Raw genomic sequence first — 127350 nt, forward strand, 5'->3', positions numbered from 1 at the left:
TTCCGTTGAAGAGCCGCGTCAGCGTCTTGATTCGTCGCGATTGCTCGCGGAGGTAGGTGACGCAGGGCTTCGTTGGTGACTCGATCAGGGCCGGGTGCTTTGCGCAATCTAGTTCGCCGAATCATCCTTTGGACTTGTCCGGGGGAGAACACGACGGGGTCTTCTGTCGGTACTATCGGCGACTCGAAGTAGTTCTTCACATGTCGCTCGATGGTCTCTACGTGCTGCACATCTGCGGTCGGGTTGGGTGTAAACTGCGTCTCCAGGTAGTCCGCAAATATCTCCGCTCGATCCTCAGCTCGGTAACGTGGGGTGTCGTCACTGGCCATGAGGGGTCTAATCGGGGAGGGCTTCCCGTAGAGTTGGCGCCAGAGGCGGTGCATGCCAAACCAGTCGTCACCGGCTCGCTCAATGGCGGAGTGCCAGGATTCGTCTGCAACTGTCTCCAGTGCGTCTGAGATCTTGGCAGCCAGAGCGTTCAGCCGCGTCTTTATGGTCGGGCACTGCAAGTTTTGCCATTGCCTTCGCAGCTTCCTCTTCTCCTCGATCATCGCTTGTATGTAGGCAGGGAGCTGGGGTTGTCTACGAGTAGATGCAGCGTCGAGTCTGGACTCTCGAAGCGCATTGGACACTGTTGCGCTGAGGTCCGTGGCGAGTCGATTAACGTCTGCAGGGATCTCTACTCTAAAGGACGGCGAATGTTCGACCATGTGTTCGGCGAAGATTCGCCAGTCGTGGCGATGCTTTGGAGAAGGCAGCGATGTCGTCATCGGGGTTGTCTTCAGCGTCAAGAGGACTGCTTGGTGGTCGGAGATGAGGTGGTCATCCAGAACGTCTAACGACAGTGCGGCAGCTAGGCCGCACGTGACGGCTATGTCAAGGACGTCTGGAATGTGGGCTGCACAGTACGGGTAGTGCGTCGGGACCTCTGGTCCTAGCACCTGGTAACCGTGGCGATCTGCGTCGTCCAGGGGGCGTCTGCCATCTGGGCTCACGATATTGGAGTTTCACGCCGTGTGTTTCGCGTTGAAGTCGCCCGCGACAATCGTGGGCAGCAGCGAGTCCAACAAGGTGTGGACATCAGCCACTGCGAGTCGGTTCTGCGGCGGCTTGTAGAAAGCGAACACACGGGTGGGCTGATGCTCGATGCAGATCTCCACGCCTAGGCGTACGACGTCTGCAGTTGAGGTACTGGCAGCAGTAGGTGAATGACGTTCCGACGGACCAAGACTGCTAATCCCCTGTAAGCAGTCCCGATCGGCGAGGCGTGGTCCTCCCGGTAGACGTAGTATCCGGAAACCTTCAACTTGTCTACCGGTCTGAGGTGAGTCTCGCTGATCAGGCCGATGTCCACTCGACGCTGAGAAAGCAAAATCTTGAAGAGACGGGCTTTTTGTGATGAAAGCCCGTCGCCGTTCCAAAACACGATGCGGAGCTCAGCCATAAAAGGTGCAGAGCTCCGTGATGCAACCCAGGATCAGCGGAATAGGGTCACGCTGCTCCTGGATGGCCATCAGCACATGATTCAATGTGCTGATAACTTTGGTGAGTCGCGGGTCCAGCGGCGTCACTCGCTTCGCCTTCGTCCCCCGTGCGGGGGCGGCGACCACGGTGGGCTTGGACGATTTCGTACTGCGCTCGGTAGGCTGCAGTGCGGCGGGCGCAGCAGCGCGTGTCGCAGTAGGTGGTGCGGCAGGTAGGGCGCCTTGGCGCGCTTGAGCGCGTTTCCCGCGCTTGCGTCGGCGTTTAACCGGTTGCCGTGGCTGGTTGGCGGCAGCCATGAGCGAGCTGGGCGCGTCGGCCTCTAATGCGTGGGCAGTGGGAGCATACGCGCGCGCTGTTGGCGTTGCGTGCGATGGTGCCCGCCCGGCGGTTGCGCGTCTCTTTGCGGAACACCGGGCAGTTTGCGTTGTTCGCCGTGTGCGCGCCACCGCAGTTGGCGCACGTCGGCGGGTCCTCCCTTGGGCGCTGGCACTCTCGTGCAGGATGGTTGTCCCCACACCGCACACAGGCAATGGGCCGGTGGCAGTTGTGCGAGGAGTGCCGAAACTGCCGGCAGCGATGGCACTGCGCTGGTCCCTTTCTGCCGCGCCACGCCTCGATGGTGATCCCGGGCATACAGAGGAGCTCGTGCACCTCATATATACCCGGGATGAGATGAGGCGTACGCTGGAGTTGCACGAACATCAGACATCCGTTAAATTGTACAAAAGGATGCAAACTGGAATTACACGTTTTTTGCGATGCATCTACTTCTGCTTACGCGGCCGTAGTATATCTTCGAGTCATAACCCAAAATTACCAAGTATACTCATCCATTGTGTCGGCCAAAACAAAAGTTGCTCCAATTGAAAAGGAACTTACGGTGCCTAGACTGGAATTATGTGGCGCAGTTTTAGCATCCAAATTACTATCTGAGACGGCTCAAGTAATGAATATTCCTAAAGAACAACTTTATGCGTGGACAGATTCAACAATTGTACTGGCGTGGCTGAAAGGAGGTGCTTCTCGATGGTCTACATTTGTGAGTAATAGAGTATCGGAGATATTAACCATTTTAGACTTCGAGCAATGGGATCATCTAACGTCAGATATGAATACTGCAGATTGTACCTCACGTGGATTACTACCTTCAGAACTACTAGAGCATACTTTATGGTGGCATGGACCAAACTGGATTTACAATCTAAACCTTAAAAATAAACAGACTGAGATACCTGAAACAGAAGAAGAGCAAAAAATTAAAGCAATGACAATAATACAAGACAAAATTGAAGAATTTGAGTGGACTAAGTTTTCCAATTTAAACCGAATGTTGAGAGTGATGTCATATTGCAAAATAATTTTATACTGGCTTAAAACTAAAAAAGAACGGATTAAGTTATCTAAATACATTACTACTCAAGAAATGAATGAGGTACTGCAGGTGTGTATAAAACAAGCACAAGAGTTTCATTTTGGTGATGATATGAAGTTTTTGAAAAATAAGGGGTGTATCCCCAAAAAGAGTAAGCTTCACACTCTTTATCCGATTTTGGATAAAAACGGCATACTAAGAGTGGGTGGTCGAATTGAACAAGGTAATTTGAGTTATGATGAACGTCATCCAATCATTATACCGTGTAAGAGTCATCTTACGCAGTTATTAATAAAGGATGCGCATAACAAAACCTTTCATGGTGGACCTCAGATCATTCTAAACTTTATTCGTTCAAAATATTGGATTATGCGTGGTAGACAAGAAGTCAAAAAGTATTACAGGGCATGCATCACGTGTAAAAGATATTCAAACACCAACAGTACGCAGTTAATGGGTCAACTTCCAAAAGTAAGGCTAACTCCTAGCAAGCCTTTTACCTCATCAGGCGTTGACTATGCGGGACCTATCAATATTAGATTCTCACCTGGGAGAGGCTCGAAATTGTATAAAGGATACATATGCCTATTTATATGTATGGTGACGAGGGCTATGCATATTGAAGCTGTAACAGACTTAACATCAAAAGGCTTTCTTGCGGCGTTTAAACGCTTTACATCGAGAAGAGGTCATTGCCAAGATATATACAGTGACAATGGCACTAATTTTGTTGGTGCTGACAAATTATTACGAGACATGTTTAACAGTACCAAGTCAAAATACACTCAAGACATTGCCGAAGCACTTACACTCAAAAATACAAACTGGCACTTCATTCCCCCACAAGCACCGAACTTTGGTGGATTATGGGAAGCTGGAGTACGTTCTGTTAAAACACATCTGAGAAAAGTTATTGGTGATAGTACACTAACCTATGAAGAGTTATTTACAGTATTAGCCGAAGTTGAAGCATGTGTTAACTCGCGTCCATTGACTATTGTAAGCAACGATCCTAACGACCCACTGCCCTTGACACCAGGCCATTTTTTAGTAGGCGAAGCCTTGTTAAATGTCGTAAACAAAGATTATGGTATTGTTAATCTTTCGGACAGATGGCAAATATGTAACAGAATGGTTAGACATTTTTGGTCTCGATGGAGTACTGAATATTTAGCGACTCTTAACAATAGATATAAATGGTCAACTCGTAAAGTTGAACCTAAGGAAGGTGACATTGTAATTATAAAGGAGGATAATTTACCTCCAGCCAAATGGCTTCTAGGCAAAATTGTAAAAATACATCCAGGTATAGATAATATAGTAAGGGTTGTAACAATTGATACACAAAGGGGAATGTTCAAACGGCCTTGCAATAAACTATGTTTTCTACCAACAGATGGGTCTATTTAGTAGTAGATTAAACATTATTGTATTTTTTTATTTGTTATAAATATCACTTTGTTTTAGTTTGTAATCATACTTATGTTATTAGCACGATGGGCGGTGCAATATTATATTCCGAGATGAATACTTATTTTATGTTATTATGTTGAGTGAACATTAACTTTATAAGTGAAGTAAAGCAGTGTATAACTTTAATTTAGAGATTTTTTTTACTTATTGTATTGAAGAACAAAGTTCTTGGTGGGCGGAATGTTCTATAAGTATTGTTTTCGCACTAGAATCATAGATGGCGCTAGGCTCTACTTGGGTCGCGTTTACACAAGTTAATACTTAATATACGATAAGAGGAAGTTTATTTATTTTTATTGAGCTTATACAATACTTGGAGGCTAGAGATATATATAAACAGTGTACTTGAGTGTTAATTAAGTGGTTAGTAATTCAGTAATGGTGATTGTTCTTATTTGTGCTTGATCCCGAACAAACGAATTTGTACAGACAGCTTCGCGAAAGAACTTAATACAATATACCAAATCGCGGTTTCCAACGGCTATACAAAACAGTTAGTGAACAAATTAATTAAAAATAAACAAAAACATTTAATTAATTCAGAACTTTATCCCGTCCCACCACAATCAAATACCAAATATGTGGGTAGTTTGACATATATTGGTCCAATATCAGATAAAATACCTAAAATATTTAGGAAAAACAATATTAATGTGTCCTTCCGTCACAATGTCAGTCGAATATGTAATGGCAAAGATCGATTAAATAATTCCGAAACATCCGGCGTTTATAAACTAAGTTGTGACACTTGTAACGGGTATATATAGGTCAAACAGGTCGAAATTTCGAAATTAGATTAAAGGAGCATATTGCCGCATTTAGGAATAATGATCCCGAAAAGTCACACTTCGCGAAAAATTTAATTGATACGGGTCACTCACTCGGAAACAATAATAATTTTAATATTTTACATACATGTGAAAAAGGATTTCGCTTAAATGTGTTAGAGCAATTAGAAATAATAAAACACAAAAATAACATGATTACATTGTTGAATGAACATACAAATTTAGTCCCATCACCTTTGTTACGTGTCTCTTCCGGGGGTAATAAGTCACAACAGCCGGCCAATCACAGCGCGTCATTTCATGGGATGAGGGTATAAAAGAGCGGCTTCCGGCTCATTTCATTCAGTCTCGTGCCAGATTTTGGCGAGACAACACGTCCTGAGGATGCCTCGTGTAGAGGCGAAACACGTGTCGAATTGTTTTAAAAACAAATATTGGCGGAATTAACACTAAAGAAAACTTAAATCATTTGTATAATTATGGATTTCCGCAAAGTAACGCCTAATTCAATAAATTTTCTTAAATCGGCAGGTATAGCTGAACAGGCGAAATTATACATCAAGTTGACCAAGCTTCAGCGTCTGGCAGCCCAAAACGTTGGGTTCAATCAACAGTGTAAACATCTAAAAGTCATCCCTAATTACATCAACATCCGATCTAAAACACATTCACGCGCAAGTACTATAGCCGTAAATAAATGTAAACAAATATGGTTAAACGAAGAGTGCCGATATTGGTTTTCAGTTAGAGACAATCTCAAGCTTCACTTGAGAGTGCTATATTCCGAATTTCCAACATTCAAATTACATAATATCGAGTTTGACATTTTAGACAATAAAGCGCGGGAATTAGCCAATAGACTAGTACAAGAAAAATATCAAATACAGTCTAGAAAATTGACACAGCTATTACGGGATAGTCAAAACAATAACTCCTATCACGATGATGCACAAAACACGGTCCACCAATTCTATACGCGCGTCAAAAATCTATCAACAACACAACTTTCTCCCCCTGAAATTTCATTACTACAAAGAGGCCTTAAATACAATATCAGACCGGGTCTTAACCAAAAAACCCTTGATACATTGGCAGTAGATTCAGAAGTGGCGTTTGTTAGAAGTCAACAAGATATGGCCGTTAGATATCAAATTGCGACCCTTTTGAAAAAACCATCGTGTACCACATATAACCGAAACACTTCAGATAAACATGTTTTTACTTCTTTACAAAATAAATTAAATCAAGAAAATTTAGCCATTTCAAAAGCCGATAAAGGTAATTGCATTGTTATTCTAAATAAAAACGATTATGAACAGAAAGTAAATGATTTAATACAAACCGACGATTTCGAACGTCTGAACTCAGACCCCACTAAAAACTTTACTTCAGAATTAAAAGAGTCCATCAAAAATTCGTCATTTATTTCTCCAAGTAAATTAAAATACGTAGTTCCCATGAACCCGCGACCTCCCATCTTATACGGTTTACCTAAAATTCACAAAGAAAATAATCCTGTCCGTCCAGTAGTTTCTTATATCGGTGCCCCGACGTACGACCTTGCCAAAAAACTTAATGTAATAATAAAAAACAAATCATTGTTCAACCCTCAGTATGTTTTGAAAAATAGTCTAGATTTGATAAATAAAGTAAAAAATACCAACCTTCCACCAAATGCCAAATTATTGTCTCTCGATGTAGATAGTTTATTTACCAATGTTTCATATGAACAAAGTTTAATTATCCTTGATGATCTCTTTGAAAAACAGAGGATACATCCCGGTGAAAAGGATGACATCATCAATCTTACTAGGTTATGTATGAAACAAAATTATTTTAAATTCAAAAATCAATTCTATCGCCAAAAGGAAGGATTAGCAATGGGATCACCATTAAGTCCAATCATGGCTGAAATATTTATGGATAATTTTGAGTGTAATTACGTGGTGAGAGACCCACATATCCTGTTTTATTACCGATACGTTGACGACATAATAATTTGCTGGACAGGCACCGAACGTCAAATCGATCTTTTCATTAATAAAAGTAATAAGATCCACCCAAAAATAAAGTTTAAATTGGAATTCGAATCAAACCAATCTCTAAATTTTTTGGATTTAACATTAACAAGAGTAAATAATAAATTAGAATTCCAAATCTATAGAAAGCCGTCATATACAGATATTGCCTACAGTTAGAAGGTGGACGTGTATAACCACGCACTAAGTTTTATTTATTGTTCGTATCAGTAATATTTCAAGTTATCTGTTACAAATTGTAATTAAATATAACTAAAACTCAATCTCAGTGACAATAACAGTGGAGTTTATATAGTTCCAGTGAGTTTGATGTAAATTTTGGATATATTTTGTGAAAACTTAGTTAACAAAACTGTGAATTCGTCGAACAGCGAATTGTAGGTACTTCCAAACTGAGCGATCGAGATCTATGGCTCCAGCTAATAACTCCAAGGAAAGTGATAATAATGTTACTCAACGCAAGAGACAGGTTGAAACCCCTCAGAGTAGTAAATACGTTACTGTGGATAATCTGGAAAAGATGCAGGTCAAAATTACAGAAACCCTAGAAACTATGATTAAAAAAACAATAGAAGAATTATTTAATGAGGTGTTAAAAGACTTTCACCAGCAAATCGCAAGCCTTCAAGAGTCAATGACGTGGTTCAATGAAAAATTTGAGGAGATAAAATTGTCTGTTAACGCTCATAATACTAAAATTGAATCACTTCAAACCGACAATAATAGTTTGAAGTCAGAGTGTTTGGAACTCAAAAAAGAGTTGTGTTCATTAATTAAAGAAAACGATCGTAAAGATCAATGGGTGCGACGTTCAAATATTGAAATAGTAGGGATTCCCGAAAAAAAGGATGAAAACCTACTTGACTTAGTGAACAAGTTAGCTAAGTGTTGCGGATATAACATCAACCCGTCATTGGACCTAGACTTCGTCACCCGTGTAGCTGTTAAAACCACCAACGAACACAGGAAACCCAAACCGATCGTAATCAAACTTCAAGCTAGATACAAAAAGGACGAGTTTCTATACGCTCTAAGAAAGAATAAGGACTTGACTGCTTCCGATCTAGGCTTTACTTGTGACAACAAGGTATATGCGAACGACCATCTTACCAGCAAAAATAAATACCTACTCCGTCGTGCGAAACAACTGGCCAAAGAGAATAATTACACTATGAGCTAGGTTCGTAATTGTACAATAATAGTTAGACGAAAGGCTGACTCACCAATTATCTATATAAATACCGAAGATGATTGAAAGAAAATCAAGTAAGTGATAATAGACAGTTTGTAAATATTTATATTTACTTTGTGTTAAATAATATTTATTTATTTTCTTGTTTAATTCCAACTTTGAAACCTTTTATTTACTTTTTAATTAGCATTATTTGTTATTACTTCATTATATTAATATCTTTACAGTCTTGTAGTATGTCTGTAAAAATGCTATATTATAATAGCTTTTACATAGTTAAAGCGATAGGCAAAATTTATAAATCATTGAATCAAATTAAGTTACAAGAATTAGCTTCTATAATTTGCTTCCTTCTAATAGATAAATTACTCTCTATTACATCATTGCAGTGCTTAACAAACAATTTTTTGAAAATGTGCTCTGGTTACGATCTTAAAAAATACTTAATTCATTTGAAATTATTATTAGTCACCTATAGTCCAAAAATTTTAGTGTTCTGTATTCGTAATAATAAATCTGAAACAGTTCTCTTAATAAGAAATAACGTATCTACTATTTATTTTAATTATGGGTATTAAGGTTTATTATCAAAATGTTCGTGGTTTACGAACCAAAACACATGCCTTTTTAAATAATTTACTTTCAAATGATTATGACGTTATTTGTTTGACAGAAACATGGCTTCTGCCAGGAATTTTTGATTACGAAATTTTCTATTCAAGATACTTAGTATATCGCGCGGACCGCGAGGGAGCGGGTCGTGGTGGCGGCGTGCTGGTGGCCGTGCGCCGCACGTTGCACGTCGACGAGCGCGACATCTCCGCTACGCCTCCGTCTTTGCCGCACGCAGAGGTTGTTTTCGTCAATATTGTCCTGTCTAAAGCACCCGTGTTGAAATGCTTGAAGATATATTGTGCATACTTTCCACATAGCCCTGAACAGCTCGACGGACAACAAGGTCTTTTCGAATTTCTGTCCAATATAATCATGAATAATTCAAATGATAGATATTTAATTTTGGGCGACTTCAACATAAGTAATGTTAGGTGGGATAAGACTCCAAATCATGTATTCAGTGATGCATTGTCAATAGTAAATCCGTCTAGTGGAAATCTAGAATATAACTTAAACTCTTTTCTTTGTTTCGCTGGATTATATTAATTTAACGGCATCCTAAATAATAATAGTAGACTTCTAGACTTAGTAATAACAAATTTTCTTTGCTCTAATTCACGTTGTTCTGAACCACTGATAAGCGAGGATGCACAGCATAACCCGGCATTAGTAATACGTAGCGCATTCATTCAAGAAACGTCTTGTCTCTCTCCCGCACCGCGGCTAGTGCGCCGTTTTCACCATGCAGACTATGACGCGATTAATAATGCTCTTTGCGATTAAAATTTACTGGTGCACTGAATTAAACTCTGACAATGTCGCAGTATCAATTGATAATTTTTATAACATTATTAACACTATAATAGATCAATACGTTTCCCTGACACAAGTTAAGCAATCACATAGATACCCATCCTGGTACTCTAAACGACTTATTAAAATAATAAAAAATAAATTAAAGGCTCATAGAAAATGGAAAATTTATGGTCGAGAATCTGATTACAAACTTTTCTCAGAGCTTCGGAAAATTCAGAAAGAAACACAAATTTCATGTTACAATCAATTTTTGGATAGAGCAGAGAATAACATAGGCACAAATTCAAAATTCTTCTGGTCTTTTATAAAAAACAAAATCAATAGCACCCAGTTTTCTGAGACAGTTTATCTGGACAATCAAACAGCTACAGAAGGCGCTCATATTGCTGAGCTCTTCAATAATTACTTTTTATCTGTCTTTGAATCACATAATAACACTCTGTACCTAGACTCAGATACTGAAAGTTCTCATTTAGTTTACATTTGCTCTGTAAAGTGTACCACCCCTTTAGTAAAAAAATATTTAAAAATATAAACTTATCTAAAGGAACCGGTCCAGATGGTATTCATCCTATATTTTTGCGTAACTGCTATATGAATTTGGCGCCACCCTTATCCATACTTTTCAATTTATCTTTAAAACAAGGCCTTATGCCAGGTTACTGGAAAATGTGTTACGTTACTCCAATTCTTAAAAGCGGTGATAGACACGTTATAAAAAACTATAGACCTATATCAAAACTTTCTACTATTCCTAAATTATTTGAGAAAATAGTCTATGATACTATTTACCCAGCTGTAAGAAATATTTTATCAATAAACCAACACGGTTTTCTTAACAAAAGATCCACTGAGACCAATCTTTGTGAATTAGTGGATATAGTAATTAGGGCTATGGACGAAGGACATCAGGTTGATGCCATTTATACTGATTACTCAAAAGCTTTTGATAAAATATCTCATTTTATATTAATTAAGAAATTAGCTGGCATCGGTATCCATGGCAACCTTCTAGGATGGCTAGAAAGTTACCTTACACATAGAACCCAATCAGTAACGATTAAAGGCTATACTTCCAACTTTGTCCCCATTACTTCTGGCGTTCCCCAAGGATCTCATCTTGGCCCTTTATTATTTAATATTTTCATCAACGATATAGACAATTTATTTCGGAATACAAGCTCTGTTCTATACGCTGATGATAATAAAATATTTACAAAAATTAAGAATTCAGATGATAGCATCCTCCTCCAGACTGACTTGAATAAGCTTGGTAATTACTGCTTAAAAAAATGGTCTCACTATAAATATTGAAAAATGTTGTGCTATAAGTTTTTCAAGAAAATCTAATCCAATACTGTATAATTATCAGATATATGACACGAATTTAAAAAGAGTTCAAGAGGTTAGAGATTTGGGGGTAATCCTGGATAGTGAACTCACATTTGGAACCACTATGATCGTATAATTAATAAATCATATAAAATGCTTGGTTTCATTTTAAGGAGGGAAGTGAGTTTAAAAAATTGCATACATATTTTATTTTATACAACGCTTTTGTCAGGTCACATCTTGAGTATGCGTCAGTTGTTTGGAACCCCTGCTATAATATTCATATAAACTGCTTGGAACGTATTCAAAATAAATTCATTAAGCATTTAGAATTCCGACAACATTTAGATCCCACGTTTAATTTTCACTCCAACGATTTAAGTTCTTTGAAAGACCGTCGAAACCATAGAGACATAATATTTTTATATAAATTATTACATAATATACACTGGCCTGCAAAAGTAAGAATCTCACTTTTCAAATTGAATTTTTTTCTTAACTATAGAAGGTAGAGATTTAAGATTAAAAACGTTTTGTTGCAAATTTTATAGGCTTTAATTCTTAGAAACTAAAATTATACATTAGTAACATTTTTAACTTAAAAAAGATAAAACAATGAAAATAGACATTTTTAGTTTAGTGTAAAAAAATTCAACTAAAATGTATTACATGTTATTTAATTTTTAATAACTGGTATTGCCTCCTCGAGCTCTGATTACAGCTTCGAGCCGATTTGGCATACTGAATACTAGGTTTCGGAGCCGATCTTTGGGAATATTCTCCCATTCTTCTACCAGGGCCTGCTTTAGTGCCCTGAGGGTAGTAGGTGGTGGTCTGCGATTTTTGACTAGCCTCCCAAGCTCATCCCAGGCGTGTTCAATCGGGTTGAGATCAGGACTTCTTGATGGCCAAGCCATCACACTGATACCGACCTCCTGAATATACTCTTGTACGATATGAGCCGTGTGTGGCCGGGCATTATCATGCATCAGCATCGATCCATCACCCATATTACAGATCCATGACCCAGCTAAATACGGCCCTGCATACTCATTGAGAATCTCTTGAGCATATCTTTGCCCAGTGAGGGTGCCATTTTCTATGGCTACTAGCTCTGTGCGACCTTCTGAAGATATGCCAGCCCATATATGTACACTGCCTCCACCGTATTGGACTCTTTCTGAGATGCAGGCTTGAAGGTATCGCTCACCAGGTTGCCTGTAAACACTTCGCCTTCGATCAGAAGTGTAAAGGGAGAATCGAGACTCATCTGCAAACAAAATTCTTGACCATTCTTCTTCATCCCACTGCATGTGTTCACGGGCGTATCGCAATCTCGCTACTCGATGCTGTCTCTCGAGTTTTGGGCCACTCGCTGGTCTTCGGGGTTTCAAATTTGCTTCAGCAAGTCTTCTTCTCACTGTACTGTCACTAATGTAGTCCCTCCGGGTCTGAAGTAGCTGTTACTGGACTTCAACTGCATTTTGGTGGCGATTTCTTAACACATTGGAAATAATATAACGATCTTCTCGGGCACTGGTACACCTGGGTCTGCCATTACAAGGTCTCCTCAGATGGTGTCCAGTCTCTTCGTACCTTTGCTTTACCTTCTGGACCGTTCATAACGTCACACCCACCATTCTTGCAGTGCGACGCATACTGATGCCTAGTTCCAGAAAAGCCATGATCCTAGCACATTCTTCAACTGAAAGAGGCATGATAAATAAATGTTATGTGCTTTTTAGCATAAATTTTTAAAACAAGACCCAACGATCTTGAAAAAAATTTAAAACAGAAAGAAAAATGTGTATGGTAAAATTGTAATTCGGAAACGTCCACTTTGAAAATGGAATGGTTTTGTTTTTGAAGTTTTTTTTCAGCCAATTCTTAAAAGAAGGTAAGAAGGAAGAAGAACTGACTATAAAGTTTTTATGTACAAAATTGAATTCTCTTTTTATTTCGAAAGTATATCTTGTGAACTTAAAACGTTATCCCAATTTTAAAAGTGTGATACTTACTTTTGAAGGCCAGTGTAGCTGATTCTCCATATCTATTAAGTAAAATAGGATTACACTGCAGAAGGCCTACATCCCGATGTAAAGATGTATTAGATGTTGCCTATGCGAGATTAGTACATGGAAAGAACAGGTTTATAATTCGGGCATGTAGCTGTTATAATAGAGCATACAGTCATATTGACATATTTCATGAAAAGTTAAATGTTTTCAGATCATTGGTTTGTGATAATTTAAATAATTACTGATTTTTTTTAACCCCATTCTTACATTTTTTTTTCTGAATACTTATCTCATTTGTAACTAATTCATTATAGTATTGTATAATAGGCGTGTATAGTATTGTGTAACTTATATAGCTTGTAATTAGTTGTTAATTTGTATTACTTTGGTTTTGTGGTTTTTATCTTACCGTTGCTTGCCTTTTAACTAAAAGTGTCGTATAAATTGTTGGAAACTTCACTGGTGAAAGTGTAAGTTTTAAGATTTTTTAATATTTAAGTATCATAATACTGTTTGTTTCCTATACATGAATAAATAAATAAATAAATAAATTGCTATTCCCGCGTCATCTTGCCATCCCGTACAACATAAACTAGCGGCCTTCCGCTGCTATGTTCACAGATTAATGTCAGTTCCACTGTCCCGTGACAGCTTCGCGAAAGAACTTAATACAATATACCAAATCGCGGTTTCCAACGGCTATACAAAACAGTTAGTGAACAAATTAATTAAAAATAAACAAAAACATTTAATTAATTCAGAACTTTATCCCGTCCCACCACAATCAAATACCAAATATGTGGGTAGTTTGACATATATTGGTCCAATATCAGATAAAATAGCTAAAATATTAAGGAAAAACAATATTAATGTGTCCTTCCAAACGAGTCACAATGTCAGTCGAATATGTAATGGCAAAGATCGATTAAATAATTCCGAAAAATCCGGCGTTTATAAACTAAGTTGTGACACTTGTAACGGGGTATATATAGGTCAAACAGGTCGAAATTTCGAAATTAGATTAAAGGAGCATATTGCCGCATTTAGGAATAATCATCCCGAAAAGTCACACTTCGCGAAACATTTAATTGATACAGGTCACTCACTCGGAAACAATAGTATTTTAATATTTTACATACATGTGAAAAAGGATTTCGCTTAAATGTGTTAGAGCAATTAGAAATAATAAAACACAAAAATAACATGTTTACATTGTTGAATGAACATACAAATTTAGTCCCATCACCTTTGTTACGTGTCTCTTCCGGGGGTAATAAGTCACAACAGCCGACCAATCACAGCGCGTCATTTCATGGGATGAGGGTATAAAAGAGCGGCTTCCGGCTCATTTGATTCAGTCTCGTGCCAGATTTTGGCGAGACAACACGTCCTGAGGATGCCTCGTGTAGAGGCGAAACACGTGTCGAATTGTTTTAAAAAAAAATATTGGCGGAATTAACACTAAAGAAAACTTAAATCATTTGTATAATTATGGATTTCCGCAAAGTAACGCCTAATTCAATAAATTTTCTTAAATCGGCAGGTATAGCTGAACAGGCGAAATTATACATCAAGTTGACCAAGCTTCAGCGTCTGGCAGCCCAAAACGTTGGGTTCAATCAACAGTGTAAAAGTCATCCCTAATTACATCAACATCCGATCTAAAACACATTCACGCGCAAGTACTATAGCCGTAAATAAATGTAAACAAATATGGTTAAACGAAGAGTGCCGATATTGGTTTTCAGTTAGAGACAATCTCAAGCTTCACTTGAGAGTGCTATATTCCGAATTTCCAACATTCAAATTACATAATATCGAGTTTGACATTTTAGACAATAAAGCGCGGGAATTAGCCAATAGACTAGTACAAGAAAAATATCAAATACAGTCTAGAAAATTGACACAGCTATTACGGGATAGTCAAAACAATAACTCCTATCACGATGATGCACAAAACACGGTCCACCAATTCTATACGCGCGTCAAAAATCTATCAACAACACAACTTTCTCCCCCTGAAATTTCATTACTACAAAGAGGCCTTAAATACAATATCAGACCGGGTCTTAACCAAAAAACCCTTGATACATTGGCAGTAGATTCAGAAGTGGCGTTTGTTAGAAGTCAACAAGATATGGCCGTTAGATATCAAATTGCGACCCTTTTGAAAAAACCATCGTGTACCACATATAACCGAAACACTTCAGATAAACATGTTTTTACTTCTTTACAAAATAAATTAAATCAAGAAAATTTAGCCATTTCAAAAGCCGATAAAGGTAATTGCATTGTTATTCTAAATAAAAACGATTATGAACAGAAAGTAAATGATTTAATACAAACCGACGATTTCGAACGTCTGAACTCAGACCCCACTAAAAACTTTACTTCAGAATTAAAAGAGTCCATCAAAAATTCGTCATTTATTTCTCCAAGTAAATTAAAATACGTAGTTCCCATGAACCCGCGACCTCCCATCTTATACGGTTTACCTAAAATTCACAAAGAAAATAATCCTGTCCGTCCAGTAGTTTCTTATATCGGTGCCCCGACGTACGACCTTGCCAAAAAACTTAATGTAATAATAAAAAACAAATCATTGTTCAACCCTCAGTATGTTTTGAAAAATAGTCTAGATTTGATAAATAAAGTAAAAAATACCAACCTTCCACCAAATGCCAAATTATTGTCTCTCGATGTAGATAGTTTATTTACCAATGTTTCATATGAACAAAGTTTAATTATCCTTGATGATCTCTTTGAAAAACAGAGGATACATCCCGGTGAAAAGGATGACATCATCAATCTTACTAGGTTATGTATGAAACAAAATTATTTTAAATTCAAAAATCAATTCTATCGCCAAAAGGAAGGATTAGCAATGGGATCACCATTAAGTCCAATCATGGCTGAAATATTTATGGATAATTTTGAGTGTAATTACGTGGTGAGAGACCCACATATCCTGTTTTATTACCGATACGTTGACGACATAATAATTTGCTGGACAGGCACCGAACGTCAAATCGATCTTTTCATTAATAAAAGTAATAAGATCCACCCAAAAATAAAGTTTAAATTGGAATTCGAATCAAACCAATCTCTAAATTTTTTGGATTTAACATTAACAAGAGTAAATAATAAATTAGAATTCCAAATCTATAGAAAGCCGTCATATACAGATATTGCTATTCCCGCGTCATCTTGCCATCCCGTACAACATAAACTAGCGGCCTTCCGCTGCTATGTTCACAGATTAATGTCAGTTCCACTGTCCCGTGACAGCTTCGCGAAAGAACTTAATACAATATACCAAATCGCGGTTTCCAACGGCTATACAAAACAGTTAGTGAACAAATTAATTAAAAATAAACAAAAACATTTAATTAATTCAGAACTTTATCCCGTCCCACCACAATCAAATACCAAATATGTGGGTAGTTTGACATATATTGGTCCAATATCAGATAAAATAGCTAAAATATTTAGGAAAAACAATATTAATGTGTCCTTCCGTCACAATGTCAGTCGAATATGTAATGGCAAAGATCGATTAAATAATTCCGAAACATCCGGCGTTTATAAACTAAGTTGTGACACTTGTAACTTGTAGGTCAAACAGGTCGAAATTTTGAAATTAGATTAAAGGAGCATATTGCCGCATTTAGGAATAATCATCCCGAAAAGTCACACTTCGCGAAACATTTAATTGATACTCACTCGGAAACAATAATAATTTTAATATTTTACATACATGTGAAAAAGGATTTCGCTTAAATGTGTTAGAGCAATTAGAAATAATAAAACACAAAAATAACATGTTTACATTGTTGAATGAACAAACAAATTTAGTCCCATCACCTTTGTTACGTGTCTCTTCCGGGGGTAATACGTCACAACAGCCGACCAATCACAGCGCGTTATTTCATGGGACGAGGGTATAAAACAGCGGCTTCCGGCTCATTTGATTTATCCCAGCGGAAACTCCATAGGGAGTGCCGCTTGCGCCTCTCTCTCCCCATGAGAAGGTCGCCTTCGATGTAGGCTTAGAGGGCACCTGCCCAAAGCCAACTGCAGGTGGTGTTTAGTGGGTAGGCACCTAGGTTTTCACGTGAGTCCCACATAACCAACGCAGACTTAGGCTGCGTTGGTATGCATGAGCATTCACCACCTCCCTCCCGTCGTTATCCCGGAGGGTAGCCCATTCCCTTGCTTGGGCGCAAAAAAAAAAAAAAAAAAACTCTTCTTGATTTTACTTGACAGATATCATCTTTACCAAGATACAAAAAAAATACAACTGCCGACCAATCACAGCGCGTCATTTCATGGGACGAGGGTATAAAACAGCGGCTTCCGGCTCATTTGATTCAGTCTCGTGCCAGATTTTGGCGAGACTACACGTCCTGAGGATGCCTCGTGTAGAGGCGAAACGTGTCGAATTGTTTTAAAAACAAATATTGGCGGAATTAACACTAAAGAAAACTTAAATCATTTGTATAATTATGGATTTCCGCAAAGTAACACCTAATTCAATAAATTTTCTTGATTTTACTTGACAGATATCATCTTTACCAAGATACAAAAAAAATTTAAAGGTCCAAATTAAGATTTCCATCACTCAAATCATTTATTTTATTTAGCAAAAAAGTTATTCATAAACAAAATTGGATGATAAATTTTTAACACCTTGAACATTGAACTAAAAATAAATCATAGATCATCAGTCACCCCCCACTTAAATGGCCTCTATGCAGATGTAAGTTTTGAGAATGACTTAAAAACTATTTTAGAAAATAAATATTATAGCAAAACCCAAATAAATTAAAAAGACATACTTTATTACACTTAATAATTGTAATCTCTGAATAAATACAATAAATAATTATCATAGATAACTTAAATAGCACCATGTAACAACTTCCAAAGGAAACCATCACCAATCACTATTTCCAAGATCTGTAAAGAGTTTATCTTTAATCTTTGGTCTGGGGTCTTCTTTAATTTTGCTTTCCACGGCTCCAATTTGACCCAGCATATATTCAAATTCTGTGGAAAAATCACAAAATTTATATCAGATATATATTTAACAATATATTAAGTTCATGTTTAGCATGAAATTGAATAAATATATATTTTTAACAGTATATTGCCATCAGGGGTGTGCATTGCTTTTCTAGCAAGGTAGGCAAGAAGATCAAATATCATATTCAAAGATTCTCTTGTAAATTCTGTGGCATGTGTGTAATTAATACTGTTGAGATATATGATAACAGAAACAGAAGTAACAAGCATGTGACCTAGCAATGTTTCTACAAAATTTTATTTATTGCAATGTTAGATGCATGTAGCATTAAGCTCACTCTATTTGACCGCGAGCAAAGCAGAGCTGCTCAAATCGTCAGGGTCGATTCTCTGTGAACAGCTTGATCCTTGGCCTTTGTATCTTCTGCTTGTTGCTTCATTGTGTGTCTTCTATCACATTAATTGAGGGAGTGTTCCGAAGAGCTGTTTTACTTGATTCCTGCCACCAAATTCTACTTTAGCATAACACACCACAAATGAAATGGGTACAATAAAAAAATGTGTGTACACCTTTCCTTTAAGGCCGGAAACGCTCCTGTCATTCATCTGGTGACTACGGAGAATATGGGTGGCAGTGATCACTTAAAACCAGGTAAACCAGACTTTAATGTCCTCCATTTCATCAAAAATATCAAAAAATTCTTAAAATATGATGTCCTGAGATTTTAATCTTGCAAATACATAATACAATTTTTAATTATTTCTCAAAACTTAAGTGTTTAAATTTTTAAATAAAAATAACTTTTAAATTATCAGTACAACATTAACTACTTTTATATCTTTCTCAAGACATTAAAATAAAGGTAGCAAAAGAATCATTTAAAGAAATTCACACACTACATAGGTAAGATACCCCTTTTACAAAATGAACTGACAGCTCAGATCCAAATACCCATATTACTTTAAAAATCCTATCACATAATTTTCCCTATTTTCTTAACTTGCTGAGTTTTTCATCCTATATGAACAAATACACAACAATATAAGCATCAAATCCAAATCCTCACCATCACAAGTAAGAGATGTTCCTCTAAGTTCATGTGGCCCAACAAACTGTTTCTTCATCTCACCCTCAAAATAAACAAAAACACTTGGCAGATTTCTCTCAGGGAAGTTGGGTATGCAAGTTTGTGCAATAGCCTTCAAAAACTTTGTACATGGAAATTTAATAGACAGCTCCTTCAGATGTTGATTAAGTAGAGCACATTGCTGAATACTGAAATATGCACATAACAATTATTTCAATATTTTTGGGTATTAAATTAAAATTTGGTCTTAAATAACATTATTTGTGCTCTTTTGATGTTTGACAGAGAATAACTTGATTAAAAGAAACAATAATTATAATTATGTGTTATTAATTAACACACACATGACAGATTAAATCATTATCAAGTCATAAGCAGAACTAAATACAAGCAAACACTTAAAAATATATCATACCCTTGCTTATATAAGTGTATGACAACCCATATATCATCACCAGCCTTATTAACCTCCTGTACATAATCCTGGCCTGATATCTCCCTTACTTCTCCAAATTTTGGTTTCTCAGCAAATCGTTTCATCTCTGCTATCCTCTTTTGCCTGTACTCCTCTATCACTGCTTCATCCTCAGAGTCCTCCAACTCATCCAGGCCATCAAGATCTAGTTCAGAAAGCTGCTTGTTTTCTATAAGTTTAAAATTAGGAAAGAGGTTTAAATGACAGATCATTAACATGTACTAAGATCTATATTTTGAACTAAGGTCTAAACTACTTAAATATTAACAGAAGTTGTTAATGTTTTATTTAGTATGTTATAGAACATAGCACATACAAATAATTACAAGATAATATATTTTTTTAATAAAGTAATAGTAGTTATGAATTTTACTTCTGATTTTCAAACAGGTGTTTATAACCTTACACTAATGTTTATAAAAAATATTGTTGTCTGAAACTTACTCTCGTCTTGTTTTTGTTGTATTGCTTGTTCGATCATGTTGACAATCTCGTCTTCTGAAACTTCTTTTTCTTTTTGAGGTAAAATCCCCTTGGAACGAAGAACGTCGTTCCATTCTGTGTCTTCGTTTGGATTCTACAATATTAATTATTATTTTTATTTATTTTACTTTCATATCAAAAATATTGGTAAAACAAGTGATGACTTACTTGCATTGTATTTTGTGTAGCTAGGTTTCTTCAAAATAACAGATAAAGCCTTCTGAAACTATTTTTGTCTTAGAATCAAAGCACAAACGTCAAACATAATAAGATGCAAAATGAAAATGAAATATGACACCAAACTAAAGTGATAAAGTCCCAAAAGCACAGAACACTATTACCAAAACCCTATTTATACTATATCTACGCTAAACCCAAATCAATATGCTATGTTAAGCTTGGATGTTACTATGACAGGTGACACTGACAGAGAAGCAATAATAATATATTTCGAAGTGTCTAGTCGTCCGCCGACCGGACGAATAAAATTAAATAATCCGCTTAGCGGATGAATAACAATAGTTTCATGACCCAGGAGGTATTTTATGAAGTGAAAACTTCTTTAGCATCGTTGTTATTTGAAAGTCGAGAGTCGAGTGTACCTTACGCTTAATATGTTCTGACGTTATGCGCACGACTTATTACAACATAGACACCTTGATCTCACTTGGCTCTCATTGTGCTCTGCTTCGTGACCCTCCACTCGTGTTTACCAAGGCATAGGGGGACTTTGCTTAGGCCTCAGCGTTGTACGTATGTTAATACGTGTTTGTGCGCACATGCGTAGTACAAGCTTGAGAAAAGGCGTCATAACAACCGTGGTGATTTGTATATTACGTACTTATCAAACGTTGGTAAAGTTTTTTCATCATTTTTCAAAAGTTTAGATGTGTAAAAAAATCAATTATGTTCGTTACATATAGATAATTCACGTCATACAAGAACATATTACGCCGGATCCACACGCTGGCTGTTTGTCACAAACACCGCAAACAGCAAACAAAGTCCCAAACACCAACCACAATCACCCAACACAAACAGCCATCCACATGCTTGGCTAACGTTCATAACATTGCGAATCGGCAAACATGGCGGACGACGAGGTTGTGGCAGCTATTACTTTCGGGTTGACATATTTTTATTTTAAATTAAAGCAAGAGAGAGAAAAAAGCAAAGACGATGGTGGATGATTAAAATACATAGAAATCGTACAAGGTACTGATTTAGACCTATTATTTGGGCTTTAATTTGCCGTGTTATTTAATTTTACTTAAAAATTTTTATTCGTTTCAGACAATTTATAGAAAAAAAAATTAATGAGCTTCTTTACGAACCATCAGGGGAGTTTCATAACTTCTGCCGCATGAGTTTCATAGATTTTGAGTGTTTGCTAGACAAAATTTCTCCTCTGATTTCGAAACAAGATACGGACTTCAGGGAAGCTATACCAGCGAAATATCGTCTAGCAATAACACTAAGGTTTATCGCAAGTGGTGACAGTTATAAAAGTTTACACTATTTATTCAAAGTGTCTCCTCAAGCAATATCAAAAATTATACCTGAAGTCTGCAAAGCAATTAATGGTGTTCTAAGAAATCAAATAAAGGTGAGTTGTTTTTTATAAATTTTTATTTTTTAATAATTTGAAATGAAAAATTAATTCATGAAAAATTAAGCCGATTAAACTATCTCAATTTTCACGATCAAAGTCTTCATAAGCTTTAATTAAAGCTTCATTTACACGGTTTGTTTCTGTTCTTTGGGAAATCAACTCATTGGATATTATTTGAATGGTAGGAGTAGAATTTGATGAGCCCGATTGGTTGAAATAAACGTGATTTTGAGAAGTGAATGATTGGGGTGAATTGATTACCAATGGTAAATACTGTGACGTTTGGGCGGTTGATAGCTGGTTTGAACCTAAAACTAAAGTAAGTTGGCAAAGGTTCAGAATACGAGGTTTCGGAAGATGACGGTCGATATGGAGCCGATGGTGAATTATTTGGCAAAGGTTCGGAATATGATGTTTGGGAAGTTGATGGTCGTATTGGAATTGGTGAAGTTTTTGGTAATGGCACAGAATATGCCTGATAAGGGGCTGATTGGGGAGATGGGGTTTGTCGCTTAAAGAGCCTGTCTTTAATTCTATTTATAAACAATGTGTCTATATTATACATAAATAGTTTCCTCTTATACGGTGAAAGTTCACGCAGTTTTTTCGCTAGTAATTTTCCTGTCCTGTCTTCTTTTGGTGGTGGTGGTGGATATTCCCTCTGTCTTTTGCTTAAAATATTGGTCAACTGTCCAAATGCAGACGACATTTGCCGTTCCGCTGTGTCGGTAGCTGGCCGACGGCGCACTGGTTTTGGTGTAGGGAGAGGCTGTTCTAAATCTCTATTTTCAACAACTTCTACGTCCTCTATAGCTGCAGTTTCATTTTCTTCTGGCAATGCTCTCTGAAATAAATAATTAATTTTTATTTACTTCATTTTGATTGTTTTCAGATGCCATCAACGGCTGATTCTTGGATGAATATAGAAAGAGGGTTTAGAAGAAAATTTCCACACTGTCTTGGTTCCATAGACGGCAAGCATATTAATATAGAAAGTCCACCTCATAGCGGAACTGAATATTTAAATTATAAGAAAACGTTCAGCATCGTTCTATTGGCATTAGTTGATGCCCACTACAAATTTATATTTGTTGACAAAGGATGCCAAGGGAGGATTAGCGATGGTGGCGTCTTTAATAATTCATTACTGTGGAAAAAAATCTGTAAAAATGAAATTGATTTTCCTATACCATGCCCACTTCCTGGATCGGACGTTAACGTTCCATACGTTTTCATAGGAGATGGTGCTTTTGCATTGAGCATGCATGTTATGAAACCCTACCCAGGACAGCATAACATCGGTTCACCAAAAAGAATATTCAATCAATGTTTATCTAGAGCTCGGGTAGTAGTCGAAAACACATTTGGAGTTTTAGCTTCAGTGTTTCGTATTTACCGTCGTCCAATTTAATTAGGCGACATTACTGTATCAGAAATAACAATGACCTGTGCACTACTAAATAACTTCCTTCGAAAAAACTCCCCAGAGAGATATACCCCCCCCCCCAGGAACGTTTGATACGATTGACAGAAATGGTGAAATAATAACACGTGGATCTTGGCGAAAATACGAACAGAAATATAATGCAATTCAGAACATGCCAAATGTACCCTGTAGGTCACCTATGCATGCCAAACAGATAAGGGAAGAATTTACGTTATATTTTTGTAATAGATTTACTTAGCATTCTACATTATTTAAAAATTATCCCTAAACATAGAAAGGATAGGTAATTAGTAAGTAGTAGGATAAGTAAGTAGTAGTAGCATTAAGTAAGTAGTAAGTAATATGAAAAGGATAAGTAAGGTCACAGGATGTAACAAAAAGGTGCCAAAAGGTCATTCAAATTCAAATTCAAATTCAAATATTTTTATTCAAAATAGGATTTAAAATCACTTATTGAACGTCAAAATCTACCACCCATTCAAAAGAGACTGCCTCAGACCTGAGAAGAATGGGCGCAAGAAACTCGGCGGGCTTTTTTTTTTAATATAAAATATGGATTACAATGTAATATCGTACAATAAACATTTATAATTAAAGAGCCTGAGGGTGTTCGCTTTATTCCCAGTCCGTGGTATCATTAAGAAAATCGTTTATGCTATAATAACCTTTCCCACACAAACGTTTTTTAACAATTCTTTTAAATTTCGTAACACATTTGTTTTGTACATTTTCTGGGATCATATTGTAGAAGCATATACATCGCCCAATAAAAGACTTACCTACTAACTCGACCCAACCGAGTAGTAGGCACAACAAGTTTATGTTTGTTCCTCGTGTTAACATTATGAATGTCACAGTTTCTAGAAAATTCCTCAATGTGCTTATGAACATTTATAATTAAAGAGCCTGAGGGTGTTCGCTTTATTCCCAGTCCGTGGTGTCATTAAGAAAATCGTTTATGCTATAATAACCTTTCCCACACAAACGTTTTATGACAATTCTTTTAAATTTCGTAACACATTTGTTTTGTACATTTTCTGGGATCATATTGTAGAAGCATATACATCGCCCAACAAAAGACTTACCTACTAACTCGACCCAACCGAGTAGTAGGCACAACAAGTTTATGTTTGTTCCTCGTGTTAACATTATGAATGTCACAGTTTCTAGAAAATTCCTCAATGTGCTTATGAACATACATGATGTATGAACATACAAAACATTATCAAAAATGTATTGAGAAGCAACAGTCAAAATGTTTATTTCTTTAAATTTTTCTCTTAATGATTCTTTAGGACCTAGGTTATAAATCGCGCGAATAGCCCTCTTCTGCAGCACAAAGATAGTATTAATATCGGCTGCACTGCCCCATAACAATATACCATAGGACATAATACTATGAAAATAACTAAAGTATACTAATCTCGCCGTATCTATGTCAGTTAACCGTCTAATTTTCTTAACCGCATATGCTGCAGAACTAAGCCTATTCGCCAATCCTTCAATATGGGGGCCCTACTGGAATTTGGAATCAAGAGTAATGCCAAGAAATATAGCAGATTCCACTGGTTTTACCACTTCTCCATTTAATAAAATATTCGCATCTACATTTTTGACATTTGGCGCGGTGAATTTAATATATTTGGTTTTATGATTATTTAACAATAAGTTATTGGCGCTAAACCAGTACACGATGTCAGATAGAGCATTGTTTACTTCGTCATACAAAACTTGGCTTCGTTTCACTTTGAATATAAGTGAAGTGTCATCTGCAAACAATACCACCTTGTGTTTTTTTTCTACAAGGTTAGGTAGATCATTTATATAAATTAGGAAGAGGAAGGGTCCAAGAATAAACCCTTGTGGTACCCCCATACCGAGAGGAGTCAAGTTCAAATTTTAAATTAACCTTTTTAAGTTTTACTGCACCTTTTGATACAGACTGTATAGCTATATTCTTGCGGCTCAAACAGAAGACTTATTACGCTTTTTATCTGATTTGAGGTTAGAAACATTTTTTGGAAATTTCTGATAAAATATTCATTACCTTGTAATAAGAGTGGTAACATTATAATCGGGGCCCCACCCTCTACCAGATTTAACCACTTATAGCCCCTTCCGCCTGTCAAACGACACTTAAGCCAATCGTATTTTTTTTTCGTAACTTTAGGATTTTTTTTTTCTCGAAAATTATGAGGCTTCGCAATGTAATATTTTAGTACATCGTTCTACATGTCGAGTTCTATACAGAAAACAATATCAGCTTCTAAATCGACGTCACGTCTTCTAGAGTGCTACCATTCTTGCAAATAGATAATCAAAACTTTATCTGATTAAATCTTTATATAAATGATAGTTTAAATTTAATATGTATGAATAAACCATAATGAAAAAAAGTTGTTTTACTTACTTCCTCTGAATTTACGTTATTTGAGCAGGTATATACTGGTCCTAAAAATGACTCCATCAGGTCATAAGCAAACCAGACCGGTGTATAAACATCATCGGATCCTGAAAAAATAAAATTTATTCGCAAGGAACATAGCAGGGGTGTTTAGACAAATATTTATTGATTATTTAAACTTACCTGCACTGGAACGAATAGAATCTTTTTTTTTCTTCAAATGTCTGCGGAACGTAGCCATCAGTATTTCTTTTTTGGTCTTCAATTCCTTGACACTTTTATTCATTATAATGCTGAGGCGAGTCCATGCATCATTAACCTTTTGCCGATCTTTGTGATCGGCATCTTTGGGATTCCAGAGACATGGCTCATTTTGAAAGCCTCCAAAAATGTCAGAATCGTAGTTGCTGACCAATCAGTCACTTTTTACGCTCTGCGCGCCAACGAAAAAGTGTAGCAAGAAAATACGTCCGCCTCCCGCAAGCTCGCGCGCATTACTGAACGCTGCCAAACGTGTGGATACGTCGCAAACTGTTTGCCAAACATCCTTTGATCTGGCAATCACAAACACAAACAGGCAAACAACGACAAACACCCATGCACACGTCCGTGTTTGCTGTTTGCCATTGTTTGTCAAGCGTGTGGATGGGGCTTCACATAAAACACCGAAATCTGGCACATGCCACAAATTACGCCATAATAAGCTTCGTATTATCATAGAGGTCTTACTCATAGAAGAAATTAGTGACTTTTGGTTACTATGACTACAAAGCAGTTATTACGTTGTCATGCTTATAAAAAGTTGTAATTAATTTATAAAATTGTTTTCTTATATTAAATAATGGTGAATGCACTGATTTGCTCATAGTCTACTGCTGATACTCTGCTCTATCTCATATAACACGTATGGCATATCTACTTATACATTTCTGCGTTTACTCCAGTTGTTAAAAATGTTATTGCTCACTGGACAGCAATGTAAAAACTTTTTCAGTGTAAGCTGCGTATGATTCTATAATATGTATCTATTTTCTGATCAAGATCTGTTCAGTCGGAGTTTTTTTACGTTTTTAATCTAAAACCACACTCATATTTTAAAGGCGAAAGATTTAAAATATAGTGTGGTTGTATGTTTATTTATTGGTTTGTGCGTATATTTGTTACTCCTTAACGCTCTAAATGTATTTGAATATAATAAGTTAAGGTGGCCTATAATGAGAGGGACAAACACTTAAAATATTTTTATCAACATAAAATAATTCGAGAAACTGGTTATTAAAATATTAAGTTCCCTGAAATAAATTTAATTTGCTACATTTAGTTAAGTTTTCTTTAAGACATAGACATTTTTAATAATATCAAGAACAAGATATGTTGGTATCCGCTTACACGTTAGCGTCACCAACATATCTTGGTTTAACAACTTTTGTCAAATATGGCTAATTGGACTTATGTATTTGACTTTCGAAAGAGATTTCAATACTTTTGATGTTAGAAAAGTTTTATCATACTTTATGAGCATGAATTATTAAACGCTTTAATCTTTTAGTGGAGCAAATTCCACTCGACTTATTTGTTTTGTGAAATTCTTCACATTTCTCTCTTGCTACCAACTGGCGCCAATTCTCTTTCACTATCTCGTGTAACCAAAAAGCTGAAAAAGATAAGCTTTTATAAATTTGCGGTGTAAATAAGTTTCAATTATCGTTAGATTACGATACATCTGTGATACCGTTTAAATAGGACTAGTTTGTAATTGTTCATGTTCTTGTAAGCCATTCATATTCACTGTCAATGACTTTCTATGCACAAAATACAATGTTGTTCAAAAGGCCTTTAAAAAAGCGACTCTTCGGCAATAGCTTTCGCTGGACCTTTAAAAGAGTGCGACTCTATAGTTTTCATTTCTGACTGAGTGCTTGTCGCATCCTTTCATCTGTCTCATTCTGACAAGCGAGAGAGAAAAGGGTGTGAATACTTGTCAAAAATTGTACCAAATTTAATGAAAAAATATTCGTTTTACTAAATTATTTACGCTTTTTGCTAACTCATGTTATATGAATAAAATAAACATACCGGTGATAAGACAAAACATTCTTTTTATGCGGCGGTAACGTTATTTGAGCTCTATTTAATAGCAGACTTAGTCTTGTTGATTGACACACAGTTGACTCACGATTAAGGGGAAAAGTGTGCTTACATTGTTTATGCATACTTTTGCCGTTCTGCTATCAGACTCCGAATGATATGTATAGAAAGTCATTATTGTACCATATGTATAGAAGGTCATGTAAGTAGGCAATGACCGTAATTTATATTTGTATTCATCGTAAAATTTTATTTTTGTCAAAGTCAAAATGACAATTAAATGTCAAATGTCATGACAATTGGCATGCGCCGTGTTGGAAATTGGAATTTGGAAATATTGTAATTTGTGTGTCGCTATGTTCAGACTTCAGTGAAGTTAGTTCATAAAATAAATAAATTGGTCATGGCTGATACCGAGGAAGTAAAACACCAGGAAACTAATTTTCATGAGGATGAAGGTAAAAATTATTCAGTATTATTTCGCAACGAGTGTGCGTAGTCCTTACGTGTGTTGTAAGAACGTAAGCTGCCTTACGTCTTACGATACCCTCGTGTATCTTGTGACATTGAAAATGGGTTCTTTTTATAATTGCTGCCTGGATTTTGGTGCTCAACCTCAAGATACGGAGATCACCAACTGCTTTACGCGTTGAGTGACAAATTTCCGTGATAGCAAGTGCAAAAATGACGGAAGGCGCGGACAGGAATCTTGCATCAGGTAAACATTATCATTTCATTCAGTAAATCTCGTAATTGCACTGCCGCGTATCACTGTATGTTTTTCAACTTAACTTTAACCTTTGCCAATAAGAACTAAGTGAAGGTTATTATGAAACGATTATTGGAAAATGTAAATTTTTGTTTATGTAAACAATGTGTGTAGTACAGGGCCTTCATTATACGAAACTGCAACATTGCAAGTCAATGAAAAATATTATATACCTTGTTGTTATTATGACAAAGGTATTGTGTTATATCAAGATAGTTGATACTTATAACAATATTGTCCTTTATTAATGTGGTAACCAGTGTCACCACCAAATAGAATATGACATGATATTATTTTATACATCTTTAAAAACTTATGAACAGTTATGAATTTTAATGATTTATTAATTAATGAAAGCTCATAACTGATAATATAAGAAAATTATGTGTATTAAAATCAAATATATTAAGTTGTATCCAGGTAATATGTATAGTCAGTTTTACACTGAAATTAAAGACTCCACTCTATGTAATAATAATAATAATAATTTATTTCTCTTAAAATCATAGTTTACAGCAGCTAGTGGCCTTTTAAGCAAATAATGCCTGTACCAGGTGTCTCCGCTCTTCCAATTCAGCAATGTGTTATATTTAACAAAATGTGAAATAATAATAAAGTTATGAAATGAATATAAATTTAAAAAGGTTATGAAATGAATATAAATTAACAATTTAAATATTTGGAAAGTTACTTTTCATCTTTCTATGTGCACTGAAGGTTAGCTATTTGCCAAAACCATAAAGCACCAAAACCATAGTTAATGCGAATAATTTTAGTTTTAATATTACATCCATATTTATTGAGTTTCTCCCTCAATCATCATCCTCAATCAAACCATATTCAGGTTTGCTGTCAGCTGAAAAAGTTCTTTGAAACTACTGACTTTATTTTCTAACATTATTTTGTTTATACTAATATTTCTGATTATTTCATACAAATATAGATCACAAATAGTGGCAATATTTAGTTACAATAATAATTCTTGGTTTTAAATGCTATTTCCTGACAAATATTCAATTAAGATAAATTACTTGTTCATCATATGTGTGATAATATCTTTTATATTTTATTATATCCAAGGTTTATCATAAATATATTTAAATACAAGTATTCACATATGTTTTGTTTATAAAAAGGCTATGTGCAGTGTTTCTTGAATGATCATCTATAACATAAATGTGTATGGAGCTAGCAATATTACAACATCCATTATGGTTACAGGTTGTAACTCATGCTGATTGTACAATCATGTAATTATGCATAGGTTATGCCCCACATCAATTGTACTTTCATGCTATTACAAGGTTGAAGGTCTTCTTTGTCTGTGATCTGTGTCTTTTTTTAAATTAAATTTGATTATATTATATTATGTACTTAAATTTGTGCCAAAAAAATTTTTTCTCCATTTTTTAAGTATTATAATATTATTATGCATGAGGGTGAGGGAGAGGTATTAAACTAAGCTTTAAATTAATAGACAAAAGGCATTGCCCACTTGGAAAGTAGTTATTTAGGTGATAACTCTTATATTATATCAGTAAGTTGACCTGATCTTTCGGTAAATGGAAATTCTTCCAACTATTGTTGGGAAATTTTACAATTATCAAATTTTTGTGTGATATTTTCAGTATTCAAAATCCTCCACATATTCAAAAAATAACCATTCATGATTATTGTTTCTTTTTTATCTAAATAGACTTGAATCACTTACGAGCACCTATTAGGTTTAGATAAAGTTCTTGAAATCCTCAAAGGCTTAAATTTTTCTTTCAGTCTTACCCCTGAACAAACACTTGGGTATGTCGGATCTACTTTTACTCACTTTAAATAGCAAAGAAGACTTCTTGTTTGTCTTGGTATTGTCAATACCAACACACAGTATACCACCAAAGAATATGTAAATCTAAGAAATTGAGTAACATTAAAATATAGCTTCAACACTATTCTCCAAAGATTTTTGAAGCCTCATACATTTACCACTGGGAGGCTCTTTTGCATGTGATGCCGGCTAGATTATGGATACCACAACAACATCTATTTCTGCCGTGAAGCAGTAATGTGGAAGCATTACTGTGTTTCAGTCTGAAGGGCGCCATAGCTAGTGAAAGTAATTACTGGGCAAATGAGACTTCACAACTTATGTCTCAAGGTGACGAGTGTTGTTGTACTGCCGCCCAGAATTTTTGGGTTTTTCAATAATCCTGTGTGGCACTGCATTGTAATGGGTAGGGTGTATCAACCAACAGCTGAATGTCCTGCTCGGCTCATCCCCTAATGCCATAACAAAAAATACCATTAAATCATCGTCGTACTGTCAAACAATATGTTCATACGAAAGTGTTGTTTCTATTGAGCAATATTTAAATTGTGTAATGACGTTAATCGACCTCAGCTGAGGTGAAGGAGCAATGTGCGCGAAACTTGTTTGAATCGTGGAAAAAATACGTGAAGCCTGTTAAAAAACTGGTCCTCCTTCTTATGTCTACATAATTCGATTGGGATTATTAACATCACTGGAGATTGGTTGTAGATTACAATAACTTTTATATACAATGCGAGTCTAAAATTAAAATCAACGTTCTCAAGATTTACTTTCTACATTATTACGAAAATTTCATATACAAATAAAATTTGAAAACGAAATTTATGAACGATGCGGGACTCCAACCCGCGACCTCTCGCTTTCCATGCGAGCGCTCTTTCCAACTGAGCCAACCGTTCGTGTGACGTAAAGTTCATAAATCTTGTATGCTTCAACTCTCAGGTTGTGGCTTCATCTACAGGATCTACTTAACATAACCTTCTCAACCCCAATATTAGGAAATTGACATGAGACGTGTTTTGCGAGCTCAGTGAAATATTCAAATTTTATTTGTATAATTAGAAGAAGTGAGGGTTATCACTTTAAAAAACATAACAAATTGTTTAGATTCACATACCTACATATTATTTGTATTTATCAAAAGAAGCGTGGAATATTAGACCATGATAATATGTAAACCGAACGATGATAAAAACCAATGAATTAAGAATGCGTACGGCGAAAAGGCACGGTCAGTTTGATCATGGCACTGCGATCCATTGCCGAGCTTAATTTGAAGCAAATAATTACTATGATACTCAAAGAAGCGCTTGCAAGAGATTGTGACACAGGAACCTTGCATTAGGTTAACATTATTATTTACAGTCAGTACACGTTTACACGGTGAATTAGTGCGCTTGATTTTTTTTAACTATCAATCAGGGACGAGCAGGCGCGTTCAGCTGATGGTAATTGATGTGCCCTGCCCATTGCAATGTAATGCCGCTCAGGATTCTTGAAAAACCCAAAGATTCTGAGCGCCACTACAATTGCGCTCGTTACCTTGAGACATAAGATGTTTAGTCTCATCAGACCTTCAGACCGAAACACATTACTGTTCATGGCAGAAATAGGCGCCGTTTTGGCACCCATCATCTAGCTGGCATCCTGTGCAAAGGAGCCTCCCAGTCAATATAAAAATATTTTGTCTATCTATTATCTATTGTCTACCGCTCAGATCTCATGTCCTGTTACCTGTCCGCTTTAGTAGAAGCTTCTACGACTTGATCGACCCGGTATGCCTTGTGATTTCACATCTGAAAATTTGCTGATGGCGTCTGTAGACTTCTTGTACTATTTATCATCAAAATGTATGACACAAATAAATTCCGCGCGAGCGCCTCGCAGACGAAGCCACAACCTGAGAGTTGAACAAAGCATGCAAGACTTTATCAACGATACGTCACTCGAACGGTTGGCTCAGTTGGTCGCACGGAACTCGAGAGGTCGCGGTTTCGAGTCCCGCATTGTTCATAAAATATTGTGTTCAATTTTTATTTGTGTAATAAATTTAAGTCCAGAAGTGAGGGTAATCACTTTAAAACATAAGAAATTGTTTAAATCATCAAAATCAAAGCGAGTACTTCATTTAGCCCGCTAAAAGTCCAGCGATCCTCACGTAATTAATCTGATGGTATAGTCCATTGAGTTTAATAATCCTCGTACTAAAAAATTTAAAAGTTATCGTATGTATTTACACTCCGTACGACTTGTAGTAATAAGTGTTTCGCATTACGCAGCTGATAACCACAATTGGACACACTAAATATAAATCAATGTTCAGTGTTATTTTAATTTTGATAAAGAAGTATATCGCTACTGCGTTTTGGTGCTCTTGTCTGATCTAATTGGATTAAATATTCGAGTTTTGATCGTTTTCGTTGGGTTATTATGATATTGTTTAGTTACACTTTTATTCGCGCAGGAGTTGAAATTTTGTGTTTTAGACCAGTGCTGGCTTTTGAAAATGATAAAAAGTGAAAAAAATTATAGGATGAAACCTCTTGGAAAAGGAAGAGAAAATAACAAAAACGAAAGGAAAAATAAATTACGGGCGATCTGAGGTGGGGAAATTCTCCATAGGACTTGTAGTTTTGCCGGAAATCGAGATAAGCCTTAAAGGCCGGCAACGCTCCTGTGATTCCTCTGGTGTTGCAAGAGATTGTGGGCGGTGGTGATCACTTAACACCAGGTGACCCGCACGCTCGTTTGGTCTTCTATTCCATAAAAAAAGCCGTTTTTACCCTTCAACACCCCCCTTTTCCACTTCCCGAACTCAGATCGTCCGTAATTTATTTTTCCTTTCATTTTTGTTATATTCTCTTCCATTTCCAATGGGTTTCATCCTACTATTTTTTTGGTTTCATAGCGACATGTACCTCACAAGCTAGAACCGATTGACTGTTGCGTCCGTACCTAACACTGCATAAATTGTACTGCGCCACTACGGCTGCGTTCGTATCTGTGGGAGTTTGACGGTAGAAATGTATTTGTTCACCATGTTTTTGGCCTTAACTTCTATGCACGGAACCCTACTTCATTTCTTACAACTTACTGCTTATAAAATGACCTATCTTTGCAATGGTACAAATCAACTATTATTGATTGCAACTCTCGAGTGAGCTTGTACGCGAAGCTAGCTAGATAGATTTAGAAAAAAAAGCAGTTATTTTGACGAATGCTCCAATTCTGGTTGCAAACTGCAAAAATATTTATTAGAATATTAATTCGAAGGATTGGTGTGTTTTTATATACATTTCTAGTGTAATCGATTTTTATATTATCTCCTTTTATTCGGCTTGATTGAATTTAAAAGCGCTGTTCCTAAGCTGAAGAAATTCTTGTGTTGACCTTTTTTTTTTTTACTTTACGTACGTATTATAATGACGCACTCCTCCCAGAGCTGCAATTAATCATTTTGGATGTACGTCGGTACTAATATACTTGCCCGGCTTTTTCTGATGCCTACTGATACAGCAACCTGTTCATCCTATCTCTTATTCTTGGGACTCTTATCACGTCCTTTTTAAGTACATCTCCAATCTGATGAATGAAGGAATGTACGCCGAGTTCGACTTATCTCACTACTCATCCCCACATTCAATCCATAATTTTATAATATCTAATTTTTAAATTCAAACTGGTCTAATAACATATTAATGAAAAAAAAATCTATCCATCTAAAATATTTTACAGTCAAAGTTAAATAAAAGACGTAATAGAATAGGAGTACTAAAACCCTGACAGATAAAAATAATTTTATCAGTTATCTGTACAGTTTATCTGTTTGTTTCGCATCTGTTTTATCACACTCTGAACTGGAGTTGGAGATTCAACTGTATCAGGTCGCGTGCGTCGACTATCTCATAACTTCTGACCACAACATATTGCAACAGGTTGCTTAGGCCTAAGAGTATAATATTATTACCTAGCGGAGTAGGCATTGTAGGACAGAATAGGTACTCTCTCTGGTGGACTTACTTTTATTTATCTATAATAATAATAATAATATATAATAATAATATTGACACACTTTTACGCATATTATCTTGCCCCAAACTAGGCATAGCCTGTACTGAGTTTCTTGCGCCCATTCTTCTCAGGTCTGGGGCAGTCTCTTTTGAATGGGTGGTAGATTATGACGTTCAATAAGTGATTATAACTCCTATTTTGAATAAAAAAAAATGAATTTGAACTATGGCTACAAAGACTGATATATTTAATACGATATACTTACTTAAGAAGGAAACTAACTTAAAAAACTTTACTAGGAAACTACAGGCCGATCAGTTTAATGTCCAATATTTATAAAGTATTTTCAAAAATCATATTAAATAGAATTACCAACACACTAGAGGAAAACCAATCTAAGGAACAAGCTGGTTTCCGAAGCAAATTTTCAACTATTGACCATATCAAGACAAATTATACAGAAGTATAAAGAATATAATAAAATGTATTATATTGGGTTCGTTGACTTCAACAAAGCGTTTGATACATTGGAACATGAGTATATAAGTGACGCTCTAAAAAAACAACGGGTCGAAACAAAATACATACGAATAATTAAAAACGTATACACAGTGAGTACAGCACAAATTAAACTGGAATCTACGGGTAACGAATTTCCTATTAAAAGAGGTGTACGCCAAAGAGATCCTATATCACCTAAATTATTTTCAGCAGTACTGGAGATGATCTTCAGGAATTTAAACTGGACCAAAAATGGGCTCAATATAAATGGAGAAAACCTCAACCATCTACGTTTTGCCGATGATTTGATTTTGTTCTCAGAGGACGCAGGAACCCTGGGACTAATGTTGCAGCAGCTATCCGATGAAAGCGTTAAGGCCGGTCTGACAATGCATAAAACCAAAATTATGAGTAATTCCCAACAAGCAGTAAACAATGAACAAATAACAGTAAATAACGAACAACTAGAATATGTAAACGAATATATATATTTGGGCCAACTTATATCTACAGATAATTGCATGAATAAAGAAATAGAAAGAAGAATAACTAATTCTTGGAAAAAGATTTGGTGTCTTAGAGAAGTAATGAAGAATAAAGAAATGCCAATGAAAGGAAAAAAGAAAGTATATGAAATGTGCATTATGCCATGCTTACTATATGGATGCCAGACATGGGCGGTAACAGAATTACAAGAAACTAAATTAAAAGTTTGCCAAAATGGAATGGAGAGGAGTATTGTAGGTATAAATAGAATTGATAAAGTAAAATTACAAGACAAATTAAACAATTAAAAGCGAAAACAAAATTCAAAAATGCACACACTACATACAGACAGCTTAAATGGCGTTGGACGGGACATATGTTACGAGAGAGTAAAGAAAAATGGACTAAGTTAATAACAGAATGGTACCCAAGAGATGGCAAAAGAAATAGAGGCAGACAAAGAAGAAGATGGGAAGATGACTTCAAGAAAGTGGCTGGTCCGATATGGACCCGTTTAGCGAGAGACAGGAATACGTGGACATCTTTAGAGGAGGCCTTTGTCGATAGACAAGCTGTCCTACACAAACATCCAGTTGCCGATAGTTCAAATAATAGAATAGATTAAATCAATTAAGTGCTTAGTAAGTAGGCATGTATATACTAATAATTGTAAGGAAAAGCAGCAATAAAGGCTATTTTATTTTATTTATTACTTTTTTTTTATATGAGAGGGGGCAAACGGGCAAGAGGCTCACGGGACGGGGAGAGGTGAGGCAACCGCCCATGGACATCCGCAACAACAGGTGTGTCAAGAAATGCGTTGCCGGCCTTTAAGGTGGGTATGCTTTTTTCTTGAAGGTCCTTAAGTCTTATCTGTTCGGGAAGACCGCTGCCGGTAGTTGATTCCACAAAGTGGCTGTGCAAGGCAAGAAATACTTATTTAAACATACATAAATACAAATAAACATCCATGACTCGTAAACAAACATCCATAATATTCAACATAAATGATGCAGCTAACGGGATTCGGACCCGGCACCTCTAGCTTAGTAGTCAGAGTCACTAACCATTCGGCTATATGGGTCGTCAAAAGTCCTTCTATAGGTACTAATATTTTAAAGAAAGATTTAAATGTTTGTTTGTTTGCATTAAATACACTCCGAAACTACTGAACCGATTCGAAAAATTCTTTCAATGTTGGGAAGCTACACTATGCCCGGCTATATTATATTTTCATAAGAAATAAGGATCTATATAGATACTAAAATCTCAATAATGTAACCTAAGATGTAAAAATTTATAAAATATTCTTTACATCGCGTGCGCAGCGAAAACTCAATAGTTTTTAATTCATCAATATGATAGAATAAAATAATGTACTACTACTTTGCAGAGCACATCATTATTTACAAAAAATGTCGTGACAGCATAATATCTTATATATAAAATTCGTGTCACAATGTTAGTTACCTTATTCCTCCGAAACGGCTTTACTGATTTTTACCAAATTTTATATGCATATTCAGTAGGTCTGAGAATCGGCTACTATCTAACCAAACTAGGCATAGCCTGTACTATGGGTGCAAGACAACGATATATCCAATACAATATACTTACTTAAACACACATAAATACAGATAAACATCCATGACTCGGAAACAAACTCTCCTATTCATCATATAAATATTTGCACCTACCGGGATTAGAACCCTAGACGCTAGACGTCTAGGGTTCTACTACTCTCAGTACGCAGGGCCACTAACCACTGGGCTATATGGGTCGTCATTATAAAAAAAAATGAAGTTTTTAACTGTTTGTAAAAATATTTATGGCCAGGCTAGTTATATTATGTTTTCTAAATAGATAATGAATCAAACGCCACTAGTATGTATGTTTTCTAAATCATGTTTCTCAATACGTGCGTCGGGCCGCGATCGGCGCGCGAGCCAAAAATATTTTACATATAACCAGCATCTGTTGCCAAATATCAAATGTATTTACTGTATCAATTATATCGTTACCTATTGATTGCAAGTAGCACAACGTACAACGCTTGAGTTTAAAATATTATATGAGTCTCAAAGAACACATCGTAGCCCTCGTATTTTTCATACATAAACTTTTCACGACACGCCACAAATTATGATATTATACCCACCATCTAGATGTGTGGCGGTCCTCCACAGTGCGGTTTTCAAGGAGTTTTCTTCCACGTACTAATAAAGCTGTGGAATGAGCTTCCCTTTGTGGTGTTTCCGGGGGTACCTTGAAAAAAAGCGCATACATCTTCGATAAAGGCCGGCAACGCTTCTGTGATTCGTCTTGTGTTGCAATAGAATGTGGGCGGCGGTGATCAATTTAACACCAGGTGACCCGTACGCTCGTTTGTCCTCCTTATTCCATTAAAAAAATAAATAAACAATAATGAAGAACAAGGCAGATCTAGTTGGTAGCCTGTGCTAGGAAGTCACCCACCAGTATCAAAGAGGATGTAAATACTACGTAATAAGAGGCGGGACTGCCTAAGTAAATATTGAAATTTAGTTTAGTATGAAACGTACAGTGAGATTTGACATAAGTTTGAAATAGTAATTACAATATGGTGATTGGCGACGAAGTATAATCCGGCTAAGTTTGAAAGCAAACAGTTGCTTAAAACGTAGTGGATTTCGGCCAACTCCGATTTTTACAAGATTATATCCGTCATCTGTCAATCTATCAATGACTGCACGTTTCGCTGGCTGATCAGTATTAAAGTAAATAAAGACAAGTTTTTATTTGTATAAACATTTTTGATGATGATGTTACATAAATATTATAAAGTTAATGTTTGCCATATTTATGATGATACCATATTTATTTAGATTTATGACCGATTTGTTCCTGTTTCACCTCGAGTTTTCGTCCCAGATTCCTGTTTCGTCCCACGTTTATTTTTATTCCTGTTTCGGGACATTTCATAAAATGTTATATTAGTACAGCCTGAAAAAAAGTGAATTACAACAATATTCTAAATATATATAAGAGTAATAGCTTACCCGAGACCAAAAGACTTCGCCATTCACTTGCTTGCTAGCGGGCACACATTGTACACGTTTTTATTGAGTTAAAAATTATTTATATTACAATTTGAATTAGTATATTCGGTTATTTTAAACAAACACAAAAGTGTTTTATTGTATGCATTTAACATTTAATAAACTGCCCCTGTTGCCATTAATTGATTTCTGGTATTGAATACTAACTTGAGTTCATTAATAATATTTATCATCAGTGAGTGAGCATTACAATATCTCATAGTTGATCGTATTCGCTTCACCTGTGCAAGCTTGTTGGAGCGTATTTTAAATAGATTATTGCGAGCTTGTATTTATTTTAATAATCACCAGATTATTTACAATACGGCATGGCGTCACAAGATAAAATTTGAAGAACGAACGAATTTTAATTTTATGTATCGTTTTTAATTGAAGAGCTGTACACAATATGAGCGTACGGGTTACCTGATGTTAAAAGACGATCGCCGCACATATTCTCCTGCAACACAAGATGAATCACAGGAGCGTTGCCGGTCTTTTGAGAGTTTCCCTCCCACGTGTACGCGCTTTTGTAAAGGTCGCTCATTCCACGGTGTGAAAAGTATTTTATAATCATTGTAGTAAATATAACAAATTATCTAACAGTATTCAATGTTTACCTGTTTTAAATATAAAATAATTCATGGAAACGAATAAAAATAAACTGTACAAATATAAATTACAGCGAATGCATATGAACCTTTAAAACTTCAATTCACTGGTCATTCCTGATTATGATAACAATTCATACCAATAATGTATATCATACCAATAAGGTTCATACAGGTCTCAGAATATTATTTTGTAACGCGAAATGCGTGAATGTGTCGTGTTGTTTGATGATATAACCTCAGAACAAAGGAACGTGCACTCACGAATCAGACACAGCTAATGACATAACAATCAACTATTGCGTATTACACTAATAAACAATTAAAACAGAACAAGACGGAGTATTGCCGCACTATTCAGAGCTAATAGAAACGTCAGGCGTACGGTAACCATTTACGGCCGTTCCCAATATACTATCTACAGATAGAGATAAATTACTACCTTCTAGTGTACCCAATATAACCGATAAGTCATTCTTATCGCATTATATTGGGACGCCTGAATTGAAATTTCCATACAAACTTCTATCGCTGGTAAGCTTTACGTCGTCCCATTAACAGAGTGTACGGATAAGGTGAGTTACCGTCGATAGGTTTATTGGGACAAAAAAGTCAACGATAGTTACGATTTTTATCTCAAGTAAGAGATAGACTGAATATTGGGAACGGCCGTTAGTAAATTGAAAATACCTGAGAAAATGCCTGACTTTTCGATATAAGTCCGGATTTTTAGATTTTAGATTTCGCTTCTCATAAAGATTAAAGAGTTATTTGATATTAGTTAACATGTAGTTAAATAACTATATTTCATCTAGTTAAAAATAAAGTCCGGATAAGATAAAGAGCCTGACAAAATACTATATTATTATGGACTGTATACTAAGCACTAGAGTGTAAAAGTCCGGACATGTCCGGATTAATTCGGACTTTTTGAGTTTCAGCATTGGGAACCACCAAAATTTATAGTCTTATTTCTATTTTTGTCTGAAAATCTTAATGCGGTTTACAGAATACATCTACTTACCAAGTTTCAACAATATAGTTCTAATAGTTTCGGATAAAAGTGGCTGTGACATACGGACAGACAAACAGACATGACGAAGCCATTTGGCTACGGAACTCTAACAACAGAGTTGCCGATCCGAAAACAGTGTTTTGTAAGAGACAAAACGCTTCCTTATCATACGAGAACCTAATAGGTATTATTATCTGGTTTAAGTAAAGGTATGCGTTGCTAATGCGTTGTTCGTTGTTGTGTCAGGTTTGCGGGCCGATGACCGTTATATTTAGGCCACTGTGTCGAATTATACCTACACGTGGGCATTCCGAATTATTTAAAGAATGGATATGTATTTATGCTGAATTTGTTTGGTGAATGAACATTTTGTGATTTCGTAATTTGTGACAGTTTTTGGACGATACGGGATTCGATTCCGTATTGAAGCTCTGACTGGGGAGTTGAATTAGATACCAATATATGATTCTAGCTTTTAACCTCGACTTTGTCCGCGTGAAATAGTTACTTTGGACAGAGTTTTTTATTTTTTGGGATATTTTGCAAATAATACACGAGAAACATGAGTGTGTATCATATTTGGTGGCCATCCAATTGAGGTGCTTACAGGACCGGAAATAGTGAACATTATTACTTTAAGACGCGATCATACTTCAATATCCACAAAAATTGCTTACTTAGAGAGTCGATTACAACATAACACAATGAAAATATTCCGACGTAAAAAATACAGTGCACAAAGAAGGACTTACAGAAAATTTTCCCAAGAATAAACTCTGGGAGTCAAAAATCTCCGAATTTTTTTACAGAATTGAATAGAATTAGTACTTTTCTAAAACTTTAACCGAACAATTTTTCAATTTTATATGTAAATTATGAACAAACAAATGAAAATCAGTAAAATAAATGCCCATTTGCAGCTCAGCCACGTGATCAACACAAATATTGTAGTTGGTTGTAACGTTTAAAATACTAGTCAGTCCGCGCCTTAATACAAAATGCTTTTTTTTAAGATACTCAATTGTTTTAAGTCACAGAGTATTGTTCGCATAATACCACGTATCAGGTAAGCACCAAACGATTGAGCTACATCCAATAGTATTCCCGTAGTTGAACCTCGTCTGGAATTAGTTATCTTGTCAAATCCCGTGAACTCCGTACTTGCTCGTACAACCCGTGCGCCCAATGAACTCTACAAAGCTGTTTCAGGGTTGCTGCAGACCATCAGTACCACCATGTCACGGTATGTCATATCGGAAGAATGTTAGTGAGGTGTTCTTAATAATGTGGAACTCACTTAGTGATTTATTTATTTAGGCAATCCAAATAGATTACAATAATTTGTAAACTAAAGTCTTAATTAAATTACATTCTTATTGCAATCCTATAGGGTCGCACAAAGTGAATAAATCAGCTACAAAATTCCTTAACTCCTTAATTATTTTACTTAGTTTATTAAAATAATAACGAAAGTCTGGAATCGAAAACTGTATGTCTAAGGTGTTATTTGAACAAATGTCTATATTAAGGGTTTTGATCTTCGGCCCATTTGTCTAATATTTATGTTGCTAGCTGACCTGGCAAACGTTGTTTTGCTATATAAATTATATATATGTAAACCTTCCTTGAGCTTCAACGAATCTTTTACAAAAGAACGGGTTTTACGGTGGAATAGTTTAGGAGTTATTAGGGAAAATACAAATATACATTCTCTTTTATATATTTGATTTATTCCGTGAAGTGAAGGTGAAGGCAGAACTCTCATTATTATATTTCCGCCCATTCAGAAAGCTCTTCAAAACTTTATTTTTTTATCATTGTATGCAGTTAATAGCTTACAGTTATTTACATTTATATAGATAATACATAGGTAACTTGTTCATTGTACTATGTAGCAGATACGAATACAAATGTACTTGTAGGATTAGAATACCGACTGATCAGCTCAAGCGAGCATTCATTTCCATCTAGGTACGTGACCGAAGTCCTAATTTTTCGCAAAGATTAGCAGAATCTGTGATTATTGTTAAATTTGAAGCCAATCTAGGACACACGTTCAGCAACCTGTTGTAGGCACAATCCCGCTTGTGACTGTTGATGAAAATAAAAACTTATTTTTAATACTGATGCATTAATCCTTCGTTAGTAACTGATTTAATAATAATAGTTTATCTAATTTATAATTTATGAATACCTAAGTTGAGGTGGAAATACTGATACACACATATACGCAGTGTGTCACGAGTGAAAGTTAAAAGTGCTATTGAATGGCGTACATGGATGAAACTGGTTTTGTGTTTGGTCATCTTTCACCCACCATCATCCGCCGTCCTATAATATATTTAATACCTTGTTGCAAGTATATACAATGCAGTTTCATTAACCGACTTCAAAAAGGAGGAGGTTCTCAATTCGATCGGTATTTTTTTATGTATGTACACCGATTACGCTGATATTTATGATCCGAACTATTTGATTCATCTTTAGTTTGATGCTGAATGTTTGCCATTTGGTCCCATAAAAATTTGACATAGTTTAGCCCAGTAGTTTTCATTTTATGAACGCTCAAAGTCACGTGTGGCGAGTGTAGGTACCTGCTTGCTGCCTTAAACCTTATCAATAGGTAGTATTTTATTAATATTAAAGGTGTCAGTTTTAGATAAGAGGTGTATGAAATTAAATCTTAAAAGTAGTTTTTAACAGATACAAAATCAGATTGATTCAATTCGGTGAAGAAATAACACATTAGAAAGTCAAAAGTTACAAATTTTACCATTTATCACTTCGGAAAAGGTAGAGCTTTAATTGAGAAGAAATTGCAAGAAACTTATTTCATCTCTATATCACTATTTAAAGTCATGAGTAAGTTATTCAGTACAGCACATATTATCTTCTAAGTATTAAATCTAGTACTCAACTCTAAATCTAAAACTCAATAAAATTCCGTGTGGGTCCGGATGGTTTAAAGTATGGCTGTGCTTTGAGCATGTTTTAAAAATGTTTTTTCATAATCATATAAGAAAAGCTTATTTTTGCTATACTTACAGTTCGCGTGCATCCGTTTATTCAACATTGACGAGTTGATAGGAGGTATAACATTCCTAAGGCTGGGGACTAAGCCAATGGCCTTGAGGGATCGAACAGAGCTAGGTTACCTCTCTCGCACAAGATCTGTATAGTTTTAATTCAATTCAGTAAAGTAGGTGTACAATTAATACATTTTTATCTAGATTGAATGATTAGCATGTTTATTTATATTTTACATATCTATAAAAAATAGATATGTAAAGAAAAAGTGAATGTTCGTCTCATATTGTGTAGATATATAGTTATTTTTTGTTAAAATATAAACTTTTATATGAACTTGGCGATTTCTTGGGAAGATTCGTTTGGTTTTCTATTCCATAAAAAAGTTGAATTTGTATCATGTATTGGTGCGCGCGGTACCTTATAGAGACGATCGTATATCTTATACCCTAGATTCCTAGAACACGGAACAGCGAAGGCCATTGTCTGTCGACATTGAGGTCACCAGTTTGAAAGGAGTCGTGCGTTTCAGGCTGCCAGGTGATTGGCAGGCTCGACTTGCAGATATCCTCCAAACGCAAGTGTAAGTGAGATACCTTAATGTTGTGCGTTTTCTCGTTCTAACACTAACTTTTATGCTGCCCGGAATCTGGCGTCGATATGAGCAAGTCCCAAAAGTTCATAATCACAACTTGGACCTAATATAGTTAATGTTGTGACTGTCTATTCAATGGAATATAAAAATTGCTTCCGCCTGTAATTTGGTTTCTATGATGTTATATTGTTTATATAATATATTACTTTAATTACGGTGTGCTATATCTACCTACTGGAGCACCTTGCAAACTAATGCGTACTTTACTAAAACGTACATATATAACTTGGGAATAAAACATGTGGCCATGTATGCTCTTGTAAAAGATGTGGCCAGGCAAAATGGATTTTTAAGAACATTCTACTATTCGCTGATGCAAGAGAACGTAGGCAGCGGTGATTACTCTCCACCAGGTGCGATTGTCCTCATCTTCTGTAAAAGAAAATAGAAATCTTCCTTTATCGTTGGCCCTTGTTGATTGTATGTTGGCGAGGCGACACATGGCAATACTATTGTGTGATTCTATTGGCGTGCAGTAATGTAAAGATCAGGTGTAGTATGTACACCGATTATGCTGATATTTATTATCCGATTCACTTGATTCATCATAAGTTTGATGCAGAATGTTTGCCATTTGGTCCCATAAAAATTTGACATAGTTTGGCCCAGTAGTTTTCGTTTTATGAACGCTCAAAGTCACGCGTGGCGAGTGTAGGTAGCTGCTATTACATTTGGCTTGGCACCGACTTAAACCCTATCAATAGGTAGTACTTTTTTAATATTAAAGGTTTACATATGAGGTGTATGAAATTAAATCTGCATTAACGGCCGTTCCCAATATTCAGTCTATCTCTTACTTGAGATAGAAATCGTAACTATCGTTAACTTTTCTGTCCCAATAAACTTATCGACGGTAACTCACCTTATCCGTACACGCTGTCTGTCAATGGGACGACGTATAGCTTACCAGCGATAGAAATTTGTATGGAAATTGCTATACACGTGTCCCAATATAAGGCGATATGAATGACTTATCGGCTATATTGGGACAGCTTTAGATTATTGACAGCTAATTACTGACAGTAGAAGGTAGTAATTTATCTCTATCTGTAGATAGTATATTGGGAACGGCCTTAAGTTGTTTTATACTTTTCAGTTTGAGAAGTCGGTTTTTTAACAGATATAAAATAAGATTTATTGAATTCGTTGAAGAAATGACACAAATGGAAGTCAAAAGTATAGTGACGATATAAACGTGCTTAGCAAAGCTTAATTGGCATTTAGTTGTGATACGATAGAGGATGTAGCTATTTTGGTACTCTGTGTAGATATTTAGGGCCTAGCCCAGTCGCGGCTTATTATATCTGACGTTCGTAATAACATTCATGTTCCGTCGTCATTTGAACGTGTAAGGTAGGCCCGCTGTAAGTACTGATATATCACGTATTAAGAGGCAGTAGATAATTCATTAGATAATAATGCTAATCATTATTTATATAATAATTTGGTTTTGCCATCCAAAGTGAGCCATGCAGTCTTATGTAAAAGGTACATTTTTAATAAGCGTATTGCTAAGAGGTTTCTCAACACCATCTAAGACCGTCTCTTGATACTCTAACCGTAGTCTTCACTCCTTTTTCGCAAAAATGAATCTTTGTCACTCCTCGATAAGACACACCATGACTGACGTAGAATGGATGACCACGGTGCAATTTTTCGACCACTTTTAGATCACTTTTACCCGCGTGTCGGGACATCAAGCTTTTTGATCGAGCCACTCTTTAACTAAGAATTTGAAAATTTGGTTGGTCTTGCGGGTTTTTTTTTGGAAATAAGGGTCGATACGAGCAGGGCGTTCAGCTGATGGTAATTGTTACGCCCTGCCTATTACAATGCAGTGCCGCTCAGGATTCTTGAAATACCCAATAATTCTGAGCGGCACTATAACTGCGCTCGACACCTTGAGACATAAGATATGAAGCCTCATTTGCCTATAAATTTCATTAGCTTTGGCGCCCTACGGACCGAAACACAGTAATGCTTACATATTACTGCTTCACGGCCGTAATTGGCGCCGTTGTGGTACCCATAATCCTGTGCAAAGTGTACACACTGCAAGTGTGCATATTTTAAAATATGTACTACTTTCAAGACCTGAGATTTTTCAGATCTAAATGTGATATTTAATGTCAAACTTGTTACATCTAATCCCGAAGTTTTAGATTAATTTGAATGTTGGCCTTTGCCGTAACTTGACTAATAACTTAGTTCTTTAACCAATATCGAAGTATTTTTTATTTGCGGTTGTAATCAATGAATAAATTATTATTATTCTTCACAAATGACACAAATCGTGACTAGGTTTTTTATTTACTTACTACACCTATTTTAATGTGACTTACAAAAAATAATAATGGATACGATAGCGATATTATCTTTATGCATTCGTAATACTTAAACCATATTATTATTATTATTATTATGTATTTTATATGTTTTGTTTGTAACTTGTCATAGTTTAGTGTTTATCTTTAGAAAAACTTGCCTTTGTCAGCTGCTATTGTGTATAAATTCAAATTCAAATATTTTTATTCAAAACTAGCTGACCCGGCAAACGTTGTTTTGCCATATATATATATAATTCACGCGATAGTTTTATAAGTAATAAAATATTGCCTATATTATAGCCTGTACATCATTTTGTTCTATTGTCAATAGTTTTTGCAGCGCACGCAAAAATAGGTTTTCGATTTTACACCTTGTGTTACAAAATAGCAATTTTATTACAGATCCCTAATTTTGAAAATAAAAAAAAACATAGCCTATAGCCTTCCTCGATAAATGGACCCCAACACTGAAAGAATCATTCAAATCGGACCAATAGTACCAGAGATTAGCGCGTTCAAACAAACAAAAAAACAAACAAACACTGCAGCTTTATAATATTAGTATAGATAGGATGTGACATCACTTATTGAAAGTCAAAAAAAGCTACCATCCATTCCAAAAAGAATGCCTCAGGTCTGAGAAGAACGGGCGCAACAAACTCAGCGGGCCTTTTTTTTCACCAAAAATATGTTTACAATGTAATATTGTAGAAATAAAATTATTATTTTTAAGCCTGAGGGCGGTCGCTCCATTCCCAATCAGTGGTATCATTAAGAAAGTCATTTATGTTATAGTAATCTTTACCACACAAAAGTTTTTTAACGATTCTTTTAAATAACGTAATACTTTTGTTTATGTATGTACATATATTCTATTATGTGTCCTTATAATATAAGAAGTACATGGTTATAATTGACGAAGAGACTTGTTTATTTTTGATGCACCTAGTCCGTCCAACAACCGACGTTTACTTAGTGTTGCTCCTCACAAGGTCGCCGTCATAACCTTTGCCCCTAGCGAATGTTTTTCCACTAGCGGCGTTCCGATTAATCTGTATACACATATATATTATACATATACAAACATGTAATAGGCAGGTATTGTATCTAGAGGAGGTGTTTTATTGAAGCCCGTTCTGACTCTTACCAAAGAATATATAATAGTACAAGTTCCCAAGTTTCATTCGACGAAATCTATTATAGAAATAATACTAATTATAATATTTATAGGAATAATAACACCAAAACAAAATCGAAAAATTTGTTTACGTGGCAATCTGACCAATGAATCGGATTTATTCAACATTTCATCGGAATACAACACCTTATTCATTATTATCGTTCCGTAGCCAAATGGCAAAAAACGGAACGCTTATGGATTCGTCATGTCTGTCTGTCTGTCCGTCCGTATGTCAAAGCCACTTTTTTCAGAAACTTTGAGAAGTATACCTACTGTTGAAACTTGATTTTAGATTTGTATTTTCGCTATCATATATTTTAAGATTTGTACACAAAAATATTAGAAAAACAATAAATTTTAGGGGTTCCCCCCCCATACTTAGAAGTGAAAATTATAATTTTTTTTTTCATCAAATCTGTGTTGATCATAAATGATATCAAGGTTTCTAATATAATTTTTTTCTAAACTGAATAGATTGCGCGGGAGACACTTCCAAAATGGTAAAATGTGTTCTTTTTTCCAACGATTACGATAATCGTGCTGTCGTAAAAAAATTCCGTTCTAATCTTAAATAATATAAACTTAAATCTTATTATTTTTGCTTTGTATATTCAGGTTTTTCAATAATATAGCTTACTTATTAAAAATAGCGCAAAAAAGAATGCTGCGAGAGTTTCGTGCGCCGCTTGTTCTCTCTCAGAGCGCCATTTGTTTCCGAAGCTGTAGTAGTATCTAGTATATTACATTTGACATCAAAAATAATTGTACCAGAATCAATTTTTAGAAAATAAATTTTTATGCCTTTCACTTTTAGCATGTGTCCTTTACTGCAGTTAACTTTTATTGTAAACTACGTTGTCGCTTTTATCTTCAACATCTACTTATGTTCTCAGTGAGACGTTCCAAGAGAACAATTGTAATTATTAGAGACCGGATTATATGCAAATGTATATTGCCATATGCTTTTGCATATTTACTACCTTTTCAGCGGTAGTTTCATATTAAAAAAAAAATACTATGCATATTTACGCTCGATCTCGCCCATCGTTCGACGCTTCTCAAAAAATTCTGCCCAGTAGACGTAGAACGCTTCTTTTCCGCTTACAAAAATTTATTAAGCGATCGTAGACACAATTTGTCTACAGAACATTTAGAACAGTACTTCGGAGTACATATTTTTAAAGGTAAATCGTAAATTTCATTGTTGCCTAAGTAGGTATATCTTGTAATAGTTTCTTTCAATAATACGATTGTCAGTACAAGCCTTTATAAAATAAAATAAAAATATGATTTTTTATTTTTTCCTGTTTAATTTTATGCATATTTTGGCCCTTTTTATGGATTTTCGTGCATATTTTAGTTATTTTACTTGGATATTTGCATGCATATTTTGGGCATTTTTTGTAGCATATAATCCGGTCTCTAGTAATTATCTTAGTTCGTTATAATTTGAATATGTATTTAATCTTTAGTTTCTTTTCTTGTCCCCAATAAAGTAAATAATCAAAAAGCACTGTTATAATTAGTAATGAATAAATGCATGAATCAATGTAGCTATAAAAATCTGTATCACCAGGCTTATCATAGGAGAAGATGTACGTATATAAATGTGTAGAGTAGTGGGCCGATCTCCGCTTGACCGCATGTTGTTTACGACCTGAAATCAACCTGTATGAAATTATTCAAACCATCAGTTATTATATTACCATCAATGCGGACGGCAAAAAGTGATATTATAACGCGATCGCGAGAGCGAGCGGTGCGCTCGTACCGTGAGAGATATTCGAGACAGGTTGTGTGGGGTCTTCGTGCTTTGTGCAGCTTTATCCTGGTTGTAATAAGGGTGGTTTTCGTGTGACGTGGAGGCGAGTGCTTGATAACGATGACTGAGAAACAATGGATGTCACACCTCGATATCAGAATACATCAGTCAGGGACAATCATAATGGTAACACGTGGAACAAACAAACTTGTTATGCCTACTACTCGGCTAAGTCGAGTTCGTAAGTCTTTTGTGGGGCGATGTGTATGCTTTTACAACAAGATCCCAGAAAATGTTCAAAACAAAAGTATTAAGATATTCAAAACAATTGTTAATAAACGTTTGTATGGTTTACCATACCATACATTACCAACCTTTAGGTTACTATAACATAAATGATACCACAGATTGGGAATGGAGCGACTGCCCCCCGGCTATTAAATAATAACTTTAATTCTAAAATATAACTTTATAAACATATTTTTTGATGAAAAATAAAGCCCGTTGAGTTTGTTGCGCCTGTTCTTCTCAAGTCTGAGGCATTCTTTTTGGAATGGATGGTAGTTTTTGACTTTCAATAAGTGATGTCACATCCTATTTTGAATAAAAATATTTGACTTTAAGCGGCTATAAATGATATATATATATAATAACTTTTAAGAATCTGAAACCGAGTCTCGGCAACAGGATCATCCTGCCACCACAAGCAGCGCCCGTTCACGAGCATGACGAAACCTGTTACGAGAACTCTGCAAACAACAATAAAAGAATCCTAATCTACATATCATGCAATACTCACCAAATACATCTACTTACAATTTGACAATTCTGCTTAAACTTGTAATTAATATTATATTTTTAATCAAAAGCTCAATCCTTTAGGGTAATCAAACCAAAATCACTTTAATCATGCAGGTCATGGAAATTTCTTTTATTTTTATATCCACCGCCTTTGAGGGTTAAGCTTTAATAAGAAGTCGCAAGAAACTCATTGTGACAATCACTCACAAATCATTTCAGTTACAATATATGTAAAGTGATGCAGCAATAATACTAAAACTAGAAATACTCAAAAAAAAAAAGGAAATTAAGCAAAAACAAGAGCTATTGAGTACAAACACGGCCCACTGTATCAACAATAATAGTAGGCCATGGTACACTAGATGCATCAATCCACACACACCGTAAATAAATAAAGGTATTTAGCGACCATTTTATTAGCAATTTTAAACCATAAAGCAGAGTTTCCGGCTACAAGATCATCCTGCCACCGCAAGTAGCGCCCGTTCACGAGCATGACGCATGGGCCAGCCATCGCCTCCCTCGACCATATTTTAGGGAAGGGAACGACCCGTCCCACGTCGCCGCCACAAGCAGTGACATTTCGTTTCTCGTCCCTTATTGTTATAAAAAAAATACTACAACGCAATGTTTGTCCGGTGATTGTCAACAAAACCTTAACATAACCTTACCTGTTACTGAAGATTCAAATAATATATTTTATCTCAAATTATCATTTGTAAACACAGCTACCATAATGCTTTAACATTTCTGATACCTATTCAGGTATTTCCGTTATTTTATTTTTTAACGGAAATTTCCGAGCAAACATTGCCAGCGAGTTGTAGATCAAGAATGCGTTATATATATTGGTGTCTGTAAATAGATACTTTTATTGATTCGAATCATAAAAACTGAGTGATTTGACTTGCCAAATTGGAAACTGACTCGCGGTCCGAGGTTACAGCTGAAGCCAGCTTGAAGCGTAAGCACAAAACTATAAAAAAGAATTGTTTCATCTTATTCATATGTAATATGTAGGTATACGCGTATTTATCCTACTATCAAATTACACAGTAATGTAAGTCTACTGTCATAATTATTACGGCTATTAAAATTATTCAACAATATTCATTGTTTCTGTAATTATTACATTAAGTAAACTAGAGCACCAAAGTTACCGTCATAGCCCAAATGATAGCGAAACTGAAGTGGCAGTGGGCAGGGCACATAGTTCGATGGCCAGATGGGGACCACGTACCGGAAGACGCAGTGTTGGTAGGCCTCCCACAAGATGGACCGAAGATCTGGTCAAGATCGCCGGAATACGTTGGATGAGCGCATCGCAGAGCCCAGGCGGCAGATCGTCGTGGAAATCTTGGGGGGCGGATTTTGTCCAGCGGTGGACTTCTTCCGGCTGATGATGATGATGAAGTGAACTAGATATTTTGAGTTTGAAAGAGCAAAAGCTCATCAATTCAATACAGCTATTTCAGTCTTTACAAACGTTGTTCTGTATTAATATGGTTTTGCTTATTTGTTAAAGCCTAGTTAAGTTCAGTAAGAAAATTTCATCAAAGTTCTAATGGTTCCTCTGCTTTTGTGAGAGAGCTTCGGAAGCGGTGACTTATTACCATCAAATGACCCATATACTCAATCGTCATCAAATATTACCATCAAAAAAAATTAAGCGTTAATGATGACGAAATGATGTATCTTCGGCTTTCAACACGTTCCATACGACATAGAGACCTTCAAGAAAAAAGCATACTCCCTATAACTTAAAGGCCGGCAACGCATTTCTTGACACCTGTTGTTGAAGACGTCCTTGTGTGGTTGCCTCTCCTCTCTCAATCCCGTGAGCCTCTTGCCCGTTTGCCTCTCTTATATAAAAAAAAACTTCGTCTTGCTGTGTATGTACAACATATATCACGGCGATTGTCTGAAGAACGTTTGATTTGATTCGATGAATTTAGTAGTAATTGCTTTCTGTTGTCTTATAGGCAATGGAGCTCTGGGTTAGGTAATCTGTCTGTTGACCGAGCTTCGGATTTGTAAGAATGTACAAAACTTGAACAAAAAAAACTAATAAGGCATCTGAATACGAACCGGGGTCTTCTGCTTTCCGGATCACCCAATGTTCCATCTGAGCTATTATAGTCTTGTATATAGCGGCGAAATTTACCTTTGTATTCTAATGTTATTGTAGCTGATTCTCATTAAAACACGAATAAAACTACATTTTTTTTTAATTGAAACCTAGCTAGATCGATTTATCGCCCCCGAAATACCAAATTGCTTCATGTTGTCTGCCCACATAAGCAATAGCTAGTTCTGTGTTAGGTAATCTGTGTGTAAGAGTAGCAATAATTAAAATTAACTATTATATAATTTTTCAGTAGAAATAGTATAGTAAAAACAGGTATTTTAAGGCTAAGAAAGAACGGAGCCTCCTGGCACAAGCATTCTTTATATGCTTAAAGGAGGTACTTGCCTAATGTTGTAGCAGTGTATTGCCCGAACGTGGTTGTAGTGCTACAGGTGTGATAATATAACGTGTTTACATGGCCAGTGAGAGAGAAGCAGTGCGGCCCGCGCGGCGTGCAGGTGGTGAACACGGGCCCCGGCCACACGTTCGTGTTGGACGAGGACGCCCTGGCCGAGCTGCTGCTGCAGGACGACGTACGAGACCGCGCCGTCGTCGTCATCTCCGTCGCCGGCGCCTTCCGGAAGGGCAAGTCGTTCTTGCTCGACTTCTTCCTGCGGTACATGCATCATAAGGTTAGTAAAGTGTATTTAAAAGAAATCCTAGACGTTTCCAGATCGATACGGCATGAACTTCAAAAAAAGCAGGTGCCGTAGGAGGCCGGCAGCGGTCAGTGACTCTTCTGGGGTTCCAAGAGCGGCGGTGATCTCTTTAAAAATATACATAGGCACATGAAAACGTCTATCAACGGTCCCGATTCTTCTGGACTCTTAGAGTCTAAAGTGTGGGTGGGTCTGTGCTCTCCAAATTAATTAAAACTCTATAATATAATAACTATACCTACACACCATTGCATTAAAGTCCGGACAAACAGACCAACATTGTCAGGTAAAATGTCCAGGTGCCAGGTCGACAAGGGTTTCTACAAACTGGCAATGCCTATAAAATCCTATGTTGTTACATTAGTCATGCCCACCATCTGGATGTGTGGCGATCCTCCACACTGCGGTTTTCAAGGAGCTTTCTTCCACGTACTATAAAGCTGTGGAATCAGCTTCCTTGTGCGGTGTTTCCGAGACGACACGTACACATTCCTTCAAGGCCGGCAACGCTCTTGTGATTCCTCTGGTGTTGCAAGAGAATGTGGGCGGCTGTGATCACTTAACACCAGGCGACCCGTACGGTCGGTTGCCCTCCTATTCCATAACAAAAAATTACTAAGTTACCGTCACACAGCTTCTATAGTTACTTCGATGGCGAAATAAGGCATTGGAACAAAACACAGAAGAGTATGTGTGAGGAGGCGAGTGAAAGAGGCTTTTTCCTCTTTTTTGTCCTTTGTATTTGGATAAGGCCTTACATTGAAAAGCAAATTTAAAAAATAAAGATAGAGATGTAAGTCAGAGCAACATCCTAAGTATAAAATGTTATCTATAAGATTTCTGAATATAATATATCTGCCCTTAAAAACTTATATGGTCTTATATTGTGAAAGATACTGGCACTTAAACGATTTTTTTTTTGAGAGGGGGCAAACGGGCAAGAGGCTCACGAGATGGGGAGAGGTGAAGCAACTGCCCATGGACATCCGCAATAACAGGTGTGTCAAGAAATGCGTTGCCGGCCTTGAAGGTGGGAGTATGCTTTTTTCTTGAAGGTCCCTAAGTCGTATCTGTTCGGGAAGACCGCTGCCGATAGTTGATTCCACAAAGTGGCTGTGCGAGGCAAGAAATTTTGAACAAAACGCGCGGTTGTGGAATGCCAGACGTCTACGTGATGCGGATGGTACTTTGCACGTATTTCCGGTGGTGGAATTCGGCCGCTGGAATAAACCCGAACAGCTCCTCTGAGCACTCCCCGTGATAAATGCGGTTGAAAATGCAGAGAGAACCCACATCTCTACGCAATGCTAGAGAATCAAGCCAATCGGAGATGACTTGATCGTCGATGATTCGAGCCGCTCTTCGTTGTATGCGGTCAAATGGAAGAAGCTGGTACTTCAGAGCACCCGCCCAGAGGTGAGAACAGTACTCCATGAGTGACCGAATTAATGTGATGTAACAGTACTTCACTAAAAGCCACCGCCTGCAACTTTATAAAGCGCCTTATAAAGTTGCAGGCGGTGGCTTTTAGTGAAGTACTGTCTCGCCTTGCTGAGTACACCAAGCTTTTTTGAGCCCAGTTTGGCCTTCTCTTCCAAGTGACCACGGAACTGAACGTCGCTCGATATATCGACGCCAAGTATGCCAATACAGGCTGTGGCAGTTAGAGGAGTGATCTCTAATCGAGGGGATACGACAAAGGGAGACTTTTTAGTGGTGAACGCACAAACTTGTGTCTTCTTGGGGTTGAATTGGACTAAATTTTGTCGGCCCCATTCCGACACTTTGCAAAGCATAATCTCGATTTCAGACACAAGTTTGTTCCGGTTCTCGTCGACGCTATCCCGGGAAATGTTGGCACGGCCGGTGTAGGAAGCATACCCTGTGCTGTCGTCTGCATAGCAATGAATATTGCTGATTTGCAGCATATCATTGATATGCAGAAGAAACAGCTTAATATTGTACAATATACATATACACAAGTTTTCCAAAAGGGCAAGTCAGAGATTACGAACTTCCATTTGCCGAAGCCTTGATGGCTGATATACCTACTTGGCTGGTTTCTTTCACTCTACTTGGCTTGCCACATTTTCAATACATAGCGTCTGGTCATGCAGGATGGGCCGCTTATCTAACCTAGCCGTACCTTTCCCAAGACACATTCCTTCTTTAAATTTGTGCAGGCCAACTACTACTTTTCTTAATAGTCTAAAATATTTTTATGACATTATTATTATCCAAGAAACCTGTGTTTAATTTACAGTATGGATCAGGGGGCGGAGGTGATTGGCTGGGGTCCGACGATCAGCCCCTCGCAGGGTTCAGCTGGAGGGGAGGCTCCGAGCGGGATACCACCGGCATCCTTATGTGGTCCGAGATCTTTAAAGCGACGCTAGACAACGGGGAAAAGGTATACCGGCCCTCCTAGATATATACATCTCCACTAACAGGCCTCCACAACGATCTTATTGTCTTTCGTATCCTGCGGCCCCTTTATTCACGTAATAACGTCACCCGAGAAGCTTCCCACACTGATATTTTAAGCATCCTATTTCCATTGGAAAGAACTGGCACGATTTAATTTCAGGTCTAAAGTATCTATTTTCCTCACGCGATTTTTGTAAAAGGTTTCCGTGGCAGGGTACGTCTGGTCAATAATACAGACCTTCAAACATTATTTTATGTGTAACATCTAATGAAGTGTGTATGTAGATGGAAGGGAAAATGGTATTCAGCAGCTTCATGGGTTAATAAGTGTAGGTGTACTAGACAAACGCATACTGCAGTCACCTTGCAAACGATGCTGCTTAACATCTTCTTCTTGAGGTGCCATCTCCTACCGGAGGTCGGCTATCATTAATGCTATTTTTGTCTTTGACACAACAGCTCGGAACATTTGGGATCCTTTGCTAAGGTTGAACCATGCCCAGAGATTTTTAAGCCACGAAGTACGCCTTCTTCCGGGTAGACGCTTTCCCTGGATTCTCCTTTGCGTGATGATTTGTAGCAGGTCGTACTTAACATTAGGCATTATGTGACCAAAGTACTGCTCAATATTACCTGTTCGTAAGTTAATCCTGTTAAAACATGAATGACTTTACAGGTAGCCATAATTCTGCTGGACACGCAGGGTGCGTTCGACAGCGAGTCCACGGTGCGCGATTGCGCCACGGTGTTTGCGCTTTCCACGATGCTGTCCTCCGTGCAGATCTACAACCTCTCGCAGAACATCCAGGAGGACGATCTTCAGCACTTACAGGTATTGTGAGTTTAGCTCGGCTATTTTCGGATTGAGCCTTTTGGTTGATCATTATTACTGCAGCCAGCCCAGGCTGTGCCAGAAAGCGGGAAGAAAATCGAACCGGATCCTGAGCATAACCGTAGCGTGTGCTGTCTTGCAATAACGGAGGAATCACAGCAGGGTTGCCCGTCTGTGCGGTACCAAAAGTATTAAGTTGCACTGGTATTAACGACTGTGTCCAGAAGTCAGCCGACTATGTTAAGGACATACTCATGCAGTCTTTGGATCTCTTGTTCAGATCCCGGTAGATGCTAATGTTTTTATTATGATGATTTTTTATTTAAAATGTATTTTGCATTTATTATCCATGTAATATGTTAAAGGATGTATACATTGCATTAAATTATATCGTTACCTCGCAGCCATAGTGCATGTTGTTGAGTTGAAAGTGAAGGCCAAGTGTTAAAACGCTTCGTTGTTGCTGAATTACACGAAACAAAAATAAATAGACGCGGCGCCATTTATAATAAGTCCGTTATCTAGCTCAGCGTGCTACCATACCCGGTACGGGAGCGAGTGAGGACCTGGCGATGGGTGATCTGGAGCGTGTCTGTGTGATAGTGATGGTGCGTGTTGCAGCTGTTCACGGAGTACGGGCGCCTGGCGTTGGAGGACGGCGGCCGCACGCCCTTCCAGCGGCTGCAGTTCGTGGTGCGCGACTGGAGCTTCCCCTACGAGGCGCCCTACGGAGCCAGCGGCGGACAGCTCATCCTCAGCCGCAGGCTCAAGGTATTCTTGATAATGGTCCATTTGTTCATAAGTACATTGAGGAATTTGCTAGAAACTGCCACAATTTACTAGAACAAACATAAACTTGATATGCCTATTACTCGGGTTAAGTCGAGTTAGTAAGTCTTTTATAGGGCGATGTATATGCTTTTACAACATGATCCCAGAAAATGTACAAAACATATGTGTTAAGAAATTTAAAGCACATTATTTTGAATGGGTGGTGATTTTTTATGTTAAATAAGAGATTTTAAATCCTATTTTGAATAAAAATATTTGAATTATTTCTATGTGTGTTTGACAAAAAACAATTATGTTGCTTTTGGCGTTCAATAAGTGATTTAAAATCCTACATTGAACAAAAGTAAATGAATTTGGATATATATTTTTTTCTTACTTGCACTTAATCTTGCACCACGGAGTTAGTCAATGTTTACTTTTCTCCTATTTGGAAAAACCCAATAGTATAGTATGAAGTCATATCTCTATCTTAAGATATTATCTATAACAACATGAAACTGCGGTAACGATAACATCCCACTACTATTGAGCTTCAGAATATTAGTTGTATTAAAAAATTTAAACTTCTTATCCTGCGGCCACATTGTTGCGTTAAGGTAAATAAACATTAGTGTTGCGCGACTAGCGTGCATTTCGTCATATCATCTTTATATATATATATATATAATTCTTCAATACTCGTGTTGGCAGTGAACTCCTAAACGGCTGGAGCGATTTGAATGAATTTTTTTGTGTGTGTTCAAGCGGATTTGAGGATGGTTTAGATTCACAATTGAAGTACCTACCTCCTAAACGTCTGGACCGATTTTGATGATTTTTTGTGTTCCAGTGAATTTGAGAATGGTTTATATTCTCAAATTAGTCGATATATAATTGTCGATATACACCAGCCCATGTGTATGTTAGTGAACTCCTCTTAACGGCTGGACTGATTATTCAAATAAAAGACGTGTTTACAGGACAACATCTGTCGGGTCCGCTAGTATAATTATAAAAGTAATTAGAGTTATTTTTCAGTTCTGCCATGCTATAGAAGTACCTATACTTTCTTTTGTCCATTATGAATAATAACACATTTTTGATGTATTTATGTGGATGTAATTCCACAATATCAATCAGTAATACTGTTATCAGGTATCAGATAAACAGCATCCAGAACTACAATCGCTCCGGAAGCACATCACCTCCTGCTTCGGTGAGATCGGCTGCTTCCTGATGCCGCACCCTGGCCTCAAGGTCGCAACCAGCCCCACCTTTGACGGCCGCCTCTCTGGTGATAATCTGCATTGATAATAACGCGGAATTAAGAATAGCATATTTATTTTAATCACTTCTTTCTATATCTGTCTGTATGTCTGTGAAAACTACGGAAATGTAAAAAAAAGTGATTGACAAAGCCTCTCAGCCTCTCTATTAATTTGAAACTACTCAGTACTATTTTTATAACGGACTATTTGTGCCGTGAAGCAGTAATAGGTAAGCATTATTATGTTTCGGTCAAAAGGGCGCCGTAGCTAGTGAAATTTCTGGCCAAATGAGACTTAACGTTTTATGTCTCAAGGTGACGAGCGCAGTTGTAGTGCCTCTCAGAATTTTTGGGTTTTTCAATCATCCTGAGCGGCACTGCATTGTCTTGGGCAGGGCGTTTCAATTACCATCAGCTGAACGTCCTGCTCGTATCGTCCCTGAGTAACATAAAAAAAATAACTTAAGTGACTTTTCCCTACTTTGGTAAATCGACCGTATCTTTATTTCCATAAAGCTTGAAGTAATTGCGTCTTGCGAAATTCAAAAGAATTGTTAAAATCCTTTGTGTGGAAAAGGTTACTTATCGGTACTGGAGCGACCGCCCTCAGGCGATTAAATAATAAATTTTATGGAACCCCCGAGTTTCTTTCGCCCGTTCTTCTCAGCCCTGAGGCATCTGCCACTCGTAGAGTTTCCCCAGCACAAAATATCAGTGTGCCAGACCTTTCTCTTGCATCTCCTTCTCTAGTCTCCCTATTATCTTGGCTAGTGCTACCAAGTTCATTGGGTAGTGACCAGTTTCCCATTATTATTTCTTATTCCCATCCATCTCCCCCCGTTTTCTCCCTCCCAACCTCTCCTCAAATACCGAGTCGTCAATGCCAATTGGCATCAATTTTCATTGCTTATGGACTCAGAAAGTGACTCTTTTACAGAGATAACAACATCTAATTGTCTCCAGATGTATGAGAAGTCATATCGTCAATTTTACAAGCTGCTAATGCTTCAATTCCCATAAAAAATCCTGACCGAAAATTAATTTCTTCCCCTCCTTGGTGGGATGCTGAATGCTCCGCCATGGTCCGCTCGCGAAAAGAAGCTGAGAAAATATTCTCCACATCTTGTAGCATAGTAGATTTTATTTCCTTTAAACAGATTTCTGCTCGCACAACAAGACTTCTTTCCAAAAAGAAATCCCTTGGATGGCGTCAATTCTGTGAATCCTTATCTCCTCGTTCTCCCCTTTCCCTCGTTTGGAAAATTATAAAAACGTATCGTAGAGGTTTTGACATGCCGGACATTTCAAACAATGACCCAAACTCTTTTATTAATGACTTCTTTTACCATCTAGCTCCTCCCTACGTCCCTGAATCTGATTGCCTTTTTACCCCCGATCCGATTTCTACCCTTTCCGACTCAGACAAAATGAACGATCCTTTTTCCTTCTCCGAACTAACATCTGTTCTTGATCACCTTCGTGATTCCTCTCCTGGCGCGGATGGTATACCTTATTCCTTCATTTGTAAATCCTCTACCAATAGCAAAAAAGGCCCGAATTCTCGGAGAACACAAATTATTATACCCATCCTTAAACCTGGCAAGGACCCATTGGTTGCTTCCTCCTATCGTTCCATTGCTTTGTCGTCAGTTCTGGCCAAAATTATGGAAAATTTGGTAAAAAACTAATCTAGAATGGATAATAGAAAATAAAAATCTCCTTTCTAATAGCCAATATGGCTTTAGGAAAGGTAAGGGTACGCTGGACAACCTAAGCATCCTTACTTCTGAAATTCGTTTAGCATTTTCTAGAAGCGAGCATGTTGTTGGGGTCTTTCTAGATGTCTCAGCGGCATATGACAACGTTCACCTTCCTCTACTCAGGCAGAAAATGCACCAGCTGAGTATTCCTGTTAGGTTGATCAATATCATTTGTAATATGTTAATGGGTCGCTCTATTTCCGTCCGCCATCGAGGAACCCTCCTCCCACCTCGAACTGTCTGGAAGGGCCTCCCACAGGGTTCGGTGTTAAGTCCTATCCTATATAATATATATACTTCTGACCTAGGCCTTACTGTTAGCCCATTCTGCAAAATTCTTCAATATGCTGATGATATAGCACTATACTCCATCTCATCTTCTTTTAACTATTCATCATCTTGCTTAAATTCTGCTTTATATTATCTGAATCAATGGCTCTTAGACCACAACCTCACTCTTTCTGTTCCCAAATGTACTGCGGTTATTTTTTCCCGAAAACGCACTATACCGGTCATAAATCTCTCAGTAGGTGATGAATCAGTCCCGTTTAAGGATAATGTTAAATTCCTAGGTCTTTTTCTTGACTCTAAGTTCTCCTTTCTAATAGCCACCACTTGAAGTACATTGTTAAGAAATGTGAGAGGGGTGTAAACGTTATGAGGGCCCTTTCGGGGGTACGCTGGGGTGCCCACCCATTTTGTCAAAAACTTTTATACAATGCTATCGTTCGTAGTCATTTTGATTACGGTAGCTTTCTACTTGAGCCGTGTAGCAAAATAGCCCTGTCCAAATTAGAGAAAACCATTCCAAATGCTTACGAATATAACATAACTGTTGCTATGAAATGTTCTCCCGTCAACGCTCTCCAAGTGGAGTGTGTAGACCCACCTCTTCACCTTCGCCGTCAGTACCTAGCCGATAGATTCCTAACTAACGTAATCCAATTTAGCGCACACCCCTTCTTGATATTCTGCACTCTTTGTCTCTAACTATTCAAACTTCTTTATATTGGTCTCATAAAGATCCGCCTCCGTTAATTAATTCTTATACTAAATTTAAAGCCTTTCCAGTTCCCATTTACCAATCAGCCTTATGCCCAGTCTTTGAAGTAGAATATCAGTCTCTCATTTTCCATCCTAAAATTTTCTTTGACTTTGGAATTACTAAACACTGCCCTGAAGCCAATAGAAAATTTAATTCTAATCTATCTTCTGATTGGTCTGATTGGGTGACGTTGTACACGGACGCATCCAAATTATCCAACAATAGCTGGGTCGGGTCTGCAGTTTGGATCCCTAAGTTCCGTATAATTTTAAATTACAAAAGTCCCCCGCAGAATTCTATCTTTACTGGCGAATCAATTGCCCTGTCAGAGGCGGTGTCATATGTTGAATCACATAAGATCAACAAGGCTTTAATCTTGTCTGACTCATTAAGCTGCTTGTTGGACCTAACAAAAAATCCTTTCAAATCTTCAAACAACTTCACAATTAATTTAAGAACAAAGGCATCCCTGTACAGATGTCACATAATGGGAATAGAAGTTGCATTAGCTTGGATACCTAGTCATCTAGGGATAACTGGCAATGAAACTGCAGACTCGTGCGCTAAAGACGCGATTCAGTCTGGAACATTAAAATTTAATTACTGTTTTCCTCGAGATCTACGCGCTACGTCTAAACACTTTCTGGTTGATTCATGGAATGCGTTATGGCAAATCACAAAACAAACTAAAGGTAAATTCTATGGTTCTATCCAACCCTTTATCCCCTTCAAGCCCTGGTTCTTTCCTCAAAAAAAAAACAAAATAATCTTTTCGCTTCTGTCATCATACGACTTCGCTTGGGATTTGTCTGTTCCCCAGTATTTTTGGCCAAGATCCGGGTAAGGGACCATTCTATATGTGAATGTGGCCTCGAGGAAGGTACTCTTGAACATATTTTTTTCTATTGCCCTAAATTGTCAATTCCTTTATATCACCTTCTACCGAAGGATATCCCTCGCCCCATCAACATCCTTTTCTTCTTACTTTATGCCATTCTCCTTTCATAAAGATTCTTTACAAATTTATTTCCCGCAATAATATTAAATTGTAATTTCTATCCTCCATACTTTCTACGCTTCTATTAGGCACATATTCCTACTTACATTCACACATTTCTCCCTTAAACTTAGATTATTTACTAACAAGCTAGTTAATATTGTTGTGTTATGGGTGTTTATTACTAACCGTACTAACTCTTGTTGCCTATTCTTCAGTTCACAAAAAAACCACAGCTATATCAACCGATCATTTCCTTTCAAATCAGCTCTTTATATACTTCAATCAGCTAAATTAAAATAAAAAATCTCTCCACCTTGACATTGGCCGAATCGTCGACATTCAGTCGACGGAGCCAGTTATAAAAAAAAAGTGGAGAGGAATAGGTGAGGTTTATAATTTATATGTGCGCCCTCATACAATGACTGTTATTTGACTCATGTGCATGATATGACTGTACGCTAATTTGTATTTTATTAATATCCAGACATAGAAGTGGAGTTCAAGCGAGCGTTACAGCAACTTGTGCCGATGCTTCTGGCGCCAGACAACCTGGTGGTGAAGGAGATCAACGGCCAACGCGTGCGTGCCAAGGAACTGTTGGTCTACTTCAAGGCCTACATGAACATTTACAAGGGGAACGACCTGCCGGAACCCAAGAGTATGCTTGTGGTGCGTTGCTGTTACCTTTTATGATTGTACAACACCCTAATAGCTAATTCAACACTCAAGACATTTTCATAGATCAGTTTTTAGTGCTTATTAATAACAATATTGTACTGGCGTTCTGTGCCAATAAGCTGCCAACTGACCGTTCGAGTGACGTATCGTCATAAAATCTTGTATGCTTTGTTCAAGTCTCAGGTTGTGGCTTCATCTACAAGATCTACTTTACAGTGGATAACCTGCTCAATCCCAATATTTGCATATTAAAAAAAACAAAACAAATTGTTTATATTTACAAAAGCGACATAACAAGTCAATTTCCTAATATGCAAATATTAGAGTTGAGCAGGTTATAACTAATAACTAACTGTAAAGTAGATCCTGTAGATGAAGCCACATGAGAGTAAAGTATATAAGATTTTATGACAATACCTCACTCGAACGGTTAGCTCAGTTGGTTATTTCTGTATTAATCCTAGAATTTCCACCTTCGCACGACACGCCACAAGTTAGGATATCATGCCCACCATCTGGATGTGTGGCGGTCCTCCACAGTGCAAGTTTCAGTACCAGTTTCAAGGAGCTTTCTCCCTCGTACTACAAAGCAAAGTGGAATGAGCTTCCTTGTGCGGTGTTTCTGGGACGATACGACATGGGTACCTTCAAAAGAAGCACGTACACCTTCCTTAAAGGCCGGCAACGCTCTTGTGATTCCTCTGGTGTTGCAAGAGAATGTGGGCGACGGTGATCACTTAACACCAGGTACACTCGTTTGTCCTCCTATTCCATAAAAAAAATAGAAGAGAGGGTTATCACTTTAAAAAAAAACAACAAATTGTAAATATGTGTTTGTGATTTGTTCTGCTACTTACTTACTATTCTGTATTATTTTGCAGGCAACAGCCGAAGCAAACAACTTAACTGCGGTGGCGGAAGCCCGGGAGTTATATACGAATCTGATGGAGGAGATTTGCGGCGGGGCGAAACCCTATCTGCAGGGACAGTTGCTGGAGACCGAGCACAAGCGCATCAAGGACAAAGCGCTGCTGGCGTTCAGGTCCAAGAGGAAGATGGGTGGCGATGAGTTCAGTCAGGCGTACTGTGAGCAGCTCACACAGGTTCCTGATCTAGTCCTAATTGTGACGTGTTTTAGTGTTTTGTAAAACTGTTTACTAAATAATTACAATTATCATCCGCCTTATTTATATTCTCATGAGAAACTCATTTCTACACTTTTAAACTTCTTATTATGAAGATTCGGTAATCTGTTGCACTTTATGCAACTGTAATAAACAATTTAACAGTACTGAACTTTATTAACAGTAAAGACTACTTTATAAGGAGTGTTAAAAATAATTCAAAAACACACATACATACACACTCACACCAAACCACACAGGCACATATACCACGTCTTATTATAAATTATTAATACCTAACATAAGTTCTGTGGGTTTTGTGATGTATTAAATAAAATAAACCATTATTGACGGCTCCAACATTTTACATGATTTTTACACAATCCATGCTAGAGCTAGTAAGAATGAAAATAAATCATAATAAAAACATTATTATTTACGAGTACAGGAGACGCATCAATTCAGACAAACTGTAAATAAATAAAGGTACCTATAATGTCATATCATATGTCCAGGACCTGGATGAGCAGTTCCAACAGTTCCGCGCGCACAACGAGAGTAAGAACATCTTCAAGGCGGCTCGCACGCCCTCCGTGTTCTTCGCCCTGGCGCTGCTGTGCTACGTGCTGAGCGGACTGCTGGGGCTGCTGGCGCTGTACCCGCTGGCCAACCTGGCCAACCTGGCCATGGGGCTGGCGCTGCTCACTCTCACGCTCTGGGCCTACATCAGGTGATGGCCACTTCCTGTCAACTGAGGACACGCCTCTATATACTACTACAGCTTCGGAAACAAATGGCACTTTGAGAGAGAAGCAGCGGCGCAAGAAACTCTCCCAACATTCTTTTTTTTTGCTCTCTTTTTAATGAAATATACAATATTGCCGTCATTGCGATTGCTATAAAATAATCATAATCTAGTCCTAGGCTGTCAGATCACTTAGATATTCAACTGTGGAGTAGTAGGAATTACGACAAAAACTTTCAAATTTATTTATAGATAATGCCTGAACAGTGGGACTTTATTATAAAAGTGTATACATTTTTTACACTTAAAGCTACTATGTATCTTTTGAAGCCTACTAGAATTAGTTACAAGCAATCCCTTATTTCTAGTATTATAATAATGAAAACCACTATTAAGAGGAAAAAGGTGACAATTTTTGTGAACGTTTATTAAATTAACGTGAACGTATTTCATAAATGTACTGACAATAAACACTCATAATATTTATTTCTTTAAATTTTTATTTTAGTGATTGTCTATAACCAAGCTGATATATAACACGAACAGAGCTTTCTTTCTCCTTCAAACTCAGCTACAAGTTCGTAGTACATCTCCTATGTTTATCCTATCGCCCTTTCTATAAATTACGACACACAATATTTTTTTTAATATAAATTAAGTTAGAAATATATTTAAATTTTTAGTATTCATTTTAATATAAATCTAGTTTTAGTATAAACGATTTTATTATCTGATGTCACAAAGCTACCCTTCATACATGACATAACTTATGAGTGCCATATAAGTTAATATATATTTGTGATAAATCCCTTAAATTATTAGAGTATTATATATTCTAGGAAATAAGATCGAAAGGGATTTTTATAATAAATTTTAGAAGCCAGGAGACTACGCCTTTGGTCGACATCTTTTGCCTCTCCTCCTGTCACTTTCTACAATATTGTTTAAATATAAAAGTGTATCATGCTAACATAAAATCCTGATGAATGACTGATTGAATTTCTATATTTTAAAATGAAAATGGATTACTTAATTGAAGTATTTATTTGAAAAAATTCTCATTTTGTCAACAGGTACAGTGGAGAAATGAGAGAGCTGGGAGTTTCAATAGATGACACCGCTAACTGGATGTGGGATAATGTAAGTGAACATGTTTATTTAAAAATTATTCACTTAAACTTAGAATTTATTAACGTGTTAAGGAATAGAAGGAAACAAGACAGCTCATCAGCTGGCTGAAGAGAAGTTTGCTCCTCCTTTATTGGAATTTGCTAGCCCTTCCCCGTTGCGCCGCCCATTTATGCGTTAGCTATACCATAACATCGCCCTCTGTATGACTATGGAAAAAGCAGTACTGTTGGTCGTAGATCAGATTGTGACCCCCTAGGTTACCCAAGAGCTGACGGTTTAAAATACCTTTCATGATTTCGGAGAGCAGGTATGTAATAGCAATAGTCATGTAGTTAGCCGAACTGTGTCCTTTTTTTGGATCGGATGGAAAAGGGCTGACTTCCATGAGTCCGGGACCACATCTTTTGAGTCAACTCAGCGGCACACGTTCTATTCACATTGGGAGAAATGCCATCGGGCCCGCTCGGCTTCTTTACTTCCAACGAAAAGAGCTCGCCAAACAGTTTTCTGTCCGAGCGAATGGTCGGTGGTGTTTTTCTGTCGTCAAGAGCCAAGTTAGAGGCAAAAATAATGCACAGATGGTCTTTCTTTTTTACCGTATGGACCAGGGTATCATTCCTCATGTGCATGGTCAGCAGGGACATCTGGTTGGAATCACCAAAAGCTGCTTTCGTCATCTTCGTTAATTTTTATTTCGTTTTAATGACCAAACCAACCAGATATAAAGAGTACGGCCAAAGAGATTTTATTATATCTATAAACTTACTATATTCGAATATACTCAGCCCCGACCTAGGTAAGCATGTTAAAAACCCCAAACAAATTAATGTAGAAAACATTGGAAGAATTAATTGGAACTTACCACTATTTTCAGGTGATGAAGCCAGTTTACCAAGCAGGGTTGGAAAAGGGAATGGAGCACGCAGCGGCCGCGGCAGCCGACCGAGTGGTGGGCACGGCCAACGGGAAACACAAACAATTGTGATGTCACGTGGCGCGCGCACCACCACGTCTCTCTGTGTGCCCCACAGTGTATCTACGTCACGACGCCGAGTGCGGACGGTGTCTGACTGAGTGCCAGTGTTCTCTAAGTGTTCAGTGCTTTGGTAGACAACATCTCCGGACCACTCCAGCCAAATTTAAAAGTGACTCTGAATGTACTGTTAAACAATTAGTTCGAAAATTTCAGGGAATGTATATTTGTAGTATAAAATACTCAAGAAATATAGTAATAATTGAATCATCATCCAATCAGAGACTTAATTTTATTCAAAAAATTATTGCATTTAAAAAATTTACATTTGCATGCTTATACAGAAGACTAAAAGAAACTTTTGTCTGTCAAATTGATTATTTAGTTAGAGAAGTACACGTTTTTGTAAGATTAAATATCAAAATCATGTAAAGTTATAGTTATATGTTTTGTACAACTAATTAGTGCAAATATTAACATCTTATTGCTCAATTCTATTTAATATATTGCAATAATATTTTATATTATGGTATCAGTTTTTAGTTATGTTGGCGTTATAAACCATGGCTCTTTTTATGAATGTCAAAATTTTATAAATAAGCGTTATAGACACTGACCTGTATAAATACCACTGGACAGGCTGCCATATGTTTGACAGCAATTTTTTTGTGCCGATTTGAAGCGCCACTCGCGAGCGCCCACAGAACTAATTTTGACGTATAATACAAATGGCTGTGAAAGAACTTACAATACTCTATAGAATTTTTGCATTTTGAATTAATTTCGTTCGTTTTCCGTGCTAATAAACTTCAAGGATCAACATAATCAGGTACACATTTTTTTGTAAATAGTTTCCCAGCATCTATCGGTGTTCGCTGAGGGTGTCATCACTAGTTTTAGTTCCGCAGACTCTCGCTACATGGCCAACAGCGGCAAAATGTCGAATATCAAACAGGCACAAAAACACTTTCACAGCCGCCAGTCCAGTGGTATATAGTAGAGGTCAGTGATTATAGATGTCACATTATGTGTGAAGTCACAAATGAAACAGGTTGTGATATAACACAATATTACCTATAATGTAACAATAACAACATATTATTTTCCAGTTAAAATAGTTTAGTATAAAATTGCTTGTAATTGTTTCAATATTCTTTGATGCCTAAATTCAGCTAGTAATTGTTAATAATATTTTAAAGTATTATGTGAGGACCTGTGAGAAATGAATATACCTTTTGATGCCAATGCAACTTCAATTTTAGCCATTGATATCGATAAAATTATGAACACTTTAGTGCTATACAATGCGGATTTTATAGTTCTTTTGTTAATGTCCCTTCTGTAACAGTTTTATACAGAAAGGAAATGTTATTTTCAAAATTTGAATGTGTTGCCAGTAAATATTGTTTATTATTATTGTATATTATAAAGTATTTGATGGAGAATTCTCCTTATCAAAAAAATAGTTTGTGGCTTGTGTGTTTTTATCTCCCATATTAACACAATGGAGATAAAAATATAAGGTCGAGAGATGATATTGTAATGTCGTCATTTTAAATAATCACAGCAATTGGTGGTGACAATGATTATAAAGTTTTTAAAACTTCAGATTATAAAACTAAATTCATCTTTAAAACTTTATCATAACCATAAGTCACAAACTATTTAAGTAAGTATGTAATTAAAAGAAAAAAAAATCGTCAGTATCATGTAATTATTTAGATATTCAAGGACGAATTTGGTGTTGTTAATGGTATAGGATGAATGGTGGCGGAATATTTTCTTAGGGGTGTTGTACAGAGAATAGACAAATTTAATGTAGTACATATTTAAGTTTAGTTTCTTTAATCAATCTAATTTAAACAAATTGTTATTTTTTAAAGTGAAAACCCACACTTGTGGGATTAATTACACAAATTAAATTTGAAAACTTGTTCCGTGCGGGCGCTCCTTCCACTAAAGCAACAGTTCAAGCTACATATTGTTGATAAATCTTGTATGTCTTGTTCAACTCTCAGGTTGTGGCTTCATCTACAGGATCTACTTTACAGTTGATAATCTGCTCAACCCCAATATTTGCATATTAGGAAATTGACTTAAGATGTCGCTCTTACAAATCTTGATGGTTTGAGTCCCACATAGTTCTTAAATTTTTATTTAATAATTTAATTAATTTGTGCAATCTAATTTGTTGAATTGTTAGATTCAATGGTTCACTCGATAGTTTCAGTTATTTGCAACCAATTTCTTGTCAATTTTATTGGCAAGGTTTTGACATATAGTGTTCTGGAAAATATTTTCTGGAGTCACCTCCTCACCCAGAATAGAATGGGGCTTATTATAGTCTGAATTACAATCTAAATTAAGGGTAGGATAGACACATCTACAGCTAAAATAATCACTATATTATGCTTCCTACAGATAATTATTATTACGTTGAGCACTAGCAAAGTGACAAACTGAACCATAAATGCACAATCTTCTGTTTTTATTCAATTATGCCTTTATTTACAATCTTTCAATTTTATTATGTATAAGATTTATGTGGCATTGCTTTATTGTCTTGCTGTCTTCATTTTGACAGAAAACAGAAGAGTTTACTTACTGTAAATTGTTACGAAACCAAACTAACCACCATTAGGCAGAACATCAAAGAAAATGAATCAGTTAAAAGTTACAATTATTATCTTTTTGATCTTAAGTTACTTTTTAATATTATGCCTTGTCTATATGGGAAGTAATTAGGGTATCGCATGGTATGAACACCTTAAGTTTATTATACACAGATAATGAAAATGATTATCAGGGTCAAAGATGATGTAAATACTACGTAATAAGAGGCGGGAGACTACCTAAGTAAAAATTGAAGTTTAGTTTAGTATGAAACATGCAGTGATTTGACATAAGTTTTGAAATAGTAGTAATTACAGTATGGCGATTGACGACGAAGTATGATCCGGCTAAGTTTGAAAGCGAACAGGGAAGCTTTCTATGGGCCCTTAAAACGTCGAGATCTGATGAAAAGTCGATGTTCCAAAAACGGTGTAAAGCCAATAACTTCTCTTTTTATAATATAGTCTGTGCACTGGACATTGCAGTAAGGCAGCAAGAAAGTAATGGTATATGTTGCAACTTAAACAGCTCAAATATTTTTATTCACAATAAAATTTTAAAATCACTTTTTGAACTTCCTATCTTACTGTTATAGTTTTAATAATTTTTGTTCAGTTTATTAACATGGAGGTAGCCTTTGTTTTTTTGCCATAATATTAACCTTCTCACTTTAGGGGGAATTAAGGCACTATTTTGGTTTTCGTTTCATTAGTTAATGATTAGTATTTGTAGATAGCATACTAAGTACTGTTTTTATCTGTGAAAGATTATTATAGAGCCTTTAGTGTAGGGCTGGATATGTGAGATAAAATCTCATTTTAATAATTATTTTAATTGAGTATTTGTTGGATTAAGTGCAATTTTCAACAATTGTGTAGTATCTATCAAATATGTAAGGGCCGTAGCACACGGGACTGTTCATCTAAAGAACACTACAATTTGTATAATTGTTTTCGCATGAACCCGATCTAAAGTATTTATCACAATTTTAGATGTTTATTTAAAAAAAAAAAATCGAGCAATAACTATTATTTTTAGCAGATTGTACATATGCAGTCAGTTTCAAGATATATATATTTTTTATTTGGGTTATGTGAAAATAGAAGTGATAAGTTGTCGTTTGTAATAATTATTCTCGACCATTTAATTGTCAAATATCTCCTTTTAAGTCTCAAGATCATATTGAACCTGGGGAATTGATCCTCAGCCATAAAGTCATGACATCAACTAATTCCCCAAAAAAATATATACTTAAAGGTGAATTGTATTGTCAGTTGAATGAATCTGGTAACTGTGTGCTACAATCCGACACACATGAATGTTTCCCAAAATGTGCCAATTTTGTTTTATAAAGTTTTAGGAATGTTTTAAATGTAATTCGGGAGCAATGTTTAGCACTAGCTTAGCTAGCCAATCTGTTTGCAATGCTTGTAGTTGTGACTGTCTGTGCCTAATGTACATTTTATTAATAGAGTCGACAATTCAGTGACTCAATTGTGCATGTTTTCTCTATGTTTGAGACAACTCGGGACTCGGCTGTGCCTATGGTACCTATGCTACTCATGCGTAAGAAGGACATGTAGATACAATATTATGTACAACTGGCCATATCTAGATGTAATCCTGAACACCGTGTTCTGAGATTTTGATTGGTCCCCGTTATTTAGTTCTTGTTGTTCATTAGAGAGTTTATTTTGTTGTTTTAAATATATAAAACTTAAATATATTATTTAGATTCCAAAAACTAGAGTCTTGTTACAAAATTAATTCACAACTTTGTTTATAAAGGATTGGGTAGTTCATCATTGCAAATGTATTGATGATTGCAATGATTGACATAATATTTTAATTACCGTTGTATTTGTGTGAGATTTTGGGACAGTAATGAAAAATAAATGAAAACGTTTTTTTATCAGTGTTAAGATTTGAAATAGAATCACTTATAGCAAATAAAAGCTTTTAAGACATGATGACCTAGCATTAAATTTCTAAAACATCATTTATAACCATTAAGGGTTTACTTTAATAAATATTTTTCTATTTCTTCCAGTTTAATTGTAGAAACGACAAGGAACTTATCAATTATAAATGTTTAGCTTGACTTTTTTAATTTTCTAACTTGTAAATAGGTCCATGTATTGAATGTTTGGGTTATCACCAAAGACTTCTATGTATACTACTAGACAAAAAGTTTGGAATAACAATTTTGTCGCAATTTAGGATCGCGCCGGCTGCCAGAGAGGGTGTAGGCATGATTAATATGCCTTGCAAACGCAGATGTTATAATAATGACAATGTTTTTTTGTTCACTATAAATTAAAATTGGTGTCAGTTTGTTGAAAACAATGTTCATGGCTTACAAAAAATGTACTGGTCTTCTCGCTTGCTCACAGTGGACTAAACGAGTTGCCGGGTCGGAACCAAAACTCAGTGAGCAATTATTGAAGGCCACGGAGCTTGTCTAGTAGTACACATAGAATTTGTTTATCACCAAATAGAATGGGTTGGTTTAGTTTCATTTATTATTCTTTTACTGTGACGTTTAATATGGTGGTTCATAACTCCCAAATAGGCAACAAATATAAAGAATTATCACTTTTTTACAGTGGAATAGTACATCTATGTAGAAATTTTCTTAAGTAATAGACATACCTACAGGACCAGGTGGCAGCTCTGATGACAAATTGTGAGATTCACATTAAGTTTTTATATTTAAAACTTATGACCGTAACACCATATGTCATGCTACAGATATTTACTATAATATATATTTTTATGAACTTATCTTCTGGAGGATCTATTCAGAAATACTTATATATAAAGGAAAAACCTATTGTAAAGTTATTTCTTATTTAATTTATATTATTATAAATAAACCGTCCATGATGCGTTCAAAAACCGCAATTTATGACCACTATAAAAATAGACTGTTTTATTTGAACAAATGTTAATCAGTAAAATATTATTATTACTAAATAATAAGATCCATTTCGGTATTATTATTTCATTCAAAGGTCATTGAAAACATGTTGATGTTTATTGACCGACCTGATAATGATGACAAATTGAGCAAAACTGATGACAATATAAAATAACTATATTCTTAGAGTACACATTTAAATAATTCATCTTTACATCATGGGTTAGATATCGCCCATTTTCAAACATCTCTAAAAAACAAATAAATTTGATTTGACCTTTATTCTAATATCAGTTGAGATGACGTTGTCAATTTGCTAGCATATATTTTGAAAAATTATTCATGTAAGTAAGATATCGAATGATATAATAGATATGGGCTGACTGTAGTGTGTCTCTGAATTAAAAAAAAACTATGACATAAGCCAGAATACTTTTCATTACCAGTTTAGATTTATAGTGGTTACCATATGTGGCTTCTGAATGCATCATGGAGGCTTGTGATATGTTGGTAGATACAGTAGTGTATGAAATTGTACATAATTAGGCATTAAAACACTGTTGTGATGTTATTATAAACTCCCACCTGTGTTAAATGCCCTTCTTTATGTATAGTCACATAAACTACTATTCAACAATATAATAACACAAAAATATTATTTGTGTTGATGTTAATACTACGTAAGTAATAAGAGGCGGGACTGCCTAAGTAAAAATTGAAATTTAGTTTAGTATGAAACATACAGTGAGATTTGACATGTTTGAAATACATATGGCGCCAAAGTATAATCCGGCTAAGTTTGAAAGAGAACAGTTGCTTAAAACGTACTGGATTTCGGCTCTCTTCGTTTTTTTACAATCTATCATTGACTGCATGTTTCATACAATCGAGTGAATTGCTTTTTTCTTAGAGAATTTCGCTAGGCTGGCCTGCTTAAAGAGTATGCTGGTATATCACAAATGTATTAACTCCAATGAAATAATGTACAGAAATCTATCTAGAGATGATTTTATGAAAGTACCTAACTTATGAAAATATATATTATATGATTTATTGAGCATTGCCTCTGGTTTGTATTATGGGTATGTTCTGATATGCACTGCGACCACTGTACAGTGTGACATCAATTTAGTATACTGTGAAGCCGTTCCTATATAGCCAGTTATATTGGTTACTATTTAAAACGGAACGTAATCCCGTATACTGTCAGCCGCATCTTTTGACGCAGCATTCAAATGAGTGTATTAAAGTTTTCTAGTTCGTTAAAAAAAACTGTTGTTGGATTACTGTCAAATTAAAAATATTTGGGATTAAACTGTAGGTATTGTTTATAAAACGTTAGGCACTCGACTGGTTTTGACTGATCACGCGATCAAAGTACTGCGAGTACCTTACCTCGAAAACGCCAGTGCTCACAGTAGAATATGGCGGCGATTTATGACATCATATATTTCCCTAGGGTACTGCGGCAGTATACTGGCAGTCCATAACGGAACTAATTTTTCTACAGTGATAGCACTGTGCAGTGCTCGCAGTGCATATCGGAACATACCCTATGTTTAAACCACATGGTAATGGGCTTTCTTAATGACAATGTCAACCGAATGTGAGGTTTACATATTTTACTTATAACGATGTTTTTTATTTGTCATCAAATAGGAATTTGACTGTTTGGCTTGGCTGAATGCCATTTTGAGCTCACTTGATCATTTTATGTCCCTTCACAGAACTTGCACTGAAAGTAATCCTTTGGAACAATTACATGCCAACTTGTGGGTTTGACTCTAAATTTGTACCATCACTTTAAATATAAAACATGCTGTTGATGTGTCGGTTTGTCACTGAAGATTTGGCGAATATTTTCATGTCTTGTGTAGTGATAAATTTTTGTTAACAATAATATTATTGTGATTTACATGTAAATATTAGGTCGATAATATACTCTACTTATGTTGAAATTTTGTTTTTTTTTTCTTTATTAACAAGTAGGGTAGGGTCTATATCAATAGGTATATGACTTCAATAAGTCAAAGATCTGTATTATCACAAATTTCAGTTTAACGTTAAGGCGAGGTTTTCCCATCACTTTAGGTAAAAATTGCGCGAACGTTAGATTCGATAGGTACGCATGGACACGGGCGTCGGGCATGGCTGAGAACGAACCGAGCGATGCGGGTCAACGACCGCCGACCCAGAAGGACCCCGTAATATTTTTTAAAACTTACAGTTGTGCTAGAGTACGGAATTACTGTGATAATATTTTTTATGCATTTTTGAAGTAAATATTTTTTATCGACGTATGAGAGTGATGTTATATTACGCGCAAAATTATGATTTCAACATTATGGATATCGTATCCGAGATTCTCGAAGGTACAGAGAACTAATTTGGGATTATTTTTGAAATCCAAGATGGCCGCCGCGCAAAATTATGATTTCAACAATATGGGTATCGTATCCGAGGTTCTCGAGGGTGCAGAGAACGAATTTGGGATCATTTTTGAAATCCAAGATGGCCGCCGCGCAAAATTATGATTTCAACAATATGGGTATCGTATCCGAGGTTCTCGAGGGTGCAGAGAACGAATTTGGGATCATTTTTGAAATCCAAGTTGGCCGCTGCGCAAAAATATGATTTCAACAATATGGGTATCGTATCCAAGGTTCTCGAGGGTGCAGAGAACGAATTTGGGATCATTTTTGAAATCCAAGATGGCCGCCGCGCAAAATTATGATTTCAAAAATATGGGTACCGTATCCGAGGTTTTTGAGGGTGCAGAGAACGAATTTGGGATCATTTTTGAAATCCAAGTTGGCCGCTGCGTAAAAATATGATTTCAACAATATGGGTATCGTATCCAAGGTTCTCGAGGGTGTAGAGAACGAATTTGGAATCATTTTTGAAATCCAAGATGGCTGCCATATAAAATTATGATTTCAGCAATATGAATATCGTGTCCGAGGTTCACGAGGGTGCAGAGAACGATTGTGTGATCATTTTTGAAATCTAAGATGGCCGCCGCACTTAATTATGATTTCAGCAATATGGATATCGTGTCCGAGGTTCTCGAGCGTGCAGAGAACGATTTTAGGATCATTTTTGGAATCCAAGATGGCCACCGCTCAAAATTCGTCCTCGACACCCTCGAGAACCTCGGATACGATATCCATATTGCTGAAATCATAATTTTGTGCGGCGGCCATCTTGGATTTCAAAAATAATCACAAAATCGTTATCTGCACCTTCGAGAACCTCGGACACGGTATCCATATTGCTGAAATCATAATTCTATGCGGCGGCCATCTTGGATTTCAAAAATGATCACACAATCGTTCTCTGCACCCTCGAGAACCTCGGACACGATATCCATATTGCTGAAATCATAATTATGAGCGGCGGCCATCTTTGAATTCAAAAATGATCACAGAATCGTTCTCTGCACCCTCGAGAACCTCGGACACGATATCCATATTGCTGAAATCATAATTTTGTGCGGCGGCCATCTTGGATTTCAAATATGATCACACAATCGTTCTCTGCACCCCCGAGAACCTCGGACACGATATCACTATTGCGGAAATCATAATTTTGTGCGGCGGCCATCTTGGATTTCAAAAATGATCACAAAATCGTTATCTGCACCCTCGAGAGCCTCGGACACGATATCCATATTGCTGAAATCATAATTATGAGCGGCGGCCATCTTTGAATTCAAAAATGATCACAGAATCGTTCTCTGCACCCTCGAGAGCCTCGGACACGATATCCATATTGCTGAAATCATAATTTTGTACGGCGGCCATCTTGGATTTCAAAAATGATCCCAAAATCGTTCTCTGCACCCTCGAGAACCTCGGACACGATATCCATATTGCTGAAATCATAATTTTGTACGGCGGCCATCTTGGATTTCAAAAATGATCCCAAAATCGTTCTCTGCACCCTCGAGAACCTCGGACACGTTGTCCATATTGCTGAAATCATAATTTTGTACGGCGGCCATCTTGGATTTCAAATATGATCACAAAATCGTTATCTGCACCCTCGAGAACCTCGGACACGATATCCATATTGCTGAAATAATATTTTGTACGGTGGCCATCTTGGATTTCAAAAATGATCCCAAAATCGTTCTCTGCACCCTCGAGAACCTCGGACACGATATCCATATTGCTGAAATCATAATTATGAGCGGCGGCCATCTTTGAATTCAAAAATGATCACAGAATCGTTCTCTGAACCCTCGAGAACCTCGGACACGATATCCATATTGCTGAAATCATAATTTTGTACGGCGGCCATCTTGGATTTCAAATATGATCACACAATCGTTCTCTGCACCCCCGAGAACCTCGGACACGATATCACTATTGCGGAAATCATAATTTTGTGCGGCGGCCATCTTGGATTTCAAAAATGATCACAAAATCGTTCTCTGCACCCTCGAGAGCCTCGGACACGATATCCATATTGCGGAAATCATAATTTTGTACGGCGGCCATCTTGGATTTAAAATATGATCACACAATCGTTCTCTGCACCCTCGAGAACCTCTTCACGATATCCATATTGCTGAAATCATAATTTTGTGCGGCGATACATCTTGGATTACAAAAATGATCACAAAATCGTTATCTGCACCCTCGAGAACTTCGAACACGATATCCATATTGCGGAAATCATAATTTTGTGCGGCGGCCATCTTGGATTTCAAAAATGATCCCTAAATCGTTCTCTGCACCCTCGAGAACCTCGGACACGATATCCATATTGCTGAAATCATAATTATGAGCGGCGGCCATCTTGGATTTCAAAAATGATCCCAAAATCGTTCTCTGCACCCTCGAGAACCTCGGACAAGATATCCATATTGCTGAAATCATAGTTTTGTGCGGCGGCCATCTTGGATTTCAAAAATGATCACAAAATCGTTATCTGCACCCTCGAGAACCTCGGACACGATATCCATATTGCTGAAATCATAATTTTGTGCGGCGGTCATCTTGGATTTATCTAACTTCCCTAAAGTACATATATACAAAAATCCCACGTGGCATAATATTCAAAATAATATTACGTAAATTTTATTTTAGTACTTTCCGACTTACATTTACCTATATATTTCAACAAATACGCTGTCGCATCATCATTATTTCTTTACTATGATTCCCGCTTTGTACTTGTTTGCTAATATCTTACGTAATGTGAGCTCGAGAGACACGAACAGAGTACCTTCCTTGACAGTGGTCACGGGCGTACTCAGGGCGGTTGCACTTAGAACATTTCTTGATTCATACAACACCATCACATTAAAATTAATTTGTTAACTTGCCTATAGAGGGCACTGATTGATACACTATCACCATTTGGCTGTATGGGCTTTTGACCCCTTTGCCTATCCAGATGGACGAACAGAACCAAAAAAAAATGTTTATTACTTTGTAAGCCGCCATCGCTTTGCACAGAACCAAAAAAATAACTTTGCTTATTGTTGTTGTTTGGTGTTCGTTGCGTGTTGAGTATATACTGATTTCCGTTTATTTCCATAGTTTTCTTGATCAACTCTGACTTTTTGGCTTGTTTCTGGACTCCGATTATCTACGTTTTATATATTCTGACCTTGGCTTCGTTTGGATTTCGACATTTATCGTTTTATTGTTGACCTGGCTTTATCACTGGACCTTCCGATTTTTCCTTGTTTTACGGCTTACTAAATTGAGTACAATGGCTGCAAATTGAAAATGTTGTGTTCCAGGATGTGATAACACTCGTAAGTACTTAAAAATTTAATAACGTAATATACTATTTGGAACTTTGTTGTAAGAAGTGCAAACAATCAGATGTTGTTACAGTATGTTATCATTACTTTTAATAATAATATCCGTGTGGTTTCATTAAATCCATTCTGAAATGTAATCCCTAATCCCAGATTATGAGTTAGTAATTACTACTCCACCCAGGCTTCTTAACTTTCCAAAATTCACTATAGCAGTAAATTATGCAGTTAACGTCACTTTAGTAATATGTAATTTACAATGATTTCAAATAAAGTTTTTTACTACTAGTTGAATTAATTTAAGCATTGAGTTACTTTAAGAAACAAAACAATAAGTTTTTATTTATGTAGGTACTTAATATTAAATGCTCTCATTGTATGAGATCTTCCTCATTTAAAATTAATTCCTTTGATGCCTAATATGTTGCTATCTGAATGTCCTTACCAACATTTATTAATTGTTTTAACTAATATCCATAAAGTCATATATCAGAGTCTGTGACATCTTTGTACAGAACTGAGATTGTTAGTGTCAAGGTTACAAATCGCTCTTTGTACTTTTACAGGTGAGAGTAGTGTCTTGCATAAATTTCCAAATCCTCAAAATGACTGCAACCGTTTCCGGACATGGACTTTTTCCATTGGAGGAAATATATTGGCCCTAGATGATGTATATGTATATAATTATCGCAGAGTATGTCACTTGCATTTTGAAGAAAGATATTGGACCAGAAGTAAAATGCTGAGCAAGAATGCAGTGCCCCCTCTATATTTAAAAGGTTATTTTTTTATGTTAACACACTAATTTTTTAATTAAATACACACATTACATTAAAATAACTATCTACATTCTAAAACCCATACATACATAAGTGTAATAACATTAAATAGAATTAATATAATCTTGCACATGCTTCTAAAACATCTAATGAGATATAGTCTATTTTTTTTCATTTTATAATTACATTACAGGTTTTGTAGTTCGGAAACATTTGGCTGATACTACAAATAAAAATTATAATATGGTTGAGTGTAATCTAGAATCTGTTCCAGCAATTTAATGGTGTGCCGATTAATAATCAACTATTAGTTCGAAATAAAAATTGTTACAAATTGTCTTATATCCATATTATAAAAATGAAACAAAACAGAATTAAATCATATATTTATTTAAAATGACACTTTTATATATTAAAAATCAAACTCATGAATCAATTTCCAATCAGTGTCCAGTTAGCATTTAAAAATTTTATGTAATCAAGATGCTTTGGCAGCAGGCTGTTCCTCCTTAAATTTGTCAACTGACCAGCTTTAGAGAAAATTCTCTCCGAGGGACGGAGGTGGCTGGGATGCACAAATATTTCTGATGTAATTTGTACAGATGCGGCTTATTTGCTTACATGCTCTTCCAATACAATAGAGGATTGCTTGTCCTTGCAAGTAGTGGCAATTCTAAGTATTGTCGTAATGTTATTATATTTTCAGTTGAAGATGCAGTTGTTGCGATAAAATTTGACTTCTTCTGCTCAAAATGATCCCAGATTGATGGTTTTGCAGTAACTTGCTCGAGTTGTTGTGGCTGCGTAATTATTAGCTCACTAGTCCCTGGAGTGCTGTTTCTCAGATAAGTAAGTTCTTCAAGACAACGTTGTTGGGCATACGCTGCATTACTGTCCGTACCGAACACAACGTTTTTAAAACGTGGATCCAGCAGACAAGCTATTGCCACATGTTTGTTGCTTTCTAGTGAGCCAAGTCGTCTTTGTAGGACTTCTAATAATGTTTCTGTCACTTGACCTCCAGTTAGTATTTTGGTATTGGTTGCATTTAAGTTATACTGCAGTCCTCGAATTAATGGAATTACCATTCCCATGGTAGGATATTTTTGGTTTAACAGTTAATATTAATTGTTATAACTTTTAGCACCCACCACTACAGCTTACCCCCAATAATCGATTGTAAACGATTATCTAAATGATAATCGATTGCAAACAATCATCTTGATAATCGATTAATCGATTATTGATAATCGATTCCGCACACCATGCTGGACCAGCATCAACATCTGGTAAGCATTGCTGTTGTAATTTCAAGTTAATTATTATTATGTTTTACTTCAATCATGAGTCAAGATTATATATAGCTATATAGATTATATATAGCAATTCATTCACACTTTTTTTTTCAAATTTCCTTAAGTAAGGTAAATCTCTGTGTGTTGTTTGTAGGAGATTTTGGAACAAGTATGAATCTACTTATAAGGTTGTCCCAATAATGCATATCATTGTAACTGTTTAATACAAATAAAAATCAATTTATCTGCCATCCAATAGTTAAAAGAATGTTATGTGAAGACCTTTAATATATGAATATTATTCACTTAATAGCAATTGTACTGTAGAATTGCTCTTTATTTTTTTTAACTATAACTTTTAAAACACCTCAGAGCAGTTGTTATAATTTTAATAAATTTAGATAATTAAACTGGACCCTTTTATCCTATATCTGTCATGACAATTCATGATATTTAAGTGTGATATGTTTATTTAACGACGAAAAATTAAAACCAATATTGGACGAAAACCAAAAATTGAAAAAAGAAGTTAACCTCCTCAAAACAAAAATACAAATCTTGGACCGGGATTCTAGAAAAAACAATATAATCCTCCACGGAGTTACGGAAACTGAAATAAGTCCTGTAGAACTTCTGGACCTGGTTTTAAAAGTGTTCAATGGAGCCAGCGAAAAAGGTGGTATTGATAATTGGGATAAATGGGAAATCAGCAACGTCCCTAGACTTGGAAAACCAACTGAAAAGAAAATAAGACCTATACATATCACTGTTACCCTACAATGGCGCAAAATAGAAATGTTCAAGAACAAAAAATTTCTTCCACAAAACAGCTATATTAGCGAAGACTTCTCAAAAGAAGTCCTAAATAAAAGAAAAGAGCTAAAAATGCAACAACAGGAGGAAATAAAAAATGGAAAACACGCCTTTATTCGATACGACAAACTTATTATAAAAGAAAAACCAATATAAAAAAGAAAACGCTCACCATCAACGTCACCGAAAGTAAACATTCAGTCTGACGATGAACAAAGCACTGCGCCAACAAAAATAAATGAACCTAATAAAACGGAGCAAGTACACCGAGCGAGATCCAACTCGCTGAACATAACGAGAAAACAATAGCAACTAAAAGACAAAGAACCGGAACCCTTCTTCAAGCCGGCCGGTCACCGAGGAGAAGTACGAACAATACCCTCCAGGAAATATAATTCAAAACAACAAACTCTACTGCCAAACCAACATCTTACCAATATAAAAAGCTCAAAACATATTAATAATGATAAACAAAGAAAGATACACAAACTAAACACTAAAACAGAAAAACATAAACTCCCTGAAAAAGAAAACAACCTAAACATATTTACTTATAATGTAAGATCACTGGCAACAACAGAACGTCTACTTGAACTGAACCATGCGCTCGAAACAATAAATTATGATATTATTGGATTGGCCGAAATACGAAAAATGGGAAGTGAAATGAAATGAAATGAGAAGAGCACCAAAAATACATTCTCTGCTACAAAGGAGAGACTAAAGGTCACTACGGAGTAGGATTTCTAATAAAGAGGGAATACAAACACAATATAGCCAATTTTGCCGGTATATCTGAAAGAGTTGCTCTGTTACAATTGAAATTCCAGGATCTAACAATATCACTGATACAGACATACGCTCCAACCGACAGCTTAGATGACGAAGAAATAAATAAATTCTACTCTGACCTTTCATCAGCCCATGATCTAGCTGGTAAAATTGTACTAGTAATCGGAGATTTTAATGCCAAAATCGGAAAACCTAAAGCCCACGAGCATCCAACTATGGGAAAATATGGATATGGAAAGCGAAATTCCAGAGGAGAGAGACTACTACAATATGCAGCTGAATACAAACTAAGCATTATGAACACATATTTCAAAAAGAAAGAAAGCCGCAGGTGGACTTGGATCTCACCCGATAAAAAAGACCTTTGTCTTTCAATTCAATCTTCAATCAATTTCATTCTTTAATGAAATTGATTTCATATTGAGTAACAAACCAAAATTAGTAACAAACGTTGAAGTATTAAATAGAGTCAAATACCCATCAGACCACAGATTACTAAGAGCTACACTCAATATAAAAATACCTAAAAAGAGCCGAAAAACATATAAATCTCTACCTCATCCTCCAAAAACAGAAAGCGAAAAATCTATGTATGTAAATAATCTCAAAGAAAATATGACATCACTAAATAAAGTCGGAGACACAAAAGATGTACAACTCTATTATAACAAATTAGAAGAAGTCATAACAAAAAGTCTAAAGTATAATATGAACAACAAGAAAACCCATAGCAAAAAGAAGATACTTTGTGATGACACGTTAAAATTAATTAACCAACGCACAGAAAAACTGTTAAAAAAGAATAAAACCAAGGAAGATAAAAGAGAACTCACAAAGCTATTTAAACTAACAAATAAAGCTATCAGGAAAGACTACAAAAAACACAGATTCATAATTATACAAAATAACCTTCTACAATACAGAAGCTCAAAACGAGCATATAAAGAACTCAACACAAACAAAAATTGGATTCAGAAAATCAAAACTAAAGAAGGAGAAACAAAAAATAGATATGACATCATAATACATGCTACAGAATTCTATACAGAACTTTATAAAAAAATACCAGAAAACCCATCTAATGATGAACTCTCCCCTAACATTGCACAAACAGATGGAAATCAAGATGGGCTTGAAGAAATTTCGTTACATGAGATAATCAAACATATAAAGAAATTGAAACCAGAAAAAAGTCCAGGACCAGACAATATTTATAATGAGGCCTTAAAAGTAGGAGCACCTATGTTGCTAACAAGCTTAGCGAAACTTTTTAACATGGTACTTGAATGCGAAAAGGTCCCCAATCAGTGGTGCAACTCAGATATAGTTCTACTGTATAAAAAAGGGGATCCATTAGACATCGGAAATTACAGACCAATAAGTTTATTAAACAGTATCTACAAGTTATTTGCATCAATCTTGAATAGCCGAATATCACCTGCAATAGATATGAATCAACCAATCGAGCAGGCGGGTTTTAGATCTGGTTTCTCTACAAATGACCATATGCATGTATTGGAACAAGTTATTGAAAAATTTACAGAATACAACCAAGTACTATACACAGCATTTATAGATTACTCAAAAGCATTTGATAGCATAACACACAACTCAATTTGGAAAGCACTAGAGAATTGCAAAATAAACCAAAAATATATACACATACTACAATACATCTACTCAAATATCGTAAGCAGAATTAAACTAGAAACTTTTGGCGAATACTTTTCAATAGAAAAAGGGGTGAGACAAGGAGACCCTTTGTCACCCAAACTATTTATAGCTGTACTAAACGAAATATTTCAAAATGTAGATTGGAAGAACAAAGGCCTTACTATAAGAAACCAGAGTCTGAATCATCTAAGATTTGGAGATGACATAATCCTTTTTGCCAAAACTGCACAGGAACTGGAGAAGATGATCCGAGAGTTTGACATAGAGAGTAGAAAGGTAGGACTGCAAATGAATACTACCAAAACCAAATTAATGACGAACGGATCTGAAACCCCTATCTCTGTAGAAGGAAACAAAATCGAATATGTGAAGGATTACATATATCTCGGGAAGAAAATATCATTTAACATAAATAATAACGAAGAAGAAGTAGATAGAAGAATTCAAATCTCATGGAACAAATTTTGGTCTCAGAAAGAAATTCTAAAAGGGGAGTGTGAACTACACCTGAAAAAAACAATTATGGACACTTGTATCCTGCCAAGTCTCACATATGGGTGCCAAACATGGATATTTACCAAAAAAACATAAAACAAGATAAAAAACATGCCAACGCGCCATGGAAAGGAGTATCCTAAAACTAAGAAAAATTCAGAAGGTTAGAAATACAGACATCAGAAAAAAGACGAAACTGACTGATGCCCTGGAACATGCCTTAAAACTAAAGTGGCAATGGGCTGGACATATATCTAGGTGCAGAGATGGGAGGTGGACGGAAACAGTGACGAAATGGACAGGACCACACGGCAAGCGGAAAGTGGGCAGGCCCAAGAAACGGTGGTCTCGAGACATTGTAGAAGTGGCTGGAAGAGATTGGATGTATGCTGCCCAAAATAGGAAAAAGTGGAAGGAAATGGAGGAGGCTTTCACCCAGACTTTGGGATCCATCAAAGACTAACACACAAACAAACTACCACTATCTTTTTTAAAAAAATCTATTTACTAAAACGACTAACAAAAAATAACCACATGAAGTTTGTTTTATACACCTACTTAATTGGAAAGATGGAAATAAAAAAGCTTAATTATTATTATTATTATGTTTATTTAACTTCAATTTTGTCCTTTTCAGGATCCGTCCCAGTTGCAATGAATTTGCAAGCTACATCCTCCCGAATAGGTATATATTGTTACATTTACAATAAAGTATGTTGTACCATAATTACCAACAATGTTTGTATGCTTGTCTTTTTACATATGATAAAAAAATTGATTTATTGTACCTATAAATTTGGTTGCAACTACTGTATAATAATCATATTTCATTATTAAATTGTTTTTGTTTTAGATTTGAAAAGTAGGCATCACAAAATAACTTCATCTTCAATTAAAGTTAATTGTCTACAAAAAAAGATTGAGAAACTAACGACAAAAAATGAAAAATATGCTTTAAAAATCAAGAAAGCATTAAAACTTGCAGAAAGACAGACATTTCAAGACACATTAAAAAAATTTACTAGTTTGGCTGCCATTTTCACTGCTTTACAGTTTAGGGAAATAAGAAAAGAAAAGATGGGTAGAAGATTTACAGAGGAAGAAAAAATAATGGCACTATCCATTTATAAGCTAGGCCCTCGATGTTACAGATTTTTAAAAAATATATTTATATTACCTTCTGCTGTAACCCTCAGCAGAATGGTGTCAAGAGCCGCTCTGAAACCAGGTATAAATGAAAATCTATTTGAGCACCTGAAGAAACGTGCTCAAAGAATGAAACCAGATGACAGGCTATGTAGCTTGCTGTTTGATGAAATGGCCCTCACAGCACACTTTGATTATAATAGGAAAAGGGATAAAATTACTGGATTTGTTCATAATGGTATGAGTGTTCGAAATGCTTGTCCTTATGGTCAGAGGTATTTTTAAAAACTACAAGCAACCCATCAGTTACACATTTTGTGCAGGAACCACAAAAAAATGATTTAATGATAATAATAAGAAAATTACATACAATAGGATTTACAGTTCTGGCTACGGTCTGTGATCAAGGTACATCAAATGTCAGTGCAATAAATCATTTGATAGAAGAGACAAGGGTTAATTATTTAAAAGAAGGAAGAGAATCAAGGAAAAAAACATTTGAAATAGATCAAACTGAAGTTATTCCACTTTTTGATGTTCCACATTTATTGAAGGGAATTCGCAATAACTTATTAAACAAGGATTTGCTTTGTACAATATATCGGGTGCATAAAGTGGCTAAATGGGACCATATTAAATGCTTTTATGACAACATGCCCTCATACAAGGGTATCAAATTAGTAAAAAAAATTACTGATTATCACTCCAATCCCGAAAAGATTCCGAAGATGAAAGTAAAATATGCGTCACAGATTTTTAGCCAGGCTGTTGGGATAACTATGGGTTACCTAGCAGGTAGTTTTGAATATAAGCTTCTAATTTCATGTTACAAATTTTCTGCATTATCATTATTGTGCATGTCATATAAGAGCAGACATTGTTGTTGGTTGTTGCATATTAATTCAGTTAAAAAAGAAAACTTTGTGACCCTAGTACAGAGTATATATTTAGGCTTAATACTCTAACATATCTATTTTTTTTTCAGGAAAAGGATTATTGCCTGCTAATTGTAAAGAATTTTTTGATGAATTATTTGACTCAATGAATGGTTGTTGGTTGATGAATTGAATGGTAGTTGCATAAATTCATCAAAAAGAAGTGGCAAACCATTATTGCAAGCATTAAAACCAAATTGGACTAAGGCTAAACAAATTTTAAAATCAATGAAGTTCACTTCTAAGAATGGAAAAGTTTGTGTAGTGCCAACCTTATCTAATTGGTTGTGTACAATGGAAAATATGGAGTGCCTACGTAATAAATTGTTCAATGAGTACAATTTCAAGTCAATTTGGTGTAGACATTTCAATCAGGATCCACTTGAAAATTTTTTTGGTAGCATCAGAAGTCATGGCTACTGAAACAATTCTCCCACATGTGCAGGCTTTGAAGCAGTGTTCGCATCATTACTTGTTAATAATTTAAGAAGCACTTACTCGCCAGAATCTAATTGTGAAGAAGATTCCTGCCATATATTTAATTGTATAAGGAAATATTCTGTGGAGTTCTCTTTATCATACAAATTATCTTTGCATATTGTGCAACTTTTAAATAATTTTATATGGCATTGCCGCAAAATGTAACCTGTTACATATTGTAAGGCTGCAATAATTTGTGGGTCTCTCTTTTTGATTTCTAAATCAACTATAAAATCATCATTAATTAAATGGTTGAAATCAATATCTGAAGGATTTCTATTATTAGAATTTTGTGTGAAAAATAATTGGTGCAGAACCATTAATAAAATATTTCGAGGAAAAATTTCTACGCACGATAAGGAGGATATAATGCAAACATTCGCTGTACAATATTATAATAAAAGAAGAAGGAAATAATATGTTTTTTTATTGTAACTTAAGTTCCTAATATCTACATTTTAGTAACTCTGCCATTAAATTTATGGCGGAATTCCTGTGTAAAATTAATATTCTTACAATAATTAAAATAACCATAATACACGTATATATATGTTATACGTATATGTAGGTATAACCGAGGAAAGTTTCGTTAACTTCCCACGCGATGTCACTTTCGCCTTGAAATTGACTGACGACTATACCTATATTATATAATGTACTCTGTGGGCGTACTGCTGGCTTGAGCGAGCATGCAACCAAGGCGTCGCGTTTGGTTTATTACGAAAAAAAATAATATAAAATAATTCACAAAGCGTATTGATAAATCCCACAGTGAAAACTTATAAATACTAATAAACTATCGAATAAAATAAGTTTTGTGTTTATAGCTATCATAGTTTTATGATAATATAAAAAAGACTATTTTTCAAAAAATAAATCTATCGAGATTTTTTTCGTAATCGTTTTTTCGAAACAGCGATAATTTAGATAAAGAAATGAAGATAAACATGTAAAAAAATTGGAACCGTAGTATTTGTAGAAGTATTTTAAGTAGATTTTTAAAAATGTTACTTTTAAGGACTATAGCGCCTTAAGAAAAACAATTATTATTTTTAGGTAAGTAGGCACCTGTACAAACTTTGATAGATGTTTTAATAATAGTGTATTTTTATTAAATTAAGGTATTGATAATACGATTAATGACGTATTAAAAAACAAACTACTTTCTAATCTCGTTCAAACCAATTTTTAGTAGAAGTTTGCATTTGAATATATATTTTTTAGTTTTATCATTGTTTTATTTTAGAAGTTACAGGGGGAGGCGGGATAAACATTTTACTACTTTGGAAGAGTCTCTCGCGCAAACTATTCAGTTTAGAAAATATCCATAGATAGTTTGGGATTGATTAAAAAAAAATTTTTAGTTTCGGACAGACATGACGAATCTATAAAGGTTCCGTTTTTTTGTCATTTGGCTACCAAACCTTAAAAAGTAGATTTTTTCAATGATTTGCAAGAACCAAGACCAGAAAATAAGAAAACATTCTTAACCACACCTACTATATTGCAAGCCTGGTAGAATCGTTGTTAATAAAACTACGTTTAAAAAGTATCAAAATATATTTCTTATATTATTTTAAAAACATTAAGTAAAAATAAATAACAAATAAGTAGGTATAAAGAACGTAAATGTTAAAACAAATGCTGGAATATGAATGGTTAAATTATCGCCCAATGTAGCCGGTCAGTATATTAGTGTGATAAAATAAAGTCTACGAAGAACTCAAGGGAAGCAGTGGCTGAGAGCAGAGCGCTGATGCATTAACCTACACCAGTTTGTAACGTTTGAGGTTTTACTTATGGTTTACTAAGTATTACAAGTAATTTGTCGCATCATTGCATAGATTGTGTAGATATCATGACATGTGATATTGCAGCAGTAATAATTGACTGATATGAGTGGCAATGGGGTTATGCCGCTCTTTTCATTATAACTCAATTACATGAAGGTTGACATTCGTGTCATTTTTTGACTGTTATAGGTGCGACTGAACTTTAGAAGTTAGTAATTCACATTAATAGCCCGCCGCCCTTAGCTACGGCCACTGACCTCTACTGTAAACCAATGGACTGGCTGCTGTCAAAGTACATACTTTAGTGCCTGTTTGATATTCGCCATTTTGGCGCTGTTAGCCATGTAGCGAGAGTCTGCGATACTAAAACTAGTGACGAAAACCTCAGCAAACATCGATAGATGGTAGGAAACTATTTACAAAAAAAATGTGTACTTTGTAACGTTGATTCTTGAAATATAAATAACACGGAAAACGAAGAAATTAATTCAAAATGCAAAAATACTTCAGAATATTGTATGTTCCTTCGCAGTCATTTGTATTATACGTCAAAATTAGTACTCTGAACGCTCGTGTGGCGCTTTAAATAGGCACAAAAAATTGTGTGAAACATATGGAACAACTTGTCAGTGCCCGCCGCTCTTAGCTGTGGCTCATTTGTATTTGTACAACATATAAAAATTAATATATTATATATGTTGTACAAATACTATAATATATATTAAATAAAGAGTACATTTAGTTCCGCGTCAGTGTTTATCTCATCTCTCAATACGACAATCCTAAAAACTCTATCACATCTACAACTCTATATCGATCGTCCAAAGTCCCACCCCGATGCGTTATTGTGCCTCTAAAAACAAATTTTCTTTGCGGCAAACATATAGATTATTGTGAGTTGTTATGAAAACCTAAAATATATACCTAGTATAGTAAATACAATATGTAGGTAGGTACTATCCCCGCCGACTTCGGTTCGTCAGTCTCTTGTGAAGGACCGATACTTCAAACCAAATATTGAAGGCTGTTCTCCTAAATATTTAAATGGACGTTCTGTCATCGTTATCACACTTTGTATGTAATAAGTAAGCTCTACAATTATCAGCGTTAGTTATGTTTGTTTCTTGTTCGTGTCTTGAGAGACTGCGGACGTTATCTGTCGCCCGCCCGCCTGCCGGGTGATCTGCAACCAACAAGTCAAGTGATAATTAATTGCCATAGACTCTCAGGTTGTGGCTTCATCTACAGGATCTACTATATAATCTGCTCAACCCCAATATTTGCATATTAGGAAATTGACTTGAAATGTCGCTCTTGTAAATCTAAACAATATGTTATGTTTTAAAGTGATAACACTCACTTTAAACACCTGAGAGTTGAACAAAGCAAACAGAATTTTATAACGAGGTGGTACTGGAACGGTTAGCTCAATTGGTTAGAGCACCGGCACGGAACGCCGGAGGTCGTGGGTTCGAATCCCGCATCGCTTCATAAATTTTGTTTTTCAAATTTTATTTGTGTATTAATCCTAGAAGTGAGAGTTATCACTTTAAAAACATAACAAATTGTTTTCAGATTATTACATGATTCTCAGTATCTTATTTCATCAAAATACTTTAAATAAATAAACAAAAAGTAGATTCTGTAAATTTCGTCATCACATTTCAATGGAATTAATGAAATATTATACCAGAGCCTAACTGCTAGTTGCGTATCTGTTCATTAAATAAAAAGGAGGCTAAAAACTTAGTTTTTTTAACATAAAAAGTAAAAGTTTAATATCAATTGTGGCCCCTTCTTGCTCAAAATTACAGCTTGTATTCCTCCTATCGATTCTATTCTCGATGAATACGCTCCCACTGCGCCAGTAATTACATTCCTTACCTCCCTGATGTTTTGCGAAGCAGGTCGCATCGTTCTTACTCTTCGTTTAAAAACATCCCAAATATGCAACTATGCTTTCAGTTAAAATCGCATTCGATTTTATGTTGCGCACATATTGATGTATGTTTATTGTTAAACTGACTTTACATTTTACTTAATTAAACTTACGTAATTCCGTATCATGCCCGAGTATTCGTCGATTTGCATCCCGACCTCCCTCAGATTTCCAGATATCCTGAAATAAATAAGGTAAAATAGGTTACATGAATATTATTTTCTATTAACTGATAGCGATATATATTGACCAGATAGATACATATTTAAGTCGAGTTCAAAACTATGCAGTAGGTACACAGAGTATGAACCTGATCCTATCTACAGTTGTGGCGGAAGCGAGTTAACGGCCGTTTTCAATAACCTATCTATCCTTAGTTTAACTTACTAGACGTAGACAAGTCTATACTTTTACGCTTATTTCAATAACGTATACACAGATAGCATTGGACTATAACTGTATTGGACATAACTATGGATAGATACGATCTTGTCATTAAACGGTGAAGTTAAACTAAGGCTAGATAAGTTATTGAAAGCGGCCGTAAGAGAGCAACATAGTCTGTTACAGTCGGTTACTATTCCTGACAAATTATTAACCTAATATATTGTCATATACTCGTAATATATGAAAGGCCCAAACCTCTACACCTCGGATCTATTTCTATCATCTTCTGCTGTTAACATATTCACTGTTAAATAATTCATTGTTAAATAATCATAAAACTAAATATATTAAATTCACCGCGCGAAATGTCAAAAATGTAGATGCGAATATTTTATTAAATGGAGAGGTGGTAAAACCAGTGGAATCTGCTATATTTCTTGGCATTACTCTTGATTCCAAATTGCAGTGGGGCCCCCATATTGAAGGATTGGCGAATAAGCTTAGTTCTGCAGCATATGCGGTTAAGAAAATTAGACGGTTAACTGACATAGATACGGCGAGATTAGTATACTTTAGTTATTTTCATAGTATTATGTCCTATGCTATATTGTTATGGGGCAGTGCGGCCGATATTAATACTTGTGCTGCAGAAGAGGGCCATTCGCGCGATTTATAACCTAGGTCCTAAAGAATCATTAAGAGAAAAATTTAAAGAAATAAACATTTTGACTGTTGCTTCTCAATACATTTTTGATAATGTTTTGTATGTTCATAAGCACATTGAGGAATTTTCTAGAAACTGTGACATTCATAATGTTAACACGAGGAACAAACATAAACTTGTTGTGCCTACTACTCGGTTGGGTCGAGTTAGTAAGTCTTTTGTTGGGCGATGTATATGCTTCTACAATATGATCCCATAAAATGTACAAAACAAATGTGTTACGAAATTTAAAAGAATTGTTAAAAAACGTTTGTGTGGGAAAGGTTATTATAGCATAAACGATTTTCTTAATGACACCACGGACTGGGAATAAAGCGAACACCCTCGGGCTCTTTAATTATAAATGTTTATTGTACGATATTACATTGTAATCCATATTTTATATTAAAAAAAAAAAAGCCCGCTGAGTTTCTTGCGCCCATTCTTCTCAGGTCTGAGGCAGTCTCTTTTGAATGTGTGGTAGATTTTGACGTTCAATAAGTGATTTTAAATCCTATTTTGAATAAAAATATTTGAATTTGAATATGAATTCCAAAGAGGTGTTGGCAATTACAGTGTTAGATCTTTACCCTTGTCTATCTATACAGGGACTTTTAAGAAGAGAAATAAATAAGTCTTGTAATGATTGCTATAATTTAGTTAGCTTGGGTTTCCAGTAGCTTTATTGAGGAACGAAGATAGTACCTACTTTGTACATTCTCCGCGCCTCTGGTCCCCACGGGCCAAGTGTCTCGACACCAAACGGCACAAAGATGTATGACTCACTGAGACCGACATATTTGCGACATATATTTTTTACGCTTCCACGTAGTGATACACGTTTTAATTTTATGCAGTCATAGTGTTGTAAATATAGTTATAGTTAAGTGTAAGATTTGTTTGAATAAATAATAACTTTCTACTATATTCAAATGTAACCAGTGGGAACCGTATCTGTGAACCCACATACAGACACAGACCCGGATGATATACCTGCTGTAAAACCACACGGCCAGCATGGCCAGCGTGGTGATGGAGAGCATGTGGCCCACGGCCACCAGGGTCTGCACGCCGCAGGTGTCAGCTAGCGTGGACAGCAGGTATCCCAGCACGACGAGTGCCGCTAACACTACGGGAGTGCCGGCCAGCAGGAACAGGTTTTTTCCTTCATTGTGAGCCCGGTACTGTTCATATTGCTCGTTTATCTCCTGGAAATTGTGTATTTTTTTAATGAAAATAAGGGACGAGACGAGCAGGACGTTCAGCTGTTGGTAATTGATACGCCCTACCTACACTTTTATAGAATTAGTTACTGAATGAGTTCCTCCTCCTCCCTGCGTCGTAATCCTCAGTACTGAGGATCGTGACCACCCTTCTGTATCACTTTCTCTCGTATTATCACTCTCCATCTATTCCTGTCTCTGGCGGTATGAAAGACATGTGAAGCGTAGAGTCGAGAGAGGAGCGGATCTGGTCGTGTTGGACTACGTCCACAAGGCCTTTTCCCATCTATTTTGCCGACCACAATGAGTCTCTCAAGGTTTCCATCGTCCTTCCTTGCGAATTGAATGAGTTCAGTTACCACTAAAATTGCGCTGCGCGATGAAGTCGGACGTATCGTAAACGGCACCATCAAATTGCTATTTGCCTAGCCCGGGCCGTTGGCTTAATTAAAATAGAAAAAGCAGAACATGGGTGAAGGAATATTTATTAACGCGCGGGTAGTTAGCCAATATTGACATTATGAGTGTTTTAGAACCAGCGGACTTCAGAAATTATCTACGAATGGATTCGAGATCGTTTGTCATGTTATAAAATCTTGTAGCATATTTTATTCAAAAGCAAAATACTATCTTACGAAACAGTTTTAGTGAAAAAGAAAGATTGTTGGGCTATTACTATAATTCGTGAACACAAAACAACGTAGAACGTCCTGAACGCACGAAATGCCACCAGCGACTGAAATCAGTAACTTAATGCGATAACACCTTCCTAAATGCGTTTCTAATGAGGCTTCTAAATTATTCAGTCAGTCAAAAACCACTTTTATTTCTGAATTTAGGATGGTAGCTTGCTGAATGCGATTATACTTATCTAAATTCAATAACGACTAAATTTAGATGACTAAATTCAGCGAAGTGTTAAGCGCTTAAGTCTTACGGCGACACTAAATGCCAGCGACCTTGAGCGATATGAGTTCAGGGCTGCCGGCCCGCCATCTATGTAACAAAGCCAATGTTTTCAAAATTCTTGGGTGGAAAACAGTTTATATGCTTACAATCCTCGTTATTCACTACTAATCTGAATAAATGAACCTACACAAAAAAGTACAAGCTATAAGAATAACTTTTCTGAGAGAAGTACCAAAAAAATGCGTCACGCCATGCCAAAAAACTTGTTTAACTTCAAAGAGAAGTGGTAGTTCAAAAAGGCTCGGCAGTGTTAACTATAATCAACAGCAAGCATTAGCAACCTACAAATAAGACTTAAGGATATGTGTAACAGGATTAAGTAGTGTTCATAGCTCCAAATGCTATACTCTCACCACAAAACTTGTCTAAAAACACCATGTTTGCGTGTTTTCTGCTTACTTTTCGCGGCGCTATAGTTCCAGAAATTAACATTTTTAAAAATCTACTTAAAATACTTCTACAAATACTAACGTTCCAGCTTTTTGACATGTTTATCTTCGTTTCTTTAACTAAATTATTGCAGTTTCGAAAACACGATTACGAAAAAAACTCTGGATAAATTAATTTTTTGAAAAATAGTCTTTTTTATTTGATTTATTCATGTTATCTTAAAACTATGATAGATATCAACACAAAACTAATTTTATTCGATAGTTTATTACTATTCCTAATTTCTCTGTGTTGGTTTTTTAAATATATTTAGTGTTTTTTCAAAATAATCCTAACGCGACGCTTTGATTGCATGCTCGCTCATACCAGCAGTACGCCCGTGACCACTGTCAAGAATGGTACTGTGTTCGTTTCTCTCGCGATACACGCGCGTAGTTTCAGTATGTCGTCTGATCTACTGAAACTACGTATAAATGGGGAATCATAGTTTAAAAAAAGTAAAGAGAAAGGAACGCTTACGTCAGCTGAGGCAGCATATTATGCAAAATATAAATGGAAATCGGTAAGTACTAAAATAAAATATACTTATATAATTATAAAATACACATATTATTATTATTTTGAATGCTACGCGGGAGTTTTGTATGAATACTATAGAGTTACAAACTATTTCTAAAAAATTACGTAGAGTACATCGAAAATTTATATTCCAACAGTAATAAGTCACATTGACATTATATTATTTTGTCGTGACTCGTGACCAGTCGTGATATATCGTGGCAACTGGCGGGTCAAGTGATGTTATGATCATCACGGCCCTTACTCTCTTGTAACACCGGAGGAATCACAAGAACGTTGCAGATCTTATAAAGCCTCGAATAAACGTAGGTACATATTGTTGGGCCACCTAAGCTTAAATTTTTATTTAGGAGTTCCCTATATAATATTGTAATGTTTTTTTGAAGTGAAACTTCTTTAGGCAATAGAGCGTCACGAAAATTTGACGTTTTTGTTCAAGAAGAGGAGGAGGTTTTTGTTCAAGGGAGAGAGCGATTGACACCCATTGAGGAAGAGTATTTCTTATTCACGGGCTCCCCTTCTAGCCTTGTATCGTGCAGGCTTAGCGCGCGGCCGCTAGTAAGTAGAACATCTTCCCTACTACAGGCCGACCGTTTATCTGAGTCCTCGCCTGCGCGATACAGGGGCGCGGGGGTATGACGACAAAGGGGACTGAGACAGGTGCGGGCGGCGAATTTTTGTAATCATTTCACTAAACACATAAACGGTCGGCCTTATAGCCTTGTATCTTGCAGGTTTTTTTTTTAAATCCAAGATGGCCGCCAAGCCAACTTATGATTTCAACAAAATGGATATCGAATCCGAGGTTCTCAAGGGTGCAGAGAACGAGTGGTATCATTTTTGAAATCCAAGATGGCTGTCGCGCAAATTTATGATTTCAACAATATGGATATCGAATCCGAGTTTCTCGAGGGTGCAGAGAACGAATTTGGGATTATTTTTGAAATCCAAGATGGCCGCCGCGCAAATTTATGATTTCAACAATATGGATATCGAATCTGAGGTTCTCGAGGGTGCAGAGAACGAATTTGGGATCATTTTTGAAATCCAAGATGGCCGCTGCGCAAATTTATGAATTCAACAATATGGATATCGAATTCGAGGTTCTCGAGGGTGGAGAGAACGAATTTGGGATTATTTTTGAAATCCAAGATGGCCGCCGCGCAAATTTATGATTTCAACAATATGGATATCGAATCTGAGGTTCTCGAGGGTGCAGAGAACGAATTTGGGATCATTTTTGAAATCCAAGATGGCCGCTGCGCAAATTTATGAATTCAACAATATGGATATCGAATTCGAGGTTCTCGAGGGTGGAGAGAACGAATTTGGGATCATTTTTGAAATCCAAGATGGCCGCCGCGCAAATTTGAACAGTTGAACATCTAATAATTTCTAATATTGACAAAAAATATTTGGTTAGAGAACAGATTTGTCCTAATCTAATCTAATCTATTCTAATTCTAATTCTTAATTGATATAAACGAGATTTAAAAATTACACCAAAGAAATTTCACTTCTGACATTTGTACTTTGTGCGCACGCCATTTTTTTTTTATATAAATAGAGTATTTTAGCATACTTATTTTATAGTACGGTTTTCAATTCGTAGTATTCGTACCTATTTCTATCGTATCGTATACGTATCTAATTTTATCTTATAATTTGTTTATTTTTGCGTAAGTACCTGATTTCATGATTCCAATAATGCAATGAATTCGAGTGTCACGTTATGTTTGTTTCAAATTTTAGAATACAGAAAAAATATCAAAATGAAAGCTCAACATCACTAACAGAGCAAACAGGTGAATCAACTTCGCTTTCTGCCTTCTCGCCTATTAGTTATACTGGACACACACAGGATATTCGACAAATATACGCATTTCGAAATCAAATAATGATGTGTAAGATCAGTATGCTTAAAATCTCAAGATGACGAGCGCCATTGTGGTGCCGCGGTCGCTCAGATTTTTTTTTCAATAATCCTGAATTGCACTGCATTGTAATGGGCAGGGCGTATAACTTGCCATCAGGTGAATGTTTTTGTCTCGACTCGTCCCTTATTATCATAAAAAAATTATAATAGTCGTCGATTATTTTTTGTACACATTCAACTGTAGGAAATAAAAACAGTGAGATAATTTATTCTCATTAGTCTAGTTAGTGTACACATTTCTTTTAATATGATGATGGTATAATTTAAATTTAGTGTCATCAAGTAAGGTCATTTTCAGGAAAATATACAAAGTGCACCCTACAACCAGTGACATCCAGGAAAAGTCATGTGATAAAATTTTTGCCACATTATCGAACGTCAAAATGACATTGGTGTCTGGCGTTAGGTGAGTGCTAGCCGTTACAACTTACACTGTAAACTCTTTTTCTCGTCGTTTGTTCTAATGAAGAAAGCCTATCATTGCAAAAATATTTATTCCTCCCCTGCATATTACAAAAGCTCTTTATAAAGAATCTCGGTCGCTTAAGATTCGTTAAAAAGTTTTATAAATGAAGATAACTATAATATATAAATTGTTAATTTTTTTAGACATACAGAAGGAGCATTAAAAGAAAGAGATGTAGACATTAATTCAGACAAATTTGAAGCTACCAATGATTTGAACATCCATGCAGAAAATGAGTAGGCAGTATTTAAATATACAAGTAACATTTTTTTTAATGTTTCGTTTTACATATAAGTTTCATTTTTCGTTACAGTGTTGAAAACCAACTAACCGAATTGACTATTGAGACGGTTAGTGATTTAGATGATTTTCTTCCCGTCACTGGAAGAAGATTGGTCGATATAAATTATTTTCTTGCTCAGCTACAGAATAAAGCACGCCATAATGGTCTTTTCGATTGTAAGACTGAAAATTTTAGATTGGTAGGGGAGAAAAGATCAGGGCTGATATCAATTTTTAAATTCGAATGTAATATATGCCATGAATTGGTGGTGATTAAATCCGAAGAGAACAACGACGAAAAGTGCTTAAATGCAAATATGGCAGCTGCTAGCGGAATTATAGCATCGGGCATCGGTTACTCTCAGTTCCAGGAAGTGTTCTCTGCGTTGAATATACCAATCTTTTCGACAAAATACTATAGCAAGCTTCAGAACCAGGTGTATGAGAAGTGGGAAGAAGGTGCAGTTGAATCGATGGAAGCTGCAGCAATGCGTGAAAAGGATGCAGCGATTTCTGAGGGAAGAACATTAAATGGGGTGCCAATAATTGACGTTTTTGTCGACGGGTGTTGGTCTGCAAGGTCATATAGAACAAATTTTAAAGCTTTGTCTGGTGCTGCAGCAATAATTGGCAAGAAATTCGGAGAAGTGCTTTACATAGGAGTAAAGAACAAATATTGCCTCATTTGCGCACGAGCTGAGAAACGAAAAATTGTTCCAAATGATCACAGTTGTTATAAAAATTATAGTGGTTCCTCAAGTGCAATGGAATCGGATATAATCGTAGAGGGGTTCCAATCTTCCTTATCGATGTATGGAATGATATATTCACGCTTGATTGCGGATGGAGATTCCTCTACATACTCTAAAATTCTAACCGCAAATCCATATGAAAACTATCAGATAACTGTAGAAAAAATTGAATGTAGGAACCACATTTTGCGTAACTTTTGTAAAAAACTTCGAAGTTTGACCAAAGAGACCAAATATGCTCTAGCATGCAGGAAAACTCTAACAAATTCAAGAATTATGATTATGAGAAAAACAATAGTCAAATCCATAGAATACCACAGTAAATTCGAAAATAAACCTAAAAGCACCTCCATTTCTCTGCTACACAGTGATATTAACAATGCAGTAAATCATGCCTACGGGGATCACAGCTTTTGTAAAGATTATTATTGTTCTATAAGACAAAATGAAAAAAATGAGATGATAATCATACGGAATTCCACATTTTTGTTCAGGTTAAATGCAGTCGCTGCTACTGTAGCAGCAAAATCGCGCAGTCTCATTGAGAATGTTGATACAAACACCGTTGAGCGCTTCAACAGTGTTGTCGCAAAATTCGTCGGAGGAAAGCGAATAAATTTTTCTCAGAGAAATGGATATCAAGCTAGATGTTCTGCTGCTGTGGTTTCCTTTAATAAAGGATCAACGATTTCAAGTGTACAAAAAGCGTTTACAGGAGTTAGCCCAAAAGGCAAACTCAAAGAAATGGAACAAAGACGGTCGCTAAAGAGGAAACTCAATAAAGAGCACCCCATAAAAAATAAATAAATTTCAAGATAAAACAAAGTTGCAATATGATTACGGACCAAACTGTTCAGCTCCAGATTTGACACCAGAGCAAATAGAGAAAGCAAAACAACATTTTATTGATAATGTAACAGCACTAGTTAAGAATAGAGACCTGATTGAAAGATCTACAGTACTGCAAAGAGATTCAAGTGAATGGATAGATATAAGAAAAAAAATAGTTACAGCATCAAATTTCGGCCCTATCTGCAAACGAAGACAGTCAACCGACACTTCTTCATTAGTTAAAAATATATTGTATAAAAAAAAATTATCACACATTACTGCCATTGCTCACGGTATCGAGAAAGAAAAGCAAGCACTACAACAAATGCAAGAGCAAGAATCAATTACTATTGAGCCTTGTGGCCTGTTCATTGACAAAGATTATCCATTCATTGGAGCTTCACCAGATGGGATCGTGGGCGAAGATGCGCTTGTTGAAATAAAATGCCCCTTAACGGCGTATAAAAACGGTCTAGAGAACGCGATAAAAAATAACAAGATTTAGATTTTAGGTTACAATAAAAAAACAGACACAATATAAAAAAAACAAGCGATTGGTATTATCAAGTACAGGTGGGTGTAGTTTTGGGAAATTTTACGAATAGCTGGCTGAAAACCGAGCCCGAACCAGGTTCGATTTTCAGCCTTATAGACTCGACGCTTACAAAAACATTATAGAAAAGTATTACAGTTTGTAATTTCTTTTTTTCATTTCAGGGCCAACTTCATGTAACTGGACGGCAATACTGTCTATTTGGCATTTGGTCAGGTGAAACAAAACCTGTGCATATTATTAAAATCATGCAGGACCGTAAATTTTGGGAAGAAAGAATGAAATTCCAAATTCCACATATTTATAAAATTATTAGTTTCGCCGCCGCGCCAAGTTATGATTTCAACAATATGGATATCCTATCCAAGGGTGCAGAGAACGAATTTGGGATCATTTTTCAAATCCAAGATGGCCGCCGCGAAAAATTATTTTTGGAGCTATACGTATGCGTGGTGGTTATAATGATAACCCTAATGCCAAACAACTAAACGTCATCTTCCGGAAATTGTTGTGCCACATGGAACTAAAATCGTTGAAATCAGGAAACTGTGTGCTAACGAACACAAAACACTAGAAAACGTCAGTATTTTGATTTGTTTTTTTTTTTTCACTGTATAATATTAATACAACTGCTCCATCTTCACTGACTGATGATGCAAATGAAAATGAAAGTGACGGTTATATTATAGATAATTTAGAAGAAAATGGAGGCATAATGTCTCGTTTAGTAGATCATGACCAAGCTTGTGGATATATATAGCAAATAGTTGGATATATATATGTTTTGTGGTGGTTTTCTAGTAAAAAAATAATATTGAAATTGTCTTTTCCATGCAGTCTACACATACATATATTATGTTTAATATTATTAATTGATAATAATAAACATTTTCTAATTATTTCACTGGACTCTAAACATTTTACATGGCATTTTATTAAAAATTGCATAAAAAATATCACAATATTTCGTACTCTTGCGCAACTATAAGTTTTAAAAAATTATTACTCCTTTCTTCCGGATTGAGGGTCGTTGACCCGCATCGCTCGGTTTGCGTGAGCCATGCCGTCGTCGATGCGTATATATATATATAATATTTATAGATATACGTTCGAGCGTTTTTGCCTAAAGTGTTGGGAAAACCTCGCCTTAACAAATCACAACACCACATCCTGTCACCGTTAACGATAAATATAAATATTTGATATGATTCTGTTATCACAACATCGTGTAAGTTAGATGCTATGCCAACAAAAATGGCTGTTACATTATTTAACATTTGAGTTTTTTTTTAAATATCCATGGTTGGATCTTAAACCTAATAACAACGGATGTCCAGAGTGTGTTGCTTGCACCGAAGCTCTTGGCCAATGTATTATACAAAAACTTTCAGAGTCGTCATTTCACCGTTTATGACAGCATAAAGTTGACCATTACGATATTTCGACGATTATGAGGAACTTGATGCTAATTTAAAATCAATAAGGCCCGGAAAAAAGACGGCAGTTCATGTTGTCGAAGACATTAGAGGGCATAATTACAAACCGGATGACTCTGTTCTCTATAGGGTACCGTACAATGAGGGCACACACCCCAAAGTTTAAAGAGACTGCCCTACGTGTGCTGCTACGGAAACTCGAACATAAAATTTGTATTTTTGTCACTCAAAGACTAACCTAACTTCCTACAAACCTAAGCCTTTTAGATAAATGCAACTCAAAAAGGAGAACGAAATTTGATGAAGGGAACTAAAAAAGAAAACGAATTAGAGAAAGGCAATGGCAACAAAACGAAAATATTAACCAATTATTATAGAATTATAGAAGAGTGGATCGTGTGCATCATTTGCAACAATTGTGTACATTCAAACGTATGATTTTGCATAAGAAAGTTATTGTTTCCTTAAAAATATTTAAATGTGAGGTTCATGATGAGTGATGATCCCATATCGTTCCTATTTCATACAGATCTTAATTACCGCATTCGGGTGATAAGAAATCGTAATGCTCATTCATAAGAATATTGTTACAAATATTATATGACTAAATTAACAAGGTAGGTGTTGCAGTAAAAGTTGATTGTGGGTATTTATAAACATTCTTTATTATTTTTTAGGAATCAACGTTAGGTGTACCCGATTAGGTACTCCACATTCTCCTCATAGAAGTTTTTTATTTATTGAGTAGTAGTAACAGGTACCTACATTACTTTGTATAAGTTGTCATACTAGCAGAATATCTTTTGTCAAAAATTTGCAACTAAAAGAGCTAAGTGCCATTATAATATACTTATAAGCAATAAAACCTATTTTTATATAATATGCTTAACAATCAATATAACAATATTGTAATTTACTATATCTGCACGCATGCATTAAACTGTGACAAACAATTCGTGTTTTAATACCCTTTACACAAGAGTTACATAAATAACTATTTATATACAATTAATTGCCAAGTTTTATAATAATACTTAACAGAATAAAACTTCCTTTTATTGTTTTCAGTAGTTATTAGTTTTTTAGTTTTCCACAAGAATAGGAATTCACAAAGAATAGGTCTTTTTACATCGGCAACAACGATTTGGTGCTTTTTGCGTAGGTTGCAATATTGTATTACAACTATACGAATATAGTACCTATATTGTCAATGTATTATTTTTTGAGTGTTATTTATTTTTTACTATAATACCCTCCATGTTCTATCAAACTATAACACACTAAGTAATATTTTAGATACTCAATTGATAGTTTGGGTGTTTTCGGTGTACCTTTGCTAATTTAGCTTCATATGTTGCTTCAAGTTCATCGCCTCCCATCTTTTTCTTGGACTGGAAGACGTGGATTGCCTTGTTCCTTGCTCTATCGTGCTCCTGCTCCAACCTCTGAGGGTCGAGGTAGGGTCTGGTGCCTCCAGCTACTTCCTCCATCAAGAACTCAAAGACATCTAGAGCTTCAGCAACTGCTGATAAGTTGTTTGCTTCTGCTGTTGCCTGTCAAGATAAATATAATTCAATGCTGTATTTTCTCGCACGACCAAAATGGCACTTTTCACATAGAGTGTTGAAACTAGACTAACAATATCATCACCCCAGTGCAAAGTATTTTTTTGTATGAAAATAAGGGACGAGACGAGCAGGACGTTCAGCTGATGGTAATCGATACGCCCTGCCCATTACAATGCAGTGCCGCTCAGGATTATTGTAAAACCCAAAAATTCTGAGCGGCACTACAACTGCGTTCGTCACCTTGAGACATAAGTTGACAAGTCTCATTTACCCAGTAATTTCACTAGCTACGGCGACCGAAACACAGTAATGCTTACACATTACTGCTTCACGGCAGAAATAGGTGCCGTTGTAGTACCCATAATCTAGTCGGCATCCGGTGCAAAGGAGCCTCCCACTGGTGAAAATATCACCAGCATTCACAAATTCCTTGAACACACTGCACGATTGTTAATAATTAACAATCGTGCAGTGTGTTCAAGTGTAAAATCAATTATTGATTTTCCAACAATTTAACAAGTGAGTGGAAAATCAATTATTGATTTTCCACTCACTTGTATTTAAGCGGGATACGAACCCACGCCTACGGAAATAGCACCTGCAGCGCTCTTAACTCAACGGGAGTTATACCACTGAACCAACCGTCTGGTAGTACAACGGTCATCTCTTGGTATGTTGAGCGGGCGATCAATTGTAAAGTAGACGCTGTAGAATGGAGATTCAGCCCCAACTGGAGTTGAACGAATATACCTAGATTTATGAACGGTGTAGTATCGGGGGGTTGGCTTAGTTGTATCACCCGTGGAGTCAGTGCCGGATTCACCACATAGCAATACTACAATATAGCAAACTTGCTGCGGCCCCGCACAAAAGGGGGCCCCACATATTTAAACCCACTTTTCTCTCCCTGAGCGTAATTTTTTGAGTGAAACTTATTTAAGATGATATTGAATTTACCCGTGTCAGCAATATTATAATATTGATTACTTGATGTGTTAATATAATATTCAGACAGTGCCAACTAACAGCTGGTAGCATCATCAAGGTAGACGGTCGTGCCCTATATAAGCCAGAGCGCTAAGTTCGACTGAGCACACACGAACTGACTGACGGACTGACATACACCACTTACACAATTACAAGCACACTTCACAAACAGACGAACACACTCGCCGGCGAGTGTGTCCTTCTCAGTTTTTCATCTTTCATCTTCATTTTCATTCTCTCTCCTTCCCACAAGCACACAGGCGGTTTGAGGTTCGAGTCTCCTTAGGAGACGCCCCGCGACTGTTGTTGCGTAGTCTTTGCGGCCTCCACGTCCTGTCGCTGTAAAAGTCTTCAGGGCTAACAGCATACAGGAGGCTTTTAGTCGATAGGGGGATTCCGCTTACTCGAGTCCGATATATGGGCCCCGTTTCGGGCCCTTAAATACGTAAATGTATTTTCCTCCTCTCGAAAAAAAAATTCGAGTTGGCATTACTTATTGTGAATTGTAAGGGGACACTATGCCCGTCACTATAATTGTCAGTGATTATTGTAATTCTAAGTGGAAAATTTACAGTCAAGATTTACCATTTTTATATTGCACTTCGTTTAAATTACCAACCCCTTCTATACTTGATATCACAAAAACGTAAAACGTTACATATTTGCCTACTAATATAATCCACTTCAGACACTCGGTAACCGACTATTTACAATATAGATGAAGGGCTCCTTGAAAGAAATTTGCTTCGGGCCCCGCGCTGGTATGTAATTAACAGAACTGTACGTTAGGCAGGGGCGTAGCTACCGCCGTATCTGTCGTATCAAAAAAAGGCAAGGAGAGAATATATTGAATTGATTGTAAAAAAAATGGAAAAAGTGACAGATAGATAATTATGATGAATAAATATTTCTTTTAATTTTACGCAAATATTTAGTTTTCTTTCGTGAGTAATCTTTACCCTTCATATGGGCCCCCAAGCAAAATTTTTATATGGGGCCCCGCTAAGGGACGCTACGCCTCTGATGTTAGGTATGTAGAGTACGTGTACAAGTGTGTAATACTGGGTATCATGAATGTAACAAGTTAAAATGAAAGATGGAACTTACCGCTAAAATACTTTTTGGTTCGGGAAGCTCAGTGCCATTAAATATGTTCATGTATGCTTTGAAGTACAGCATCAGGTCTTTGGCCTTCAGCTTCTGTCCAGCGATCTTCTTCACCACGAGGTTCTCTGGTGCCAACAGCATGGGAACGAGCTCTTTTAACGAGGTTTTAAACTCTGGACTTATTTCTGAAACATAAAAATCTTTTTATGCAATCCCAGTTTTGTAGTAATTATTTTTGTAATATTTATCAGTAGGTACCTAACAAACACACGACAGACATTATTTGCCTGTGATGAACTTTAAGCTTAAAGGAATTGTAATTATTGTACACCAGTTAAATTATTCAAATTTTCGAGAGAAATTATTAACTTTATTTATTTAACACGACTTTACTCACGGTTTATCGTTGTGCTAAAAGCTAATAGCTTAAAAGTTTATTAAAACCTTTACTTCAGGACGGGTTCACAAATAACGAAGAAAACATATAAAACGTGTCCCATGTACCTTAGATAGCTACCCCAGGCATGTAGTAATTAAATAAAGTCACAAGGCCGAATTTTAATGCTGAAGTAATTTTGGAATTGAATATTATCTCGTGTCCTATTCCAGTTCCGTTTCCCGTTTTCGCTCCCATTCCTAACATATTATATGAATCTTTTTTCGAGGAAGATTGCTTTGGCAAACTAAACGTACCTACTATTGGTATAATTATCTATACTAATATTATAAAGAGAACAGATTTGATTGTTTGTTTGTTTGTATTGAATAGGCTCCGCAACTACTGAACCGATTTAAATAATTCTTTCACTGTTGTTTAACCTACATTATCCCCGGGTGATATAGGGTACATTACATTTTCAAAAAAAATAAGGGATCCCTACTAAAAGTCCATCAATGTAACCCAAGATGTAAAAAGACGTACGCGAACGACGTCGCGGGGTATCAGCTAGTATATTATATAGCTCATCGACGTTAAATTCAATTCTTCACAAATCCCGCGGGAACCATGGATTTTTCTGGGATAAAATGTAGCCTATGTCCTTTGCCAAGCTCTAGTCTATCACTGTACCAAATTTCATCAAAATCGGTTTTGTAGCTCCGGCGTAAAAGCGTAACAAACAAACTAACATTCACATTTATTTTATTTCTCAAAAGTGAGGCATAATGATAACATCTAGGTAGGTAAAATAAGACAGCTAGTGTTGCTTACTACCACATGCCACATCCATATGCCAAGATACACATATTTATCATAAACATAACATGAATAGGCGCTAATAACATATCTGCTCCGTTTTTATTGATTTTATCATTAACGAAATTATTATGAAGTAAACAGTTGTGCTACCAGCGAGCTTTCCATTGAAGTGAGGGTCGGTGGCCACGTTGAGGCCAGGGTGCGGCATCAGGAAGCAGGCGAGCTCCTCGAAGCAGGCTGCGATGTGGCGCCTGATGGACTGCAGCTCCTCGTGTTGGCCTTCGTGGATCTTACAAATATAGATATATTATATTATATAAGAGCCAAATATGTTTGAATGGATTGAAATATAAAGATGGCGCTGAGAAAGGTTCATATATTCTTGGGAATGGAGCGACAGCCCTCAGGCTATTAATAATAAGTTTTATTGTACGATATTACACTGCAACCATATTTTTATGAAAAAAAAGAATCCCGCTGAGTTTCTTGCGCCCGTTCTTATCAGGTCTCAGGCATACTTTTTAAATTGGGTGATGGTTTTTGACTTCAAATAAGTGATATGATATCCTATTTTGAATAAAAATATTTGAATTTGTTGATAAATCTACCTGGAGAGGAATAAAGACAAATTTTCCTTACAATCGTACCTACCTGTACCTACTTGATTTAAAGTAACCTATTTTAATCTGTTTGACTGTTTTCAAAGTGTTTTTCAATTCATAACCTTACTTTGATCTTCACTTGTAACGCCAGAGAAATTCAATATTTGGTTATTATGTAACCTTATTTACCTACATTAGGTGAGCGTGGAATTCAGCGGCAGAAACCAGGTTAAACACCTTATCGGATCACCCGGTGATTGGCATATTATGTGCACTACGATGCGATATATTTATGCGAAACAATGGTGCAATTTTTATGGTGTTACAAGAAAGCTTGGGCGAAACACCGTAGGTTCCGGAAGGCTCGCTACATCTAAATAGACTACTATAAACTACCTACACTCTCACCTCTAATTATTTGTACAAAATAGCGGGATAATGCGGAGATTACCTCCAGCCTCTTGTCGAGCAGTTTCCTCCCGCCGTGGGCCCCGAATTCATATTCGTACGGGAAGCTCCAATCTCTCACCAGGAGCTGGAGACGCTGGAATGGCTTCCCAAAGCTGGTTTGTTGCGCGAGTTTGCCGTATTCTGTGAACATCTGTTGAATCGTTTAGTAACTGTGGAAGACATTGACTCAAATCAAATCAAAAACATTTATTTCGTAAGTAAATTACATTAAATAATTACTTGTTATATGTAATTTTTTCATACAGCTCAATCGAAATGCAGATTTCCTTAGTGTTCAACTCATTGATGAATAAGAACTGTATTATTATTACTTATTATGTTATATAATGTATTAATACGATAAATACATAGGATTCATCGTAATTAACAATTGTTAAAAATATATTAGTTGAACGAAATACTTATTAAAATGAAAAATTAAAATTAATACATTAGGTGCCAGTCAATCTGAAAAATTGGTAGATACGAACTCTTTGCCTAGGTGAAACAAATGTGCGTTTAAATTAATTGTCGTCAAACCCTATATTTTAATTTTTTTATTTTAATTTTAGCGGTAAGTTAAATTACAATTAGTTGAGCTGGCCTTCATAACTTAAAAAAATAACTGCGACACATCACACAAAGATATTTTAAAACGCGCTTTATTTATTATTTTATATTATATTATGATCATTGATAACATAAGCTCCAAAGAATATTTTTAATCTAACGAAATGATTTTTTTATGACAATAAGGGACGAGACGAGCAGGACGTTCAGCTGATGGTATGTATGTTGATACGCCATACCCATAACAGTGCAATGTCGCTCAGGATTCTTGAATAACCCAAAAATTCTGAGCGGCACTACAATTGCGCTCGTCACCTTGAGACATAACATGTTAAGTCTCATTTGCCCAGTAATTTCACTACCTACGGTGCCCTTCAGACTGAAACACAGTAATGCTTAAACATTACTGCTTCACGAAAGAAATAGGCGCCCTTGTGGTACCCATAATCTAGCCGGCATGTGTCTGTGTGTGTCTGTGCGAAGGAGCCTCCCAGTAGTAAATGATAAGCTCAGATAAGGTAAGCGACTAACTTGCAGATGCTGCAGGTCGTCTTCCTCTATGTTCTGCGAGACGTTGTAGATGTGCACAGATGACAGCATCGTAGACAGAGCGAACACTGTGGCGTTGTCCTTCACTGTGGACTTGTCGTCGAACGTGCCTTGCGTGTCCATCAACAGTATTGCCACCTTCATAATATTAAAATTATGTTAGTAATGCCTTAAATCTAATAAAGCGAAACTGAACTGGCAGTGAGCAGGGTACTTAGTTCGACGGATAGATGGCCGTTGAGGCAGTAAAGTCGTCCCCCCACAAAATCTGGTCAAGATTGCCGGAATACGTTGGCTGAGCGCAGCGCTGGACCGAGTGTCGTGGAAATCTTAGGGGGAGGCCTTTGTCCGGCTGATAGTGATGATGATGATGAAATGTAATAAATGTAAACGGCTGAACCGATTTGTATGAAATTTTGTGTTCGTATCGAATAGGTCTGGGAATCGGTCAACATCTATTTTTCATACTATTTTTTTTTTAATTACAATATCTTTATTGTTCATTTATATGGCAATACGACGTTTGCTGGGTCAGCTAGCACTATTATAGAAATATACTAAAACCATGACGTATCTAATCAAAGTATAAGAAAAATAGTTGTACAACAGCTAGTATTTCTTACTGTCCGACGTTATGAAATTAAACATAGCTGTTAGAAACATCCAAGTTAGTACGCTTGCGAATATCTGCTCATTTTTAGGGTTCCGTGACCGAAGGGTAAGCAACGGGAGCCCTACTACTAAGACTCCGATGTTAGTCCGTCCGATTGTCTGTCAGCATACCGCTGACAGACAATCGGCGTACGCAAAAATCGCAATGAATACTGGCAGACGGCTGAAACTGTAAGTCTATGTATTACTATTGCCGTTATAAAATATAATAAAAACCAAGATGGTGAGTACCAAAATGGGCGTCAGCAAACAAAAAAAATGTTCAAAACACATTAAAAAGAGTTTATATTTTCATCCTAGTTTCATGAATTATGGGCCTTATTTAGGTTATATTGTTTTATTAAAAACCTTTTAAATCTGCGATAATAAAAGTGTGAACTCAAATAGTTTTGTTAATTATTCTGAATCTTCGTGAATGCTAAGTAGCGTATTCAATACGAGCAAGGGTCGAAGGTTAAGTTTATTAGTCAAGTTTGCAAACGAGTTATGGTGCGTACAGACTGGTGAAATGTAGGTATCATGTAATGAAAGAATCATTGTAAGTGTAACAATTATTACTCATAGTTTGGACGTCTTGTGCGCGCAAAACCAGCATTTCACGCACACGCTATGAGCATTACAAGCCGCGAGCGGGCCGACCCGGGATTTGTCGGTTTTTCGAACGAACCCTTAGGGGCGCGCTCGCGGCTGAATGGTGGAAACAGACGTACGAGGAAAGTTTGTAGTCAATGCGCCGTATGAGCGCGCTATGCGTCCACGGTTGCAGCGAAAATGCAAAGAAAGCTTTCTAGCTTCTGATACATTTCATGTTACGTTTGACCAGTCTGTACGCACCTTTAGACAGTCAAATGAGTTGTACGGGTGTAAGTATAGACGACCCCTGTAGCCCAGTGGTTAGTGATCCTGCCTACTGAGCTAGAGGTCCCTGGTTCGAATCCCGGTAATTGCAATCATTTTTATGATGAATATGAATGTTTGTTTCCGAATCATGTATGTATATTTGTACTTATATTATATCTTTAAGAAAGTATATTGTATTATATACATCGTTGTCTTGTACCCATAGTACAGGCTATGTCTAGTTTAGCGCACGATAATTTGTGTAAGAGTGTGTCATTAATGATAAGTATGTAAGATATACCTAATTATTGATCTATCCAATAAACTTTTTACACGCTTTATATTATGTTCGCCTTTGTGTATCTATGGATGTAGCGGACCCCTTGATGAATTATAAACTCACTGCATTAGCTCTTCATTCTGTTCTGTGTATCATCGACTGATCCCAATACAATAGTTTCATTACTTTATTATTATTATTATAATATTTCATTACTTTGGCCTAGTATCCTGCCCTGGACCACCAGCATCATTACAAAGATATAGACACACTTAGATACATTTTAATATTAAAATATTAAGAAATAAATTGTACTTACAAATAACTAAAACACGCTTTAAAAAACAGAAAACAATTTTTAAATGTGTAATACTAATACGTTTCATAGCGATATAAAATACAGTAAAACCACAGAGTAGTGATGGATATTTACGTACCTATAAACTAAAACTTTTTGGGCTTTATTTATTTACTATCGCTATACAACGAAATCTCCATAAAAAAAAATTTTTCTAGTTTTTAGACCGTAATTTTTTTGTGTTTTTGAAGCTATCATTTCTATACCTGTCTTTCAAATTAATGTCATTCCATGCGATCATCTTAAAAGGTAAAAATTAGGTAACTATTTTGAAAATTTCTCAAAATCATTTCACCTTTTCTCCGTTAGGTAAGATGGCTTGGAAGGGCTGCGACCACAGCAGCAGACCTGTCGTGTCCCTTTCCGAACCGCCTCGCCAGCTGAACCCTCTCAGTGGCTCATCCTCAGATCCCAACCAATCTGAACTGTCCTTTACATTGTACTGGAAAGAGATTTAAAAAAAATGCTAGGATTCTTTGTTAGTGTAAATAAGTATAGGGAAAAATTAATTTATATTTGATAGATCCCTCCGTACAAATATGTATTAGCAAAATTTTGTTAATTTTCAATGAACGTACGATGGAATTAACTATAGAAATCTAAATATGAAGGTTATAGAAATATTATAAGTACCTACTAACACATTATGGATGACTATCGCCTGGATATATATATATATATATATATATATATATATATGTATTTACATACATTACGTGATAGTCATTATTGTGCAGAGTTTGTTTGCAAAATGACGAAAAAACGAATGTGTTAATGATCTCAGAGTGAAAAATGATCGTGTCAATATTTTAATTAATAAAAAACTCTAGTTTAGTTACAAAAAAGTAGTAGTTCTAGTAGGTACCTTCATATTTAGATTTCGACATGTATTCGAGAACATATAGATTTACTGCCCACAGCCTATAGTGACCATTTTGTACCTTGATTCTCACAACTCAAAAATACGCGTGTAACAGACACGCACATGAGAAGTTCTATCTTATCCACACGTGTGGTAGAGGTGTTTGTTTTGTAATGTGTGTAATGAGCAGATAGTGTCGCTCAACATCAGGTTGACAGTCTTAGAAGCTTTAAATTTATAATTAGGTACTAATGAAACAGGAATTTGGTAACAGAAGCTTTTCAGGTATGGTATTGGTGTCAGCCAAGGTAGATTTGTAACTACATACTTAGTTGTGCTTGTGTCGTACGCGCGACGTGAAGCGAGAGGCGAGAGCGGGCCGCGGCGGGAGGACAACGATTCGAAAAATAAAAGTAATTGTAACTAAGTACATTATATTGTCGTAAAAATTTATTGACTTTTAGATAATATCAGGTAATATCTTTAATTTCATTTTACTTAGGAGATAATAAGTTCTCTCTAAAGATAAGTCAAGATAAGCCCTCTTAAAATAAGTTGATTATTAAGTTGTAGAAGAATACCCAATTATTTTATACTTTTTAGTGCATAATATTTTATTATTTTGGAATAGTTCTATTTGAAGTCGGTCGGAAACAAGCTTTGACATATTGAAATGAGGATTCGGGGTCGACGGACGGATCGAATAAAGCTGGTCACTAAGTATTCTTAGATTTGAGGACATAAGTATATTGAATGCGACTGTAAATAGATGCGAGGCGCGACTCATTATAATTTACTATTTGCTATCCCTATTCAAAGTTACACAACTTATAGAAGAACAGGAATTTGTTGATTGACTTATTAGTTTGGGAGAATTTAACAATCAAACAACATCATTCTCTGATATGACGTCATAGTTATCCATGCAAATGTTGTGTTATAAGGGGTATTAAAACACGAATTATAGTAGGTATCACATGAGTGTTCTAATATCTAACTATCAACAGTTGCATAAAAGACTTTATCTACACCCATAATATGAATGTTAGGATGATATAATGTTGTAGGTACTGAATTTCATTACAACACTCGTTTGGTTGATGTACCTAATGGTTATTAGGACATTGGGTGTTTTAATTTAAATAAATCTTTAATAGCGGATTTAAAGTATGGGTGTAGATAAAAATAAATTAAAACTTAAATAAATATCACCTCATGGTTCAAGTATCGCAGGAAGAAATCCAACAGAAAAGACTTGCCCTTCCTGAAGGCTCCGGCAACTGACACCACAACCACGCTCAAATCCTTGACATCATCTCGCAGCAGCAGTTGGGACAGAACAGCCTCGTCCACCGAGAACGTGTGCTCAGGAGACGGGCTCACCACCCGGATAGCCTCGCCGGATTTCAAACTGTCCATGTTTCACAACTAAAACAAATTTTAAGTATGTTAATACTGATAAATAAACTTTAAATTTAGACATATAGGTTTAGACATTCAAAAATCTACAAATTAAACGTTAATGATTCCTGAAAACTCAAAGATCTACGTAGCATCTCGATTGCGTTTGTCAGCTCTGAAATATAATAGCTCAAAAGAATTCTAAATTTAAAAAATTTAAAAATTGATTCCAATTTTGAGAAATAAATGACTTTTATGCCTTTTAGTATGTGAAGTCTAGCCCTCTATGTAATTTCACTAACTTTTTTCAGCATATATATTCTGGCGATCTCGTTCACCTACAGAATACTAGTAAGTATAAAGTATAATAAATGTAGTATAGTAAAGTAAGGGAATAGAAGTAGGTATAGGTATAATTATAAAGTAGTACCAAGTACTTACAGTAGTAAAGGGAGTACAAACAAGAGGACTGCATTGTACTCACTCTTACCCTCTCTACTTTAAGAGTAAGTATTTGCGCTAACAACAGGAATCAGCTGTTGAAACTAGAACAGAACAGCCTACCCTCAAATTACAACACCTATTAAATCACAGCGAGTAGGTTACGTTATTAGAGAAGAACGCGATCGCCATGAGACTTTGTTCATATTCAATATATATAAATTTGGTTTCATATTTATATAGCAGCGTGTGAAGCAAAATGCATTAAAAAAAATAATAACAATAACAAAAGGATATTGAAGAGTTAATAGATTTAAGTATTTTTCTGGAGCCAATGACTTTCTAATAAAAATTGCCAAAAGTCGATATTCTTGCCAACTTTATAAAATAACATAGATATAATGACGAAGTACTTATATGAATGTTTTACACAGTGGTGTAGCGTGCCTTGGCGAGGCCCCGCATATATATAAAATTTGATCGAGGGCCCTTATGAAGGGTAAAGATTTCTCACAAAAGAAAAAAAAATGTTTGCAAAAAAGTAAAATAATTTTTTTTCATCATAATTATCTGTCACTTTTTCCAAATTTTTTCAAACAATTCAAATTAAATATACACTCTCCTTGTATTTTTTCGGCAAACTGATTTATTAAATCATTAGTTATTTTTGAAATTTTTGAAATAAAAAAAAATTGGGAAGTTTTTATTGACTTTTTGCTTACGTACGTCGTGGCCCGGGGGCCCCGTATAATTGATACGACGGTAGCTACGCCCCTGGTTGTACATAATGTTTGTTTACTAGCTTGTGACGTAATCATCACGTTACCTGGAGTTTTAGAAGTGTTTTATTGTTAAGTGTTTAATGATAATGAAAATATTATTTTAAGTACCTTTGTAATAAAATGTCCCACAACAAGTGAAACAATCTATTAATACATCAACATTGCAAAGATATAGATACCTACGTAGGTATCGTATATAGGTAAGTAATAAGTATAATAATATATTACTCTGGGTTGCAAAACAACGATATATGTATGTATATAAATACAATACAAATAAACATCCATTACGCGAAAACAAACATCCATGTTCTTCATATAAAATATAGATGTTTGCACCTACCGGGATTCGAACCGGCACCTCTAGCTTAGTAGGCAAGGTCACTTACCACTGGGCCGTATATACAAGTATACTGTCTTTAAACTGTCTCTGGTAAGTATTGTTTGAACTTAGTATAGATGTTTGTATTTAAAAAGAATGATATTATGGAGCTCCACAATTCCTTTCACTTTTCACACATCGTCTAATATACAACGTATTCCAACTAACTATAACAGTATGTGGTTGAAAACCGGCCATCTGTGAGATAACCGATTGTTTTTTAATCATTAGTAAATTGATTTCACTGCCTGACCTTTATAAACTATAATTAAATGTATTAATTACATTTAAAAGCTTCCACTGGTTAAGATATTCAGGTATTAATTATTTGTAAACTATTATCAAACTTACGTATAATACAGCGTATTTCATATCACAAACAGAACGCGCTGTTAGTCAGCTAACTGTGTAAACGGCAGTCATATACTGAGGACTGAGGAGTGACAGAGGGCTAACTCAGTGAATGATGTCAGAGCGATGAGGTCACTACGCTCGGAATATGCAGGAAAATATTAAATCAAGGTGGCCAAGGTGTATTTTGTTTATACTATTATATTGGGTGTATTTTTTATACTATTATCTTTATTCTAATATATAAAATTCTCGTGTCGCGGTGTTTGTGGTTAACTCCTCCGAAACGGCTTGACCGATTCTCATGAAATTTTGAGTGCATATTGGGTAGGTCTGAGAATCGGACATCATCTATTTTTCATCCCCCTAAATGTTAAGGGTGGTCCACACCATTTTTTTTTAATTTTTTTAATTTTTAATTTGTATGATTATGAGTCAGCATAAAAAAAACTTACAACTTCAAATTTTCACCCATCTACGATCTACAGTTACTTTTGTATCGCGATTTTAATATCGGCATTACAACGTTTGCTGGGTCAGCTAGTATACCTATATAATTCTTCTGTGTGTTGACACTGAACTCCTCCTAAACGGCTAGACCGATTTGAATGAATTTTTCTGTGTGTGTTCGAAGTGGATTCGAGGATGGTTTAGATTCACAATTGAACTACCTCCTATATGGCTGTACCGATTTTGATGATTTTTTTTTGGATTCTCAATACAGTCCATATATCGATATGCGTATGACAGTGACCTCCTAACGTCTGGACCGATTTTTAAAATTTAAGACGTGTGTACATGACAACGTCTGTCGGGTCCGCTAGTCTTATATATTATATATAAAATTATTGTGTCCCGGTGTTTGTTACCAAACTCCTCCGAAACGGCTAAACCAATTTGTTTGAAAATTTTGTGTATATTGGGTAGGACTGAGAATCGGCCAACATCTATTTTTCATACCCCTAAATGCTATGGGTCACCCACCCCTAAATATTATATTATTCAGCATTAAAAAATACATACAACTTCAAATTTTCACCCATCTACGATCAACACTTATTTTTGTATCGCAATTATAATATTATTCTATTCCATCCACAGATACGCAATAGATTTGCAAAATGGCAATCGAATATAATGATTATTGTAGTACACTTAATTTTATATTATATATGATATATTTGGTAGGTCTGAGAATCGGTTGCATCTATTTTTTATATCTCAAAAATTTTAATTATTGTTTTTTTTTAAATTACTCTATATGACCATACAACGTTTGCTTGGTCAGCTAGTAATTATAATAATAATAATACTGACACACTTATACAGAAATTAGAAGAAGCACACAGACAAATATTAATATTTTTATTATTTACCGAAATATTTAGTTTAACAAAAACATCTTCACATCTGCTCTCATAATCAACAATCATAATGCGCTTAGACTTCAATTTATTTGAAACGGCAATTAATACTCTCCCACCTTCAGTTTTGCGATTAAAAGAAGTCACTGAACGATCCCTTCTATAAAGAACATAACGGTTACAAAATATTTCCCTATCATAGACACTCTCATTAAGCCAAGTCTCGGATAACACAACAATGTCATAGTCACAGTTTGTTAAGTTACAGTATATTTCATTTAATTTTGATTTAACTTTTTTTTATGGAATAGGAGGACAAACGAGCGTACGGGTCACCTGGTGTTAAGTGATCACCGCCGCCCACACTCTCTTGCAACACCAGAGGAATCACAGGAGCGTTGCCGGCCTTTAAGGAAGGTGTACGCGCTTTTCTTGAAGGTACCCATGTCGTATCGTCCCGGAAACACCGCACAAGGAAACTCATTCCACAGCTTCGTAGTGCGAGGAAGAAAGCTCCTTGAAAACCGCACTGTGGAGGACCGCCACACATCCAGATGGTGGGGATGATATCGTAACTTGTGGCGTGTCGTGCAAAGGTGAAATTTGGCGGCAGGAATCAGGTTGAACAGCTCTTCGGAACACTCCCCGTGATAAATGCGATAGAAGACACACAATGAAGCGACGTCTCTACGCAACGCCAAGTGATCCAGCCGTTCACAGAGCGCTAGGTCCCCGACAATTCGAGCTGCTCTGTGTTGCACGCGGTCAAATGGATCGAACTGGGGTGCGCCAGACCAGAGATGACAGCAATACTCCATGTGAGGCCGGACCTGCGCTTTGTAGAGCGCTAGAATGTGGGCCGGCTTGAAGTATTGCCGTGCTCTATTTATGACGCCCAGTTTCTTCAAAGGCAATTTGGCTTTGCCCTCCAGATGGCCACGGAATTGGCAATCGCTCGAGATTTCGAGACCCAGTATTCCGATACTTGGCGAGGTTTTAAGGGAAGTGTTCTCGAAGAGCGGTGATACGGCAAATGGGGTTTTTTCAGCGGTAAACGCGCAAACTTGAGTCTTCTGGGGGTTAAATTGGACAAGATTCAACTTACCCCATTCCGCGACCTTCTCGAGAGAGGACTCGATAGAAGACACAAGTTTCTTCCGGCACTGCTCGACGTTTTCCCGAGAGAGACCTGCATGGCCCGTGTATACGGCATCACCAGTGCTGTCGTCTGCATAGCAATGCATGTTGGCGGTGTCCAACATATCATTGATATGCAGAAGAAACAGCGTGGGAGATAACACACAGCCTTGGGGCATTCCAGCGTTCACGGGCTTGGGATTCGAGCAATAACCGTCGACAACGACCTGTATGCTGCGCCCAGTGAGGTAGCTGGAGGTCCACTTGCATAAGCTCTCGGGAAGCCCAAATGATGGAAGTTTTGCGAGGAGCGCCTTGTCCCATTCACGATCAAAGGCCTTCGCTATATCCAGACCAACTGCCAGGCCTTCCCCCTTGCTTTCAATAGCCGCCGCCCATCTATGTGTTAGGTATACCAGAAGATCGCCAGTCGACCGACCATGGCGAAAGCCGTACTGCCGGTCGTTGATCAACTGGTGACCCTCAAGGTATACCAAGAGCTGGCGGTTAATTATGCTCTCCATGATTTTGGAGAGTAGGGAGGTAATAGCAATAGGCCTGTAGTTTGCCGGATCCGAACTGTCTCCTTTTTTTGGGATCGGATGGACAAGGGCTGACTTCCATGAATCAGGGACTACGCCTATTGAATAAGAGTGCCGGAATAAACGTGTTAGCACCGGCGTCAACTCAGGGGCACACGTTCTAAGCACGATTGGAGAAATGCCATCCGGCCCGCTCGACTTCCTGACGTCCAACGAAAACAGAGCTCGCCTAACAGTCTTCTGTCGGAACTGTACTTCAGGCATGGAGCTCTGACACCGCGGGATGGTCGGCGGTGTTTTTCCGTTGTCGTCAAGAGTCGAGTTGGAGGCAAAAAGAGTGCACAGGAGATCGGCTTTCTCTTTTGCCGTATGGGCCAGGGTGTCATTCCTCATGTGCAACGGCGGCATGGGCAACCAGCCGGTTGAAGTTACCAAGAGCAGCTTTCGATAACGACCAGAACTTGCGTGTCCCGGTAGCTGGAAAGCTGCTCGCTAATTTTGACGACATGCTTCGATTTCGCACGGGCGATTTGCCGCTTAAAAAATCTGGAGGCACGGTTATATTTCCTCTTCAGAACTTTGCAGTTCGGATCCTTTGAGCCCAGCGCCGCAACCCAAGTTCGATACGCCTGTTTTTTGCAGTCAGATGCTGCTTTAACTGACGCATCGAACCAGGGCTGTGATCTGCCACCGATCGGTACTACAGAGCTTGGTATAAAAATATCCATGCCCTGCAGTATCACATCGGCTACTGTTACGGCGCAGGCACTAGGATCATCCGAAGGGAATCAAACCCTGCCCCAAGGGTAGGATGCAAAAAAGGAACGCATCCTATGCCAATCTGCTGACTTGTAGTGCCAAACGCGGCGGGTCGCTGGTGGTCTGCGACGTTGGCGTCGAATAGGCACTACACCCCTGACCAGGCAATGGTCGGACGTTCCGAGAGGAGCGTCGACAGAGACCTGGTAACCATCGTTATGTGTAGTCAGCAGAAGATCTAATAAGGACGGCATGTGGCTATCCACATCCGGGAGCCGCGTTGGCGACTCAACCAATTGGGACAGACCATACGCCAATGCAAAATTATGCACAGATCGCCCTGCGTAGTCTGTAGTACGTGATCCAAGCCATTCGGCATTGTGCCCGTTGAAATCACCCAAGACTACGATTTCAGCGGAGGGGATCTGAGCAAGCACGTCATCAAATGCCGCTTGAACGCAGCCCATGAGGTGATCCGTTACCACTATGGGACCTGTAGACACACACACGCATAGATGCGGACGCGGTCCTCTAAATCTACGCGGAGCCTGAGAGTAGACAGGTCCCTACCCTCAAAATTGCCGAGACGGCGACATGGCAATGGCCTCCGGTCTTCGACACTAACCTATGCGAAACATAGCGGCACTAGGCCGCTACTTCACGCCGGTATTCTGTGCGAGTGTGGTAAGTAACCTGGACGAGTCTGGCCCGATTGTGCTGACGTCATAAGACTGCAGCGTGACTCTCCCACTTTCAAAAAGCCCGTAGTCGCCTCTTACGACACCCTTGGACCTGGGGCTACCCTATTCTTTTTACGCCCCGGGGCAGCACAGGGCAAAACTCCTCGTACATTCTGGTAATAAATTTTTAATTCATCGAATTTAATTTTTTGTGTGCTAATACTTTTAAATTACTTGCCACTAAATTATACAATTCAGTCTAATTTGCTTAATACATCATGGTTCTTTATATATTTAAAATCGGAATCGTCTGATTTGCGCATGAAAATCTTGCCATTTCTGACCCAAACATACTTGTAGTTCTTTTCTTTGGCCTTTAGTCTCGCTGCAGCATGGAGAGCTTTGTTTCCAGGTGACAGGTGTTCCACAACATATATGTTCTCCTGAGTGCCACCAATACCGAGAAGTTTGCTATTCAACTTATTGGTGGGATTATTTTTGTTGTACTTAATAGATGCGGCAAGAAAAGTCTCCCTGAGTCGTGGGCTAGCGAACTGAACAACGATGAATCAAGGTCGTGTATTTGATGTGTTCATTTTGGCGATACGTGTTACATTGTGTATATTGGTGTCAATAACTTCACAAGATATCACTTTACCTAAGTTCACGATTGTGTTAACAAGATTCTCTCCTCTGAATTCGGGTACACATTGCACCTCGATATTAGATGATCGAGATTGCTGCTCCAAGATATTAAGTTTCGAATCTAATTCTCTTAAGGTAATTTTTAACTCTTCATTTTCTTTATTAATTTTATCAACAACATCCAATTTTGTCAATACCATCTTCTTCATATCATCGTATTGATGACTTAAGAAGTTTATAGAAGTCTTTATCTCCCCTATTTCCTGTTTAATAGATTTTAGTTCCTTATTCACGAAGCCAGCCAAAGTACTATTTAAATGCTTTATTAGTTCGTCTATAGCATTCTGAACAATTTGTTGCACTTGGGAAGACGTGACGGGGCTACTGTCCTTCAGATCAACAGTAAGTGTCGCCCCTGGTGAGGGTTTCTTTCTCGTTGTGATGTTCGAAGTTTCAGCTTGTAAAGTTGCTTTAGTAGCCCGTACTGGAGTTGCATCTGCATTCCCAGTTCTGGTTTTTACATGAAGGGCAAATGGGCATCATTTTGAAACATTAATTTTGTTTATATTTAGCTTCATTATTGTGGAAACACAATTGTCATGATAGAGCAGGCAGCATTTTGAACAGGCCATAGAAGAATCGCCAGGAAGTAAGTTTAGAGAGCAACAAGCGCATTTCGATTTTTCAGACATTTTGAAAAAAAAAATACACAAAAATCAAAAGAAAATGTCTAGAATTCAAACCACAGCCAGTCTGTTCACGGAGTTGGATAGCGTCGATGTACGTCAAACTAAACAATGCACTCAAGCGCAATGTAATGTAAACACTCTTGATTGACAATGTCCTTAACGTCAAATGTCAAAGCCGAGCAGCTTTGACATTTGACGTTACTAGTCTGTCACTGCAATAATTTTGTAAACAGTCCGAAAAGAGGGTAATCTAAATATTATTTTACTCAAAAAGAATATCTAAAATGTTTATTTTTGAGATAATATTAAAATTTCACTTTAACAAATTATCACCAACGACGGAACTTTCACAGGGCAACAAATCAAACAATTGAAACTATGCTTATTTGCTCGAAAATAATTCACAACGTGATTATTTATGTACGCGTAAGTGTATTCGTGTATAGTAATTGTCGTATCTTCTGCAAACTGTAAATATTGTAGGTGAAAAGTCGAAACGTAAATATTTATATATTTAGGGAATGAAGAATTAATTTAGCATGTGGGATATTGTTAGACAGGCCTTTTATAATATAATTTACGTTTATGAATGATTTCTAATTTTGACGATGTAAATGACACACATGAACAAAATTTTGTAGATTTCATAGGCGCCATCATGGATTTCGATTTTGAACCGGAATTCGGATATTTTTGACCCCAAAAACAATGAAAATGACACCCATGATGAGAAGTTGGTGAATTTCATAGGCGCCATCTTGAAATTTGATTTTGACCCGAAATTCGTTGTTGTTGGTCCCGAAAACCATAAAAATGACACCCATGAAGAGAAGTTGGTAAATTTCATAGGCGCTATCTTGGATTTCTATTTTGACCCAATATTCGTTATTGTTGACCCCTAAAACCATGAAAAAGACACCCATGAAGAGAAGTTGGAAAATTTCATAGGCGCTATCTTGGATTTCGATTTAATATAGACCTTATATTTAGAGATGAACTTATAACTCACAAATTTTCCAAAAAAAATACAGAAACATATTTTTTTGAAAATCTGACTGCGTACAAAATATACGTAAAGTATCAAAGACAGTATTGTATAGCTTATAAAAAATTTTCATGTTCGTACAGCGATCTTTCCGAGTACGAGCTGCTACTTACAACCGAGACATAATGTCTACCCTAGACGGCGGCCGAGCGCGGACTGAGTACTGACGTTGTTTCGATAGATCTCTTTGTGCAATGTGTACGGAGTGGCAAAATAAAATAACCCTTAATACCACACTTTAAAGCTTATCAGAAAAATATATGAATTTTAAACGAATTATTTTTATTTTTTTCTGAGATTATTTATAACATATTCATTGATTTATTTCCAGTGTTTTTAAAATATTATATCTGCTTTCCTTATGTAATTTTTAAGAGACAAAATTATATAGTTAAGTAGTAGCAGAAAACAGATCCTGAATGAAGCCCTATTTCGTCAATTTTGTGTGAAGAGGTAACGGATAATCGTTTTTACGACATAAAATATCAAATTTCAAAGCAAAAATTTCCCGCTAATTAGAGATAAAGAAGTAATCTATTTGTGGTAATTTTTAGTTTTGTTAAATTTAGTTTCATTTCATCACAAACTACCGAAAAATATCTTATTTTTGTCGGATTCGTAAACGCGTCCTTAATTTACTGCAGGTTCATGCAGTACATAATATGGCGTCGGTCTTGTGGTTCCATACTTTAGTGCCTAATTACTATTATACCCAACACCTTATTTTAAGAGAGTATGGGCGGCGGTATTACATGACTTGCCCCAGTTCCAGTTCACACCAACCAAGCAATCGAATTTACAGACGGAATAGTACATTGTGATACAAGGGTGGAAAATAGTAAGAAGTACTTGTGACATTAAAAAACATTGTTGTTACTGATACACCTCGTTTGTAATAACCACTATAATAAATATACTCTCCACCCTGTACACACACAGACAATTTACAATACATGTGAAAATTATAATATGAATGGATAAATGAAAAACATTTTGAATAAGAAAAATTTAATTCCTCTGAATAACTTATTTATATTAACATAAATTATATTTATTCGTTATAAATTTATTATATAGGTAGGTACGCTAAATAACATGAATCAAAGTGGAAAAACACGAGTCTAACCAATTAAAATAAAACATATTAAGTATATATTTTATTACATTATTGTAGTAGGAGAAATTATACAGAGTTTACTATTTTAAACTTGAATCTTGTATTAGAACTATATGTACACCATTTGTTTCCGCTTTTAAATACATAACTAAACAGCATTGACATACAATTAACAACTAGATAACGAAAACTCTGCCTACGCGTCTATTAGGCAGAGTTGTCGTTCAGTTAAGTTTAGTTAACTCATTTCCTAGTGAAGTTATTTCGATTCATATGGAATATGTTAATGGAGAACAATCACTCTTATTTACCTTCTGAATCAGTTTGGAAAGGTTACCTCAAAGTTCAGTTCTCAGCCCTTTACTATACAACCTGTAGATATACTTTTAATTTTTCTAGCACAAGGGGATAATAACCCCTTTTGCCAAAATATTACAATATGCAGATGATTTTGTTGTATATACTTCTGATAAATCTATACAGAACTCACCTGATCGTTTGAGACACGCTCTAGAACAGCGATTCCTAATGGAACCCTGGAGTTCTGGGGAAAGTTCACAGGGGTTCCACGGTTTGTCCGACAGTTAAATAAAACGTTCGTGAAAAAGAAAGACCATATTATAACCGCGCCGCACCGTCATTGCATCTAGCAGAGGGTCAAAAGCGTGGGCGATGGGGGCGAAAAACGGGGGACGGGGACTCATCGCCAGTCGAGACAGCACAGAGCGGGCGGTGGCGGTGCTTTGCAGAAACATACCACAGTCGTGAGTCGATTCAGTTACCGCGACAAGACTGCACATGTTTATGAAATTGGTGTAAAGATAAAAAAGTATGTATATACATATTTAAAATAAGTTTCTATTTATTTTTATTTAGCGTAAGACGTAAGTACCTATCTGAGAATGTTAAATCTGTACAAGTTTTACTGGCATTGAAATAATTTTCGAGATTTTTCTTTATTATAATATGAGTTTATAGTAATGGATAATTGAACACAAAACAGGGCGCCTTGCAGTGACAAAAGTGTCCCATCAAATTCATCAATGAGTCTACTGAATATATTTCAGAAGTTTCTGGTTTTTCGGTAACAAAATTTCATATAAATCTCACCAGAAACTGGAACAGCATTTAGCACAAGCCGCCTTCTGCTTTTGAGCTCTCCTGACCTGAGACCAATAGTATCGCATTCAGAACATTGAACTCACTGTAAAACGAGAAATTACAAATTACAATGAAAAAAAAATTCTTTTCGGTTTTCGAACCGAAAACTGTTAGATGGCGCACTGTCAGATGGTTTGTGATAAAATATATTAAATAAGTATTTATTTTGTAAATAAATTGTTGAACAGTTTTGCTGGGTGCAGCTTAATCAGAGGAGCATTATTATTACACCAACCAACAAAAGGGCTGGACCCAGGAGAGGACTACTTCAAAAAAGAGAAAATATGACGGATCTTATTTATCTCTGCATCTTTGGAGACCAACACTACTGGAGAATTTGTTTTTAGTCATTGATAGTGACAAGAGTAAACGCCAAATTGATTGGCACAAATGTATTGACTGACATGTGCAGCGATGGAGCTGCAGCTATAATCGGCAAAATAAATGAAACTGTAACGAGAATAAAGGATGTTGCACCTAAATCACTAGTACATCGCAATGCCTTGTCACAAAGAAAATTCCATCCGTCTTAAAGAAAGTTCTCGATCAAGCCGTACAAATTGTAAACTACGTATATCACGTCCACTTCAATCGAGGCCTTAAAAAAACTTGTGAAGAAGAAGGAAGTGAGCATCAGTCACAGCAACATTTGAATAACGTTATGAAATTCAGAAAGGGTATTTTTCCGAGAAGACACAGTACAATGCTTTTCTCTTTGAAATGGCTTTATGGAAGAAAATAATCAGTAACCTCAGATGTGAAAAAAAATATTCATGAACATTTGAATAACCTTATGAAATTCTTGAAAGGGAAATTATTTCCCTTAGAAGACACGGGCCATCAACTGGGTACTGAATCCTTTCACAAAACATATCAAACCGTCGTTGCTAAATATGAAAATTTTATGGATATTAAGTGTTACCTTTTGACAAAATAATTTCAGTCCAAAGATTCTAATCTTAATGACTTTTGGATTGGACTTAAAGATGGATCCTGAGCTGCACTTGTCGGGGCAGTACAATGGGCAGGGCATACCAATTACCATCAGCTGAATGTCCTACTTGTCTCTTTTTAATGTTAATTTCAACATGTTCCTGATAAAAATAAGGATTCTCTTTTCTTTTAGAAGTATGTATCTTGAACCACTTAACCACTTCAATTCAAATTTTAATTTTATCCACCCAACTAGCCATCCAAATTCTTATTTTAATATCCTGTATGTTTTCTTTAACCAACCAATCTGTTTGTTGTCCTTAAAATAATTGAATATTTGACCAGATTATATAATAATATTACATAATATTAGCTAACATTTTATAATTACATTAGATATAATGATTTATTTAATTAAACATTTTTTTACAAATATTTTCATAATTTTTATTAATCTTCTCAATTGTTGGTGATAACTCCTTTGCTTTTGCTTGAAGGGCCTTATCACTGGGATCTACTGACAATGCATGTTTTATGTCTGCCCAGGCCTCCTCAAACATTCCAAGGCCAGCATAAGAGATACACCTTCTGTACAGAGCCTTCACACTATCTGGGTCATACTTTATTGCCCTGTTGCACAGATCCAATGCTGCTTCATATTCATTGAAATGCAATTGGCAGTATGCCAAGTTGTTGTAAACTTTTACCTGGGAAAAGAACACGGTTCCATTACTACACAGTACAATGAAAAAAAGAACACTGAAATGGATGATATAAACAAAGTTAATATGAAAGTAAGTTGTCTATAATCACTTTTTACCCTTAAATTTATTATTTCCTTTACTTTCTCCTCCTCTATGGTCTCAGGATCTATTGGTTCTATTGCCACAATCATCTTTAAGGCCTTGCTAAACCTTCTGAAAGCATCCACTACCCTCTTATCTTTCACCAACTGAACTCCTTTGTCTTTATGATGTTCTGCAGTTTCATACAACCTACACCAACCCCAGTCTCCAATTAGCTGCTCCTCCATTACGTCTTTCAGGTGAATTTTACAAGAAATCTGTTTTACCAGCTCATTATTTTTATTCCTGTATATTATAACAGCTGTACATATTTCACCACAGCACATTTGCTGCAGAATAAGTTCAAAATCTTTGTCTATAAAGCTGTCCACATCACCTATTACTACATTGCCATTAAAGGAAGAGTTAAATATAATGCTTTCATTTTCTATTTCACATTGACCATTATTATCAACACAGACAACATCGGTCAATGATATTTTGCATCTTGAATCTTCGTAAGGTACGAGATTGTAGTCGCCGGGTAATTCAATTGTCTTCCGAATTTCGCGATCTGGCCGCAAACTGACTACACTTTCTTTGAACATTTTCGATTTAAAGTAGAATGTATCACAACTTAACAATGATTAAATATTCGAAACTTTATTCTAATTGAACACTAAAAAAAACAATACAACAACACATAAAATAAATAGTTTTAGTTTAGTTTTATTTATTTAGAGCTTTAGTTACAAGACCATCAGCTCAATCCAAAATACATTTTATGAAGAATATTATTTACTATATACATATATCACTACTCGATTACAAGAAAAACCTATTATTTGGGTAAAATAAATTGCTGCAGCCTGCAGCCCAGCGAAACTTTAAGAAAAAAGCGATCAAAGAGTATAATAATATATAGGAAAGCGATTCACTCTATTGTAATGTAATTGTAATTTGTATGAAACCAGAAACGTGCAGTCATCGATAGATTGTCAGATGACGGCTATAGTCTTGTAAAAAACGGAGATAGCCGAAAAACACTAGGTACCCTCTAAGCAGCTGTTCACTTTCAAACGGTCGGATTATATTTCGTGACCAATCGCCTTATTGTTAGAGACAAAATATAGAAGACATGGTAAGAAATTTTAGCCAATCGTCAATTTAGTTATTTTAATTTTAATGACTTGGTAAATACGACCTAAAGTCTTTTTTTATTATCAAACAATTTTTTTTTATAACTTGGTTTATAACTTTAGTCTTACGTAAACTGATTTTTACCTTCAATTATCTGAACAACGTGACGCTCTAACCCCAAATTATTTATGTATATTTTTTTTATAAGTGAGGGAAATTATGACGCTCCTCTGAGTATTCCCCATGATAAATGCGATTGAAGATGCAGAGTGAACCCACATCTCCACGCAACGCCAAACAATCAAGCCGATCGGAGATTACTAGATCGTCGTTGATTCAAGCCGCTTTTCGTTGTATACCTTCAATCGGTGAAGCTGCAAGAAGCTGGCATTGGAGAGCGCCCGCCTAGAGGTGAGAACAGAGCAGGCAGCTTCTTGGGGTTGAATTTAACTAAATTTCGTCGGTCTCATTTAGAGACTTTTCAAAGCATAGTCTCGATGTCAAACACAAGTTCGTTCCGGTTTTCGTCGATTTAACATACACACACACACTGTGTTGTCGTCTGCATAGAATGAACACTGCTGAATTACAGTATATCATTGATGTACAAAAGAAACAGTGTAGGGAAGAGCATGGAGCCTTGCACCACCAGCGTTTATGGGTTTAAAGTCGGAACATGTACCGTTGATAACATGCTCCGATCGGCAAAAAAGCTAGTGACCCATTTGCACAACCTCTCGGGAAGCAGGCTGGATGGCAGTTTCGTTATAAGCGCTTTATGCTACACCCGATCGAATGCCTTCGCTATGTCCAAACTCACTGCAAAAGCCTATCCCTTTAAGGATATAACGATGTTCCCTTATGTTTCATTGAACATTCTGGATTTAATTTTCATAGGGATTTATTTTCTCAAACTTGATTCCTTTAGAATTGTTTTTGATGTCAGTTCAAACACTACCATCACTTTGAAAATAAATGGTGCTCTGGGAGAGAAGAAACGGCGCAAGAAACTCTCCCAGTATTCATTTTGGCGCTCTTTTTAATAAAATATACAATAATTATAATTAAATAATGTATCGTGTGGGTCGGTGATAATAAAATATTAACATAAACAGGATATTTACCATGACTTTAGTATTTTAAGAGGTTGTCCGATATTTTAAACGATAAATGAAGTACCTAGTTAGCGAGCATAGGTTTTACCCTATTTTCACTCAGAAGACACATTTTTTTCATAATTGGATGTGAGTGCATTTTAGAATCAGAGTAAATTTAGTGACATTCTTTCGAATGACGGTGGACGTCTTACCTAGGAGGACACTGAGTTCTTAGGCTTCCTGGAACACTCTCTTTTTCATTATAAATAAATACAATAAATATATTGCAGGGACAACTTAGACCCATATAAAAATACAGAGAAATATTTATTTATTTAAGAAATATTCAAATTCAAATATTTTTATTCAAAATAGGATTTAAAATCACTTATTGAATGTCAAAAACTACCACCCATTCGAAAGAGACTGCCTCAGACCTGAGATGAATGGGCGCAAGAAACTCAGCGGGCTTTTTTTTATATACAATATGGATTACAATGTGATATCGAACAAAAAACATTTATAATTAAAGAGCCTGAGGGTGTTCGCTTTATTCCCAGTCC

The 127350-nt window shown here is 36.3% G+C and overlaps 5 protein-coding genes and 1 long non-coding RNA gene across 8 annotated transcripts; 3 read left to right on the forward strand and 3 right to left on the reverse strand.

Annotated features, from left to right (window-relative positions):
• Window positions 1-17950: 17950 nt before the first annotated feature.
• Window positions 17951-20538, reverse strand: LOC126965178 (viral IAP-associated factor homolog). Its single transcript, XM_050808621.1, has 5 exons — window positions 20370-20538; window positions 20163-20295; window positions 19659-19887; window positions 19223-19431; window positions 17951-18179 (listed from the first exon to the last, which is right to left on the reverse strand). The coding sequence occupies exons 1-5, from the start codon at window positions 20373-20375 to the stop codon at window positions 18067-18069; spliced, it is 690 nt and encodes a 229-aa protein (XP_050664578.1). The 5' UTR covers window positions 20376-20538; the 3' UTR covers window positions 17951-18066.
• A 968-nt stretch (window positions 20539-21506) lies between these two features.
• LOC126965177 (uncharacterized) lies at window positions 21507-23367 on the forward strand. Its single transcript, XM_050808620.1, has 2 exons — window positions 21507-21807; window positions 22706-23367. The coding sequence occupies exons 1-2, from the start codon at window positions 21565-21567 to the stop codon at window positions 23222-23224; spliced, it is 762 nt and encodes a 253-aa protein (XP_050664577.1). The 5' UTR covers window positions 21507-21564; the 3' UTR covers window positions 23225-23367.
• A 4701-nt stretch (window positions 23368-28068) lies between these two features.
• On the forward strand, window positions 28069-73827 carry LOC126965176 (atlastin). Of its 3 annotated transcripts, none has more exons than XM_050808619.1 (12): window positions 28069-28210; window positions 28374-28470; window positions 52348-52556; window positions 54847-54993; window positions 55687-55842; window positions 56464-56613; window positions 57769-57907; window positions 62170-62354; window positions 63245-63466; window positions 64003-64217; window positions 65306-65372; window positions 66238-73827. In XM_050808619.1, exons 2-12 carry the CDS (start codon window positions 28437-28439, stop codon window positions 66346-66348), a joined length of 1635 nt encoding a protein of 544 aa, XP_050664576.1. In that variant the 5' UTR covers window positions 28069-28210; window positions 28374-28436; the 3' UTR covers window positions 66349-73827. The 3 variants fall into 3 exon arrangements, with proteins under 3 accessions (XP_050664576.1, XP_050664574.1, XP_050664575.1); XM_050808617.1 differs by lacking the exon at window positions 28374-28470 and adding an exon at window positions 43604-43654 and having other exon boundaries at window positions 28071-28210; XM_050808618.1 differs by lacking the exon at window positions 28374-28470 and having other exon boundaries at window positions 28071-28210.
• LOC126965179 (uncharacterized) lies at window positions 29832-36046 on the forward strand. Its single transcript, XR_007729498.1, has 2 exons — window positions 29832-34965; window positions 35069-36046. It is a non-coding gene; the product is annotated as an uncharacterized LOC126965179 (long non-coding RNA).
• A 13768-nt stretch (window positions 73828-87595) lies between the features above and the next one.
• Window positions 87596-113825, reverse strand: LOC126965018 (atlastin-like). The gene is made up of 11 exons (XM_050808437.1): window positions 113694-113825; window positions 111549-111764; window positions 109770-109916; window positions 107307-107462; window positions 106207-106356; window positions 105304-105442; window positions 103956-104140; window positions 101625-101846; window positions 91870-92084; window positions 89900-89966; window positions 87596-89030 (listed from the first exon to the last, which is right to left on the reverse strand). The coding sequence occupies exons 2-11, from the start codon at window positions 111753-111755 to the stop codon at window positions 88959-88961; spliced, it is 1560 nt and encodes a 519-aa protein (XP_050664394.1). The 5' UTR covers window positions 111756-111764; window positions 113694-113825; the 3' UTR covers window positions 87596-88958.
• A 10276-nt stretch (window positions 113826-124101) lies between these two features.
• On the reverse strand, window positions 124102-125497 carry LOC126965083 (uncharacterized). Its single transcript, XM_050808542.1, has 2 exons — window positions 124586-125497; window positions 124102-124472 (listed from the first exon to the last, which is right to left on the reverse strand). The coding sequence occupies exons 1-2, from the start codon at window positions 125156-125158 to the stop codon at window positions 124176-124178; spliced, it is 870 nt and encodes a 289-aa protein (XP_050664499.1). The 5' UTR covers window positions 125159-125497; the 3' UTR covers window positions 124102-124175.
• Between the last annotated feature and the right edge of the window lie 1853 nt (window positions 125498-127350).

This window comes from Leptidea sinapis, chromosome 6, assembly GCF_905404315.1.
Source record: "Leptidea sinapis chromosome 6, ilLepSina1.1, whole genome shotgun sequence".
In the NCBI taxonomy this organism is placed as follows: Eukaryota; Metazoa; Arthropoda; class Insecta; order Lepidoptera; family Pieridae; genus Leptidea; species Leptidea sinapis.

What these genes read in the sequence shown, in the direction of transcription:
- LOC126965018 (XM_050808437.1), bottom strand. Translation starts at nt 111,755, where the DNA reads ATGGACAGTTTGAAATCCGGCGAGGCTATCCGGGTGGTGAGCCCGTCT. An exon ending in ACGACCTGCAGCATCTGCAA is followed by an intron (nt 106,357 to 107,306) that starts GTTAGTCGCTTA and finishes ACGATTCAACAG; the next exon opens with ATGTTCACAGAATACGGCAA. An exon ending in ATGAAGCTAAATTAGCAAAG is followed by an intron (nt 92,085 to 101,624) that starts GTACACCGAAAA and finishes CACAATTTCCAG; the next exon opens with GAGATAAACGAGCAATATGA.
- LOC126965177 (XM_050808620.1), top strand. Translation starts at nt 21,565, where the DNA reads ATGAGTTTCATAGATTTTGAGTGTTTGCTAGACAAAATTTCTCCTCTG. An exon ending in TTCTAAGAAATCAAATAAAG is followed by an intron (nt 21,808 to 22,705) that starts GTGAGTTGTTTT and finishes GATTGTTTTCAG; the next exon opens with ATGCCATCAACGGCTGATTC.
- LOC126965176 (XM_050808617.1), top strand. Translation starts at nt 28,156, where the DNA reads ATGGCTGATACCGAGGAAGTAAAACACCAGGAAACTAATTTTCATGAG. An exon ending in ACGATCTTCAGCACTTACAG is followed by an intron (nt 55,843 to 56,463) that starts GTATTGTGAGTT and finishes TGCGTGTTGCAG; the next exon opens with CTGTTCACGGAGTACGGGCG. An exon ending in AACCCAAGAGTATGCTTGTG is followed by an intron (nt 62,355 to 63,244) that starts GTGCGTTGCTGT and finishes ATTATTTTGCAG; the next exon opens with GCAACAGCCGAAGCAAACAA.
- LOC126965178 (XM_050808621.1), bottom strand. An exon ending in ATACACTTATATAAGCAAGG is followed by an intron (nt 19,432 to 19,658) that starts GTATGATATATT and finishes TGCATATTTCAG; the next exon opens with TATTCAGCAATGTGCTCTAC. An exon ending in AACATCTCTTACTTGTGATG is followed by an intron (nt 18,180 to 19,222) that starts GTGAGGATTTGG and finishes ATTTTTCCACAG; the next exon opens with AATTTGAATATATGCTGGGT.
- LOC126965083 (XM_050808542.1), bottom strand. Translation starts at nt 125,158, where the DNA reads ATGTTCAAAGAAAGTGTAGTCAGTTTGCGGCCAGATCGCGAAATTCGG. An exon ending in AGGAAATAATAAATTTAAGG is followed by an intron (nt 124,473 to 124,585) that starts GTAAAAAGTGAT and finishes TTCTTTTCCCAG; the next exon opens with GTAAAAGTTTACAACAACTT.